This window comes from Silurus meridionalis, chromosome 3 (genome assembly GCF_014805685.1).
Source record: "Silurus meridionalis isolate SWU-2019-XX chromosome 3, ASM1480568v1, whole genome shotgun sequence".
In the NCBI taxonomy this organism is placed as follows: domain Eukaryota; kingdom Metazoa; phylum Chordata; class Actinopteri; order Siluriformes; family Siluridae; genus Silurus; species Silurus meridionalis.
Genome location: NC_060886.1, coordinates 28273567 through 28417745, shown reverse-complemented (window position 1 = coordinate 28417745; position 144179 = coordinate 28273567). Strand labels below are relative to the sequence as shown.

At 37.2% G+C, this 144179-nt stretch overlaps 12 protein-coding genes across 15 annotated transcripts in view; 10 read left to right on the top strand and 2 right to left on the bottom strand.

The window, feature by feature from the left end:
- pgap1 (post-GPI attachment to proteins inositol deacylase 1) overlaps positions 1–2191 on the bottom strand; it is a 19551-nt gene extending 17360 nt beyond the window's left edge. The window contains exon 1 of the mRNA XM_046845229.1: positions 1880–2191. Coding sequence (XP_046701185.1) covers positions 1880–2011 — 132 coding nt within the window. The 5' untranslated portion in view covers positions 2012–2191. The remainder of the gene's footprint in view (positions 1–1879) is intronic.
- A 416-nt stretch (positions 2192–2607) lies between these two features.
- maip1 (matrix AAA peptidase interacting protein 1) lies at positions 2608–6499 on the bottom strand. The gene is made up of 5 exons (XM_046841762.1): positions 6044–6499; positions 4832–4903; positions 3974–4100; positions 3624–3777; positions 2608–3074 (listed from the first exon to the last, which is right to left on the bottom strand). The coding sequence occupies exons 1-5, from the start codon at positions 6353–6355 to the stop codon at positions 2996–2998; spliced, it is 744 nt and encodes a 247-aa protein (XP_046697718.1). The 5' UTR covers positions 6356–6499; the 3' UTR covers positions 2608–2995.
- Positions 6500–6561: 62 nt separating this feature from the next.
- Positions 6562–12257, top strand: tyw5 (tRNA-yW synthesizing protein 5). The gene is made up of 8 exons (XM_046841751.1): positions 6562–6833; positions 7702–7856; positions 8719–8791; positions 8995–9039; positions 10380–10517; positions 11006–11093; positions 11166–11282; positions 11750–12257. Exons 1-8 carry the CDS (start codon positions 6678–6680, stop codon positions 12019–12021), a joined length of 1044 nt encoding a protein of 347 aa, XP_046697707.1. The 5' UTR covers positions 6562–6677; the 3' UTR covers positions 12022–12257.
- Positions 12258–13594: 1337 nt separating this feature from the next.
- Positions 13595–20729, top strand: LOC124380616 (uncharacterized protein C21orf62 homolog). Its single transcript, XM_046841774.1, has 5 exons — positions 13595–13819; positions 14611–14754; positions 15248–15429; positions 16225–16418; positions 18603–20729. The coding sequence occupies exon 5, from the start codon at positions 18637–18639 to the stop codon at positions 19285–19287; it is 651 nt and encodes a 216-aa protein (XP_046697730.1). The 5' UTR covers positions 13595–13819; positions 14611–14754; positions 15248–15429; positions 16225–16418; positions 18603–18636; the 3' UTR covers positions 19288–20729.
- A 1136-nt stretch (positions 20730–21865) lies between these two features.
- LOC124380595 lies at positions 21866–42890 on the top strand. The gene is made up of 9 exons (XM_046841737.1): positions 21866–22338; positions 29723–29811; positions 32216–32336; positions 33733–33884; positions 35021–35166; positions 37002–37191; positions 39065–39189; positions 40962–41102; positions 41190–42890. The coding sequence occupies exons 2-9, from the start codon at positions 29760–29762 to the stop codon at positions 41859–41861; spliced, it is 1599 nt and encodes a 532-aa protein (XP_046697693.1). The 5' UTR covers positions 21866–22338; positions 29723–29759; the 3' UTR covers positions 41862–42890.
- A 1507-nt stretch (positions 42891–44397) lies between these two features.
- Positions 44398–58248, top strand: LOC124383329 (interferon alpha/beta receptor 2-like). Its single transcript, XM_046845876.1, has 7 exons — positions 44398–44613; positions 45300–45432; positions 46274–46446; positions 46555–46697; positions 49961–50117; positions 50955–51061; positions 54614–58248. The coding sequence occupies exons 1-7, from the start codon at positions 44568–44570 to the stop codon at positions 55307–55309; spliced, it is 1455 nt and encodes a 484-aa protein (XP_046701832.1). The 5' UTR covers positions 44398–44567; the 3' UTR covers positions 55310–58248.
- A 1278-nt stretch (positions 58249–59526) lies between these two features.
- LOC124380234 (interferon alpha/beta receptor 2-like) lies at positions 59527–66926 on the top strand. The gene is made up of 6 exons (XM_046841101.1): positions 59527–59666; positions 63120–63249; positions 63346–63521; positions 63621–63778; positions 65523–65679; positions 66593–66926. The coding sequence occupies exons 1-6, from the start codon at positions 59600–59602 to the stop codon at positions 66730–66732; spliced, it is 828 nt and encodes a 275-aa protein (XP_046697057.1). The 5' UTR covers positions 59527–59599; the 3' UTR covers positions 66733–66926.
- A 6288-nt stretch (positions 66927–73214) lies between these two features.
- Positions 73215–84136, top strand: LOC124383191 (interferon alpha/beta receptor 1a-like). Its single transcript, XM_046845629.1, has 7 exons — positions 73215–73593; positions 74883–75000; positions 75612–75778; positions 75961–76115; positions 77351–77492; positions 81533–81687; positions 82483–84136. Exons 1-7 carry the CDS (start codon positions 73515–73517, stop codon positions 82630–82632), a joined length of 966 nt encoding a protein of 321 aa, XP_046701585.1. The 5' UTR covers positions 73215–73514; the 3' UTR covers positions 82633–84136.
- A 1776-nt stretch (positions 84137–85912) lies between these two features.
- On the top strand, positions 85913–103773 carry LOC124382916 (interferon alpha/beta receptor 1a-like). The gene is made up of 7 exons (XM_046845257.1): positions 85913–86171; positions 91413–91542; positions 93732–93922; positions 94731–94891; positions 98628–98772; positions 101489–101646; positions 102047–103773. The coding sequence occupies exons 1-7, from the start codon at positions 86117–86119 to the stop codon at positions 102356–102358; spliced, it is 1152 nt and encodes a 383-aa protein (XP_046701213.1). The 5' UTR covers positions 85913–86116; the 3' UTR covers positions 102359–103773.
- A 9160-nt stretch (positions 103774–112933) lies between these two features.
- Positions 112934–119668, top strand: LOC124383350 (interferon alpha/beta receptor 1a-like). 3 transcript variants are annotated; one of them, XM_046845921.1, is made up of 7 exons: positions 112934–113127; positions 115690–115807; positions 116390–116571; positions 117197–117339; positions 117757–117901; positions 117996–118123; positions 118299–119668. In XM_046845921.1, exons 1-7 carry the CDS (start codon positions 112953–112955, stop codon positions 118509–118511), a joined length of 1104 nt encoding a protein of 367 aa, XP_046701877.1. In that variant the 5' UTR covers positions 112934–112952; the 3' UTR covers positions 118512–119668. The 3 variants fall into 3 exon arrangements, with proteins under 3 accessions (XP_046701877.1, XP_046701875.1, XP_046701878.1); XM_046845919.1 differs by having other exon boundaries at positions 115690–115816; XM_046845922.1 differs by having other exon boundaries at positions 112935–113127; positions 115690–115816; positions 116395–116571.
- Positions 119669–124658: 4990 nt separating this feature from the next.
- Positions 124659–133117, top strand: ifngr2 (interferon gamma receptor 2). Its single transcript, XM_046845761.1, has 7 exons — positions 124659–125082; positions 127449–127560; positions 127926–128086; positions 128591–128745; positions 129057–129198; positions 130729–130883; positions 132645–133117. The coding sequence occupies exons 1-7, from the start codon at positions 125019–125021 to the stop codon at positions 132774–132776; spliced, it is 921 nt and encodes a 306-aa protein (XP_046701717.1). The 5' UTR covers positions 124659–125018; the 3' UTR covers positions 132777–133117.
- Positions 133118–139885: 6768 nt separating this feature from the next.
- Positions 139886–144179, top strand: part of phf11 (PHD finger protein 11) — an 8103-nt gene continuing 3809 nt past the window's right edge. For both annotated transcript variants that reach the window (XM_046840876.1, XM_046840870.1), the window contains exons 1-5: positions 139886–140293; positions 140960–141064; positions 141909–142042; positions 142142–142182; positions 142445–142539. In XM_046840876.1, the coding sequence (XP_046696832.1) occupies positions 140168–140293; positions 140960–141064; positions 141909–142042; positions 142142–142182; positions 142445–142539 (501 nt within the window). In that variant the 5' untranslated portion in view covers positions 139886–140167. The remainder of the gene's footprint in view (positions 140294–140959; positions 141065–141908; positions 142043–142141; positions 142183–142444; positions 142540–144179) is intronic.

Genomic DNA, 144179 nt, shown 5'->3' with positions numbered 1-144179 from the left:
TCCATAAGCACACTCCAAAATCTAGTGGAACGTCCTCCCAGAAGAGTGAAGGGAATCATACGTGGAAATTGGGAATAAATGTGGAATGCAATGCTTAAAAATCACATGCCGTACTTATGAGCAGGTGACCCAATACTTTTGGCAATATGGTGAATCTTTGCGATAACCAGGATGATTTTGACATTTTTGTTTATGCCATTTGGCAGACACCAAATTTTTTTTACAAATGAGAAGCAATGGGGTTAAGGGCCTTGCTCGGGGGCCCAGATTTTGTCAATTTGTTTTCTGATTTGTTTATTTGTTTTCGGATCTGTTATTTTGTTTTTGTGTTTTGATGTTTTTCGTGTTTTGCTTTGATGTTTTCGAATCTGTTACATTGTTTTGGTAATGTTGTTTTCAGATTTTTTCATATTGTTTTCTAATTTGTTATTTTTTTGCACTTCTCGACCAGTGAACTTAACCACTAAACTACCACTTCTCCAGCAATTTTTACATCAAGGGATCTCTAATACATTATCAGTCGGCCCTAATGTATTTGTTCTGGTTTTAACATAAAGTTGCACATGTGGTCAGTCTTTGTAGACAAGTCTAATCATCTGAACCAAAATAGATTTAATCAAAAACTCGATAGTTCACCGTCTCGTGTTTATCCCTGACATGTGTTGAATCATGCCTATAGTATCGATCCTTTCTCTTTTTAGAATTATTTCTGGCTTTTTTTTCATAAAGGAATGAGCTCTAAGGCACATAATCTAAAATGAATAAATCAAGGTTTGACTTTGGTTGGCTATACGACGTAACATCTCGATGAACGGAAATCTTGAGTCACGCTCTAAGAGAGGACATCGTTATGCACCGCCAACCAAAAATATCATATTTAAAATTAATTATTAATAGTAAAGTGACTCCAAAGGGGCTGGAATATCTAATTAGATATAATTCAAGCACCGACCGTAGTGATGCTACTAAATAATATCTGAGTAACGTGATTTGACATTCTCCTAACATACACGGATACATACACGTTAACGCAAATTCCTTTCAACGGCACAAATTTTATAACAGCGCGATAGATGCGGCACACCATTTTTATTAAGAACATAAATAAATAAACAGAAAAGAGGCGAAATTTAAACCTTCAATGCAACACACATTTATTCATGACGTCCTTTCTTTACTCAGATATAAAAGAATAAATAACCTCCAACATAAAAATCACTTTTAATCATTTAACATTTGTTTTACCGATGCTCCAAGTCTCAAATCGAGCACCAAAATCCGCCATGATGCTCACATCCGGCAATTAAAACCGTCCGTGTGGAAACATGATATCTATGCTAATGTTGATTACAGTATTTTTAAAAAGTATTCATTTAAGGTACGTTCAGAACAGATAAAAATGTGCGATTAAGTTGCGATTTAATATTTTAATCAATTGACAGCCCTTATATTGTTATATTATATATCATATTATTATTTAATGCCAAGATATTCAATATCTAATTGTCAAATCTCAAGTCAGGCTTACATAATAATATAATAACAACAAAAATAAGAAGAAGAAGAAGAAGAAGAAGAAGAAGAAGAAAAGAAGAGATTATTGAAATTATTTAAATATATATATATATATATATATATATATATATATATATATATATATATATATCTCAGAAATGCAACAGGTAGGAGGATTATTACTCCATCAGAAAACCAGGTTTTTGGGATAAAATCCGGAAATGGCAGCGTCTCAAACCGGGTCCTGAAGTCAACCTCGAAACATGTCACCACGTGGTTACGGCACCACGGTCCAGTTCGACCCAACGTCCAACCCGGAAGTGCGCGCGCTTCGAGACCTGGCCAGTGATGAAGGGAAACTCACCCGGTACTCCGGATACTCGAACATGTAGGTCATGCTGCACCGGTTCTCCTCGAAGCCGAACAGCAGCTCCCGCAAGCCGGTCAGGAGCAGCCCGAGAGCCGCCGCGTAGAAGCCGTAGATCAGCGCCTTCATCCTGTCCGGCGGATCAGCGTGGGCACCTGGTCAACACTCCACCGGTGCTCATCTCCATGTTTTTACACCCCCCATTGCACAAAAAAAAAAAAAAAAAGAATTCACTCCCTTTTCGGACCAATAGGAGAAGCCGGAATGCGGAAATTACGTCACTACACGACATCCCATCCCACATCTGTTCAGCCAATTAAAAAAAACCCGGAAGTAATTGTTTGGCCGCTTTACTTGCTTTAGTGAGCTAAAGATTGAATCATTTTAGTGAATCGGTTCTTTGAATCTCTAAATGACTCTTTACTGGAGGTTGGATGTTAAACAGAGCTTGAAATCAAGTGGAGGTTCCACTACCAGGAAATGTGGCCTAAATACATTGAAAAACCTTATAGTCAGGGGTAATATTTTTATATATTTTATAGTGTAATAGTTTTTATTAGTTTTGTATGCAACAGTGGCGATCAAAAATATGTAAAATAGGCATAAGTGCAGGACACAGTAAAGGGACCAGGATATTTCATACTTGATGTCAAGAGCAGTCATAAACATGTCAACCAAACATTTGTGCATCATTTATATTTTTTTTTATAAAAACCAACACCGAGCAGGTGTGATTTCTTTATTGAAGAATTGCTTTTATTGAATTCCCACATCACATCAGTAGAAAAGGTACAAATTCAGATCGGAGACACGGCCCGCCGGCGTATTTCCGTGTCGAATCACCATCAGAGAAATCTTTCGCAGGTTCTAATCGAACAACCACACACACGATATCGAACACCACGTGACTCACGATACAAAGAATTGCAATAACTGGAATTAAACAGGGTCCAAACGATTTGCCGGTTTACCTCTAATTCTACAGGATCGTCTTTATCAAAGGAAACGGAGCGCGCGAGTGGTTTTCACGTGCCCGGTTTCTACAGCGAACGTGACTCGTTTACAGTTCGGAGATATTGAGAGTCGGATGTTGTTACAGAGAGTTTGTCGTGGTTAATCGAGCAGCTTTGAGTGCTCTATTCTAGTGATGGTCCAGTCTGGTGCCACTCCTTGTGTAAACTCCCTCTGAAATCTGCAAAAGAAGATCAAATCACCTGGTTAGAACATGTAGAAGAACGTTTAGAAGGTTATCGAACAAACATCCTCAAATCAGTATCACTATTGTACAGATTTTTCCAAATGTCAAAAGTATTGGTACCCCCGACTTTTCCACACGTATGTAGCTCTTGCCCAAACTGTTACCACCTGATTGTATTAAATGTCTTTAAAATGTCGGAAGATGAAATTTTCCTTCACTTGAACTACCAGACTCAAACCTGTTCCAGCAGGAAGATGCTCCTGTGCACAAAGCCAGCTCCATGAAGATATGCTTGACATGGGTTGGAGTTTAAGATCTCCTGCTGTAGAGCGCCAAACCTATTGAACATCATTACCTGCACCCCCAGATATTTTGCAACACGAGTTTTCTTTTGGAAAGGATTGAAAAAGGATTCACCCTACACAAGGGGGCCTCCTGCTGAAATCTGACCCAGAGTGAGTCTAGAATTGAACCAGTCCTACGAATAAATCGACATAGTGTGCTTTTTGGGACATGTTTTGCTCCGAATATTTGAGGACTCACTCGTAATTGGCCGTGAGCAGCCTCTTGCTCTCCGGTTTCTCCCCGTCTTTCCCAATGGCTACCTGGAAGATCCGCGCTCCATCTACGATGTCGTCGGGCAGCCGGGCACTGGTTAGATACCAGAAGCGCATCAGGATGCTGACAAACTTTCTCCCTGTCGACGAGACAAAATGTTTTCAGTTGTTCTTTTCGCTTCATGACTCAAAAACATTACTAATGAAATGGTGGATTCCATGCACATTTGGCAACCCGGTCCTAATTTAACCTTCATTTCGAATTCAAGGTCACCGTTTGGTCCGGTGCATCCTGGAAAAGGAGTCAGACAGGAAATAATTACAGCTCGTCCATACCGTCGTTCTCGTAGCAAAACCCCACGTCCGCCGGCATCGTGTACATGATGTCATCCGGATCAGCCGAAAGGGCTCCTTTGTAGCTCGTCGGGAGATCGGCGCACTTCTCCTGCAGTTTACTGATCAACTAGGAAAAAAGATCACCGCTCAAATGACACGGGAATTAACGGGAATATTTGGAAATAAAAGGAATAGACAAAATTGAAGGTTTGTCAATAACTTGAATGTAGTAGGGAAAAAAAATATTTCGAAGGATCTTAAGTAGAAAATATATTTCGAAAATTAAATAGCAAATTTAAAACAATATCAATATAACAAAAATCTGTATTGCCCCAAATTGTACTGAACCGTGATTTAATAACCGAGGAACTTACCAAAATTGTACGTTTTTGTGCACCGTTACAGCACTAATATTAACGTAAATTACATAAATCTTACGTGAATTTGTGTTTTTAACTTGCTTGTGCTGTGTATAAGCTACTGAGCAACAGAACTATACCAAAAACAAATACACTGACTGTAGACATTAAGGTGAGATAATAATAATAATAATAAATGAAAAAAATATTGAAGCCACAGTTGCTTTTTTTTCTATCGTCTACCTGCCAGGTTTCTGTTTATCGTACTCTTGTACAGCACGGGTCAAAAATTTGGACGCATCACTATTTTTTATGTTTTGGAAAGAAGTCTGCACCAGTAACCAGTAATATTGCAAAATATCTTTTTATCTGTATTCACTTGCATGCAGTTTATATACATTTCCCCAAATTTCTAATTTATTCCCATCACTTCCTCGTAAGTTTCCAACTTGCCATATTTCCAAAATTCTCCAGATGAAGTGTCCTCGGTCATACTTACATCTTTAGCGACAAGACCTTCCAGCTCTTCGAACTGGCACCGAGAGAGCAATCGAGATACGTGTGCAAATGCCTGAGTAGGAAAGAAAAGAAAGAAAAAAACTGTACCTGATACTGTATTTATGGGTCAGAAATATACATTTAAAGTCGTCTAGGATTCAATGCATGCTGATCCGGGAGGCCACGCCTCCTTCATCGTCAGAGACAGTACAAAGACCATAATTCTTCACCGTTGTTGATCGAACGAAAGCCACACCTCCTTGAGACAACACCTTCTTCGGTGTTACAGACTGCACATTGGCCATCGTTAAGTAATGCGGTAAATATGTGGTTCGGTTCTGATGCTTTTGTTGATCGGGGGAAAAAAATGGAAAGCGTCGAAGTGGCGAATTTCTTGTATCCGAGTCTAAACTGTAGAAACCTATTCTGTGGTTTAACCTTGAAATAATGTCAAAGTAACATATTAGCGTTATTTTTAAAGGTCTGTCGAGGTTTGCTGAGCTCTGTGGAGGTCCTCTAAAGTCTGTAGAAGTCCTCTAGGGACTGTAGGGGTCCTCTGAAGCAGTCTGTGAAGGTGTGCTAAGGTCTAAAGGTTACAACACATGATAATGAGGCCTGTTTCTTCCCAACAGACTGATTTCCCACTTCGGGTAGTTCATTACACATTAGATACACACTCAGACCCAGAGCAGGCCTTCTACAGCTCCACTGGATTAAGGGCAGCGCCATGTTTCTGGTCCCATCATCTAATAGAGGGTTCCCAAGTCCGACAATTCAGGATTCTGTAGTGCATTTCAATATTTTGAACGTTTTCCTGCTGAGGTCTCTAAAGGTTTGCCAACCTCTTCTGAAGTCAGCAGAGGTCGTGAGAGGTCCGACATGGTCGTGAGACGTCCGACGGGGTCGTGAGAGGTCTTCATTAGTCTGAAGAGGTTTTATGAAGTCTTCCAAAAGTCTGTAAAGGTCTGCAGAAGGTCTATTTTACTATAGAAGTTTATTAGGATTACATTATGTCCATTAAGCATGAAGATTCCCCTCACTGGCTTTTGAGATGTTTTCTCTTTCAGAACAGCCAGCATGGGTCTTTCTACTGACCAGCTGCTAGTTGATGTGGATCTCTATGTATGTAAATGCACTGATGCTGATGATGTTGATGTTGATGATGATGATGGTGGTGGTGGTGGTGGTGGACAAAAAATGAAGCCCTACTCACCTGTTTCGCTCCGTCGGTAAACTCATCGATGCTGAAGTCCTTGTCGAAGTAAGCCCGTATGATGAAGAAGGAGAATTTGGTCCGGAACCAGACGAACGGGTTTGGAATGCCGACCACCACAACCTTCCGCGTTTGTCTGTGTCCTTCTCTGTCCGAGCTGCAGTACCGGACTCCGGATGCAACACATGATAACGAGGCCTGTTTCTTCCCAACTGACTGATTTCCTACTTCGGCTAGTTTGTTACATCTTAAATACGCGCTTAGACCCAGAACAGGCCTTCTACAGCTCCATCGGAATAAGGGCAGCGCCATGTTTGTGGTCCCATCGTCTAACAGTCCGTCCGGCTTCCAAGTCCGAGAATTTAGGTTCCTATGGTGTATTTCAATATTTGAGAACGTTTAATGTTTGGCCTAAACAGACACTGTTATATTTGTATAATGTTTTTTACATATTTATTTATAAAGTGTCCAAAGTGCATTTGTATGAGTTTATAATCTATAGTATGTATAACGTATGTGTTTTCGGGGAACTTAATAAGTCATGCACGGAGAGTTCAAATAGCCTCGTATTCTCCATGTAGGTGCACTTCGAAGGGTGGAAAAGAAGCGGAAGTTGCAGCCTTTTTAGTGCTTTATGTGTCTATTTGGGATTGAGCCAAGCAAAAACGTGGGACAACAAGAGCTTGAGAAGGTGGAAGAAGGTTTCTGGATGGAAAGACAGGAAAGGGTCGAGGTGTCCGTGTTCACAGATGTGGATAAGGAGCTTTTCATGAAGGAGATCTACCCTCTGGTAAAAAGAAGAAAATGCACACGATTTATAATACACCCAGTAGCAGTTCTGTTAATGGAAGTGGACCATGTTGTCTTCCTGTTGGAGGTTGACATGTCCCTCATCCCTCCATCCATCCCTGGTTTATGGTGGGATTCACCCTGATGGAGATGCCAGATCACACATAACTACACTTACACGCACACAGGGAGTTTAGATCTTAGCCACTCCTCTTCCTTATTTGGAAGGAAACCAGAGAACCCAGAGGAAACCCCATGACCTGACAGTGAAGCCAAGTTTAGGTTCAAACCTGAAGACTATCTGCTACCTCCTGCACCATTTTGGATGGAAAGACAGGAAAGACTCGAGGTGTCCACATTCACAGATGTGGATAAGGAGATGTTTAATTAATAGAAATGGACCATGGTGTCTTGAGATGTCCCTCATTCCTCTGTCCCTGGATGATGTATTCACCCTGGATGAGATGCCAGTTCACACACTTCGATGCGTATTAATGATAGAAAGTTTGGATCATTGTAGTACTCGGTTCTTCGAATCTCGTTCATCAAAACGAACGAATCTTTTTTTTTTGAGTCATTTAGTTCATTTTGTTCCTTTAAACACCTTCATAGCATAAATGGGATTTTTTAGTCCGATGAAAGAACGACTCGGACCAGACGACTCATCAGATGAGCTACTCAATTCTGTTTCCTGTACATTAAAAAAAACCCTAAATAGATTTTGCGATGCTCTGCCCATGCACATGCGGTAGAAAATGAATCATTTGAGTCACATTAAAGACTCGTTCAAACCGAACGAATCGTTCATTTAGATCTTAGTCTTCTCCTGCAGTATAAACTCACCTGTGTGTTTTTTTTTCTTTTTGCAGAGGAAACCCGTAGTGCTCAAAGGAGTGTCTTTAGGACCATGCGTGGAGAAATGGACAGTGGATTACCTTGCAGGAAAAGGAGGTGAACGTGAGGTCAAGGTTCACGTTTCCTCCGTTCCTCAGATGGACTTTCTGCATAAGAACTTTATATACAGGTAAACACCTGAAGAAAGTGGCTGTCGAAAGTTCGGAAGGTTTTTACGAGAGACACTGAGACACTTAGATATGAAGATTGATCTGGAAAAAGTGTCCAGAAGTTTCACTTTCACTTAATTTCATTTCATGCATTATTTCTTTCATTTAAGGTGCATTTAGAACAGATAAAAATGGGTTCAATTGCGATTAATCACTCATGAGAATCGTGCGATTTAATCGCGATTGAACATTCGATTAACAGCCCTGAATATATATCTGGTTGTACCCAGAGCTCCAGAGTCCCTGGTCTCCTTTGGGTTCTCTGAGCTCAGCTAGGGGCCATCTAGCAGGCGTCCAATAACGTCGGCATTTTCGTGGCCATCGATTGGACGGTCCGAGAGAGAAAGCACATCTGTAGCAAATATGTTTGTGTAGATTGTCTGATGGAGGAGAAGAAATTGATCTGTACTTACAAGATTGACTTTTCGAGAAAAGCTGGACATCTTGAGGAAACAAACCGTTTCTCCTTTTTGCGTTTTCTTTCCTGTCAAATTTCACACAATTTGCTTCAATTTGAAATCCCCTCTACCAGGAAAACCATAATCCACTGAAATGAAAGCACAGAATTGCATGCGATCTTGTGATGAGGTTAATATCGATGCTCCTGCCAGAGATGTATGTGCAGTTGCGGCTCCAGTGAAAGGAGACTTGTTGAATTGTGTTCTACTCTATAATATTTCTATTACTGTGGCGTCATAACGCGTGCATGACGAGGTGGATCGATTTAGACATCACTGAAGGAATAGGTATGAAACGAACTGTTCACAATCTCAATGGTTAAATGGATGAATGTGTATAGATCTGTCGTTTTCTACGTCCCAGGACTTTACCGTTCGACAAGTTTGTCCAGAGAGCTGCAGCAGAGGGAGAACATGAAGAGTTCTTCATTTCTAAGGTACATTTCAGAAACATGACACAAACCAGGTGGGAGATTTGTAAATTCCTGTAGTTAATATCTTATTTTGAATGATGAAATGATTATCTTTGAGAGTTAGAACACTAAGTCGTGGACTTTGTGCCTCTTTTGATGTTTGGAATTGTACACGTGAGAATAATTCCTGGTTCCTAATTCTGACTTGTCATGACGTATTTCAATAGAATGAGAGTTATTACTTACGATCGCTCGGAGAAGACGCACGCAAGGTACAGTCCCGTTTTCTTATTATATATATAGACATTGTAACAGTACAATAAAATTCACGGTTTTGTACGTACCTCGGTTCGGTTCAATTTCGGTTCAGCAAGAGGGAAGAAATGTAAAACGTAAAATTGTTTGTCGTTTATTTTGATGTTTGGTTTATTATTATTAACATTTGTGAATATCAACAGTTAAAAATTGTTTAAAACTTTTTCAAATGCAATGCCTGCTTGGTTCAAATAAAAAGAAATATATATATAAAAAAAATAGATGAAATCAAATTAATGCAATACATTTTTTTTGTTATATTGATCCAATTCAATTAGCGATTACATCGGCACAAATTAAATCGATTAAATACATTGGAAAATTACATTTAATTTTCATGTGTTACACCCCTTTTTGTACAGTGTGTTTTTTTTTTAAATCTTTTTTTACATTTAATTTCTAAAGATATGTTCTACTTAATAATTCGACTTATTTCAACATACATTAACAAATGTCTTCATTTTAGAAACACAAAATATTTATTTATTCCTTTGATTAATTTATTCATAAATGTATTCATTCTTTCCATCTTTCATTCATTCAGTCGATCCGTCAATATGCGGAATTGTGAGGACCGCAAGATTTTTTTTAGTCTCTGCCTCGCACTTTGTCACTTCAATTTTTTATTATTTTTAAATTTGAAAACAACAGGGGTGGAAAAAAAAAAGGAGAAGAGTTAGCGCAGTGTCACTGTGTCTGCTCAGTCTGTACTGGAAATACGATTTGTAGTGCTTTTTTTCACGTGTGGAATCGATGCCACTTCCTACCATCGCTAATGAAAAGCAATATGGATTCATTTGCATTTGCTTCAAGTAAAGGAGAAAATCCTGACAATTCGAGGGAGTGAATGAATAAAGGATGGAAAGAATGAAGACATTTGTTAAAGTATGCTGAAGTAAGTAGAACAGTTAAGTAGATCATATCTTTATTAAAATTAAATATTAAATGTAAAACACAATTATTTACACACCTGTATTACCCAAATGAGGTCTAACTTCTTGTAATGTAATTTATTTAATTTAATAAAAAAATATTTTATTTAATTGTATCTAATCAATTAAATCTGTGCCTGTTTAATCGATTGTTCGATTGAATCAATATGATAAAAAAGTTATGTTAATCATAAAAAACTGCGTGAATAAAATAAAAAAAAAACACGACAAACAATTTTACATTTCCGCTAAACGTGAGGAAATCGAACCCGAACCACGACCTTAATACCGTGAATTTTACTGTTAAAAAAAAACACAATAAAATAAAAAAAATTACTTCTACACATGTTTCCATTTGCAACCAGGAGCCTGCTGACCTGAAGAAACAGTTCCCTGACCTGGCCCAAGACTTCCACATCCCTCCGTTCTTCGACCCCGAGCAGTTTTTCTCCAGCGTTTTCCGCATCAGCTCAACTGGCTTGCAGCTATGGACCCACTACGACGTGAGTAGAATCGAATAATCACGCTGTTCCTCATCGCCCTGTTAAACTAAATACTAGTCGGTTAAACAGGGATCCAGTTCTGAGCTTCGTTGTCCAGCTGCTACTGTGGAGCCACCATTAAAAACCTGTAGGCTTTGGATTGGCCTACCGTCCAATCATCACTTGTGATTGGCAGTTTTGTTTTTTTTAAATACAAACACAGATTTTTTGAATGTTGGAGGTTTCGCTTTTATAATTATTAGAGGAGAGGAAATGTATTTGTGCGTCACTTCTAGATTGCGTATTGAGAACACATTGCGGTTGTTTATCCAACTTTCCGATCAGCCAATCGCGTAGCAGGAAAACAATGCAATGCAAAAAAAAAAACCGCTTTGGACGTCAGATGTTTTTGGATACGGTTTAGGAATAAATGATGCACATTATCCCTGAGTCTATTGGGAAACTGAAAGGTCTTTAGACTGAGCTTGAATCTCTTGCCTTTTAATTAGGTAATGGACAATCTTCTGGCTCAGGTGACCGGGAGAAAACGAGTCGTTCTTTACAGCCCCCAGGACGCCCTACACCTGTACTTGTCAGGTGAGTAAATCTTGAACATTCCATCAGATTATCAATAAGACAACCCCGTACAACTGTGTTCTCTTCCACCAGGTGATAAGTCGGAGGTTTTGGATGTCGACTCTCCGGACTTGGAGCGCTATCCGGATTTTGTGAACGCGCGTCGACACGAGTGTGTTTTAGAACCAGGCGACTTGCTGTTCATCCCCGGTAAGATGGGTTTTAGCGAATTAGAAAACGGCTGCAAAATTGTTACGCCATTGGCCGCGGTATCGCTTTGATATGCACTATCACCGTCCAGAATCGCGTTTATTTCTCGCCGAGATCTTGGATTGTAAAAGTGGGGTAAAGGCCTAGACTCATTGCTGAACTTTTCCTCCTGGACCAACTGAAGCAACCACAGATCATTACACTGCCCCCACAGGCTCGTACAGGAATGACATTTCAGCTGCCTCTTTTCCTACTCTTAATTTGCTTATATCTCATTAACAGGGTAAATCTGGACTCATTATTAATGATTATTATATAATTACCATATGAATACATTCAAATGGAAGGCTTAATTTTTTTTCCTTCAAAGAAGTGCAATATTTTTAGTTTTGTATTATACACTCATGGCACACACATTTTTTTAAATAAATAAAATGGGGTTTTTTTTTTTTCGTTCCCAAAAAAAGCTCTTTGGTTTCACAACACGTTGGCTCTCCAGTTCGGCATCGGAGTCAACGTGTTCTGGCGCCACCTGCCCCTTGACAGCTACGACAAGAAGGACCCGTATGGGAACAAGGACCCTGTGGCAGCAACGCGGGCCTTGCAGACCCTGGAGCGGGCTCTGGGAGCTCTGGATGAGCTTCCGGCCGAATACCGGGACTTCTATGCCCGCCGCATGGTGTCGCGCATTCAAAGCCGGGCGTACTCCGGTGCAGGTGCACTCCCTCACCTGCAGTGATGTAGCAGATGAAAGACAGATTCCAACGATGGCCAGATGTTTCTGGGATGTTTTATTATAAGTCACAGTGAAATTTCCCTGTGGAAAAAAGAAACAGTTTATGGGAAATTGGCGGTATTATATTTACGAAATTATACATGGTAGAGGTGATTTTAATTCCATGTTTAGTTTTATTGCTTTTATTTTATATACTATTCACTAATTATATATGAAATGCAATAAAACTAAACAACTCATCAAGGAACAAACTCCATGCTTTTACTCCACATAGCTCAATTGCATGCTGTGTGTGTGTGTGCGTGTGTGTGCGCGTGTGTGTGTGTGTATGTGTGTGTTAAAGTTTTTCAAGCATTTTCGACTGATGTATGTGACATTTTTTTTACACAGTTTTTTTTGTTTTTTTATTATGAACATCAACAGTTAAAATTTTGTAAACAATAAAATAAAAAAGTTAAATAATATATTAAATATTATATACAAATAAAAACAGAATTAATGATAACTGGACTTCACATCATATTAATATAATAATACAAAATCATTTTAAATGTTATTTAATGAATGTATCCACACTGAACATCCACCATATAGAACACAAGCAGAGAAAAGATGATGATGATCAGGAATGTCTCTGTTCTCAGTCATGTTTACATCACTGACTCCCTCTGTCTCATCCACGTTAACCACAGACTTCTTACTGCCTTCTGCCCTGCTCGTTATCATCTTCGTAAACTAGTCTACGTCTGTGGTGTGTGACAACCAGGAAATGATACACCAGTGGATTGAAAAAAGCAGGAAATGGACCAGCCTTTGCTCCCCACGTGCATCAATGACCCTCCATGACCCTGTCGCCGGTTCACCGCTGTTCCTTTCTTCCACCACTAGATACTAAACACTGCAGACCAGGAACATACTACAAGAGCTGCAGTTTTGGAGACGCTTTAACCCAGACGTCTAGACGTCACAATTTGTCGCTCAAATTCTTACGCAATTTTTCCCGCTTTTAACATCAACTTTGAGGACAAAATGTTCACTTGCTGTCTAAAAATATATCCACACACTAACAGGTGCCATGATGAAGAGATCATCGGTGTTCTTCACGTCACCGCTCAGATGTATAGACATCCACCTGTCACAAAGATGCATTACCACTTACATTTTGCACCTCTGTTGAAGATGTCATTAAGGTTTAAAACTATTCTACCCGCATAGATTCATTTTCAGTTATCTATCTATCTATCTATCTATCTATCTATCTATCTATCTATCTATCTATCTATCTATCTATCTATCTATCTATCTATATCTATCTATCTATCTATCTATCTATCTATCTATCATCTATCTATCTATCTATCTATCTATCTATCTATCTATCTATCTATCTATCTATCTATCTATCTATCTATCTATCTATCTATCTATCTATCTATCTATCTATCTAAATGACACACACACGTAGAACAAATGTTAACTTCAAAGAGTTGTTCAAAGACGTGTGACGTAATGCTATTGTGACGTCACCGAGAGCGCCGTCGTACAAAAGCGCGGAGAAAAACGACGGCCTTGCAGTTTACCGTTCGACCTGCAGTGTACGGATAAATCACGTTTCATCATGTCGGCACGCGATTTTAAAATACGTTTATTTCTGGAGGATGTAATGCGCCCCCTGGTGTACACTGGCGTTACTGTGGGCTTTTTTATAGGCGCATCCGTCGCCACAGGCCTTTTTTGTTTTTTTACGATGCAGTATAACAACAGGAACCGGACACAAAGAGCCGTAAACAGGAATCTTGAGGTACTACCCAAACATCCTCTGTTGATGCTTTAGGAGACAATTATTAAATAGCAAAAATAACACGAGTGGTAAAACTGTCATTACTCGATCCGTAACCGGCAACACGATTTGTACTGCGCATGTGCGCAAATGCGTCCACTTACAATATTTGCGCACATGCGCAGTACAAAACGTATCCCACTTAACAGTTGTTTCAGCACACCTTAACAAGATGTCTGCGTTTAAGAAACACACAAGATAGTTATTTGTTTTTTTCATTTATTTATTTATTCATTCATTCATTTATTCACTCCCTCAATCAGTCAGGAATTTCTCCCTTTCAAAATCTCCAAATCCTTCTGTCTCCGTATGTAATTCCAGATGTTTAGATCAGGGCTCTGTCGGGGTGAAAACTATTACTTCCAGGACTTTTTGGACAACTGTCTTCAGCATAGAGGACAACAAAGTGTTGTTTTGTATGTTGAAGCCAGTTCACATAGATAGAATTGAAGTATGGATTAGTAGCCATCTTGGTTTAGTTTTCCTTTCCTTGGAATAAATCCCCAACCTTTTTGCTCTAGAACCCCCAACACCATCATAAAACAGGTCATGACCTGTTTGACTGTGAGTGTAAGGCATTCTGCTAACATCTTGTCTCCTGTTCATCACCTTGCACAAGTTCTTCTATTAGAGACAAAAATGTCAAATTTGGAGGTGATATTGTCCTTTAGACAGACGAGTACGCTGTAACTGGACCTGAAGGACTCAATGAATGAATGTGAATCTAAAAGAAAAATAACTTTGGTTTTCAGGATTCGAAGCAGTCTAAGGAAAGGAATCGGAGCCAGGAGAGGTTAATTGCTCAGATGCAAAGCGAGATATCTGTCCTGAAGCTCAAAGTGAGGAAGCTGGATCAGCTTTTAACGAAGTACATCGAGAACAAAAATACAACCCAGGTAGAAGAGAAACTTTGATTTTAAGAGCAATACGAGTCGCAAACCTCAAAAACTCTCATATGTACAATATGTGCTCTAATGCCGTGTTTCATTGGAATATACGGGGGAAAAAGTCACCTGCAGGACCCAAGAACCAAAGTTAAACTTTTTTAAGTCAACGTTTGGAAGGTTGTGAGTTCAAATCCCAGCACCACCAAGCTGTCACTGCTGGGCTTTCGAGCCAGGAGCTTAACCCTTATTTGAAAGTTTCTCAAAACCTTCCTTTAGGACCAAAACCTTCTTTTCAACGACGGCAAAAAGGACACGGGTTTTGCGGCGAGTTCAAATCAGGAGTTTCTTCCATCACTTATAACCAGCCCAGCCAGGTGTTCATTCATTGTAAACGCTTGTAAAAGCACATCTATGGCTGTTTTTATTCGAACAAAAAGAGATTTTCTCATGTTTTTAATGATGTCACTAATTGATGAACTTTTGCTTCATTGCTGTGTTTTAGGAACAACAAGAAGAACAACTGGAAGAAGAACAGCTCATGGAGCCGTTAACTCCCCGAAATGAGCGGACTGGTGCCATTCAGAGGTTGTCTCGCATGGATCAGTTGCAACTGAGTGATCTTTAGGGCACCTGGGAGATCGGTTCTAAGCCCCTATAGCTCCAGGGTGGCTCGATACTGGGACGGTGAACTATTACTGCAATATTTCATTTCAGTGATGTTTCAACAAATGTTTCTTGGCATCTGTGGCACAGGAGAATATCCAGTTGTTAATCACACTGCCCCTGGTGGTTAGGAGTAGAAAAGGCCTACGTATAACGTGCAGATGTTCAACATGAATAGTGATTGGAATAAACATTCTGACAAAAAAAATACAAATTATGTGGAAATCCATACAGATGCAAATAATCATTGTTGACTTTTTCCGTTACATTCATTTTTACTTGCTTTAAAAAAGTCGGTATCAAAAGGTTTTGGAACTAGCGCGCCACAGATCCAGTCCTACCTCAGACGCCATAAAACTTGGCAGTAGAACTCTATATCCCTGGTGGATCATGGGAGTCATCAGATAACTTCTATATATAATGGTGAATTGTGTGTGAACTTAATGTGAAGTGTGTAGACAGAAAGTAAAGTGTATGTGGACAAAATGTGAAGTGTGTGGATTCAAAGTAAAGTGTAGAAGTACAGGTGTTCCTATAAAACTGCATTCAGTATATTTATATCTGATGGTTCATTTGTGTGTAATCGATTCTAATTAAAGATACATCTGAAGCAGCTACCGATGTGATTCACCCCATTAAGATCCATCCAATGCACACTTTCTGAAACAGACTGACTTTTATGCAGATGCGAGAATCTTCTCATCCCTAGTGCATACAGACCCACTTTAGAACCACAAGATGGCAGTATATATGCTGAAAAAGCTTTGTTCGCGTTTTAATGCTGGAAGACAGCAATAAGTGTGGTGGTGTGTCCAGGCCACAGTGAGTCAACATTCATTACCAGCGAGATCGTGTGAGGGGCCTCAGGAAGGGGATTCCAAGGGAGGAGAGATGGAAAAGAGGGGAAGGAGAAAGGAAGGAAAGGAGAGTGAATAAGAGCTGAGGCGTGAAGCAGCCAAGACCAGAATGTCCTCAAAACTCAACTGCTGTTGGAGGAAATAGGATTGATGGTGGGTTTCTTGTTATATTGTTATATTATGTAATCACTCTAGTGTTTCTTTAGAGGCCTTTGATTTGTGTTACTTTATTCTCTCGCTATTATATGTGCTCTGACCATTCAATTCTCCAATGTATTGAACAAATGGTTAGGAGTGTGCAGTGGTATACAGAGGGGTGGGACTGTGGACATTAGGGTGGATGCTTGTGTGTGTTTAAGATGTCAGCTGACTGTCTGCCATCATTTTCCGGTTTGAGAGAACGGATGCCTTTCAATTATATAAGGCTTTTGACAGAAATCAAAACTGAACGTTTTCGGTTCATAGACCGTTTTTCTGTTAAAAACGTCTATACCACTACATCATTTGCAGACAAACATCAACTAAAATATTAATAGCCTCAAACCAAAAGACCTCAGTAAAATTATTGTCAGGAATTATGTTTTATTGAAATCCTTTATGTGTCAAAAAGAATGCCTTTTTTTTTATTAGTGATTTCAAAGATTTATTGTGGTCCAGATTCACGTTTGGTTCTCTCTGTGTCTTGCAGTGAGAGGTCGTAAATAATCGAGGCCGTATTCCTAAGGTGGGTTTTCTCCAGGGTGAACGTTAGCCTTGACGACGGTTACATAATCCCCGAGCAGAAGGCAGTAAAGGATTCTTTGTGATCATGTCACATGTTGATTCATTCAGACTGACTAACCCATTTGTCCTTGTAGGCCAGTGGCAGCAATGGAAAGTCTGACTTGCTTCCTTGAAACCTTTAAAAAGGGAAGCAGATAGGGACGATGGATGCGTAGAGATGTTTCTCAGAGTCAGTGTTTCTTCTGTATGAAACAGATTGTGTCTTTAAAAGCAGACTGAGGAAAGTGTGTTCCAGTTTAAGAACTGATTGGCCAGCTATGTTAGTTATATTAGTTAGTTAATTAACCATATGCAGGGAAAAGGTTGTCTTTGAGGACTGTCATTGCTGGAACTGGAATAAGGCTTGTATAGAAAAAAAGTCTTTCAAAATAGACCATTTACTCGCATACAAATAAGTGGGAAAATATGATAGATCAGTAAAGACAAACATCTTGGGTATATAATAAAAAATAGACAATTCAATTCCAAAGAATTTGGGAAATATTTACAAAGTAAAACAGAATGCAAAGATTTTTTGAAGAAAAAAAAATGTGGTCATTTGATGGCTCTGGTTGGGACTGGGTGATCTTTACCACTGTGCAGCATCCCTTCTTTTTTTGAACAACAGTCAATATACGTCTGGGTCCAGCTGCTGGAGTTTTGAGAGAGGAATGTCATCCTATTTGTGCCAGAATCAGCATCGAAGCTGCTCACCAGTTCTGGGTTTCCTTGGTCATATTTTCCACATGATGATGTGCCACATGTTTTCAATTGGGGAGAAGTATGAAACCATTCTGTTTGCGGTTTAGCATTGTCCTGCTGAAATATGCAAGTTCAAGTTTATTTCTATGGCGCTTTTCACAATGGACATTGACATTTTACCCAACATTTTTCAATTTTTTTCAATTAAATATTTATTTGTACAGCGCTTTTAATAACGGACTTCACCCAAGAGCAGATTTACAGACATAAATCGTTTATATTTTCTAGATCAGCATCAGAAATTAGTTACTATAAGTTTATCACTAATTAGTGAGCCAAAGGGTGCATTGGAGATGGCATGAGGAAAAACTTTGTGAAGAACCAGACTCATCCTTATCTAGGAAACAACGAACGTCCATTCTTTATAGTTCTGTCATTGTTAAGGTTATCAACCGCTCATTGATGGTTGCTTGAATGCAAAATCTTTTCATGGCAACTGTAGTCCTAAGCCATTGCAACAGATTATATAATTATTTTAATGTGCTGTTTATATTAATTCCATCCCAGATCTTCTTGGATTTAAAGTTCTCCAGTAAACATCTCATGAATCTTTAGGTTGTCCATGTGGAACCTTCCTGACCTGCAGCCAGTAATCAAAGAGAACTCCATCTAGATTAGGTCATTAGGATGAATCAGACCGGTCCAGATAGAAGAAAAATAGAGGCCAATAGTTTTTCAGTAGTTGAACATGGACTTAAAGACTGTGCTGTACATTATAGTACATCATAAATGAAATGTAAAAGATTTGTAGAATTGTAGTAATCACACTATTTTATCATTATCATTATCACATTATCACACTTTCTTTTCCAGCAAATGTAAAGTGGATCAAGATGTAGGCCTTGGCATGGATGTGAAGATGCTGCGGTTACGGCATATCTCGTGCCTCCTTCTCCTGCTACACTTTGCGGAATCTCTGCATCCCATCCAAGCCAACATCACCCTCGTCTTCGACAGCTCGGACCATGCTGATCGATTGTGCGGGTGCAGCTGTGCGACGGAGGTGCGCAGTTGCGATGAAGCTCTCGCCAACCTAATGTGCAGCTGCGGCACGGTGTGGCGTTCGGCTCTGTCGCCTGGCACCCTGGAGGCCGAGACGCTGACTGTGTGGGCGTGGCAGCCCTGGGTCCTAAAGGAGCTGCTAAATGGTAGCAGGGTTCCAGAACTGCAGCTGTCTCTGTGTAGCCCTACATCATTTCTTGGACCTTCTCAATATCTCACCATCGTGGGTCTCAGGAAGCTTCAGTTCTCCAACAATGGGGTGCCACAACACAAGACTGAAAGAGTCCTGGACTTTGGGCTGAATGTCCAAAATGGGAATGTCAGTGTTGCATTTTTAGACTTGTGGTCCCTGAACAATCACTTGAAGGCTTACAGTGTGATTGGGCCACCGCTACAGACGCTGATTCAGCATTTCCCTTTCCTTCAACATACCAATTTAAAGCTTACTGACCAAGACAAGATCCACAAGCCATCCATCTTAACTTTCATTTACTAAAGGGAGCCTCTAGGGTTGATCAAATTTTTTTGAGAAACATGGAGAACATGGCTTCATTCTACACTGAATTCATTCCCCACACGCTATGAGTATATACTGGGTGGTATCAAAAAGGTCTGTGCTCTCTGTGACTGTGCGTGCAGCCTTGTGCTGCCATCTGTTGGTGTGTTACAAAACTAGTCTTGAAACTTTTTGATACCACCTCATACAATACGTCTTAACTATGGTACATGTGCACATGATCCCGTTGTTGCATTGCAGGATTTCATGAGTGAACTGTATTTCAATTCATTTCTTTTCCCTTTTTCTTCGCTCTCACGCATGGCTACAAAACAGAGAAAAAATACAATATCCTGCACCGTTTTGTAAACAGGGTGCGGTTTTAGACTTGTTAAAGGAAATACTTCCTCCACTTTCAAATTTTTCTACCAAAACCACCATACAAAAAAAAAAAAAAAGAGCAGAAGGCACTTAGAATCACTTCCTTTTTCCTTTGAGGTTGCACGTTCGGATAAATACCATTTATCATTAGCGGCACCAATTAATCGCCAGAATGACTTTCTAACTGGTTTACATGTGAACCAGAGCTATAATTGTTTTTTTTTTAAACTGCAAGTGTACAAAGTAAAATTTCTATATGTTTTCTCTCCAACTACTAGCACTACTAGCACTTAATTAACAAAACATTGTATACAGGATCATTTTCCTTTTTTTTGTGTAAGAATCGATGATGGCATTGCAACCCTATCTGGTGACCAAGTGTATTATTATGGGATGTAAATAGAGAAAATTGATGTACAAATTTAGCACGTAATTTAACATTAAAGGTCACCTCAGGCCAACTACAGCCCTGTCCCGGGAATGTCTGGGAACGTCTAAGCATGCATAATTTGTGCTTTGTATTGCACGTCGCTATAGGTTACGATCAATAAAAAGTAAGCAGAGTCTCAAAATTTTACTATGCATTGAATTTTTAGGATTGAATTGTTTCATATTTAGCATCTGCTACAAGTTAGTAATAAAACTGCTTTGACGTGGAATATTATTTAAATACAAGACATTCAGAAGTCATTTATTCCATTTTAGACCTCAGTGATTTGTTATTTATTACAGATCCATTAAAAGTTACATTTAATTTATTATTACAAGTCAATACAAGTCAATTCTAGTTCTGTCGCATGATAAGCAGATATATTTATTTATTTACAGCCCCTGGCCCTTAATCTTGTTCTTATTTCTAGACTGTTTGGGTGCATTTGCAATAGGAGACATGTCATGTATTCTATACCCGTCCATGTTTTTGGCGGTATCAGAACGAGCACTGTTATAAGTATAGGAATTCAGCATTTCTTTCTAAACACTGTGGCATCAAGTTTTGCTTTCCATTGCCATGATTATGTCATTTTAAAATGACTAATATTACCAGTAAATCTTGGGCAAGATTCTGCTCTTTTTTTCCTTCAAATCACCATTAGTGACTACTGAAATGAGTAATCTGGGGATTTTTCCTGGCCAGAAATGCATTTTTTCCCTCACAGAAATGAAAGGTTTTGAGATGTCTGCACTAAACAAAATGCCAAAACAGTATTAGTTTCGCAGCCACTCAGGCATTCATAATTCAATTCAGTTTTAAACCCAAAGTGGTTTTACAGATATGCATAGGCAGAGGTGGAAAAAGTAATGAAATGTTCTATTTAAGTAAAAAAAAAGTACTGTTACATCAATGAAATTTTACATAAGTACAGGTAAATTTACCGTTTTTTAAATCTACTGAATTAAAAGTAAAAAGTAGCTCATATAAAATTCAATTATTAGTTTAAAATAAAGTGCAATAACAAAAAAAATAAATAATAATAAAAAAAACATTACAGTCCATTAAGAAGTCTAATGTGAGTGTAAATGCATTTTCTCGTAAAAACTGATTTATTTTTTATTATGGAGGAGTGCAGGTTTAGTGATACTTGGCTTGTGTTGTGAAAGCCGAGTGGTGATACCTGAGATGTTGTATGGTTTAGAGACAGTGGCATTGAGTAAAAGACAGGAGGTGGAGCTGGAGGGAGCAGAGCTGAAGATGTTGAGAGATGTTCGTTGGGAGTGACGACAATGGACAGGATTAGAAATGAGTTTATTGAGATTGAGATGGTTTGGACATATTTAAAGGAGGGACATGGGGTATATCAGTAGGAGAATGCTGAGGATGGAGACACCATGAAGGAGGAGAAGAGGAAGACCAAGGAGGAGGTTTATGGATGTGGTGAGGGAAGACATGCAGGTAGTTGGTGTGACCGAGGCAGATGTAGAGGACAGGGGGGTGTGGAGACGGATGATCCGCTGTGGCGACCCCTGATCCACGAAAGAAGAAGAAGTGTGTTAGGTCTACACAAGCTAAGAAAATATCTAGGGACTGGGATAGTGCGCCCCCTATGGGTTTCATGCTACCTTCAAGAGCTCCGTTGACGTTTTCATGAACCCCAGCCAAAAACTTCTTAAAATAAGTCCTTGAAATAATAATAATAATAATAATAATAATAATAATAATAATAATAATAATAATAATAATAAAGCTTGATTAAACGATTTAAAACTAAAAACTATTAAAAATCGCGTCTTTGTAAAAACCCATTCTTTATGGCAGAAAGTCTCCCAGATAAAAACATTGCAAAAACCTGAAAATATTTTTTTAAATCCTGCCTAAAAGGCAGCAAATCCAGAAATTGGGCTCCTTTTTCATTTCCTGTTTGTTTCTCTAAACTTGATTCTTCACGGGTACGATTCAGTTTGGAAAACTTGGTCGTGACCCAAATTTCAAGAGCTCTTGAAGGAAGCACGAGTCACCAAAAGGGTTGGGAGAGGGAAATTGATCACGTGTTGATCACGTGTCAGGGGGAAACGAAAGCGAGTTTGGGCAGAAAGGCAGGCGGTATGTTGTGATCACACCAGCAAGATCTTCTCCACTCACACACACACACACACACACACACACACACACACACACACACTCTCCATGGTTCTTCATGATGAACTTCAGGCCTCGAAACAAACGGACTAGCAGTAAGTGGGATTTGACATGACTGATCATACATTTATATATTTTAAATGTGTGTGTGTGTGTGTGTGTGTGTGTGTGTGTGTGTGTGTGTGTGTCAGTGGATCATTCAGCTCTTTCCATGTTTTCCTTATTTAAATCACCTTTACGTATTTAGTGTTCATGTATTTCCAGATTTTGTCTATTTGATTTTCTATTTTTGGCTGAAAAAATAAAAATAATCTTAGAATAAATTGACAAGGGATTAAAGTATATGATATAAACTCATACAGACTAAACTTATAGGCACTATGGTGTAAATACATCTTCTCTAACCTCTTTCTACCTGTAAAAGCTTTGGGACATTGTTAAAAGGTGCTCGACCAATAACAATAAATAGATTTAAATATTTAAATTAACAAGACACAATAAAGAAAGATTAAGCCTTTATCATTACAGTAGTTGTTTTCAAGGACAAATCCAAAGTGTCCAGCTGAGATAATATGAAGAAATGGTGCAAACAAATTTTCTGGATGTGAAAATGAAAGTAAATAGTTTGTGCGTTCCTTTTTGGTTAGCAGGAGAAAGTGGTGGATCGATATTGAAACGAAGCAGGCGGGTCCGAACCGTGAAAAGATTGACATCAATAGTAGGTTGACTGTGTAAGGATCACAACAGGTAGCGGGATGCTGAGACCATGCGGAGAAATGGCGTAAAGTCTTTCTTTGGATGTGAAAATTAAAGTAATCATCCCAAGTTCCTTTTCTTTGCGAAGCAGGAGAAAGTGGTTGACGAGTATTGAAACGAATCAGGCAGGTCCGAACGGTGAGAAGATCCAAGCTGGGATTATTTTGTCGGATGTGAAAATGCATCCTTGTTTGAGGAGCAGGAGAAAGTGGTTGAGTACTGAAACGAATCTGGCGGGTCAGATACGGACCGTGTGTCAGGTAGCAAAAAGCTAAAATGATGTAAAGAAATAGTGTGAAGTCGAGTTTATTTGAATGTGAAAACGAAAGAAGGCAAAATCTTGCGTTCTTGTTTGAGAAGCAGGAGAAACTGGTTGACAAGTATTAGACTGAGACTGTTATCGCAAACGCTTGATTGTAGTTGTTGCTGTTAAGGGTTGGGCCACCAGTTATTAGGTTTAGGGGCAAACACTTTTTCACACAGGGCCATGTAGTTTTGGATTTAGTTTTCCCTCAATAATAAAAACCTTCATTTAAAAACTGCATGTTGTGTTCACTCAGACATGCAAAAAAATAAGAAATCAGGAAGGGGGCAAACACTTTTTCACACCAGTGTGTGTGTGTGTGTGTGTGTGTGTGTGTGTGTGTGTGTGTGTGTGTGTGTATTTTTTTATTGTTGAATATTTGAATAATTCAGACCATGATAAGATGAAAATATATGTATTCTTAGGGTACATACTCAAATAAAAGAGTTTTCATTGTATTCAATAGCCTTTTATTAAAACGAAACGGGCTAAATAGTGATCCACAGATGTAGGGTATGAAATACGTGAGGCAAAACAAAAGACGAGACCAGACAAAACAATAGACACTGCATGGTACTTGGTGTCATATAATGCCGAGTTGAAAAGAGGGGGAGGGGGAATATAGAGTGTGGCGTAAATGCGTAGTATGGATTTTGATTTTGTGGTTTGTTTGTAGAAACGGTTTGAATAGGTTTTTCCTATCATTAGTGGGGTTTAGTTTTTTCCAGTTTTGTAGGTGATATTGTTTTTTTGGTGTTGGTTATTGCAAAAAAGTCCCCATATTGCATGGGTATAATCTGGTGGATTTTTTAAATATTGCATCAGATATAAACTAATCTTATTGCAAGGGCTGATTTGGTACATGGTATAGTCGTTGTAGTATTGGATTTGGATTTTATACATGTTGGATCGTATTTTTTATATGGAGACATTCCAAAGTTTTGATCCCAATGTAAAGAAAGTCCAGTGAAAAAATTGGTTTATTCTACAGAGTCTCAATGTGTACAATGGATCCGCCAGTATTTAAACTTAACAAGTCAGTAGGGGGATTGTCAAATCTCTGGGGGTATGGGGTAATGTAGGGGGGACACCACATAGTCAACAAGTGGGTAAGAAAACTTTCTTTTCTATCACCCACAGCACACAGAAACAACTTTCTAAGACCAAGACTGCGGTGTCAAGTGATAGACGAAAGTGGATAAACATTCGTAAAAACGGTTCTTCATAACGTTTTAAAACCACAATGTACGGAACATTACACGATATATCGAAAAATAATTTAGATCAATAAAAATAACAATAAATAGATGTAAGAATTTACTCGCATTTTTATTAAAAGCATTTCTCTATAGCAGGGGGTCCGGAATCGCAGATAATTTTTGTAAAATTAACGGGTAAAAACATCAAAGATAAAACGTTTAGTTAAAAATAATTTTTTATAAATATTACATTCAAGTAAGTCGATGTTCATGTAAATGTATGATAGTCGACCTAATGTATGAAACTGCGAATCTATTAGCAACTTAATAAATTGTGATTTTTATTAATTCCTTCAGAAGTTTCTTATGATGCATAAATCTTTTTGAAAGACGATGATACATGTAAAATCTAGAACAAAAATGTATTTGCTGTTTTTTTCACAGTGGACATTGTCTCAAAGCAGCTTCACAGAGTTTAAGAATTAAAGTGAATGATGTGTGTTCCTCCTGGAGCGACTGTGGCGAGGAAAAGCTCGTTTAGATGAATAAGGAAGAAACCTTGAGAGGAACCTGAAAAGGGGATCCCATTCTCATTTGGGTGAAATCAATAGTGTGATTTTAAATCTTAAAACAATACAAAACACCAGAGAGTGAGAACTAACATGAGCACTGGAGTGTGTGATTATGAGTAATGTCCTTTCTACAGTCTAATACAGTCAGATGACATTGTGGAACCAGGAGCTACTGAGCAACTCATAAAATAGCTCAACATCTGAGATCATCAAAGATCCAACATCAACTCCTCCTTTCGAAGAGGTCTAATGCCAAACTCTACATGAAGTAGGATTCAAACAACGACAGTTTAAATTGTCTTAATATAATATAATGGTAACATGATTGGTTTCTATTAATATCCGTGTCCCGGCCCCCATGTCTCTATCGCCTATTTGGTCCTTGACCTAAAAAACATTGACAACTGATGTACAGCATTATCATAAATCGACTGTATATTAACTTAATAGCACAAAAACGGTAGTTCTCTGTAAAATCAGACACCCCCATTTAAACGGAATGGAATAATCCTCATTTTATACGACCTCTGCGAAAAGATTCGACTGCGAGTTCGGTCGTCGTATCAGGTTCCTCCTATCGAAGCATCGACTATTCGGGTTTACCCTTAGACACTGAAACGTGTAAAAAGAGGACTGTAATGACCGATTTACAAAGACAAAGTAATAGTGAAGAATGTGTTATTAGATCTTATCATAGCCTGTGGTTCAGTGGTTATATGTGGTATCTGGTGCGAACTGATTTTGATCAGACTTTCTGAATCTGATTTTTAGACGGTTTTGTTTCTCGTAGTAAAAATGCTTACCGGCTGAATACCTGCATTAAAGTTTTTCTTCTCTTATTTGGAGTTTTGAGACATGGTACTTCTGAAAACGAATCAAGGAAACAAGACCTGGATCAAATTCCTGTTATGATTATGGTTAGTCACATGATTAGTACATATTTCTTTACTTTTGTAACTATGGTTTCCACTCAGATGGTTTAGTTATTAAACTATAGGATTCGATGCAACCGTCAAACTTCGACGTTCGATGTGTAAAATAATGACGCAACCAAAATTCGAAGCGAATGATTCAAACGTCGATTTTTTTCCCCCCATTGTATCAACGGTTAGGCGGAATTTCTTGACCGGAAAATTATCTATTTCGACGGTAAAACGGTGACATTTTCTCTTTGTAATGCTGGAATTTTATTGGACCACCATAAATAAATACTGCATGCTCAGAAAAACACACCATGTACATCAGCTCAATATATTAACACCTAATCTAGTAACAGGGCAGGAGACTATTTATAGGTATTAATGTGTCAACTTTGAGACGTACAGACACTCCCTATGTCAATAGACCATAAAATGCACACACGCATGACTCATTTCCAGCATCACAAATCACGTACGGGTGCACAGTTCGCATTTATGTAGATAGTAATGGAAGTCATTTATTTGGAATGCTTTTATCAACTATTGAGTTTCTTCTTCTTTCAGCTACTCCCATTAGGGGGCGCCACAGCGAATCATCCGTCTCCATACCCACCTGTCCTCTACATCTGCCTCTTTCACACCAACTACCTGCATGTCTTCCTCACCACATCCGTAAACCTCCTCCTTTGCCACCCTTTTTTCCTCCTTCATGGCGGCTTCATCCTCAGCATTCTCCTACTGATATACCCCATGTCCCTCCTCTGCACATGTCCAAACCATCTCAATCTCACCTCCCTCACTTTGTCTTCAAAACGTCCTACATGTGCTGTCCCTCTAATAAACTAATTTCTAATCCTGTCCATTGTCATCACTCCCAACGAACATCTCAACATCTTTAGCTCTGCTACCTCCAGCTCCACCTCCTGTCTTTTACTCAATGCCACTGTCTCTAAACCATACAACATCTCAGGTCTCACCACAGTCCTATAAACTTTCCCTTTCATTCTCACAGATACTCTTCTATCACAAATCACTCCTGCTATCACTCTTCTCCACCCACTCCACCCTGCCTGCATTCTTTTTTTTTTTTTTTTTCTTGTGTAGAAAACAACACCTTAAAAGCGAAATCAATTACAAGGAAATTGAACACAAAAGCACGAAAGAAAAACATTTCTATGCGATATGATCCCTGTTACGTTGCAGCGTGATCCGATTTCGGTTTCGTTCGATGCGATTAGATGCAATACGATGCACCAGTTATCAAATATGATTCTATGCAAGATCGCTTTTATTTCTTCACTTTAGACAGACAGCAAACCATCAGCTGACTTCTAATGAACAAACGTTCTTTTCCTGTTTGTTTGCAGGAAGTTACAGCTCTACCTCTGCCATGTTAATCTGTATTCTATGTGACTCTCAGGACACAACTCTGTCTCCGTAGTGTTGCGATACGTCATATCAAATATTGGTTAGAAATTATTGGTCGCGTTCGAAATAATAAAAGTATAGCACATCTATTAATAATTTTAAACCCCAAATATGTTGAAAAATTATGCATTGTGAAGCATCACATCGTTAACTTTTATGCCTTAGCACTGAATCTATGAATCTGACCACAGCTAATTTATATTAATTTATATATATATATATATATATATATATATATATATATATATATATATATATATATATATATATAATATAATATAAATAGCCTTCAACTTCTTTGTTTGTAAATGTGAAAATTGCAATTCATTCTGGATAAGAGCATTTTCCAGATGCTGTGAAATATAGCAAAAGATTTTGATACATTTTTATGTATGAAATAAATATCACTGCTTATCAGCAATTACTGCTGGTTCCCTTTCACATTTATTCCCGGTTCATAAAATGTATTTGACACTTCCTGTTGGTGCTCCACTGAACTGAATTTATCTCAGAGTTGCATATAGTTGCATTATCACTCTTCTCCACCCACTCCACCCTGCCTACCTATGCTAAAACAAGTTTGTCTAGCATATTGCACAAATTCATGATCGAATGCTCAGAAATTTGTGTAATATTCTAGACAAACTTGTTTTGCATTACAACTTGGACAATTTGAAAGAATTTGCTTTTAGCTATAGATACTGTCGCCGACAGCACGGCACACCTTCAGGGGTGAGTCCTTCTGAGTCCATGGCAACACAGCAGTCTTACACAACAGTAGGAAACCGGTTGGTTTATATTAGAGCTGCAAGTAATGATTATTTTTATAAATGATTAATCTGCTGATTAATTTTTCTTCTTCGATCGATCAGATTTAACCCGTTAGCCTTCGGGACAGATTTTGGGACACAGCTGAAATGTCCTACCTAACTTTAAATGGTAACAGTTCCTGATAAAAGTGGGCTACATACACATGCTACATACTTCAAAAAAGAAGACACTTTCTGCCTATTATACAAAGTTGATATTGCTCAAAAAGATGTTATAGATGATGAAGTACTGTAAAAAAAAAAAAAAAATCATGAATTACATTTTATTTTTCCATATATAAATACATGAAATCAGTCCGGGAGAAATTCAGAAAAGTACTGGGTTAAAAGCCACATGTCTCCTGAGTTTATATTTCAAATTTCATTAAGATTTTCATGACAAATAAGATTCCTACAAACATTTCTCTGAGACTATGTCTGATCCTTTTCTCCCTCCCCCTGTTTGAGAGCCACCTGCTACACAGTCTGCATAGAAATGAATGAATGACCATTAAAGGCTTTTGATATACAGTACAGACCAAAAGTTTGGACACACCTTCTCATTCAAAGAGTTTTCTTTATTTTCATGACTATGAAAATTGTAGATTCACACTGAAGGCATCAAAACTATGAATGAACACATGTGGAATTATATATGGAATTATATACATAACAAAAAAGTGTGAAACAACTGAAAAATGTCATATTGTAGGTTCTTCAAAGTAGCCACCTTTTGCTTTGATTACTGCTTTGCACACTCTTGGCATTCTCTTGATGAGCTTCAAGAGGTAGTCACCTGAAATGGTCTTCCAACAGTCTTGAAGGAGTTCCCCTAGAGATGCTTGGCACTTGTTGGCCCTTTTGCCTTCACTCTGCGGTCCAGCTCACCCCTAAACCATCTCGATTGGGTTCAGGTCCGGTGACTGTGGAGGCCAGGTCATCTGGCGCAGCACCCCATCACTCTCCTTCTTGGTCAAATAGCCCTTGATGCCTTCAATGTGACTCTACAATTTTCATAGTCATGAAAATAAAGAAAACTCTTTAAATGAGAAGGTGTGTCCAAACTTTTGGTCTGTACTGTACATGTTTGTCTATTGATATTGATTTGGCATTCATATTGATGGCCAGGTAGCCAGACAAGCTATTGTTTTACAGTCATGGCCATTTTGATGTGCGGCCATTCCAACCTCGACTAAGAGGATAAAATATACACTTTTTATATCAATGTTTTTGTTTATTAAAACTATATAAAACATTAATTAAGCGTATTTATGTATAAAAGTACATGTATAAATGCAATAGCCACATACTGAGTATTGATATTTTAACTATCTTCAATTTTGACATTTTAAAGCTAATAGTAGGGCCACTAAAAGAGTGAAGGTTATTATCCCAGCCAATGGGAACTACTTGGAATGGGTTGTTTCTTAATTAAGCATTACAGCAAACTCTAGTGTTCTCTAACTATACTATTTTTGTTTTGTTTTCCAGGAAGAATATGAATTTCTGCATCTGAGTCCTATTTAATATGAGGATACGGTCCTTGCTATATGTTTATCTCACGGTTCTTCATTCTCGAGGTACGTGTGATAAATTCTGACACAAATCTTTATGGCGTCAAGAACATTCTGCAAAATGTCAATGCTTTGGTCTGTAAATATTCTATATGCTTTGCCATAGATGTCATGTTTTTTTTTTTTCTTCATTACAAGGTTTTTGGTCATTCCTAGTATTAAAAAAATACTTGTTTTTATATATAGTTTCAGCACAACTATATATAAAACTGTATTGCACCACAAAACAAAAACCTAAGAAAGGAGGCGCTGGAGCACAGCAGAATTTGGGTAATGAACCAGAAATATACAAAAAACTTTTGACCTGAAGAATTACTGTTCAGGAAAGTTGCCTTGGTATTGATAAGAATGGAAAGTTAAATAGAGTTTGGTAAGAATAATCTGTATTTTTGTCTATGAGGTTAATATCAATGCCTGTGCTGGAGATGATGTATACGGGTGGTGCAGCTGTGGCTTCAGTGAAACGAGACTTGTTGAATTGTGTTTATTGGGTTTTTTGCTTTAGTAATGGCATTGTTCTCACTGTATGAGATTCCTGTCTGTTATGCAGCCTTTCGTTATACTGCGTCACTTTATAATATTGATGGTTTATATAGCCATGGTATCAAGTGGTGGGTTGATTCAATTAGGACACCACTGAAGGCCTGGGTGTGAAATGCACAGACCACCACTGTATAATACTAATTCCAGGATGAAAGTATGCAGCTATAAAAAAAAGCATATAAGCAGATCAAATCTAATCAGCCATAAACACTCATAACCAGGGTACAAATGCAGTTGTAATGGCAGTAGTCGAATACTGTATTGTAAACTATCTTCTCTTCCAATTGTGGAGACATTTTTGGAGCTTATTTTAATTTTTCAAATCTTATTAATATTCTTAAATAATAAAAAATGTTTTTTTTCCGCTTTTTTAGTGTGGTAAAGCCACTGTTTATCTCACTGTGGCAGAACATCGCATATACTGCTGATACACGATTTGCTTTCGGTTCACACCATCATTATCTCAGTGAACTCTGGCCTGTGGTTTCCTGAGAGCCTCCACTTCCTCCACATATATGGCAGGAATTTTCCAGCCATATATGTTTCTTCTTTCTTCAAAGTCGGAGGCAAATAAGATCTCTTGAATGCAATAGCATGGCATGTTCTCTTCACTTGAACAAAAAGACCCAATGGCATTGCCCCAGCTTCATGATGATATGATTTACATGGGTTGAAATGGAAGATCTTCTGCTATAGAAATCTGCTTATAACCTTAGTGAACACCCTTGGGATGAACTGGAACACGAACTGCACCCAAGCCTCCTCACCTTGCCTGTGGGTGAATGATGTCCTCTGTATTGCTTGGGAATCTTTGAGTGTTGCACCATTCAGGAGTGTAGTATTGTTGGATTTATTATTAGGCTCGGATTTTCTGATCCAGTGGGCCCAGTGGTGCAGCTTGGTGTGGCTGGGATTTGAACTCAAGACCTTTCGGATCGAAAGTCCGATTCTTTAACCATTGAGCTACCACCTTCTTCTATTAAAAGCTAGAATGCAATTTGGTGCCCACAACCATCAACAGCATGGGGTGAATTCCTTTCAAGACTCACTGCTTTAAAACTGGTCACGTTGTTACTTTCAGAAGGTTTCGAAAATTTTCAGGGTCTTGCTCTATCAAATATATCAGAACATTCCTGGATGTATTTGGGCACAGTCAAGAAGCATTTTATTGGTCTTTGCAACCATATATAGCTGACGCAGTACACAATTAAATATAACAACGTTTCTTCGATACACAAAACGCACAAAATAGTGCCGACCAGTACAACTTCTGTATATTGTCATAAGTAGGATGTGCAAAAAAAATAAAAATTGCTGTTAATGAAGAGGGTACTTATATACACTTCTGTATATTGTGGCTGTTTTCACAACTGGAAACTTTCCAGGGAAATTAATAGGAATAACCTGGGAGTTAAAAAAAATTCCAGGTAAGCTTATAACAGGGAACTCAAATGTCAATCACATGCACATAGCACACTTACTGCAGGGCTACTCAGGCCACGCCCCCTTACCGGCACCGTGCATTCCTTCATAACATAACACACATCATTTCCTGAATCCTGCACACAAAATAAAGTCAAGAAATGTGGCGAGTATTTACGTAATTGACATAAATGTTACGTAAATTGATGCATAAAACTTGTGTGTGCTGTGTGTGAGCTATTGTGCAACAAAAGTTAAAATTTCCACGAACAATTTCCAGAAATTTCCTGGCCCCTGTGCAACCGATTTCCACAGTAAAGCCTGAGAACTAATTGCAACCAAACACCTTTATGCATAATACATTTATTGTACCTTTATTGCATACCTTTTTGATGAAATACTAACTCCGGGAAAGTCATGCTTGTGCTTTTGTTGTCCTTTTCAGCCTTTGCTTCGGTCCCAGTGCCAGCCAATTATAAAGTCTCGTCCAAAAACTTCATCCACATCTTGGAGTGGAGTCCAGGAAACGGGACACAACCAGGAACAGTCTACAATGTGAAAATTAAGTGCGTTGATTCAGAAAATATGTTCAAAATGAGATTATACAAGCCAATAGATTAGATACAAAAATTGCATTGTTATACATAATGCAGGGTGAATTACAATATAAACCACTATAATGATAAAAAAAAAAAACCTTTTAAAAACCTATTCAACTTTTTTATGCTGTGGAAGGAATTTAGTTTGTATGGTAAGAGCCAAGGGTCATTGCAATGGAAATGGGTTAAATGGTTTGATAAGGCTGTAAAACGGTGTATAGTCATTTTATTGACAAGGCCTTCATGGACTGAACACCAATTATGAAAACATCAGTGCGTGGAATATCTTTCGTAAGAATGCTGTTTATACCCTCAGTACAGTTACAAGATGATTTGTATATTACAAGATGAGTCTTTGCATAGGGGTAGCATGGTGGTGGGTGCGCATAACTTATTAGTTAAGTCATTGGACTCTAGATCGGAAGATTACAAGTTCAAATCCCATCACCACCACCAAATTTCAATGGTTTGGCCCTTGAGCAAGGCCCTTAACCCTCGAGTGCTCAGTTGTAAGTCGCTCTGGATAATAACATTATGTATATTTTTGCATCCAAGTATTTTCTTATAAAATAATGTAGTTTCATCATAAACAATTATTTAGTTGAACACATTATGATAATAAAAATATATGTTTTGACTATTGTTGTATTAATCCTTATCTTAAAGTTGCTGAATTATACTTTTGTCTGGCAATTTATCAGTTCTTAAATATGCATTATTTCTAGAAATTGTGTTATTTATTGATTATTCCTAAGAATCCATTATTTTCTACACTTATTTCATTCTACACCTTAAAATAAAAGAAACCGCAAGACACAGGTCTTAAAAATCCTTTATGTCAGTTTCGTCATTTTCAGGTTTTAAACCGGTTTTGCCGTTTAAACGCACTGATCCCTGCTTGAATTTTCCATACAAACCCATACACAGTGTACACAACCTTGCCAACTTTTTCTTAGGAGTGTGCACATGTACACATGACCCGAAGCCAAGTGAGCAAACGTTTGATTCAATGTAAAAGTAAAAAAACAATTTCTGATGAAAATTACATAAGGAAAAAAAAAAATCTACTGTAATGAGCATAACAAACACATGAAATTACGACAAACTGAACATACACACTCAACCATATGTTCAAAAACCTTTTTACTCGTAGAAAAGAGCGTATGTTCATTCCGATCAACTCTTCCACAAACATGCCTCGCAAATATACTAAATCGAGTATAAAGTTGGTGCTAACAAAATTATTATTTTAGTTTGATATCCAATCCACTGCTGTGTCAGGGTATTAGATTATTGGCATCTGATAGAAATTTGGTCATGTTGTGTAAATTTGGAGTTCTTTTTCCTGTTTCCTTTGTGATAGTGACCATCAGGAACGTAACATCGCCGGTACATATGTCGACATCTCAAAATACATGAAGGACATACACCTCACTTACAAGATCCAACTCTGGGCGTCATTTGGCAGCGACTCATCGGCTCCGGTCAACATAAATTTTAAGCCGTCCCTTGAAAGTAAGTTGCACATTACTGTATATTATGACCTACACACATTTCAGCAACCATTTAAGTATATCTTCTCAAGAGAGCGGTCATTGCAAAATAACTGGCAACCAAATGAGTACACCTTAAGTGAACATGTCAAAACTGTGCCCAAAGTTACAACATTTTCTTGCTTTAATCCTCCTGGGCATGGAATTCACCAGAGCTGCACAGGTTGGTTCTGGGATCTTCTTCCACTTCTCCATAATGACATCACAGCTTCTTCACCTTCCACTTGAGGATGCCCCACAGGTGCTCAATAGGGTTCAGGTCTGGATACATACTTGGCCACTCCATCTTCAGATTCCTCAGCAAGGCACTTGTCATCTTAACGGTGTGTTTGGGGTTGTTATTATGTTGGAAAACTACGGTTCGGCCCAGTTTCTCAAGGAAGGGCATCATGTTCTGCTCCAGAATGTCACAGTACATGTTGGAATCCATGGTTCCCTCAATAAACTGCAGCTCCCCAGCAATAGCAGCACTCATTCAGCCCCTAATCATGATGCTACCACCACCACCATGCTTGACTGTAGGCAAGACACACATTTTTTGGTACTTCTTATCAGGGCGTCGCCACACATGCTGGACACCATCTAAACTAAACAACTTTATCTTAGACTCACCAGACCACAGGACATGGTCTCAATAATTCATGGTCTTGGACTTTCATTTTTTGCCCGGCTTTACGCACCATATGGACTTCGGAGCAACCGGTGTCCGTGTGTACGATCGGAAAACACTCCAGAAATATCTCCAAAAACATCACCAAACGGAACTTTTTCTGTTTCCACACGGACGGTTTAAATTGCCGGATGTTTGCTTCATGGTGGATTTTTTTCATTTGAGACTTGGTGCATCAGTAAAACAAATGTTTAGTGTTTATAAAAGATTTTTCGGTGGAGTTTACTTCTTTCTTTATATCCGAGGGAAGAAAGGACGTTTATTTTCATCTTTTTTACATGAATTCTTTTTATTTTATTATATTAGTTTAATATTTTTTATAAAATGAATACAATTTGTGCCATTAAAATGGGCGTTGTGTTATATATGTGTGTGTGTATATATATGTATATATGTATATATGTGTATGTATGTGTTTTCTCTTTTAGCCTTTATTGGTCCTCCTACGTTATCTCTATTGGGATGTGGCGACTGCCTGAACATCAACATCGACTTTCCAAATCGCGAAGCCAACTACTACTTTTACAATGCTATAGGTTTTCTGATCAGCTGGAGGAAAGCCAGAGATGAAAAGGTAAACCTCGGCAGACTGTTCGAGTTTTCAGTTGAAGTTTTCAGGCCTCTGACTTCAAAAAATAACCGTCTAAATATATAAATAATAAAGGCATGATTTAAGAAGCTACTGTACACACTAGAAACTAGAAGTCAAATGATCTACCAGTCAAAATGTCTCAAAATAAATCGCCATCATTGTAAATTCTGTCTTAAATCGAGACAAAGCATTTAATCTAAAAAAAAAAAAAAAAATCACTGTTGAAATCAAGATCACGCATACATGCGTAGACAATTTTTTGTGTCATGTCTTGTAACACATGCCAAAAACTAAGCAAAATCATTATTGCTGCTTCTCGAAATATTAAAATTTATTGCAACATAAAAACATTCATTTTATTCAATATAAGAAACTTAGAAAAAAGGCCAAAAAAATTATCATTTTACTGGATAATGTTTGGAAAGTGTGTGGTGATTTAACACTGCAGTCTTGTCAGTTGTTATTAGTTGTTGTAAAGTTGGCGCCAACATAAACTAAGCATTTGGAATAACTAATACTAACGAACAAGTCCTATGTGTGATGATTGAGTATTTTTCAACCTGGCAACCTTAAAACCAGTTATTACAGCTAAAATGACAATTGTGCTCAATTTGCAGGTAAAACTTTAAGCTTTAACTATTAAGCATGGGAAAGATTAAGATAAATAATCTTAGACAATCTGCTCTTGCATAGTATTTTATTCCTAAAATAAGATCAATGAAATTTTTCTGACTAGAAATAAGAAGTCTTGAGAAGATGGGGAGTTTTTGCAGTGCTTCGGTAGTTCATTAATGTTTGAGGGCATCCGATTATGCACAGTTGTAGCATCTCAATGGGCTTGGGATCTAGACATCTTGATTTTTTCACCTTTAGACATTCAGATGTTGGTTTTGCCGGCGTGTTCCGAAGCCATTTTCATGTTACATGACCTAGATTATGTTTTTTTTATTTATTTATTTTTTACATATTTCTCAAAGGCATAGATTTCATGTTTCAACTACGAAGTTTCAGAACAGGACCCAGACTCAAAAGGGTTCCCATCCTCACCTTCAACACTGAACATCTACTTATTACAGTTCCATCATTGCCGAGGTGTGCAGTGATAAGCGATTAGATGCAACCTGTGCTCCTGAGTCATTGTCGTAGACCTTTCACATTTATCTACAGTCCAAAATCCATTCTCATATCTCCTTCGTAATCTCATGAATCACCATGTGGAAACATTCCCAGCTGGACAGGGTGACCTCCGATCAAAGAGAACCCCATCCAGAGAGGTTTCCAGGAATGAACCAGGCAGATCCGAGGAGAGGAAAGGGACAGGAACACTGGTCGCTGGTACCCCATGGTACCCCAAAGGGAGAGAGAAAGAGAAAGGAAAGGAGGAGGAGTGTCAAGGAGAGAGAAATATGGATTATCAAGTATAATGAGGTGTTTTTGGTGATGCAGTTCAGGCTGTGTTTGATGGCCGAACTTCTCCACCATGGTCTTATCAGTCCAAAAACTGTTCAAGAACATTTGTTGTTTGTCCAGATTCAGTTTTGCAAAGCAAATTCTCATGTGCTGTCTTTTTTTTTTTCTTTTCTAAAAAGCTATACTTGCTCTGTCTTTTTTTCTATTTAATATCTCTTCAGAGAAGCCTGCAGACCATATATATAGTAGCTCTTTACCTCAGTCTGATCTTAGGCTGATTTTTTTCAGATGCCCCTTCCATATAACTGCAAAACTGTGTACCAGACACAAACTTAATTCAAAAGCTCAACTGATTCATTTACTCTTATATACGTGTAGCTGATGTAACTTTTTTTTTTTCATTTTAGGACGGTTGTCACAATCCGTTCACCACCAAACAGAACAGGAATTTCATGTCGTATTCGAACGTCCTGAAGCATCTTCAGCCGGGTGAGAAGTACTGTGTGGAAGTTCAGCCAAAGAGCAACATCCTAAATCAATTTCAGCTACTGAGCTCTTGCTCCTGTGAATTCACCAGTCGTGAAGAGTCCAGGGATGGTAAGCTTTTTTTTTTACTTTTTTTACTTTTATTGTTTGACCTTTTTTTGTTTTATATTTTTAAGTACGATTTCAAGAATAAAGTAAACATATTTCGAGAATAAAGACAAAATTACAGTACGAGAATAATTAAGAAATGGTAAGAATAAAGTGGTAGCAGTACGAGAATAAAGTTTGACTTAATTCTTTAAATTTTTCAACTTTATTCTTGTAAGTTTCTCAAAATACTGCAACTTTATTCTCGTATTGCTACAATGTTATTCTGTAATTTCGTCTTTATTCTCTATTATTCCATAAATTTGATTTATTTGACTTTAATTCTTGGAATTTTTACTTTATTCTTAACATATTTCATCCTTATTATCGTCATTCTTACTTTATTTTTGAAATATTTAGGCTTTATTCTTCTACTGCTACAACTTTACTTTCGTTATTTTGACTTTGGCACTAAACGTGGTAAACTAAACTAGTCGTATAATCTGAGTCAGCGCTTATGTCAATTCTTTTTATTAATAAAACGATGAGATGCGAGAATAGAAATTTATGTAAGAAATGTAAGAAATTTATTATTGAAATATTTCGACTCTATTCTCCTAAATTTACCGCTTTTTTTATTTCCACTTTATTTTTGTTGTTTACATGTTTATAACGGAACTTTGAACTGTAATATTATGTACAAGCTTATGTAATTTGTCATTCAGACCTGTAGTAAAAAAAGCACATGACTTTATATAGTTAACCGTCTTTCTATCATCTTTTATTTTAACTAGTTACTACTCGAATTTAGCTAACACCCGAGTTCCTAGACTCCGAACTAAACCTTTGATTTTATTTGGGCAAACAATATTGAAATAGAATAATAACAATAATAATGTAATAGTTTTTCCTGGTAGTTTTTCAGTTTTACTGAACCAGGCAAACTTTGCAAATAAAACTTAGTTGAGCAGATTAGAGAGTAACGTTTCCTACTGATTTATTGACTTTAAATTCATTATATTCACGAGGAATTATAGCAACTTCAATTTTGATAGTTTGGTTCAATCCAATATTTACTTTCATCCCACAACCCACAGTCAAATTAATTCTTGACCCTTTATCTCTAGGGCTGCTTTAGACATTACAACATGTACTTTGCCCTGATCTGAGGGGGCGGTGCAGATTACAGATAATAGCCACATAGACTACTCTTCTGTGCCATTTTGTTGTTTTCAGTTCTAAATAATCCCACGTCTAGCCACATTCTCCACTCGATATCCCCTGTGTAGGTTTCAGAGGCTTTGTTTTTTGTTTTTTTTTTGCGATTTAGCTCACATTGCTTTAGCAGGAAACTCAAGACCGAAGTTCTCAGAAGCAGTCTGTGTGAAAGGAGACGAACCACAATAACATATGCGAAAAATGAAAATCGTGTTTCCTGCATGAAAGAGTTTAACGACGTTCAAAGGAACCGAAGACACTTTCGAAATCGTGAAACTTCTCCAGAATTATCACATAAAAATCTGTTATCTTCACATCGCGGGCCCGATTTCGATGAACCCGAAAGTAATGTTCTGATTTGGTGCTTTTCTTGGTCCAAAAACTTTTCAAGTTTAAATGTACATATATTTACATAAATATACATACAGTATACAGAAAAAAAGTATTGAGACAATTAACTTTTCCAGCTATAGGTGAAGACAAACATAGCAGCGTATAAATTGTACAATACGAGTATTTCATGATAGTACGGTATAAGTACCGATTTTTTCTAAAACACATTTTCTACCTTTTGTTTTTTTCTTTTCATGATTTGTATTTTTCTTTTGTTTCTTAAATATGCTTAACTGCCTTCCATGTCTCATGATGTCATGTTCTTCTTCTCCCTACGATTCTCCAGTGGCCTTTCTGGCATTCTTGATTTTCGGCTCCCTCCTGGTGGGATTGTGTATTCTGATTCCCTTATTCAGCCTCGTCTACACTGGCTTTCTGTGCAAACTCAACACCAGACTTCCCGAAGCACTGGTAAGACATTTACCCAGTCTAACTAGAGACGGTTGATTGGAGTATATTGTGTAATGTATTAAATATTGCAGAATCGATAATATTTACGTGTACGATCGTCGATATGGTAACGGTGGGCGGTTGTATGCGTCATCAATATATATTTAACAGTTTCATAGCTATTCTCTCACTTATGCTGCTTCCTATAGAGTCTGTTTAGGTTCAAGTTTCCATCCAATCAGATTTCACGTGTCTTCATGAGGTCTTCAGAATCCAGGCCCCTCTAGCGTAAAGTACATGTTGCTTGTAGATGTTGCTTTAATGTATTCGAAATTTTGAAGAAAATAAATGTGATCTTGTACATCGTTGTGGTAAACAAGGGCCCAGGTGATTATTGCTCGAGTTCGTTCCCCAGACACTGAACCACCTGCTGTATCTCTTCACAGTGTTTTCTTTGTGGTCTCTAGCTGCAAATTGCAGTGTGTGTGTGTGCATGTGTGTGCGCGTGTGCACGCTTGTGTGCGTGCGTGTGTGTGTGTGTGTGTGTGTGTGTGTACAAGACTGAGCATACAGGCGATTTCGTGCCACATGTTTTCCCCTCACATCTGTCATTACTGTACAGAAGGCCATTCATTTTTCTCGATAAACGCACAAACGTTTTTTGTCGACAACGTGGGCAAATGTTTAGTGCGTGTTTACGGGTTACTTGTTGGAAACTGAGCTCCAGGAATGAAACACACGGCGAGAAAAACTAACCCTGTACTGTTATGCACTCAGGAGATGGACAGTGATTGAGGTGATTATTCTGTTCATGGATGGATGGATGGATGGATGGATGGATGGACGGACGGACGGACGGACGGACGGACGGACAAACGGACAGACAGACTGACAGACAAATATAGATAAGAGATAGATAGATAGATAGATAGACAGACAGACAGACAGACAGACAGACAGACAAATATAGATAAGAGATAGATAGATAGACAGACAGACAGACAGACAGACAGACAGACAGACAGACGAATGGATAGATAGTTAGATAAGAAAGATAGATAGACGTACATAAGAGATAGACAGATGGATGAATGGATAGATCGTTAGATAAGACAGAGATAGATAGATAGATAGATAGATAGATAGATAGATAGATAGATAGATAGATAGATAGATAGATAGATAGATAGATAGATAGATAGGCAGACAGACAGACAGACAGACAGACAGACGGATAGTTGGACGGATATTTCGTTGCTGTGCATCTGTCTGCCTGTCTGTCTGTCCCTCTGTTCATCTGTTTATATATTGTCTGTTTGTCTATCCAACTATTTGTCTCTTTCTTTCTTTCTTGTTTAAAGCTCGAGTTTAAAGCTCGAGTTGTTGGGTTTTTTGTTGTTTTTTTTGGGGGGTGGGTGTGGGGTGGAGGTTGATTCATTCATGTCCAAGCAAACACAAAACATATTCAGCACTGTCAACTGTAGAGTGCGTACAGTCTTTTTTTCCACTTTCAGTCTAATAAATGAATAATAAATGAGTAGGGGGAGGCCGATGTGGGAAAGCGAGCGAAAGCGTCTGCTTCTTCAGACCGTTGGTCACCTTTTAAAGGTCAGACCACAGAGTGAAACGCGTGAAGTGATTTTCAAGGAAAGCCATTTACATTCTCACGCAAGGTGAAAAGTCTGTGTAGGTGGTACAAGCGCAGTTTTTAATGTCGAAGGTTCACTGTAACCACACTTTGACTTTTTTGCATGTTTAAAAACGATTTTTCCTTCCACTTTTTTTCCATCCAGAATGTTTTCAGTCCTGTCTACATCCTTTTCCCAGAGCAGATGTGTATATCGCTGGTTGAACTTGGGGACGGCGCCCGAACTCACAAGGCACACAAAGATCATCACGGCAAGCCAAAGGAGAAAAGAAATGGTCTCTCTGAGGTCTGACAGTTTGTTGCCTCTACTCATATACTGATCGCGTTTGATTGTAAAAAGAAATTCTCATTCTTTATATCTTGGTCTCAGCAGAACAATGACGATGGTGATGATGATGATGAGGACGAAGAGATTCAAAATCCCTACATGGACCGAGGGGCTCAGGCCGAGTCAGAAAGCACCTTGAGTGACAGATCAGCGTCCGTTAGTGAAATCGCCGAGAATGCAGAACAGTATAGATTTGAGGGTGCCCTCGCGGACGCCAAAGAGCTATACTCACCCTTTCAGCTTCACAGTGGCGGGGTCAAAGGGTCCAACCAAGCAGCTTTGTTTGATACGAAAGCAGTCGATCATCAGAATGCTGAAGAAAAACCAGGACGACAAATGAAGGAAAAAGAAGACAATGCAGAAAATGACGATTCCGGGAATGTTAACCTGTGGTCTGTGGTCCTAAAGTCCATGCAGCCGGAGGAAGACGAGGCCGATGAAGCCGGCCAGCCTCTGTTACCTTTATTTCTTAAGGAATTTCAAGAAGACTCCTATGCAGCAGCCACAGGAAGTTCTTTTGAACTTCACACACTTTTAATCCACACAGAATTCCAGGCCAGTGAAGACGACAATAATGACATTCCAGTCGCACACGAAGGGGACCACGTGAAAAAAGGATACATGGCGTCGTACACTGGGAATATCGACGCGGGACGTTGTTTATCCGATGATGACGATGAGGATGACGAGGATACCTCAGGCTACATGACCAGATGATGTGGCATTCTGCATTATTAGCCAGCATATTGGGTGCTTTTTTCACAATATGTCTATCTCATATAAGAGGTGGTATCAAAACGTTTTTAAAATTACTTTATTTATCTACACTTACACACCATTAAAATAGTCCCCTTGCACAGCGATACAGAGCAGGGTCAAGCACTGGGAAAGCGTGAAGTCTGCAAGAGCTAAATCTGTTAAATTGGGTGGGTGCGGAAGTGAGATCGGATTATACTGCAAGCAACTCGTGTGGTCAGAACGTCAGAGATGGCGACAGCTACGGATGTACACAGGGCGATGTTTTATGAAGGTCGGTGCTCCCTGTGCCTGTGCATGCAGCCTTGTGCTGCCACCTGCTGGCGTGTTAGAAAACTAGACTCGAGACGTTTCGATACCACTTCCTCAACAGACCCAACTGAGGCACACACCTCGGATTAAACAAAGACAGAGTCGTGCGTTTTTGCACTTTATTGTATTTATTTTTAGATGCTATTTGCTTCTTTCTTTAGATCGTGATCATGAATCGATTAATTGCAAACAAACCGATGAAGAAATACAATAGAAATAGAAATGGTTATCGAATAGACAGCACATAAAACAATGCAACAAACTGCTATAATTGACCGTTTTACAATGTTTTTTCTTTCTCTCTCACAAAACTGAATTTGCATGAACAAATCGGCACGTTTGAATTTCGAACGTTAGACAATATATAATGCGACTGACCAATCAGACTGCACGGTTTAAGGTTCATGCTGTAAATAAAACGAATGTCAATTTATCCGTTTAATTGTGTTCAGAAAATTATGATGGTCTTTATTTAATTTGCAAATAATGTGGCAGCTGCTGTATGTAGTTTACACACAGCTATATTGAAGTAAACGCTATATAAAAAGTTTGCGTTGCTTTTTATGTTGTTTTTTGTGTATTTTTTTATTGAATCGAAGATCAGGCATGTTGAATATGAACATTTTTGGATGTTTCAGATGTGCGCTAAAGAATAAATTAAAAACCATAAACCATTCATCAGTTGATGAGCAGACTCTGTTTGTCTTATAATAAAGGGTTCCATTTATATAATATTGGGAAATTGAAAGTTGTAAGTGAAGGTTGCATGTTTTTCTTTAAAAGGCAAAGCAAAAGTCAGACAACATTCAAGATGGAAATCAAAATCTCCTCGAGAACTTTTGGAAAAATTTTAGTCAGTCATGAAACAGTTTAGTCCATCAGAAAGACTTTTTTTTGTCCTCTCCTGACATGATTTAGTCCATCATGAGACATTTTAGTCAATTAGAAAGAGAGATTTAGTCCATCAGAGAGACACTTTAGTCTATTTTAAGACAGTTTACTCCATTAGAGAGAGGTTTTAGTCCATTGTGAGACAGTTTGGTCTATCAGAGAGATGTTTTAATCCATCATGAAACAGTTTAATCTATTATAAAGACACTTTAGTCCATCAGATGTCTTAATCCATACAACATTTTAGTCCATCAGAGAGATGTTTTAATTCATTGTGAGGCAGTTTAGTCCAGCTGGGAGACATTTTAGTCTATTAGAAAGACACTTTAATCCATCAAAGAGATGATGCAGTCCATTAGAGAGACAGTTAAGTCCATTGTAAGACAGTTTACTCCATTAGAGAGATGTCTTAGTCTCATTGTGAGACAGTTTAGTCTATTATAAAGACACTTTAGTCCATCAGATGTCTTAATCCATCTGACATTTTAGTCTATCAGAGAGATGTTTTAGTCCATTGTGAGGCAGTTTAGTCCAGCAGACATTTTAGTCCACTGAAACATTTTAGTCTGTTAGAAAGACACTTTAATCCATCAAAGATATGTTTTACTCTATCCTGAGACAGTTTAGTCCATTGTGAGAGTTTATTTTTCGAAAAAGGGCATATTGTCCAGGCTGCTAAATAATTATTGCAATATTTCTCGTATTCATCACATCGTCTTAACATTCACTTGTGCTGCAGAAATTAAAGAAATGAAAAAATTAAAGTTCTAGCACTCTGAGACATTTCAGTCCATCAGAAATATGTTTTAGTCTATTGTGAGGCAGTTTAATTCACCAGAGAGACATTTTGGTCCATCAGAAAGACATTCAAGTTTATAAGATTAGTAAATCAGAAAGAAGTTTTAGTCCATCAGAGACACGTTTTAGTTCTAGCCCTTTGACAGCACTGCCATCTGGTGGCCAACATGGCCAACTGCCTCACGAAAACCGAAACTAAACCACCACCAGCAAAATTGTGCATCAGGAATACAAAAAAATATACAAACATATAAATAAACAAATAGTGTCACCTCCGCACAGATATCGGTTTGGAATTTTATAACACTCATAATATTTCTTAGCCGCATTCGGATCAGTTCCTGCCTCCAGCGTTACTATTGGCTGGTATTTGTCCGCCTTCTCACTACGATTGGTTGGAGGTGATATTTATATTCAGGGGTCCAATCAGGACCCGGTCTGACGGGTTAGTATAGTGGGGAAAGGGGCGGAGTTTGTTAGAAGAGGATGCGGTGAATATCCGGTTATCTTCGGTGCTAAAGCTAATGAAGATGGCAGGTTGGTCGTGTGATCATCATAGAGGTGTCCGAGAAGCGGTATGAGATGGGAAAACCGTGTGCGGGGTGAAGGAGGCGCCGCTGTCTTGGATCTCGGATCTTGGATCTCGGATCTTAGATCTCAGCTGCTATGGATCATGTTTACACGCTGCTCATGCTGATTGTTTCATGCTCAGGTCTGTAACTCACTTTCATTCATCACTTTAACCCTAGACTTCACCCAACATCCGATCTAAGACCCTACACGCCACACAATATCCGATCTCTGACCCTACACTTTACCCAACATCCGATCTCAGACCCTACACTTCACTCCAACATCCGATCTCAGACCCTACACTTCACTCCAACATCCGATCTCAGACCCTACACTTCACTCCAACATCCGATCTCTGACCCTACACTTCACTCCAACATCCGATCTCAGACCCTACACTTCACCCAACATCTGATCTCTGACCTTACACTCATTCCAACATCTGATCTCTCACTCCACACTCCATCCCAGATCTGATCTCTCACTCTACACTCCATCCCAGATCTGATCTCTCACCCTACACTCCACCCAACATCTGATCTCTGACCATACACTCCACCCAACATCTGATCTCTGACCATACACTCATTCCAACATCTGATCTCTTACTCTACACTCCATCCAAGATCTGAGCTCTCACCCTACACTCCACCCAACAACTGATCTCTGACCTTACACTCCACCAAACATATAATGTCTGACCCTACACTCAACCCAACATCTGATCTCTGATCCTACACTCAATCCAATATATGATTTCTGACCCTACACTCAACTGTACAGAGCAATAATATGACATACTACAATCCACCTTTCTGCTTGCAGTTTTGTGTGGCCATGTCCCTGCCCCGGTCAACCTCAAAATCGAGTCCCGCCACTTAATTCACCTGCTCACGTGGCAGGCTGGACCAGGGTCTCCTTCAGAACTGCAGTACAGAGTCATCTTCCGCAACTATAAGTATGTAGTTCACTGCACACTGTATTGTTCAGTCCATCAGAGACGCAGTAGTCTGTCGTCAGAGGATTTAGTCTATAAGAGACACTGTAGTCTATGAGACATTTTGGTCCATTAGCGAGACACTAATAATAAAACAGTTCATTCATCAGAGAGATGCTGTTGTCCATCAAAAAGACATTGTAGTCCATCAAAGACAGATTTTAATCCATCAGTGAGACATTTTAGTCTAATACAGAGATGCTATAGTCCATCTTAAGACTGGTTTATTCATTAGAGAGATCCTGTAGTCCATCAAAGAAACATTTTAGTCTATCAGAACTACATTTTAGTCCATCGTGAGACAGTTGAGTCCATCAGAGAGACATTTTGGTCCATCATGTAGACAGTGTAGTCCATCATAAGTATAGGTCAGATTCCCTGAAAACCGAATGTCAGCATCAGAACAACATTTTATTTCTTCAGAGATGCATCTATTCCAGAATGAGACAGTTTAGTCTATAATGAGACAGTTTAGTCTAATAGAGAAATATTGTGCATGATGATACAGAGAGATGTTGTTGTCCATCAGAGAGACACTGTTATCTATCATAAGACAGTTTTCCATCAAAGAGATGTTTAAGTCCATTAGAGAGACATTTTGGTCCATCACAGAGAGGCTGTATTCCATTATAAGACAGGTTTATTCATCAAAGAGATCCTGTAGTCCAACAGAGAAACACTAGTCCATCACAGAGACATTGTAATCTATTGTCAGACACTCCAGTCTATTAAAGAGGTATTTTAGTCCATTATGAAGACATTTTAGTCTGTCTAATCTGGTTGTGTTTGTGTGATTGTGCAGACATGACTGGAAGACGGTGGACGATTGTGCAGCCGTGCGTTTCCCATTGCTTTGTAACCTAACTGATGTGCTCTCCGATCTGGAAATAGACTACTACATCAACGTTACAGCCGTCTCAGGAAACAAGACGTCCACACCTTCTTCCCACCCTCCTTTTATACCACTCTCTGATAGTAAGTGTCACAATTTTACAAACTTTTTTGTATATCCAATGTAAATATTCGAGGTACTAATGAAGAAAAAAATAAACCAATGTGTATTTTATTTCATTGCCTCCATAGCGGAACTTGAGCCTCCACCACTGCAAGTGTTACCATGTAACTCCTTGCTGTGTGTGCATCTTCACTCTCCATCTGAGAGATTTGAAACGGTGTATAAGAAATTTAACTACCAGCTTAATGTGACCAGTAAACAAGGACATGAGGTGGGCAGTGCTGTTTCTAACATTTGCATGACTCTTATTATTCAGGAGGTGGTGTTCGTTCAGATGTTATCTTACAACACAAGCAAATAAGAATTGAGTTAAAAATTTTAATGTGGATACATTAAAAAAATGTCAATTTTCCTCAGAAATATATAAAATCAGCTCAGTAGCTAGTATAACTAAGAAGATGTCCATCCCCATTAGAACGCTTGAACATTACCACAGAAATCCTGTCAGGTTTGCCAATTACACACAGCTAGCTAGGAATAAACTTACAGGGACTTATTTAGTCCATAATAAGTCAGTTTGGTCTATTGAAAAATTGCTTTAGTCCATCAGAGAGACAATCCATCAGAGAGAGGTTTTACCTTATCATGAGACAGTTTTGTTCATTGTAAGAAAATTCATGTCCATTAGAAATACATTTCAGTCCATTGTGAGACCGTTTAGTCTACGATATTCCTCAGCCATGATTCGCATTGGTGCAATTAATTCTGAATAACCTACAAATCATCTTAGAAATCTTGTCAGATTCGTCCATGTTTAACAACTAGCTGGTATTACTAGAAAGATGTCAATTTTCCTCAGAAATCTTTAGCATTACCTCAGAAATCCTGTCAGGTTCGCCTACGTTAAGCACCTAGCCAGTATTACCAAAACGTTGTCCATTCCTCGTAGAAAACTTTAACATTATCTCATAAAATCCTGTCAGGTTCGCTCATGTTAAGCACCTCGCTAGTATTACTAAGATGATGTCCATCCCCTTTAGAACGCTTGAACTTTACCACAGAAATCCTGTCGGGTTTGCTAATTACACACAACTAGCTAGGAATAAACTTACAGGGACTTATTTAGTCCATCATAAGACAGTTTAGTCTATTATAAAGGTGCCTCAGTCCATCAGAGACATTTTAATCAATTAGAGAGATGTTTTAGCCTATCGTGAGACAGTTTAGTTTATTGTGAGACAGTTTAGTTTATTTGAAATACATTTTAGTCTGTTGTGAGACAGTTTAGTCTACATTATTCCTCAGCCATGATTTGCTTTGGTGCAATTATTTCTGAAGAACCTACAAATCAGCTTAGAAATCTTGTCAGATTCGTCCATGTTTAACCACTAGCTGGTATTACTAGAAAGATGCCAATTTCCCTCAGAAATCCTGTCAGGTTCGCCCACGTTAAGCACCTAGCAAGTATTACCAAAACGGTGTCCATTCCTCGTAGAAAACTTTAACATTATCTCATTAAATCCTGTCAGGTTCGCTCATGTTAAGCACCTCGCTAGTAAAACTAAGAAGATGTCCATCCTCTTTAGAACGCTTGAACTTTACCACAGAAATCCTGTCAGGTTTGCTAATTACACACAGCTAGCTAGGCATAAACTTACAGGGACTTATTTAGTCCATCATAACACAGTTTAGTCTATTATGAAGGTGCTTTAGTCTATCAGAGACATTTTAATCCATTAGAGAGATGTTTTAGCCTATCGTGAGACAGTTTAGTTTATTGTGAGACAGTTTAGTTTATTTGAAATACATTTTAGTCTGTTGTGAGACAGTTTAGTCTACATTATTCCTCAGCCATGATTTGCTTTGGTGCAATTATTTCTGAAGAACCTACAAATCAGCTTAGAAATCTTGTCAGATTCGTCCATGTTTAACCACTAGCTGGTATTACTAGAAAGATGCCAATTTCCCTCAGAAATCCTGTCAGGTTCGCCCACGTTAAGCACCTAGCAAGTATTACCAAAACGGTGTCCATTCCTCGTAGAAAACTTTAACATTATCTCATTAAATCCTGTCAGGTTCGCTCATGTTAAGCACCTCGCTAGTAAAACTAAGAAGATGTCCATCCTCTTTAGAACGCTTGAACTTTACCACAGAAATCCTGTCAGGTTTGCTAATTACACACAGCTAGCTAGGCATAAACTTACAGGGACTTATTTAGTCCATCATAACACAGTTTAGTCTATTATGAAGGTGCTTTAGTCTATCAGAGACATTTTAATCCATTAGAGAGATGTTTTAGCCTATCATGAGACAGTTTAGTTTATTTGAAATACATTTTAGTCTGTTGTGAGACAGTTTAGTCTACATTATTCCTTAGCCATGATTCGCGTTGATGCAATTATTTTTAATTGGAACAATCAAATCATCTTAGAATCCCTGCCAGCTTTGCCCCTGTTTAGCATATAGCTAGTAGTACTATAAAGATGTAAATTTCTCTTAAAAAGATTTAAAATTACATCAGAAATCCCATTAGGTTTGCTTATGCTAAGCACCTAGCTAGTATTACCAAAATGTTCTCATAGAGATCTTTAACATCACCGCAGAAATCCTTTTAGCTTATCCAATCACACACAGCTTACCATGAAAAAGATTTACAAGGAAATAATTTATGATGCTAAAATGTGGTTAATTGTTCATTATTGGTTTAATAAATTACAATATTTAATTGTATAAATCTGCTTTAGGACACCGTCTATTGTTGAGTTCAATTACCGTATTTTTTCGGACTATAAGCCGCTTTTTCCTACGTTTTGAACCCCGCGGCTTAAACAACGAAGCGAATTTTTCCTGGGTTTTTCCCGGTTTCACAAACTTCAAGCCAAAAAACTGAACCCATAACATTAGACCAATGAAATTTCCGAATGGAAACGAAAAAACGCACTTCACCTGTGTTCTGAGCTGCACGGCTTCGGAAGAAAAAACTTCCATCGGGTGATTTTTAAACGTACGACGATGCCAAAAGATAAACTCCCGAGAGAAATAGTTGTGAAAGGAAGGAGGAAGACAGTGAACAATGAATTTCTTGGTCGGCTACACTGTTTAGATACAAGCCGTTGTAACGCGTTGAGTCTGGGTGAAGGGGAGCTCGCTTCTGGCAGGCAATTCCCAAAATACCGCTATGCTCCTAAAGGAAGCGCAACATATTTCACCCGTTACACCGCGTGTAACGTGTCTTTCGTTAAAACCCGTGTAAAGTACATTTGTGTAGACAGGTGCAGCTTATTTATGTTAAAAATAAAAATATTTGTAAAATTCAGTGGGTGCGGCTTATACATGGGTGCGCTTTATAGTCCGGACATTACGGTAAGTTAAATTGAATTGAATCGTTCATAACATAACGTGTTGAATGAGGCATTATACAACCTGTGTGAAAACTGAATTTGTGTGTGTGTGTGTGTGTGTGTGTGTGTGTGTGTGTGTGTGTGTGTGTGTGTGTGTGTGTGTGTGTGTGTGTGTGTGTGTGTGTGTGTGCAGTTCACGATGAAAACCAGGGGGTTGAACACTGTAGACCTACAAGGGGTACCAGGGGAGGTGTACTGTGTGTCAGTGAGCATCACAGGTTACAGAAGTACTGCTTCTAAACCAGTGTGTGTGTCTGCACCTGTGCAAGTTGACAAAGATAACAGTAAAGGTTTGTGCATTCCCTTAAGTTTTAATCTTTTAATTATATAGGGAATATAAACAGGACTGCCTTGTTGACAGCTGGACTGAATTTCCAAAAATATAAAACTTATAACAATACATTGATATTAAAAAACTGTACACTGCGATGTTTATTCCATCACAGAGATGCTGTAGTCCATCATGAGACAGTTAAGTCGATCACAGAGATGCTGTAGTCCACCAGAGAGACAATTTAGTGCATATTTAAGACATTTTAATCCATCAGAGAGATCTTGTAGTCGATCGAGTCTATCAGAGAGACATTTTAGTCTATCAGAGAGAATTTTTAAGCCATCAGAAAGATATTGCAGTCCACCCTAAAACAGTTTAGTCCATCAGAGATATGCTTTTGTCCATCAGAGAGACTCTGTAGTCCAACAGAGAGACACTGTAGCTCATTATGAGATAGTTTAGTCCATCAGAGATATACTGCAGTCCATCCTGAGACAGTTTTGTCTATTAGAGAGAAATTTTAGTCCATCAGAGAGATGCTTCAGTCCATCAGAGCCGTCTTTGTCCAGCAGAGAGACACTTCGGTCCATCAGAGATATGTTTTAGTCCATCTAAGACATTTCAGGCCATCAGGAAGAAGTTTCAGTCCATCAGATACTTCGGTCCATATATATAGTGTATATATGGTATACGGTTCTGTTATATTTACATTAATTTCAGCCCCTTTTTTTTTTTACTTTCTATTGTCCTCAATACAATAAAAAAAAGAGGAAATTACACACGTCAATATAATTCTTACTATTTGCAAATCTTGTGCACATTTTTTCAGTTCCTGTTTCTGTTTTTGATATAGGGATCTGGGTGTTTCTATGTCTGCTGGTGCTGGTGATTGCAGTGATTGTTGGACTTCGGGCTTCAACAAGGATCATGTTCTTCAGAATCCCTCCTCCGTTCGTTCTGGTGAGACTCCAAATCCGTTCAATTCCACGTTCGTTTGTAGTTGGAACGTGGGGCGTTAATGAACAAGTGTACGATTAAAATGTTTAAATAAAGTGGAAGGTGGTTAATGCATTGGACTTTGAAGCTGAATGTCATGAGTTCAAAAACCCAAAGCCTCAACAAGCTGCCACTCTGCTCAGTTGCTCTGGATAAGAGCCCATAATAACTTTCATGAACTACGGAAGATTCTGATCAATTGGTCAAGTTCAGGCGAACGAGCCTCTTGTGCAATTTCGGAAACTGACGTCCTCAAATGTACAGGAATCCAGAAACGAATGCTTGATTGCGTGTGAAAGAGAGAAAGAGAGAGAGAGAGGCGTAGGAGGTGAAGTGTACATTACAAGGAAGTTGTTTTAGAACTGCAGTGCGGGATTTTACACCACATTTTAACAAGAAGCCACACGTTTTGCACCCGAGCAAGCGGAAAGAATTTGTGATTGCAGAACCACACTAAAGAATAGAGTGCCTTTTTAAAAAAATGTTTTATTAAAATTAATAAAATGAATCTATTTATAGAACAAGATTTGTCTAATCTATTAGCGTACACTTATATTGAGTGTTTATATAGAGCACATCTGTATTAGAATTCGGCATTTAGAACGTTTTTAGTTCTTATTAGGGGTTTAACGGTACACGTATTTGTACAGAACCGCTACGATACAGGGCTTTCGCTTCTGCGCACATGTGTACCAAATGCAATCCTTTTTAATGTGCGGAACATAAAATCCGAGTTCCCTCACGAACGTATTAAGTGGCATACCGCAAGTTCATTTAGTCTCCGCCTCGCACTTTATGCGCAGTTTCACCACGTTTTTTTATTCTTATTGTTATTATTAAACATGAAAAGATACACGGCAAAAAAAATCGTACTGTGGCTACTCACTCCGCACTGGAAATACGTCTAGCAATATGGATTCTTTAGCATTTGAAAGGAGAAAATCCTAAACAATTCTGAACAGTTAAGTAGAACATATCTTTAGTAAATTTATCTATTTTATTAAATCTGCTGTGGCGACCCCTAGTGGGAGCAGCCGAAAGAAGAAAAATAAAATTGTATTTAATTAATTTTATTTGCTCCATTTTAATCTATAACTCAATTTAATCAATATATCAAAAGTGATTTATTCTATTTTTATACATCTTATTTTTAATAAAATATTATTTTATATATTATTTAACCAAGCAGGCATTTTATTTAAATAAAAAAAAAAAAATGTTCCTAAATGTAAATAATAATAAACTGCTTTAATAAAAATGTATGTTTTGCATACAAACCAAGGTACATACTGAACTGTGAATTTTATTGTATCGTTAGACCCCTAGTACTTATACATTTAAAGTAATGCTTTTTTTAATAACGGGATGGTTTTTTGTTGTTGTTTTCTTTGCATCGGAAACTATGTAATCCTCTTCAGATTTCGAGCTCGTTGCTTGCCAAGACTAAACATCTTGCTGTTGCAATTGTGGCTGCAAAACCACAGCGTTTTTTTTTTTTTTTTCTTTTTCTTCAGAATTACTCACTGTGTGTGTGCAGCAGGACTGCCTGGTTGTTTATATGTCAGAGGTCTAACGATGCAGGATACGCTCGTGTCTCTATGTCTTCGTTCGTCATTTTGTTGTGTTTTTGCATGAAGAAAAAGGAGCATTTATGCATTCTGTGTTTGAGGGCCACAAAAACGCGTGTACAAGTTGGATCGCACAAAATGCATATCAATGGATGTGTGACAAAAACTTATTCCTGCATGAAGATATGCTTTAAATGGGTTGGAGTGAAAGATCTTGAGTGGCCTACTATAGAGCTCTCAATTCTAGATGGGATGAATTGAAATGGCTGCACCCCAGAACACTCCAAAAATCAAGTGGAACGTTTTAGAAGAGCAGAAGAACAGCAAATGAGGACTAAATGTGGAATGGGATGTTCATAAAAACAAAACAAATACCAATCTTATGGTCAGGTGTCCAATCACTTTTGTCCATATATTGTACGAGCAGTTGTTTTGAACCCTTTGATATTATTATTAATCCTTCCTTCGAATGTCAGGTTCATATAAAATGAGATTTTTTTTTTTATATTCAAGAAATTAACAAAATTAGAAAAATTGTATCTTTTGAGCATGGGTTTGACCTTGTGTATATTAAACATTAGGTTGATACATTTATTAGGAACGTTGCTGCTCAAAAGGATCGAATTAGTTTCGAAACAGAAATAAAGCAAAGATTTTGGCCCAGAAGGATTCAATATGATGACAATGAAGTAATAAAGCACTGATCGAAATAACTTTTTTTTAGTTTTTTGCCAAGCTAAATCTCCTAAATGCACTATATATTATTACTATTCTTCTTCTCATTATTATTATTATTAGTAGTAGTAGTAGTGGAGTAATATTATCATGCCTCTTTTTTTTTTTTTTTCTTTTGGTTCTGGACCCCAAAAAATATATATTTTTTAATATATTTTAAAAGAAATGTTTTTACATCACAATTTTTTCTTAGTAACAATTATAAAGATCAACAGTTTAAATTTTTTTTATTTAACAATTTTAATTAAATAGTTTACATTTGTTAAACCCCATTTGGGTAATACAGATGTGCATATGTGTATGTTTTTTATTTAATTTCTTTTTTTTTAACGATACACTATATTTCCAAAAGTTTTGGGACACCTGATCTTTCCTGCTATATGTGATTTTTTCCTAAACTGTCAACACAAAACTGGAGGCTCTCAATTGTACAGGACGTCTTTAGATGGCTCTATAATAAAATTTTGCATTCACTTGGAAACCCAAACCTGTTCCAGCATGGTGATTCCCCTGTGCACAAAGTGAGCTCCTTGAAGATCTGGTTTACATGCTTCGGAGAGGAAGATCTTGCTGCTATAGAGCTCTGATCTCATCCCTGCTGAACACCTTTGGGATGAATGTGAACACTGACTGCACCCCAGATCTCCTCACCTACATCAGTACTTGCCTTTCGTAACACCCAAAATCTACTGGAACATCTTCCCAGCACAATGGAGGGAATTAAAGGAGCAAATTGGGACTAAATGTGGGATGCAATGCTCAAAAATCACATACCGTACTTATGACCAGGTGACCCAATACTTTTGGAAATATAGTGTATGTTCTCCATAGCGCTTAGATAGGTGTTTGAATCTTGTGTCTTCCATTACGAGATATATGAATTCTAGTGTGATGGTTCATCCAGGAAAGGTCATCATTCCTTCATGCATGTGCTTATGACTTCATGTTTTCTTCTAGTTTTTTTTATAGGACAACACAATAAACCGTGACTTATATTCAGTATTATTGTAGTAATTGTCACCTTAAAGATCTGGGAGAATCTTCCAGCTCCTTCATGCTGCTCACTGAAGTCATTGTCACTTTTCCAAAGCTCTATATTTCCCACTTCTTTTCAAATGGCACAATCTAGATAAACAAAATGCTGAATTATATCAAAGATCTAACACAAAGATCATTAAACTGTACTCAATTGTGCTTCTGCTTCTCTTTCCAGAGCTCCTTTAATGCCCCGTATGAGGTGCGGATTTTTTCCTGGCCCTCTGTGGAGTCTCTACACCACGTTTCACTGGACTCCAAGACCTGTGAAGATGTTCCGCTTAATGAAGAGGTGGACCAAGAGAGAGAGGATAAAGAGGTAGTATATGAGGGACACAGGCATTGTGGAGAAATCATTAAAAAAACAAATAGTTATTTTCCAAGTTCCCCGGAGTTCCATACTCCTGATCCAGCTATCGAAACTTTGGAAGAGCTCTTCAAAACACCAGACCTAATCACGCTTCACTGCGAGGAAACAGCTCTGCAAAACCCAAGTGGCATCCTCACAGCACATGTCTCACCCCCACCAGTCCACGATATGGATAAGAATGATTCCGCTTTGCTCGGGCATAAAAAAGAAGACGAACTCAGACAGGAGGAGGAGGTGGAGGACATGGACGACATGGATCATGTTAATTTCTTCTCCTTGACCCTGCGAGGCCATAATTCAGAGCAACAAAATGAGAGCGAGAAAGAAGAGGACATCGAGACTGGGAACGACGAGAAACCTTTATGTATGCTAGGGCCACCAGAACCTGCCATGAATTTTCAGCCAACGTATTCTGAGCCCACAGACAAACACATTTCATATTCTGAGGATGAGGAAGATGAGGATGAAGAGGAAGCTTTCTCTGGATACATGATGCGGAGCTAGAAGCCGTGTTTTCCTAAACAAAAAAATCTTTCAGAACGCATTTTTCCTACGTTACCTTGCGTCCAACAGCATTTTAATGGTTGTCCAAGACCAGGAAGTGTCTTTGGGGCATTTTTCTAAATAGTACTGCTGTGTACCAGTGATCCAGTCATTCAAGATTTCTCAAATTATTATTATTTTTTTTTTTTTAACTAAAATTGCCAAAAAAATGTATTCCCTGGCTGCCATTTTTTGGAATTCTGGATTTTTTATCAGAGTATGAATTGATGCTGGATGCAAACAGAAATGTTTAACTATGACTTTCGATAGTATGTATATCTGCTTCATTGGAGGAGGAGGTAGAGTTTATTCATACCTTTTTTTTTTTTTTTTTTTTTTTTTTATTCCATGCCTTATCCTGCTTGCGGTCATGGTGGATTCAGAGGCTTTTCTGGAAACTGTGGGTGTGAGGCATTAATATACAATTAACACCTAGAGTTTCTGTAATTCCACATATTTGCATTTGCTTCATATTTTTCATAAGTAATTCACCAATCGAATGATTATTCCTTCTCACAACGATGACACGTTCCATTTACAAATAGAGTTTGACTTTCAAACAATGGAAAAAAGGTCCTTTCTTACCATTAATTTCATAAACTCGACAGGCAGGATTTAACAGCCCCGGTTGAACTGTGAATCTCACGTTATATAAATCACTTATATAGAAAGGTATTCAGACTCTTATACACTTACATTTCTCAAATTCATCCCTGTGCATTAGGAAGAGCTTGAGCTCAATCAGATTTTGTTTTGTGAACAGCCATCTTTTCAGATTTCTCTGCAGGTGTTTCCTCGTAGCATATTGGTGCCACCACCATGCTTTACTGTAGAGATGGTATTAAACCGAGTGAATGAGACTGATTTTTATTTGTATTTTTTTTTTTTATTTCATACCCATGACAAGTGCGACATGGTCAGCCGCATGGGGCGTCCAAAAAAAGATTTTTATTTTTACCGCACCCACCGCCCGGAGTTCCCTCACTCGTACACTCAGAAAGGAGAGGACAGGGGTTTGGCTGACGTCATCACAGCCTTCAGGGTTTCCAGTGGGAAAACTGATAAGACCTGGATGTTACGTCATCAGTTTGGAAAAATTATGGATGACAAAAAAGGTCCAAACCTTCAGGAGCCCAATTCAGGAAAAAAAAGAGAAAAGGAGTTAGGGGGAAACGTGCAAAAGATAATCGTGTGTATGCAGCTCTATCACTTATCTTGTTATGAGGGTGGTAAAGGCTAATGCAATTTATAGTATGTAGTTTATCAAAATGTGTGTAGCAACAAAACATGCCGGACGATGGTATCTAATTAGCACGTTCCTGACCGGGGATCGAACCCGGGCCGCAGCGGTGAGAGCGCCGCATCCTAACCACTAGACCACCAGGATAAGGTAAAAATGATAATACGAACATTATTGCCATAATTAATCATAGTACTTTGAATACTTAAGTACACTTGAAGGCAAATACTTTGGTACTTTTACTCAAGTGGAAGTTTAAAGGGACACTTTTACTGGAGTCATATTTTACCTCGCCGGTTTTTGCCTTCCAATTTTAAACCGTAAATTTCGTTCAGCTTTAATTTCATGTATACACAATATCATGTGTGCAAATAACTAACCTGACTGGAACTAACTGTATTTTTCCTTTGCGCGTGCTGTAAAGCATTATCGACTCTGATCACGCAGAAGCTTTCAGGTGCTTCCATTTTAAAGGTGTATCCATTATGGATGTTTTGCTATTATCTTCTTTAAGTTTTAAGATTGTATTTATTGTTTCTACTGGGGTCAGAGTGCAGCATCAGCCATGATACAGCACCCCAGGAGCACAGAGGGTCAAGAGCCTTGCTCAGGGGCCCAACAGCCGTAGCTCGGTGAAACCAGGGCTTAAACTTTCCAGTAACCCTGAGCCTTAACCACTGAGTTATTACTATTTTATCAGAAGGTGCTTGATCATAGTCATGTTTTTGATTTCACACAGCTTGTCACGTCTTTTATCACCTCATTTTTTTATTACGTTTAAGGTAACATTCCACGCACAAATTCTTTCTTTTCACATTATGCTAGTAGGCTGCCTTCAAAACTTTCAACAGTGTGTTACAGTCCACCTGGAAACATGCTGGCTTATGTTGTGAAGCTTCAGGATAATACACAGCAACGAATTATTAGTGTTTGCATAGTCAAATATCATAATTACAGTACTTAATTCTTTTCATATATATCATGTATTCATTTTAAGCTCTGATATGCAAAAGGCAGTATTTTCAGGTATTCCTTCCGGACAGTGTTTTCGATCAAATCTGCATAGACAGAATGACAGAATTCCAAGTTCCCGCTTCCTATTTCCGAGTTAAGTCGAATGCAGCGTAAACGTTTTCAAAGACGCTTTAGTCTCTGGGATGGCGCAATGTATTGACATGTTCACTTCATAAATCAAATATTTCAGAATATCACTGATTATCAATGTTGCATGAACTGACGACAGTATTTAACTTTTTTTACTTTATTACTGAATTTTTTTTGTTTTCTAGTTATACAGTATGTGCCAGATGTCTTCTGTACGTCCGTTTCATTATGCCGTCTTCGTGCTCTTGCGGCGTTATTTTCATTCGCTGATTGTGAACCTTGTTAAGTTTCGACTGTATTCTTGACTGGAACTCAGTGATAAGCAGAAAGGTTGTTGGTTTCATTTCAGGCTATGGTGTATTACACTTCCTAGAAAACATACCATATTACCAACTGAATATAACAGCGTTAACGCTGTTGATGATGTCTGTTTGCCAATATGCTCGTGTGTATATTTACATTATTTTTAAATCTATGTTTGTATTAGTATTTCAAGATGTATGTGTATATATTTTTCTTTATGGTACAATATTTTTGGAATAAACTATAAAACAAATGTCCATTGGGAACAGTTGTTTTTAGTCTGGATTGTGCAGGTCCTGTTGAAAACCTCACCTTTAGACCTTTTATGTTAAATTAACAGGTTCACTAGAAAGGATTGTTTATTAGAACATTTTTAACAGTAAGAATTATTTGAGAACCAGAAATCAGGAGTATGTACTGTCTTCATACTGCAAATTCCATCCTTGGACCACTTTTAATAGATACATCCCACAAGAGCTGCAGTTTTGGAGCTCTGACCCAGTCGTCTAGACGTCACAATTTGCCAAAATTGCTCAAATTCTCTACACTTGCCCATTTTTTCTGCTTCTAACACATCAACTTTGAGAAAATGATCACTTGCTTCCAAATAAATCCCACCCACTAACAGGTGTCATGATTAAAACATTATGACCACTGATAATCTCTTAATGTCATAATGTTATATATACTTATACTATGTGAGGTGGATGGATTAGTTTAGATTAGATTTAGATTAGAAGTGCTTACTAACACAGATTTAGACAGATTTGTAATCAATATTTGAAATAGGCCTTTTGTTTACATAGAAAGTGTTAAATCTTTGACTTCACCTCATGAAAAATGGTGGCAAAAACAAAAGTGTTGCGTTTATAATTGTGTTGTGTATATATATTGCTACTGAAAATACAAGTGTTACATTTACATAGATTATAAAGACAAATGTATTGTGACACCTGACTTTTTCCCAAACTTCTAGCAAAAACTTAAAGAATTGTTTTGCACACAATTGTACAGGACATCTTTAGACAATGCCTCTGTGCACAAAACGAGCTCCATGAAAACATGGTTTACATGGGTGGGCTGGAAGATGTTGAGTGGTCTTCTATAGAGCTCTGAAAACAACCCTATAGAAAATTGGAACGAATTGGAACACTGACTGCACCCCAGGCCTCCTTACCTCCCCTACATCTGTACCTGACTTTACTAACACCCTTTTAATGTTGCTGCCTGATAGTACAATCGTTCACATTGATTTTTTTCCCACTCATTATGGGGTGCTGTGTAGATTAATAGTAGATTAACTATATATATATATATATATATATATATATATATATATATATATATATATATATATATATATATATATATATATATATATATACTTGAAAAGTGAAATGGTATCAGTACTTGTGTGTGTGTGTTTGTGTTGTATTGTGTTCTTCATGCACAGGGAGGGACTTGTGAGGAAATAGAAACTTAGTTCTCCCCAACAAAACAAACCCATCCTCTGATGTTTAACACACATGAGTTCACGCATATCACTCATGCAGAAACACACACAAGTTAAATAGTAACAAACACCCACTCTGCGGTGAGCCAGGATGAATCTCTCAGGACAGCAGAGGAGTCTGAGAGTGTGGACAGATTTTTTCTTTTTGATACAGGCAGGTATGGGAATGCTTTATGTTTATTTATTGAGAAAATTGACAAATTTAGCTTTTTTTTGTATCTTGGCATCTAGGCAAACACCACTGAGCTTTTAACAGTGCAACATTTTTTTTTTTAATTCTAATATATTTATTGTACTAACATTTTTTCTGTGCTTAGAGGATAAAATCAAGTCTCTTACATTCCTGTATCATACTATAGTGATTATTTTCCACAACCTGACTATTTACTGAGAATGTAACCCTAAAGACATAACACCTCTTTATACGTCTTATCATTCCAGTACAGCTTACATACACTATAAACTGCATACGATTTATCGTTCAATTCCTAAATGAGTATTCATATGAACACACACAACATAAAAATCCAATGGAAACCCATTTGCGATAAAAAAAAAAAAAAAAAGCCTATTGATCTACAATTTGAACCAAAAAATCTACCGATTCTTTTTTGATCAGACCAGTAACAGTGTCAAATCTGCAAAAGACTGAAGGCAGGGCCTCCCAAGCTATGTAAAGAACCTGTTAGTCCTATGAAGAATTTCTGTTTTTTTAACATGTAAGTAAGGTTGAGAATGTGGACATAACTAAAGTGAAACCTTACTCCTGGAAAAGCAGTTTTCTCAGTCAAAAGTGTCAAAAGCATGACAGTGCAACTTGCTGAAGCAGTGCATATACATATATATATATATATATATATATATATATATATATATATATATATATATATATATATATATTACACATCCTGTTCACTAAAATCAAATCCTACAATCTCCAGTGCTGTCTTGTTTAACTGTGAAGCCCAAATAAATTTTGCACAATTTTCACAAAACTCTTTGCTTAATCAACACAGTTTATGTGAAAAGACTCTGATTGAAAACTATTAAAATGATCATAAGCCCAAAACCTTAAAAAAAGAAATTGCATAAAAAAGACCAAGGATGTTGTGGTAAGTTTGATTCAGGAGTTTCTTCCATAATTTATTCCTCTCAAAATGTTCTGCTTGTTGTTGAACCGACGCTGAACTGTATATTGGTGATAAGTAGATGCCACCAAGCGTCAATCAATGCAAGTTGAAATCAGAACGTGCGCTCGACCCTGACTGGTGTGTATTCAACCAATTTTTTTCCACTCATAAATAAAAAGGTACGTCTGATTTAGCAAAATGTAGTCGAGTAAAAAGTACGAGATTTGACTTCAAATTGTAGTGAAATTAAAGTATAAATCTTCCCAAATGCAAATACTTCAATGAAGTACAGATACATAAAAACGCTACTTAAGCACAGTAACGAATTACATTGTTTGTTACAGTCCACCACTACTCTTTTTTTATTATGACCATATTGAGGATATATATTTTATTTAGTTATAAAAATTGTACCACAAGTAAAAAAAATTTGTATAAAGTATAAAACAAGTAATGTAACTAATGTAATCATATGACTTTTTCTAAGAGATCATTTTATAAATCTAACAAAAATGAAATTAACAGAAATTTGAACATAGAAATTCCATTCATTTTGGAGGAGGTGGTAGTTTAGTGGTTAAAGTATTGGACTTTGGTTTTAAAGTTCTTAAGTTCATAAATCTCAGCCACACTAAGCTAGCGCTTTTGAACAAGGCCCTTAACCCTAATCAGTTGTATATAGACAAAAAGAGACTTTTTAAGAATACTTTAGTGATCCCACAGGGAAGTTGTTAAGTCTTTGCAAATCCCAGCAATATAAGAAGTTGGGGTCAGAGCACAGGGTCAGCCATGTTCCAGCACCCCTGTAACACAGCGGGTTAAGGGCCTTGCTCAAAGGCTCAAGAGTGGCAGCTTGGCAATTCTGTGGCTTGAACCACCGACCTTCTGATAAGTAACCAAGAGAATTAACTTTCGATCATATTATTTGCATGGATATTTGCACTTTAATGCTATATGTAGTAAATTTTTAAGTTGAAATTGCTTATTTTAATTTCACTCACACACACACGTTGTTTAGCAAACACGTTTATCCAGAGAAACTTTCAGAAGAGATGTATAGTGCTAGTACTGTACTAGTTCATAGTCCATCTTCTTACTAGTTCACTTGGTCAAAGATTAAAAGTAGCTACTATCAAGCTAAAGAAACTTGTTGTTTATGTTATGGGGATAAAATAAGGAAAATAATGGTATTAAGAAAGTGAGTCAACATTAATCAATGAACTGAAACAAATAAAGCTTCTAGAACAAGTTCGAACAAAAATCGGTTTGGATAAACTAAAGATATATATTTAAAATTAGAAATCCAGAGATCCTTAGTTAGGGTTAGAGACCATTCTGTGCAGCTGAAAATGGTTCTACATGAACAACCTAAAGATCTATGAAGTTACTAAGCAATTTTAGAACTACAGTGTTGGACAGATGGATTTGGACTGGAATTAATATGAACAGTGTGTTACAATGGCTCAGGACTACATTTTTGCATTGTTGCACACCTTATGAAATCCATTTTAAGTCCGGTTTCTCTCAGGGTTTCTTCCTCATACCATCTCAGGGAGTTTGTCCTTGCCACTGTCGCCACTGGCTCACTCATTAGGGATAAACTTATACACGATAAAGTGGTTGGATTTTTTTACCTATTTATCTCTTTAAAGCTGCTTAGGCTCAAAATCCATTGTTAAAAGAGGTATACAAATAAAACTGAATAGGCAATACTAGGCGGTCGCATAGGGTACAACCAGTTGGGGGACTCCAGTGAGCGCCCCCTGCCCCACTGCAATCCCTCACCCATTTTAATTAGTTACCTGTTTTTCTGCTGAAGTTTAATATACAGTACATGTTTACATACTTAATTTCGGTCAATTTTGCCTTTTTTATGAAAGGTTGCAAATGATTTGTATGGTGTTGGAGTGGAGCATTGTGTTGGGAGGGCAAGAGGGCACCTAGAGTACCAAAAAGGCTAGAAACAGCCCTGAGAATATATTAGTAAGTATTTTGATTTGCAGAGGAATTTCTGTATTAGCTCTTACTATTGTAAGCACCTTGCATGGAGAGCGTCGAAATTAAACTTTTTCGATTGTAAATTTAGCACAAAGGAACAAATTACGAAATCTTCTAGATTTGTCGAGATTTGTGCTCATCCGGTCACAAGGGTGTTAGTAAAGTCCGGTACTGATCTAGGTAAGTGTTCATATTCATCCCGAAGGTGTCCGATAGGATTGGAGCTCTATAGCAGGAGATCTTCCACTCCAATCCATTAAGTACATATCTTCATTGAGCTGGCTTTGTGCACAGGGGCATTGTCATGCTTGAACGGGTTTGGGTCTTCCTAGCTCATACAATTGTGTGCCTTCAACTTTGTGGTAACGGTTTGGAAAAGAACCACATATCCCTGAAAAAGTCAGGTGACCCAATACTATTGTCCATAAAGTGTATGTGTACTACATTTACTATCATTTATCTTCCTTTTCATATTCTTACCAGTTCAGTGTTCATTCCCATCTCCCCAAAATGTGAGCATTGTCTCTTTTAACCTGAAGCACAAGCTCACGTGGATACCAGGTCCCGGCACAGAAGCCTTCACAAAATTCAGAGTGCAGAGCTTAAATCAGAGGTAAGTTTTAATCTCCTGTTACACCAGATTTACTTTTGAATTTGATATATAATATATATACACAAACTCTGACAACTCTTTATATTCACACTCAAGGAGGAAACTCTGGGTTTCGGTGAAGAGCTGCTCTGACTTGCAACTTGGCGAGACGTGTGATTTGACCGAATCTTTCACAGAGAGGCTCGGGTTTTACCAAGCCCGAGTGCAAGCGTTCAGTCAGGACAAGGAATCCAACTGGACCACTTCGAAATTCTTTACTCCTCTGTTGGACAGTAAGAAAACCTGTTGTTCTAAAACAAATCGACTGCTTGATGTATTCTGATAAACCCTCCATCTTTTAATTCGTTCTTTTGCTTCCTCTACCTTGACAGCAACTTTGGGTCCTCCACTTGTCTCAGTAACTGGCTGTGGAAACTGTCTCATCCTGAGACTCAGTCCACCGGCCAGCATGGAGCAAAACCATAACCCATTGCCATACATTTATCAACACTACTCCATAAATGTGTCCAGGACTAGAGACAAAGCGCAGGTGAACCTATCATGTTGTCCCAGATTCATGGTTACTAATTCATAAGAATTGACATACAACTAATAATAAAATGAAAATGGAGGTGCATCACTTCCTGTTGGCAGTTTCCCGGTTTGGAAAGGTTCACTAAATTTTACGTGGGAAGTGGTAGCTTATTGGTGAAGGCATTGGACTTCAGCACTAAGCTACCGAAGGTTGTAAGTTAAAATCCCAGAAGATCATCTCAGAATACATGAGATTGATAAACTACTGCAGTAGAAGACCTCATAAATACAATAGCGTTTTAAAAAATGTTATGAAATTTGTTAGTGAAAATATAGTTTCAAATGTTATTCCTAACATTCCTGAACATTCGGTTCCCAGTGCGGATTCCCATGAATTTTACGAATTTTACGATTTTTACTGTAAGTTAAGTTTCTAATGAGAACCCGCAAATTTTCTGAACCGCAAGTCCCGAACCACGAATTATCGGGGGTTGACTTTATTGCATTCATTTGATTAAATCATTGTTTTTAGTGGAAACGAAAAGCTCAATATATTCCAGTCCAAGTGAAGGTAAAGTCTTAGCAGTAATAGCTTTGACTTTACTCCATGAGCTCGATTTGAACATTACAACATTTCGTTCATCTTTAAAAATTAAAGCCGTTTGTTGAACTTTGTTCATTCACTTTATATGATTTCGCCGATCCAAGCCGATTTTATTTTCTCTTTGTTTTGTTTTTTTTACCACTACTTATGTCATGCTGTGAAATTGACACGCTTGCTTTCTCATGTCTGATTTTTTTCCGCTCTAACCAGCACAAATGTGAAAAAAAAGAAAGTGAACATCCTTTGCTTGTAAACAGCCTCCTCTATCTCCTAAATCAGACGTGGGGATTTCTACGTCTTCGCAATAAGCGTCAGTTTGTGGTTACTATAGACTCTGTAGAGACACACACTGTGCGAGTCCTGTAAAGGTCTTCATGGAAAACACAGTCTTTTTTTAAAAAGCGTGGCTTTCGTGCAGATGCAAAAATGAGGGTGTTTTATCTGCACAATGGATTTTTTTTAAGGTAACATAGCTGTAAGACATAAGCAAGAGAAAGCATGGGTTCTTGGAAATTTCGTTGAATTTGATTTTGTATATACAACTTATACAACTCTTCCAATGTGCAGCGTTTCGTATTGTAATTGTGTGTCATTTATTCAGGTTATATACACTATATTGCCAAAAGTATTGGGTCACCTGCTTATGTGATTTTTGAGCATTGCATTCCACATTTAGTCCCAATTTACTCTTATAATTTCCTTCACTTTTCTGGGAAGATGTTCCACTAGATTTTAGAGTGTGCTTATGGATATTTGTGTTCATCAGCCACAAGGATGTTAGGAAAGGCAGGTACTGCTGTAGGTGAGGAGACCTGGGGTGCAGTCAGCGTTCACATTCATCAAAGGTGTTCAGTAGGGATGAGATCAGAGCTTTATAGCAGCAAGATCTTCCTCTCCAAAGCAACCAGATCTTCAAGGAGCTCACTTTGTGCACAGGGTAATCACCATGCTGGAACAGTTTAGGGTTTCCAAGTTCAAGCGAATGCAAAATGTAATCATAGTGAATCTAAAAACAATTGAGTGCCCCCAGCTTTGTGGTAACAGTTTGGAAAAGAACCACAGGAAAGGGCAGGTGACCCAATACTTTTGGCAATATTATATATCTTATGTATTTTGAAATGGAAAATGGAAGAATTGTTTCGTTTGGTTTCCTCAGTTTGCTATGAAGGCATCCAATGGAGAGACTTTGATCAACTACCTAGAACCGGGAGCGGAGTACTGCATCACGGCCTTCATGGTAACAAGCTTTAATAACCCTGTGGTTCCTTCCGATCCTCAGTGCTCCCTCACGAGCCCACAGCCGCTCAACACAGGTACAATACGGTGTTCCTTATGTCTTTTTGGATAACTTTTTACAGTTTTTCTCAGTTGCTTTGAAGCGTTTCTCGAAATTCTCAAAAACGACTTGTTCAACCTCGATATCATGCAGTGCACTCTGTAAAAGCGTTCGAACAAATTGCAAATGTCTACATTTGTTTCTTTTATTTGTGTACTTTATATTGTCGTCTGACAATTCGATGATATGCTATATTGCCAAAAGTTTGCAGACACCTGGTCATAAGTATTTTTTAAACATCGCATTCCACATTTAGTCCCAATTTGCTCTTATAATTTCGTCCACTCTTCTGAGAAGATGTTTTTTTGGAGTGTGAGAGCTTGTGCAGATTCAGCCACAAGGGTGTTAGTAAAGTCAGAAACTGATGTAGGTGAGGTGAAGAGGCCTGGGGTGCAGTCAGCGTTAACATCCATCCCAAGGGGTGTATAATAGGGTTGAGGTCAGAGCTCTATAGTAGGAAATGTTCCACATGTAGAGCATATCTACATGGAGTTTGCTTTGTGCACAGGGGCTTTGTCATGGTGGAGAATTTTGTGCAATAATAGTTTTAAAAAAAAAAAACACATTTGGCTAAAAAAGACGAGGTGTCTTAATACTTTTGTTTATATAGTGTATGTTCATGGACACATATACTTACTTTTGAGACATGAATTAAAGCGAAATTTACATGCTTTCCCAAGAAATTAATAATGAATTAAATATTAAGGATGAATCGAGAAACACTATGAAGCGACTGATTAAAAAAAACTGTAACAGGTTTTCTCTTGATACGGTTTAACAGTAATACACAGTCATTTTGACAGCATGGAGAAAACCCCATGCCTGACATCTGACCTATACGATATCATTTGTGAGGATAACCTGTTCTTTGTATTCCTTGTATCCAACAGTGGCCATATTTTTGAGCGCGCTGTGTTTGGCCTTTACCTTGGCATTGCTCATTTGTGCAGCTCTGACCTACACCCGCCCTCTTCACACACCACTCTTAAGAGCTTTCATGGGTTTCTTGCCTTTTCTGGAAAGGAGGTGAGGAACCGAAGCGCTGCTCCGTCATCGATCGGAACCCGAACGAACACTTGTTTATCCTTAGTGCGGAAAATCCCGTGGAAACCCAAATGCCACTGAAGAACATTTCTGTATATCTGTTTACTTTATCGTTGCTTTGCTTTACGAGAATGTTAAAAAAATGGAAGATAATATAAAATAAAAATGGATGACAAACACTACTTTCATAAGTTCTTTTCAAAAAACATATGAAAATGCACAAATGTGTCAAATCAAAGAGCATGGCTCCTATACCCTTATTTAACAAATGACATCATTGTACGCTTTGGATAAGGCCGTCTCGCGTAAATAGAAAGGGAAAGCGGTAGGAGTGTAAGAAAATGTCGATACACGTATCACGATATTTTGTTTGCTCGAAAATTGCAAGATTCATGCCTATCCCTAACGCTAATCTTCTTACTTCCTGTCACCTAAACAGTGACAGGAAGTGCTAGCATAAAAGCACGCTACTAATGTTAGCCTTGATATCAGCATGTTTCCTTGGGGCACTGGGTAGAACTGCTGCTGGAAGTAGTAGCGCCAGAAGTAGTTGACTGATTTGCGCTGACAGAAATATATTTAGTTTATGTGCGGCTTGTTTTTCAGGAGGGTAAATGGCGTTAAAATTCTCAGAAACAACATGTGCTGTTCATGGTTGCAATTCTAACCAAATGCTTAATTTGTTAAAGAACAGTGGTAAACCTAAAGTTTATAGAAGAATTAATAGTCTTTCCTCCTCTTTATTTTCTTGCCTTAATAGGATCGTAGCTTTCAGATTTAAAACGCTAGTTTATCATGCTAATACTATCATCATCATCAATCCCACTTCATATGAGGTGTCTTTAATGAGTATGCGCATATGTTGAAATAAATTATTTTAAAGTCCATGTTAGGTACAATGATACTAATTGTGTTCATGCCTTGCAATACACTTGATGGCACTGAGGTGTTTCATGGTATGGGTATGTTCAAGGGGTTATGGATAGAGGTGCCATTTTAGACATTTTAGTGTTTTGGTTAAATACATTTTTATTTTTTGCTACGGTTTGCATATGGTGGTCCTTAATGACCTCTTTCCTAAAATTCTAGCTTATTCCTAAAATGAAAAATATCCCAATATATCACCTTGCTTACAGTATTGCAAAATACAGTATCGTAAAATACAGTATCGCAAAATCGTGATGAGTATCATATCGACAGGTTCTTGCCGATACACAGCCCTAGAAAGCACAATACAGCCCACATCCACTTCGCAAGTTTGCCATCTGCTTGTAGTTTACAAGCGAACAAATTCGAACACCGGCTAGCCGTTGTTGTTGTTGACTAATTAACACGTCCCGTTCACGTGAACACACGACTGCTCTATGTAGTTACGAAATTACTTAAAAATCGGCAGGAAAAAACATATTCTGCGATTGTTAAAAAAGAATTATATTACAATTTTTTATGTATAAAATGAGATAAAAATGGAATCTACCAGTTTCCAGGATTTCACCTTCCCATAACAAGTTGGAATGATCTACATTTCGAAAATATGACTACTATTTAAAATAATTTTACTAAAAAACATTACTATTTTTAGTCATGTTTCACTGAATTTGGTACTTTAACTCAGGTGAAGAGGTTGAGGTAAAGATTCCTGTCATCAACAAATGTAAAGAAATGACATGTTCAAATATGCTCTACAAATACTGTTTCTCCATCACTGATCTTTTAAAGGCTCAGGCATGATAATGATCTCAGATGTTGAGGTAATTTATGAGTTGCTTAGGAGCTGCTGGTTCCACAATTCAAACTGACTTTATGAGACTGTAGAAAAGGCATTAGTCATAATTACTCATGATATTTCTCGCTCTCCGGTGCTTGTTGTGTTTGAATGATTTGTAATCACACTTTTGATGATGATGATGTTTTCTCCTTTTGAGTTTGGTTCTTCTCAAGGTTTCTTTCTCATATCATCTAAGGGAGTTTTTCTTCCTCACAGTCGCCCCAGGCTGCTCATCAAGAATACTTACACATCAATTTGAATAAAAGTGGTTTGTTTTATAATGACATTCCTAATGTACAGCGTTTAAAGGAGCAGGAGTAGGAGAAGAAGCAGGAAGATCTGCCAAATACTGCTCACTCCATGCACGTGATAACGATATCTCGTGTCCTTCACATGTTTTGGCTCGACACGAGCTCGTTCTCGGGAAAAAGGAAAAAAGATAACACATAGTAGATTTTTCTTATTTTAACTTTCTTTTTCTACAATAAATTATTATACATAACAAAAACCTGCGCAAACTGTAAAAGGATCGATAAATACGACTTTATAAATGCTGTGTTTTTTTTAATGAACACTAAAAAATACAATAAACGGGGACATACTAAAACGCTTCACGTGAAAACCGCTTAACGTTGCAATAAGGCAGACCAAACTCCGTAAACACATTAATAATAAAGCACACTATGTACAGACAAGCACATGAGTCCAGAATACAAATGTAACGTGTTTAATTATGCGTTTAATCATTTTTCTCCCATAGAAACTGCTTGTCTTGTAGCATTAAGCGGTTTTTAGCTTTTTTTAAAAATCGCTCATTAAATACAGCTTAAAACAATAAAGAAATTCAAGCATGATATCGAAAATAAATTCTGTGAAACCTTTTTAAATAAGTGGCAAAAATTTCAAGATTAAAAAACTTTTGAACAGTATTTACAAGCAATTGAAGCAAAACTGTGGTTGAAAGCACTGTAGAAACCCAACAATTAGCAATAACATAAAAAAAATGCATGTTATATTGTGTTATTTCTATTTGTGCCACTGAATTGACCCAAATGGACTCTTCAAGAACTCTGGAAGTTGTGGGATCTGGAACGGAGGGTAAGTTATTTTAAGATGGTGGAACATCCGTGAATTCATTGTCCAGCACATCCCACAAATGCTCATGAACTACCTTTGAACAAAGTCCTCCCTGCTGTGTGGAAGCAGGAAACGAGAGAGAGAGAGAGAGAGAGAGAGAGAGAGAGAGAGAGAGAGAGAGAGAGAGAGAGAGAGAGAGAGAGAGAGAGAGAGAGAGACAGAGAGAGAGAGAGAGAGAAAGAGAGAGAGAGAGAGAGAGAGAGAGAGAGAGAGAGAGAAAGAGAGAGAGAGAGAGGTGTAACTTGGTCTCAAACAATGTTAAATATTGAAATAACGACATAAAAACCAGAACCCAAGATTTTCCAGCAGGACAAGAGAGCAGGAAAGATGTTCCTTCATATTCAAAATAGTTTGATATTTATATCCCCCAAGTTCTTTTTGAACTATGTTACAGTTTTTTCTAAGTTGCTTTGGTGCATTTCTCGAATCATCCTTAATATTTGTGCATTTTTCAAAATAATTAGTTCAAACAGCACAACACACTGGATTTCATTTCCGAAAATCCGAAAATCCACAATGATCATTGCTACTGTATCAAGTCCTTTTGTCATTGTTAGCAAACAAGATCGCCAAAACGTTGTGTAGTCTTGTGGTCAGTATGGCGGCGCACGGTTTCAATATTTCCTGATGCAAACTGAGGTTTGGATCATGATAATTAAAAATGCAAACAAGATCGTCTGAATTTCTTCTATGAATTTCAACAGCACACACGTGTGTATTTCCTGTATATTGACTGCACGAGACTGGACAGGATTCACACTGTACTAGCGTTCATTCGTTTCCAGATTGTTTTTGGAAAACTGTGTGTCGTTAATTGAAGGTTCACCGGATTCAGCTTTGACCTTTTTTTTATAAAGAACCAGTTGGTTCGAGATTCATCTGCACAATTTATCAATTCAAGGCACATTTACGAAATAAAAAGTTGAATATAAATTAAAGTAAGACACTATGCCACCTGTTTTTACCATTTTACATTCAATGAACTGATGGCGAGATGTTTTGGGGGTTAAGGTTATTTAGATGAGAAGCAGTGCAGTAAAACCCTGTTGGACGAGCGTAATTCGTTCATGAAAACAGAATTAAGTAATGCGGCTCTTGTTTGTTCTTTTGTCATGTGACCCCCATGTGCGCTATGCAATGCATTACACAGGAAACAAAATTGAGAAGTTTATACCATGAGTCCTTTGGTTTGAGTTGTTCGTTCTTTTGTCACGTGACCCCCATGTGCGCTATGCAATGCATCACACAGGAAACAGAATTGCCATGAGTCCTTTAGTTTGAGTTGTTCTTTTTTTTGTCACGTGACCCCCATGTGCGCTATGCAATGCATTACACAGGAAACAGAATTGAGTAGTTTATACCATGAGTCCTTTGGTTTGAGTTGTTTGGTTTGTTTGTCACGTGACCCCCATGTGCACTATGCAATGCATTACACAGAAAACAGAATTGTGTAGTTTATACCATGAGTTCTTTGGTTTGAGTTGTTTGTTCTTTTGTCACGTGACCCCCATAGACGCTAAACAGTGCAATCAGGTTTTTACATTCGAGTCTTGACATTATTGTTACAATAATGATGGGTGAGTCACGTGAACAAACAATACAAAATATTACTACTCATTCTGTTGATTATAATAGCTGCATTGTCATATTTTCATTATTGGGACTATATTCAGAGTTGGTGTATGTAGACGTGTTGATATTCTGCTCATTGAAAAAAATGTAACGTCATATCGCATTTCCGATAAAAGAAACGAAATGAACCGAATGACACCAAAACGAGGAATCGTTTAGTGATTCAAAGAACCAAGTGATTCGATCTTCGCATCTCGTGCGTTAGTTTCGTTTTCCGTTTCTCTTAGGCTCCGCCCACAAGCGCTGAACGTTCACAGGAACTTTATAAATACGGAAGAAGAAGAAACCTTCTCCAGGACGTGGTGTTCATCTTTAACCGTCTTTAATCATGATTTCAACACTAATTCTCGCTATAGTATTCTGTTTGGGCTCTGTTTTCACAGGTGAGTCTTATATTTGTTTGTTGCTATTATTATTATTTTGATGATTATTATTATTATCTTAGATAATAAACTCGTTCCTCGCGTTCACTCAGCTCTGAAACTCCAGACCCTTATTTTATTTAGACGAAAAAACAATTAATTGGACCATGATATTTTAGTGTCTCTGTGGACTCCAATAATTTGATAATAATCGATAAAATCGTTTTCTGATGGAGAGAAACGCATCTGTTTACCGTAAATTCAACCCGACTTCCGTATTGCGTTTCTATTTAAACTGGGACTCTCCAAAAAAAACCACAATGATTGTGTATCTACTTCTCTTTTATTTGTTTTTTTTTTTTAGAAAGAAAGCTTTTCCCAAAGAAAACTATTTCATCTACAAGGAAGGAACTAAAGATCAGGTTTATTTTTTTTAAATGCTGGCTGAAATAACAAAATAACACGTCGTTCCAGGAAACTAATCAAAGAACAATAAAGCAGTGATGGTTTCCAATAAGGTTTGTTTTTTTCTCACTTGCTTCAGAGCGTTTGATCAGATCCGAAATTCGTAAAACGAATTCTTGACGTCATGTAGTCACTCGTGCATGTCGTACAACCATTTCATTGATGACGTAGAATACAGTAGTTATACTGCTTCTCACCTGAATGGTCTTAACCCCCAAAACATCTCGACATCAGTTCATTGGATAAGTCAGTCGTCATAATGCGTGAAGCTTCAATCTCTTTTTTTTTTTCGTAAACGTGTCCTGAATTGATCAGTTCTTCAGTTGAATGTTGAATGTGACCAATGAAGTCGAGAGTACGGCTTCGAGATCAACAATTGGTGAATCTCGTGAAACCTCGATTGGCGAAAGAAAACACCGAATTACAATTTTTATAAACGAGTACACGAACGAACGCTAGAACGCTGCAGTAAAAATGTCAATCCTGTCCGGTTTCATACAAACAATATACAGTAAATACGCTCATTTGCACTGTTGAAATTTGTAGATGCGATAAAGAAGAAATACATAGGAAACATTTTGACAATTTTGTTTACTAAGAATGACAAAACGACTTGATGTCTAGTGTCTAGAGGTGAACAAAGGATTTTGAGAAAGGTACAGGCTTGTGCACTATACTATACTACGTACCACTGTGTATAGTAGAAATGACAATAAAAACCACTTGACTTGACTTTACTGGTACATGTGTTATATCACAAATAGGTCTGTGGCACAGCTATAAGTCATCCCCCGCCCACCTCTGGCTGATGTAACAGAACAGTGTCTACGGAGTTTTCAGCCAGCTCATCGATATTGATATGAGTCTAAATTCGAGCCTTTGTTGCGTTGATGTGCAAAGCCCCAGTTGCTCCAAGTAGGCAGGGTGTATCAGGTGTAAGGTGCTGCTACAGTATAACCCCTTCCACACTTCTGGGAATTTTTTTTTTGCATGATCTTACATGATGCAAACACCCACATGGGACCATTACAGGCACCCTGACATGCAAATCCCCAGTGTATCAGGTCAGTGTTAAGCAGTGTGTTTTGTTTTTTTTTTTTTGATTGGAGCGAATTCTAGATGATGATGATGTGAACGGAAAACTTGCGTTGGGGTAGCGCGAGGGAGACGGGCACTGACTCAACGTAGCCCACAGTGATCACAAACAGAAAAGTCAAAGCTCTCCTTAGATGAACTGCGTTAGGCCGTTTCAAGAGATGTATGAGTTCCATAAAAATCATGGCATGAAAGTCACATGTACGTTATATCGCAGTGGAATGCTTTCTTCGAATATCCCAGCAATGTTAGGAAGTTCGGGTCGGAGCACAAGAGGGCAGAGTGTTAGGGGGCCTCACTCAAGGGCCCATGAGTGGCAGCTTGGTGATACTGTGGCTTCAACCTCTGACCTTACGAACAGCAACCCAACACCTTAACCACTTCACATGTGAGCATTTTTTTTGGGTTTGACTTATAACTCATCCTAAAGGTGGTTGGCTGGGATTAGGGTTACAAAGGGGTGGAAAATTTTCAGGAAAATGTTTAAATTTGGGGAATAAAAACCAGGAATTTCTTGGATTTTATAAAAGTTAATTAGATTTTTTTTTTCTTTTCAACTACATTGAAGTTCACTGTTAGTCTAACCTACAATTTTGTAACTTCCCAGATTATTCCCATTAATTCCCATGGAAAGTTTCCAGTCTTGAAAATTCCTGGAAATTTGCAACCCTTTTTGGAACTGTTGATTGAAAATGTCTTTGGAAGCTTTATCTGTACATTGGAAATAAATGGCGCAAAGTTCGGAAACCAGCCTTGGATTCTGCTTTCGTCAAAAGTTATCGTTGGCCCTAGGCATCTGTCCAACCCAGATTTTTCCATCAAACAGCCAGATACTGAAGCTGCTCCAGAATTTTGTGGCATTCTGCTTTACTTCTTTATACCAGCTTTGAATTGCACATAATTCCAGCTTACTTGTATAAAAAAACACTTCCAGAATATGATGCATTGACTTCAAGGTGTAGATTCCCACTGCCATCTGTTGAGATTGGTGTGGTTTTTAGACCTTTTATAAATGTCTGTATACTTTTTGTCTATATAATGCATGTTTAATCTTGTAAACTGTCAAATAAGGTCCAGTCATATCCTTCACCGGTCCTTCAAAATGAGCAGACGAACAATGTTAGTGATGCTGTCTGGCCATGTCTGAAATTTTAACCTCTGACTTTTACGAAGCCCCAGACGCCGTCACTTTATATCCGCCAAAAAAACCCACAAAGCCGCAAAGTTCACCTTTCGAAGATCTCACTTAACCTGTGTCGTAAACTTTGAACAGACGATCCCTTACATAAAACTTTAACTTATTAACAATCCAACATTTGTATCTGTTCAATAATAACAATTTGTTACTTTATATTACTTTATTTATTATTCCTTTCCAATTTGCTGTGAAATATAACACGTGTCCCTATTAGTCCCATTAATCAGTAAACTTTAGAAATGATAATAAGTGCATTAGGAAAAAAAATCATATTTACAGAACTTTCCTATAGATAAGTATTATATTTATTTTTGTATTCAATTATACAGATTTTTGGTATTTTGTCAATTTATGTCAAACTTTTCTTGGCTTTGCATAAACCTTGCTTTAGATAGGATTTTACCACATTGCCATCTAAGAAATACAAAATAAGATATATACCTGCTGTGTGTGTGTGTGTGTTTTTTCTCCACCTTCAGATGAAGTCCCTACCCCTCGGAATTTGCGAATAAAAACAGAGAACATTGGTCTCATTTTGGAATGGGATCCACCGGAGACGACCTCTGGGAAGGACTTGAAATATACAGCCGAGTACAAGTGAGCCGAAATGACGCTTGACATGTGAACGAGCTTTAGAAGGAAAACCTTACAACCATAATAATTAATCACACTTTCGTGATTTACAGTATAGAAAGCCTAGAAATGTGATCTTGTGCATTAACGTTACTGGGAAATGAATATTAATTAAAAATAAATAAATAAAAATTATTATATAGACCTTAAAATAGAGGTCAAGAAAAAAATCTTATAGTTTTGATCAGCAGGTTAATTTTGAAATATTGAATAGATTTAATTATTATATACATGCACCGGCCTTGTTTGTTGCTGACTCACTTCTAGTTTTGTTTTTCGCGACGTGTTTCAGTTTGACAGATGTAAAACGCGGATTTTTATTTGAATCAACCTTTTAGTCAGCTTGAAAAACTCTATAGTCTAAATTTGTCTTAGACAGCGGGTTTCTACCCACAGAACTGATGCTCGCTTCAGTAGCTAAAAAGCTACTGAAGTACAGCAACCAATTACATTTACTTCATTACTGTTCACAACTGCCAGTGACTGTATATTATTTAACTATATAACGAATGCTAATAAAAACCCTCTCGATGATGTTCCAAGTCGTAACGCGGTGTGAACCTCTTTCTTATTAGATCATGGGATTCGTTCAAAAGAGTTTGTGTGAACATTTCGTCGCCGAGCTACGATTTAACCGATGACGTCTCCCCTTACGGGAACTACATACTCCGTGTGAGAACAGAACTCGATGGGAAAAGCTCTGCTTGGACAGAAATTAATTGTGAACCTTTGGAAACAATTAGTGAGTAGACTTTTCTTGATGTTGGAAATAAAATTGTGTTGTTGGGGGGGTTTTTTTGCAAAAAATCGGATGTTTGAGAGCTGATTTAAGGCAGAGAAGAATTTGAGGTCTGATTCTGGTTTGTTCTCAATTTCTCGATCAAAAAACTTCACCGTCACGAACGATCATGTCATTTTCCGCAGCTGTTATTGGACCGCCAAGCGTGAAGCTGCAGAGCCGGAAAGGGAAAATGGAGGTCGACATCACCGACCCCGTTCTGAGAAAAGGCAGCCTTAAGGATCATTATACGAAAATTATCTATCACATTCATTACTGGGCAAAAGGAGAGATGGAACAGGTAACGATCTGCCTTTTCTTTTCTTTTCTGTTTTTTTTTTTCACTTCTATATCTTAATAATGATCTCTTGGTTTCTACACTTTTCTAGTGTCCAATTTTTGCAAGTTGAGGTGCTCAAACATTTTTCTACAGTATGATGGGGCCAAAGATCTGACTTGATTAAGAGCCAAAAGAAACCGCTGCATTTATACCAAACTGTATTATATTAAAATAAATGTTATCACAAGTCCCCTTATTTATAGTTTTATAATATTTATAAATAAATAAATAACATGACTGTAATATGCTTAACTAATGCACTTTCATCCAAAGGTTTCGAGACTATCTCTGTTTATAAGAAAGTACGTTATTTATTTCCCGATTACACCCTATCACTTTAAAAATAGTCCCTTGTAAAGCAATACAACGTTCCCAACGTTCCTGCCACTTCAGAATTGTGTCCTGAAAGTCTTCTTTTCAAAGCGCATCAAGTGTTAAAACGGCGATTCGATCTTTATTTTCGGGTTTGCACCATTAGTCTCGAAACTTTTTGATACCACCACGTATTAATTATAGTTAAAATCCAGCTTCAAAGTACCATCCACACTACCTTTATGGGAATGAGAGTAGGGGGGTGACAGCATCCAAACATCCCAGTTCAGTCTAAAAAAGACACCAATTCACGAATTCATATAGTGTGTGTACATACCGTAATTTCCGGACTATAAAGCGCACCCATATATAAGCCGCACCCACTGAATTTGGCAAAGATTTTTATTTTAAACATAAATACGCCGCACCTGTCTGTAAGCCGCAGGTGTCTACAATGAAACTAATGAACTTTACACAGGCTTTAACGAAAGACAGTGTCTGTTACACGGGTGAAATATGTTGTGGCTCATTTAGGAGCATAGCGGTATTTTGGGAATAGCCTGTCGCCGCATTTTTCCGCTATTACTGCATGTGTGCAAGACCGAGGAATATGTCCTTATTATTTTCTGATGCTCATTTCTAAGTTTCTTTGACTAACCCGTAACGCTGTTGCCAAGAAAAATAAAAAAGCACGAGTTTTGGGAACCTCTGTCTTCGTTGTTTAAGCCGCGGGGTTCAAAACGTGGAAAAAAAGTAGCGGCTTATAGTCCGAAAAATACGGTACATATGTGTAGCTTGGCCCACTGGCACTAGTTAGGGCATCTTGGCTTTACACAAATAAGTCGAATTATACAATGATTCCTAATGTTGGTGAATCTTCGCAGGAGAAGATGGTGGACCAGAGCCGAGTGATGCTCACAAACCTTTTACTGGAAACGCTCTATTGCATGAGAGTGGAGATCAATCTGGATTATAAAAAAAAAAGCCTCCCGAGTAACATAACCTGTGAAATGAACACTGCCAGTGGTAAGTGTCTTGCTTAGAAACATTCTTCTTTGGCATAATATTCACAACACACACTCTCATACACTTAGAACATTAGATGAGGATTTTCCACACCAGTAGTCGAGCTCAATGCTGGCATTCTCTGACACACTAAAATTCTCAGAACTTGAGTTTATAAAGCATTTTCTGCAACGTCGCATTGGTCTCAAACAAGTTCTTGGGCAAAAAGTACTCTTTCACAGCATTTGGTAGTCATCTCAGATATACAGCAAATGAGGTTGAAGGTCCTTGCTTAAAGGCCCAGCAGTAGCCACTTGGTGGCATGCATTATATAGACAAAAAGTATACAGACATTTATAAAAGGTCTAAAAACCACACCAATCTCAACAGATGGCAGTGGGAATCTACACCTTGAAGTCAATGCATCATATTCTGGAAGTGTTTTTTTATACAAGTAAACTGGAATTATGTGCAATTCAAAGCTGGTATAAAGAAGTAAAGCATATTTACAGAACTTTCCTATAGATAAGTATTATATTTATTTTTGTATTCAATTATACAGATTTTTGGTATTTTGTCAAATTTATGTCAAACTTTTCTTGGCTTTGCATAAACCTTGCTTTAGATAGGATTTTACCACATTGCCATCTAAGAAATACAAAATAAGATATATACCTGCTGTGTGTGTGTGTGTGTTTTTTCTCCACCTTCAGATGAAGTCCCTACCCCTCGGAATTTGCGAATAAAAACAGAGAACATTGGTCTCATTTTGGAATGGGATCCACCGGAGACGACCTCTGGGAAGGACTTGAAATATACAGCCGAGTACAAGTGAGCCGAAATGACGCTTGACATGTGAACGAGCTTTAGAAGGAAAACCTTACAACCATAATAATTAATCACACTTTCGTGATTTACAGTATAGAAAGCCTAGAAATGTGATCTTGTGCATTAACGTTACTGGGAAATGAATATTAATTAAAAATAAATAAATAAAAATTATTATATAGACCTTAAAATAGAGGTCAAGAAAAAAATCTTATAGTTTTGATCAGCAGGTTCATTTTGAAATATTGAATAGATTTAATTATTATATACATGCACCGCCTTGTTTGTTGCTGACTCACTTCTAGTTTTGTTTTTCGCGACGTGTTTCAGTTTGACAGATGTAAAACGCGGATTTTTATTTGAATCAACCTTTTAGTCAGCTTGAAAAACTCTATAGTCTAAATTTGTCTTAGACAGCGGGTTTCTACCCACAGAACTGATGCTCGCTTCAGTAGCTAAAAAGCTACTGAAGTACAGCAACCAATTACATTTACTTCATTACTGTTCACAACTGCCAGTGACTGTATATTATTTAACTATATAACGAATGCTAATAAAAACCCTCTCGATGATGTTCCAAGTCGTAACGCGGTGTGATCCTCTTTCTTATTAGATCATGGGATTCGTTCAAAAGAGTTTGTGTGAACATTTCGTCGCCGAGCTACGATTTAACCGATGACGTCTCCCCTTACGGGAACTACATACTCCGTGTGAGAACAGAACTCGATGGGAAAAGCTCTGCTTGGACAGAAATTAATTGTGAACCTTTGGAAACAATTAGTGAGTAGACTTTTCTTGATGTTGGAAATAAAATTGTGTTGTTGGGGGGGTTTTTTTGCAAAAAATCGGATGTTTGAGAGCTGATTTAAGGCAGAGAAGAATTTGAGGTCTGATTCTGGTTTGTTCTCAATTTCTCGATCAAAAAACTTCACCGTCACGAACGATCATGTCATTTTCCGCAGCTGTTATTGGACCGCCAAGCGTGAAGCTGCAGAGCGGAAAGGAAAATGGAGGTCGACATCACCGACCCGTTCTGAGAAAAGGCAGCCTTAAGGATCATTATACGAAAATTATCTATCACATTCATTACTGGGCAAAAGGAGAGATGGAACAGGTAACGATCTGCCTTTTCTTTTCTTTTCTGTTTTTTTTTTTCACTTCTATATCTTAATAATGATCTCTTGGTTTCTACACTTTTCTAGTGTCCAATTTTTGCAAGTTGAGGTGCTCAAACATTTTTCTACAGTATGATGGGGCCAAAGATCTGACTTGATTAAGAGCCAAAAGAAACCGCTGCATTTATACCAAACTGTATTATATTAAAATAAATGTTATCACAAGTCCCCTTATTTATAGTTTTATAATATTTATAAATAAATAAATAACATGACTGTAATATGCTTAACTAATGCACTTTCATCCAAAGGTTTCGAGACTATCTCTGTTTATAAGAAAGTACGTTATTTATTTCCCGATTACACCCTATCACTTTAAAAATAGTCCCCTTGTAAAGCAATACAACGTTCCCAACGTTCCTGCCACTTCAGAATTGTGTCCTGAAAGTCTTCTTTTCAAAGCGCATCAAGTGTTAAAACGGCGATTCGATCTTTATTTTCGGGTTTGCACCATTAGTCTCGAAACTTTTTGATACCACCACGTATTAATTATAGTTAAAATCCAGCTTCAAAGTACCATCCACACTACCTTTATGGGAATGAGAGTAGGGGGGTGACAGCATCCAAACATCCCAGTTCAGTCTAAAAAAGACACCAATTCACGAATTCATATAGTGTGTGTACATACCGTAATTTCCGGACTATAAAGCGCACCCATATATAAGCCGCACCCACTGAATTTGGCAAAGATTTTTATTTTAAACATAAATACGCCGCACCTGTCTGTAAGCCACAGGTGTCTACAATGAAACTAATGAACTTTACACAGGCTTTAACGAAAGACAGTGTCTGTTACACGGGTGAAATATGTTGTGGCTCATTTAGGAGCATAGCGGTATTTTGGGAATAGCCTGTCGCCGCATTTTTCCGCTATTACTGCATGTGTGCAAGACCGAGGAATATGTCCTTATTATTTTCTGATGCTCATTTCTAAGTTTCTTTGACTAACCCGTAACGCTGTTGCCAAGAAAAATAAAAAAGCACGAGTTTTGGGAACCTCTGTCTTCGTTGTTTAAGCCGCGGGGTTCAAAACGTGGAAAAAAAGTAGCGGCTTATAGTCCGAAAAATACGGTACATATGTGTAGCTTGGCCCACTGGCACTAGTTAGGGCATCTTGGCTTTACACAAATAAGTCAAATTATACAATGATTCCTAATGTTGGTGAATCTTCGCAGGAGAAGATGGTGGACCAGAGCCGAGTGATGCTCACAAACCTTTTACTGGAAACGCTCTATTGCATGAGAGTGGAGATCAATCTGGATTATAAAAAAAAAAGCCTCCCGAGTAACATAACCTGTGAAATGAACACTGCCAGTGGTAAGTGTCTTGCTTAGAAACATTCTTCTTTGGCATAATATTCACAACACACACTCTCATACACTTAGAACATTAGATGAGGATTTTCCACACCAGTAGTCGAGCTCAATGCTGGCATTCTCTGACACACTAAAATTCTCAGAACTTGAGTTTATAAAGCATTTTCTGCAACGTCGCATTGGTCTCAAACAAGTTCTTGGGCAAAAAGTACTCTTTCACAGCATTTGGTAGTCATCTCAGATATACAGCAAATGAGGTTGAAGGTCCTTGCTTAAAGGCCCAGCAGTAGCCACTTGGTGGTGCTGGTATTTGAACCCATGAGCAGAAGTCCACCTTTTTATCCACTGACCCACCACTTCCCTACTCCAAACCTTAAGCTCCGACTCGCCACCTATATCTACATGTACAATTATTTATTCTACACTGATGAAATTATTTCCATCATTATGATCCCTCATCATATGATCCATTATGATCCATCATCAACTCTGATGATTGAATCTAAAGTGTAAAACGGTTGGTTTGGTCATTTTCCGTTGAGAGCCAGAAGAGGTTTGGAGGAATTTCATCAGGAACGTACACAATTGGCGAAAACCACATTATTATTATAATTAATATTGTTGACCTTCTCATTATTTCTAGATTGTTCTCCCATATTTTTTTGCTCTCAACGTGAGGATAAAACGTGAGGATAAAATAAAAGTCTATTCATTGTTGTGTTATTGTGATCATCCTCTGTAGACGAGGTGGAGATGTGGCTGATCTTGGTGGTGCTGCTTGTCAGTTTTCTGGTCACTCTGATTTCTGTCCTCCTGATTACCATGGCTGTGTGGGGTGGCTACAGAGGAATCAGATATCTGCGCCCAAAAGGCAAACTACCAGAGCACTTTAAACAGGTAAGTGTGTGTGTCTCTGTGGAGGAAGGTCAGTAAAATTACATAGAATATGTAATCTCTCCCGTTAGGGGTCGCCACAGCGGATCATCCGCATGTTTGATTTGGCACATGTTTTTACGCTGGATGTCCTTCCTAACACAACCCTCCCCATTTATCCGGGCTTGGGACCGGCACTAAGGCTTGTGCAACCCTAATGGCTGGGGTCGGTTCCCTGACCGGGGATCGAACCCGGAACGCAGCGTTGAGAGTGCCGCATTATAACCTCTAGACCACCAGGGAACTTTCAGAATAAACCTACACTAATACGTATTAATTCGAAAACCGCGTCTACATCTAAAAACGCTCCATACTATCGTTAGCAATCATTTTCCAAAAGTCGTTCATCGACCTGCCTCATATCCGTCCGCCGTTTATTTACTTTCAGTTTGTTTGTTTTTTTAAACCTCACGCTACAAAATGCGTCGCCGTTTTTCAAAAGCCTCCGTTTCCACAGTCCACACTGTAAAAGTGGCGTTTTAAGATGCATCCACTTTTGTCAATTGAAAACGTCACCAATACAGACAGAATGATATGCGTTTTCAAACGAAAACAAATAAGTGTGGACATCGCCTGAGAAATTCAAAGAGAAAGAACTATCACAAAGATATATTGTCACTCCAGTACAGTTCCAGACGCTCGTTCCTTCCGAGACGTCTACATCCTGTGGTCAGGCACCTTTATCATGCTGCCAGGTTTATTTTTTTCTTCTCCTCACAACCCAAAAATTTCATTTGAAACTAATTTTTTTTTGTTCAGTACCTGTTGGAGCGTCCCACATCATCCATCCTGGCCATGCAGAACAACACTCCGCTCAAGGAGCCTTACCATGAGTTCAGCATCATCACTTTTCAAGATGTTCCTCCTAAATCCATGCAGAAGGAAAGCTCAAAGCCATCACAGTCTTAACACAGGCAGACATGAAGGACATTTGCTTCTAACAAGAGGTAAAACAGAGCTTGCAGTCATGGACTTTTTTTCTATGGTATAAAAGCGCTCCGGCAAAAAAACGAGGTGCAGTGAATCAGCTTGTTCTACAACAACTTTTCAGAATTTGTCTACTTTTATACATTTGCAAGGACTTCTTTGTTTTGTCATCGGAAACCTTTCATTTCAATTGATCATATAAAGGATCGAAAAAGCTTCATGATTCAGTATTTTGTAAGACCAATTTTTATCATCACGTTTCTGTGAAAGTTTTTTGTAAAAGTGAGTGAAATATTCATTGAAGTACATTTTTTATATATATTGCACTTTATATATTAGGAGAATTGTCTTTTTTATTTCATTAAAATTACTTTTGAAGTAAAGCTGTTACTAATCGCCTTACTATTACTATTGCTAATACACTATTGCGGATGGGTTGTAATCAAAATATAGACCCTTGTGTTTGTTGTGTGTGTTAACCTGCATTTCTCCAACAGAATTATGAGTACTTTTGTAAGTTTGACACGTTCGTTATTGTTATCTTGTACGTGTGACACGGGGCGAAATGAACAGCTACGAGCTCCACGTTTAGCCCTTTTTCAACAAAGTATGAATATGTTTATCTATGGGTTCTTATTATTGATCGATGCGTATTGGAAAGAATTGGGGACCAGGGCGTATTACATATTACACAGGTATTCCCCGGGTTTCCGATGACCCCATAGTAACTAAAAAATATCTTATGTGGCCTTAAAGAATGGTGAAGGGGTATTATACTGTCATTTGCTAGTAATTGAACAAATTACAGTACATAATTTAGCAAAACAGAGCAATTTACACTATAGTATAATACTGTACTGTATAAGCTATACAGTATATATATATATATATATATATGGCAGAGAGCACATGATCAAACACAGGTATTGCCAGCTACGCAAAATGTAAACAATTTTTACACACATTTATTTACAACGTCCTTTTCCTCAGATATTAAAGCAAATATTTACAAATAAACTCGCCAAGTCTCAAATCAGTTGACTCATGACGATCGTGCGATTAATAACGAGTAAATGTTTTAATTATTTGGCAACCCTATTATTCCTGGTATGCAAAACAAACTTACTTTTCTTCTTCCATAATTAATTGCTTGCTGTAAACCCTTCCTCAGATTAATATTTATTTTTATGACATGCTTGATGTCATCTCTGACCAACAAAACCTGGAGAACAACTTAATTTCGATTAACAGCAACTCTCAGTCCTGTTCCTGACGATCCTCAGTGCACATTTTATACTTTTTTTTCTGACACAAACCTTAATTAAAGTGACCGCGAGCTGACAATTTTTTTTTTTCATTGTGTGTAAAGCTTGTATTCATTTGTGTATAATTATCTGACTTGTTACTAATCCTTGTTTGACCTGATCAGTGTGTATTTTGTGTTTTTTCTGCTTTGTGGTATAATAAATCTGGGTGTGTTCACTAAGTTGGTTCCTTATTCACTTCACACAACACTTTACTGTCAATCTTTTTGGTGTAAGTTTACACCACTTTCACTGGGTTGCCAGTATTTCTAGGTTGCCGGGATTACTACTCTAATCACTATTTACAGTATAGTACTGTTACTACATGTAATTATACAGTATAAAACCGTTATCTACACCAACATATTGTATGTTTACAAGGTAAAAGTGGGATTACTGCTTTTTCATACAATTGTTGTCATTAAATAATTTAAAAATAGCATCATTTTGATATTTAGTAGGTACTTGAAAACAACATACTCAGAGTTTTAACATTATTATTATTTTTTAAATACTAAACACAAAGGCATGAAATTAGCAGTTAACATTCAACAATACAATTATCTGACTTACCTTTAACATTCTCACAAATATGGACAACAGTGTTTGAAAAAAAAATTGGATTTTACACTGAAATTTATGGCATTTTAGTGTCTAAGTGAATAATTTCTATTATAATTTCTATTTATATCATTATAATCTTAAACTTACTAAAGTTCGTATTTTAAAGTAATGAGAAAAACCTTATCAAAACAAATTTTTACAGTGTAGCCGAGCTAACGACAATTAGTGATGGGAGATCGGATTATCTTAGCGATTCGGTTCTATGAATCTCGTTCATCAAAATGAACGAATCTTTTTGGAATCATTTAATATATTTCATATCTTTAATCATCTTTATAGCATCTATGGGAGTCACATGATAGAAGAACAAACGACTCTGGCTCGACGAGTAGAGAAGTAAACTAATCAATTCTTTTTCCTTTACATAACTTTTGGAGATTTTGCGATTTTTTGCTTATGCGTGTGAACGAATCACTCTGAGACTACTCGTTCTTCTGAGTCAAATTAAAGACTCGTTCAAAATGAGCATATCGTTCATGAACAACTCGTCGCTAATAACGTTATTTGTTTTAAACAAGTGCCCGAAGTACAATTACTGTATACAAAGCAAAACTGGTGACTGTTTTCTTTTTTTTCTTTTTTTATGTTTCTAGGTTTTGTATAAATAGAAATAGTGAGGTGGTAGCCTAAGGTTGTGGTCCCAGTTTGGTGTTTGGTGTGAAAGAAACTGACTGGCCTGCCCAGAGTCCTGACCTCAACCTGATAGAACATCTTTGGGATGAATTTCACCGGAGACTGCAATCCAGGCCTTCTCATCCAACATCAGTGTCTGACCTCACAAATGTGCTTCTGGAAGAACAGTCAAAAAATTCCCATTAACACACTCCTAAACTTTGTGGAAAGCCTTCCCAGAAGAGTTGAAGCTGTTCTAGCTGCAAAGGGTGGGCCAACATTATATTAAACCCTATGGATTAAGAATCTGATGTTACTGAAGTTCATTTGCATGAACTTGAGTAACCCTAACCCTAGATCTTCCAATTACTAGTTCCCACTCCTCATGATTCTCATGCCACTCCTGTTCCACCCCAGAAATAGTTTCTAGACCCGCCCCTGGCGGCCATGTTGGTTTTGACAACACGTGCTAAACACGTGGAGGTTTTTTATTAAACTGGTGGCGGTATTTGTTTTATCCAGCGGTTGAGAAATCCTGCATTGTATTCAGCCCTTGAGAGGAACACACCAGGTGGCGCTCTCCTTACACAATCCATACACAGGAAGCAAGAACACACCTGAAACGCGACTTCAATGCAATTCCCGCCCCCTCTGCACTGCGATTGGCTAGTGCTCCGGATTGACACTATGTCCGCCATGTTGGCCACGTGACCCACTAGCCAATCAGGATGCAGAAAGAGGGAGCGAGAGCGTCGGTGTTTGGAATGCGGATGAAGAACATGAAGCAGAATAGACGCTGATCGAAGTGAGCGATTTTAATCAGATCGATCCCAAGTTGCAAATATCGCAGATGTGCCAGATGTTTGACTACGTTTAGATAATCCTCAGGTAACCAGGTTGTTCCAGGTCTTCAGAGTTAGTCGAACATGAAGCTTTTTGGAGTGTTTATTTCAGCTCTGATGGTCTTCTGGACTTCATCTGGTAAGTTCTTGCACTTTGATCAGCATCATAATTATCAATGTCCCAATTATATGATCATATCTGCGGAGTTTGCTTCGAACATACACACACACACACACACACACACACACACACACACACACACAATAACACGCGCGCGCACCCACGCACGCACGCACGCAGATCTAGGGCTTCACTTAAATCCTAAATATTTTGTTCCAGCATTAGATCCTTACATGCATGACACCTTCACATTACACACACACACACACACACACACACACACACACACACACACACACACACATATGGAAGGGGACATGTTCAACCAGCACCTATGGATATGAAGTTTTTCAAAGTTTTTTTTCCAAAATGTTTCTCATATATGGCAAATATAAGTTGCTATGGTTCCTCTGTTTCATGACGTCATAATATTTATAAATCAATGGTAAACATAACTCTGTAATCTGTTTAACTAATGCAGGTAAGTTCTGGTTCAGTGAATCTTAAAGTACTAGGAAATCCCTAAGGAATCAATCTGTCTGCATGAGGAAGACGTGATCTAATCTACATCAGTAAACAGTTTAGAACCTAAACCATGATTGACCTATAATGGAAATTTGGTGTCACCCAGATGAGCATAGGTTCCATTATGAATCGGGTTCCTTAAAAGGTTTTTTTCAAACCATCTCCTTGCCACGATAATCTCTGTCTTGAGCATTAGGGATTAATATAAGGACTATGTATGGCATTAATTGGACATAACATACTGACAAACCAGATACTCCATTTGAGTAAAATAAATAAATAAATAAATGCATGATTTTATGTTGCATAATATAGCATCGAGGTGCTCGAACGTTTTGTTCCGAAAGGCCAAATATTTTACTTCTTTTAGGGCAAGAAATAAGTGTTAGTGTTACCATTACATCATTATATTTGATTGCCGGGTTGCCAAAGTTACTCTTGTTTGTAATGTTGTCATATTTAAATAGAATATAAAACTCTGGTTCAGCTATACGACAATACTCTAAACAATACTGTAGATACAATACTATAGAGTTGTAACTAGCTGGAACTATTGGCAAAAATCCATTCAGATAGTTTTTCCGGGTTGCGCTATACAGTACGATAGCAGCCTCTAGAGGCGAATCACTGACACGACGTGCTGTTTATAGGAAGTGTCCTGTTTTTAACAAATACATTTTGTATGCAACTCTTTTTTTTTATATACATTTTGAGTGTTACTATTTATATATTTGCATTTTAATGTAATATGACAATTAAATGCATTTTATGGTTTTAGTTTTCACAGATATTATTGTATGCAATTTCAGCAATAGAAAATAGAATAGAATAGAAAATGGGGGGGGAGAGAAAATAAAAAATTCAATAGAAAAGATCCGTTTTGGAAAAAATTATGACCAGCTTCAGATCCAGCATTGTAAAAGTCTATAGTACAATAAATGTGATTGTTCTTAAACCAGAGCTTTAAATTCTTAAAATATTATAACATTGCAACTTGGCAAATTCTAATATAATGTTGTAATGGTATAAAGTAACTTTTAATTCCTGCCCACGTTCATCAATGAAGTTTTGAAGATTTTTGGCCTTTTGTTCGATTCAACTCGATTTGTTTATACAGAGTAAATAAATTTTTTTTTAATATAAATTTTCATTCGTACTGGAAATTATTCTTTATGTCAATCCCTAAATGTACGAGCAAGAGGTTACTGTGGTGAGGAGATGACCTGAAACGAAACCTTGTGAGGAACCAGATTCCTAAGGGAACCTATGATCATGTCCATTATAGTTCCATCATTATTAAAGATATCAGTTGTATACATATATACAGAGTTCTTTACTTGATTCCTGAGGGAAATAGTTATGTCCCAGCATCAGGCAGTTCTAGACCATCATAATGGGAAAGGTCTCAGTTTAAATGAACCATGAGCGTACATTAAGGTTCTTGAAATCACCCAACCCTAATCAAACACACCTACATGAGCTAACCATAGTCTTTAAGGTTCACCAGAAAATTACAGGCAGGTGAGTTTGGAAGTTGGGGAGATACATTTAGAAGAACCCTGTCATAGAAAATGCTTCCTTGCTTTAAAAAAAAAAAAAAAAAATCAAATATAGTTGAGACCACAGTGTTAAATTGCTCCATAAGATCAGGTCTTAAGATACCAGAGATTACTGTAGATGGTTCAGCTTGGGAATCTTTGAGATGGATTCTGGAGGTTTCTTTCGTTTAACATTACCCTCTTCAAACAACAAACCAAATTTATTACTATATAACTTGCTGAACTTGCAGTCAGCAGTTTTATCAAACGTAAATATTGCACAAGAATCCTACGCACTGAGGTCTGCAATTAAGGAAATTATGCAAATCACCAGTAAAAGCCTTTTGACATTTTTTTACACAAGGTTCTTTCACAAACAAGCCTTTGTTGTCCAAAAAAAAAGCTATTTTCCTGTGGTGTCTTTACAAAGATGCAGCTCTACCTCTGCCATGTAAATTTATATTCTATGTATATATATCTATATCTATATATAATCTATATATCTATATATAAGACATAACTCAAGAAATGCTACTCTAATACAGAAAACAGGATAAATCTGGAAAACATGCGTTTAAATGAAAAAAAAAGTATTAGTGTGGACGTGTAAATGTTTTTGTTAATGACTTTAATACTGTTTTGTAGTTTTTTGGTAAATTGTACATGAACAATTCTTCTGTTTTTGTAGGATTGAAAGTATACATCAGAGATCGTATCATATTTAAATAGAATTTCAAGCTCTGGTTCAGCTATACGACAATAGTCTATACAATACTGTAGATTCATTACTATAGAGTTGTAACTAGCTGAAACCATTGGCAAAAATCCATTCAGATAGTTTTTCCGGGTTGCACTATACAGTATGATAGCAGCCTCTAGAGGCGATGATTGTTGGAATAGACGGCATGTCATAGTTGGAATTTGAAGTCGTTGTTTCGAATGTTAAAAGTGGTCGGACTATGTTACAATTGTGTAGGAACCCTGTGTGTAAAATGCGTCTAAGATCAGAATAACTTTTGAGGTCGAAGGTGTACATGAGCTTGATTGCTATTTCTAGACATCCAGTTAGACAATAGTATCACTAGACTTTTAATCAAATCATACACTTGATTTGCATTGAAAGCTAATCCTATTTCCATTCTGGTATAAAATGTCAGCTGAAAGTGTCCTGGGGTTTTTTTTGTTTAATTTTACACCGATGCCCTTTGTGTATTATGACACTTTATTACACTGTAATTAGCTAAAACACTAGAGGAAGCTTTTCTTGATTTGACTAATAATACAGTAGGTGGGTTGAAGGTGTTGAATTCTCCTAGAATTTCACCGTCTTCAGCATTAGCACTGTTTAGTCTTCAGCACCGTTTCGTCTCGGTAATAAAATGCGTATTCTCGTAGTTCACTGTGCACTCGGATGCACTGTGCGTCAGAATCGAGCAGCCTGCTGAACCCACCACAAACTGCGATTGTGTAACTCGAAATCACGAGGTGAACAAACATGTCTCGATGCCGGAAACTTCTCCCTCACAAGTTTTTTATTTGTTTTTTTTCAACATGAAGTTTCCGGGTATTACTCACAATGCTCAGAGGCTCGAAAGTAACACAATGCTTAGTTTCCGCTTGTTGACTGTTTGTTTATTTGCCAGGATTTGAGTTTTTTTTTCCCCTCAAAGCTACATTTCTACACAAACCACAGTCCTGATGTGTGTATTGGAATCAACTTTTTAGTATTTTATACAGTGTAGCTGCATTACCTGTTTTTTTTTTTTATGGTTAGAAAATAATAAAAATAATAATAATAATTTAAGAAAATAATTAAACATTTCGATACCTTTTGAACAGATCGGCCTCCAATTGACATGCATTTGTTTAAAGTGTTTTTATTAACATAGTTAAATGGAAGTTAAGTGGACATGAAATGAGAAAGTTATGCTGAAAGGAATTTACATGAATGCCAGGGTAGGATGTGAAAACGATTAGCATTTTTATAGCAGTGTGTGTGTGTTGGCATGCTATTTTGGCCACGATTTGGTCAACTGGGACAAATGTAGGAAATCGTACAAAGATTCCTAGAAGCCGAAAGTCTTTGATCGCTGGTTCGACGTGTTCAGCAGTCGCGACAATTCTTTTCCTTTTCTCCAACACTTTTCTGCTTTTCTTTTCCTACGATCACCGTCAAACCCGAGAACCAATAGGAGCGCCGAACCCCGTGCGACTTTAAATCACCTCAGGAAAAATGTCAAAATGAGTCATACAGCAAGAAGGGAAACAAATTGAGTAATGAAGAGCAACTGCAATTATTTTGTACTCAAGTCTGGAATCAACATCAATATGCAGCATCCACCCAAAAATTACATGTGCCTATTTGCACAATAAACCTTGTGTCTACTCGATACGTAGCTGTTGATCAATTTACCCACATTTCGATTTTCATTTGAAGTTTTATCGGAAACAATCTGACCATAGACGCATGCTCATGGATTTCATGTATGTGGTTTTTATTTTTTATTTTTTCTCCCCAAGATGTAGCACTTGAACGTTTTTTTCTCTAAATGATCACGTCTCTAATTACAAACTTTAAGGTGCATTATGTATTTTTTTTTTTCCAGTTTTTGCAATCTAGGGTACCTACAATTTATATAACGTGTAGAAAAATCGTGTCCATTAGAGACACACTTGGACAGTGAATGTGTAGAAGAACGTTTTTGTGGACAGTCCAACTTAAAAACGTTTGGCCTAAATAGAAGAACGTATGTAATATAGAGACCAGGAGAGAAAATGTTAGAAGTTTGCCTCACCCCACAATCAAACAAGCAGGTGCAAGGGTAAGTTTTGTGGTTGTTTTTGGAAAACCGGAAAAGCGAACGGAATCCTGAACCAACATGGTTGCCAGTCCATACTTTGCATACCATACCATGCAATTTCGTCTGGAACCCGACTTCACCATACAACAAGACAATGTACCGAGGAATATGTCTATCTTTGGTAACGTTATTTAGAGAGCGAACGGTCATCTGAAAAAATGTTATTTCAGCTGAATGTTTTCGGAGAAACGAACCGTCTGGATGGATTTTTTCAATGAAGATTTTTTTGTTTGTTCAAAGTCAATTTTACCAATAATCATACCGTTACATGAAAACTCCATAATTGCTATTCCTGTATTATTATTAACTGTAAATATTTCTGTTTGTGTCCACAGTGTGTGGTGCATTAAGAGCCCCCCATAATGTCACCATTCAGACACTCAACATGAACTACGTGCTGAAATGGGCCTGGGATCCGGAGCAGGCACCAAAAGGCAACGTTACCTTCACGACGCAGTATATGGCGTAAGACGATATCTGCACACTGCATCTGATGAATAGCACTTTTGTCTTTTGGATTGTCATATGCTGTTTGTTTGTACTTCCTGTAAACCTCAGACAGGGTTGGTTGCATTTTTTGCATCAGAGCTCTGAGCCCGAGGCCACGATATGATATTAACCTCGGATATAAAATGTTAACGTTATTATTTAGTTCCCTCAAAGGCTAAATTTTGTTCCAGCTTAATAGCATAGACATGTATAACAGCATTGCAGAATTTTAGTGTTACAATGTGGCAGTGTTACAGTATTCAGTGTTACAGTATTCAGTGTTAAGTATTTCAGTGTATCAGTGTTACAGCATTACAGTGTCTGTGTTACAGTAGTCCAGCATATCAATGTTACAGCATTACAATGTCAGTGTCACAGTATTCCAGTGTATCAGTGTTACAGCATTACTGTGTCAGTGTTACAGTATTCCAGCGTACCAGTGTTACAGCATTACGGTGTCTATGTTACAGTATTTCAGCGTTTAAGTGTTACAGAATTACGGTGTCAGTGTTACAGTATTCCAGCACATCGGTGTTACAGTATTATGGTTTCAGTGTTACAGTATTTCAGCACATCAGTGTTAGTGTTACAGCTTTACAGTGTCTTAGAGAGTAACAGCGGTATAGGTTTAGTGTTACAGCGTTAAAGTGTTAGTGTAACAGCATTACAGTGTTACATCATTGCAGCTTTGCAACTTTGCACTGTTTGAGTGTTGTAGCATCAGTGTTACAGCATTGCAACTTACAATAAGGAGGAACAAAATTTTGCCCTCCAGAAACTGAATTAAAGGTCAATATTATATGTGTTACAGTGTAACCACAACATAGCTCAGGCCGATATCTGCACGCTGCAGCTGATGAATAGCCCGTATGTCTTTCTGATTGTCATATGCTGTTTGCTTATACTGTTAAAAGTGTTTCCTTTGTTGCATTTTTGCATCCATGATCTGATACCGAGGCCGCGATTTGAAACCACAAGATTGTTATTTAGTTCCCCTTAAGGGCTACAACTCATGATAAGAAACACAACCAGATCGCGTAAGCCTGTTACTCTAAATAGCATAATAGTCATTTATTATAGCATTGCATCTTCACAGTGATGCAGCATTACAGTGTTGCAGCGTTGAAGCCTTGCAGTGTTGAAGAGTTACAGTGTTAGAATTTCTGCATTGCAGCTTCACAGTGTTACAGTGTTGTGTTGCAGTTTTTGTGCTACATTGTTGCAGCTTGAGGGGTTACAGTGTTAGTGTTTCAGCATTGCAGCTTCACAGTGTTACAGTGTTGCAGTGATGCAGTGGAGAAGCGTTACAGGATTAGTGTTACAGCATTAGTGTTACAGCATTACTGGGTTAAATATTAGTGTTACTGTGTTGGAGGGTTGTAGCTTTACAGTGTTATAGCAATAGAGTACAGTGTTAGTGCATTGCAGCTTTACAGTATTTAGTGTTAGAGTGGTTTAGTGTTACAGATTTCGTACAGCATCCGGGTTCAGTTTATTCTTTATTGGTATCCCTGTTATAACACATTTTTTTGCTAATTTCTTTTGGCTGATGTGTTTGGACGATTTTCTTTTTTTATTTCTCCCCTTCGTCTCATAAAATGTAACAATTAATAAGATGTGATGCAGAAACTCGCTTAAATTAAACATTTCTTGAATATCACAAGCCTCTAATCAGTGCACTTGTTAGCAGCTGGTTAAAGGCTCGCTAACAAAGTTCCTATAAGTTACTTATTCTTTCTGCAAATTTTTTCTCATTCTTTTTTTAAAAGTATCATCAAATGAAATACATATGTTAAATTTAGCTACAAATGATAAGAAGCCTGGGACACACCAAGCTTAGCGAATTAATGAACAAGAAAAACACAGAAAACAAGAAAAAAAAAAAGCAAAACAGCGGAAAATCTGCAATGTTAGTAATGAAATTAGATTTATTTATATTAATCATAAATATTTAAAAAACATTTGTTTATATATTCACAGTTCTATATCTTTCGGTATTTCTGATTGGATGCTGAATACACACTACTGCCACCTAATGGCAAAGGAGACAGATGCGCCTGGCTAATAGTCTTCTCCTTTGCTAAGCTAGCATAAAGCTCGTACTGTACCTAGCCATCATTTCCTGAATGAATGTTTCTGAATAAAATGTTTCCTTCTGATCGCAGGAAGTTTAAGAAGAAAAAGCCCAAGAGCAGGCAGGACTGGAGGTCAGTGTGCGACTCGTCCCCCGACTACTCCTGCGATTTTTCCTCGGCAGAGCTGCATTACCTGGGCATGTGGCTGCTGCGCGTGAGGTCTCAAATCGGCTCGGATGTCTCACCTTGGGTCATCCTGGATTTCTGTCCTGATAGAGACGGTAAGATTTTTATTCGAAATTCTGTCAGAGAGACAAATAGTAGGCTTCAGTAGAAAAAGCTTTTTTTTCTTCCCCCGCTTATTACCTCAGATGTTCTTCAAAAACAGGATTATAAATATACAGTACTGCAGCCTACATCCAGAAATCATCCCCATATCCAACCTACCTTCAGAGTTCCTTCAGAAACGGTGCGCAAGTGCACCTAGAAGTGTTGATGCTGCTTTGTAAGCAAAGGGTAGTCCCACTTAATATAGATTGGTGCGTCGGTAATAATGGTCTGTGGGGAAACGCAGTCCTCCGTGTGTAGTTAAATCGACGAAAACAAAGCAAATAATTTCCCTCGGTGCTTTTTTGTATTCGAGTTACTCAAGGAATCATTTCAGCCGTAGTCATAAGCTGACATGCATGCAAAATAATACAGTTAAAAAGTGACTGATTTAATTGTTATTATAATTTTGTTGCTCAGTAAAACTCGTATCGGTCGACCTCTAATATAGCTGTAACATTTTCCTATAAATTGTTTGGATCTTTTTATTTAAACACCTTCGAATCGTGGAATTTTCAGGATTTCTATCTTTCAGAAACGTCTTTTTCAGGCAGCTGTAGCTGAGCAGGCGATGTTTGTGTTTCGGGTGTTTTCATACTTATTGTGGGATTTCAAAATTTGCTCACATCTCAGCTTTTGTCGTCATGCCTCGTTTTGTGGTCACATTGTTTAGGTTTGTTGTCACGCTCGAGGTTTTGTTGTCATGTCACGGGGTTTCGTTCTCTCTCACGCTTTCCTCACCTTTTTGTCAAACCTCTGCAGCTGTGATCGGGCCTCCGTCCTCTGTGAACATCACCCCTGTTGATGGATTGCTGCAGGTTGACATTTTGGACCCTCGGTCCTACACAAATGGCTCCATGAGAGAACTGCTGCCCAATATGTACTACTTTATACAGTACTGGAAAAGGGGCTCCTTAATGCAGGTGTGTATATGTACACACACACACACACACATGTATATATAAAACAATTTAAAATAAAATGCCTGCATGGTTTAATAATAATATCAAATAAAAAGAAATTGTTAACAAATTGAATATCTAAAAAATAATATAGAATAAATTGAATGAATGCAATATTGCACATTTTTATTTTATTTTGATTAAATTAAGTATTTGATTAGATCAGCACAAATTAAATGGATTAAATAAATAGAAAAATCTAATTTAATTGTTCACATTTGTAAGACCCTGGCTGGGTAATACAGATGTGTATATAACTCTACCTTAACTGTTCTACTTATTCCAGCATACTTTCCATCTTTCAATTATTCACTGCCTCGATATGCGGAAATGTCAGGATTTTCTCCTTTAAATTTTTTTTTTAATATATATATTCCTGGCATTTTTATGTTTTTAAGTTTAATAATAAAAAATATGTGAATAAAATAAAGTGTGACAAATGCGAGGCAGAGACAAACTTCCGGTCTGCCACGTAATACGTTCATGTATTGCTACGCATTTAAAAAATAAAATCTAAAACCCTGTACGTCCGTTAGGGGCCACCACTCTGATCATCCATACTACTCGGTTCTCTACATCTGCCTCTTTTAAACCAGCTACCTGCATGTCTTCACTCACCTCATCCATAAACCTTCTCCTTGGCCTTCCTCTTTTCTCCTTCCTGGTGGCTCCATCCTCAGCATTCTCCTACCGATATACTCCATGTCCCTTCTCTGCACATGTCTAAACCATATCAATTTTGCCACCCTTACCTTGTCTCCAAACGTCTCTCATGCGCTGTCTGTCTAATAAACTAGTTTCTAATCCTGTCCATCCTCGTCACTCCCAACATCTTCAGCTCTGCTACCTCCAGCTCCACCTCCTGTCTTTTACTCAATGCCACTGTCTCTAAACCATACAACATCTCAGGTCTCACCACAGTCCTATAAACTTTCCCTTTCACTCTTACAGATACTCTTCTATCACAAATCACTCCTGCTAACACTCTTCTTCACCCACTCCACCCTGCCTGCACTCTTCTCTTCACTTCTCTAACACACTCTCCATTACTTTGCACTGTTGACCCCAAGTACCTAAACTCCTCCAACTTCTCCACCTCTTCTCCCTGCAACCGCACCCCTCCACTGCCCTCCCTCTCATTCACACACATGTACTCTGTCTCACTCCTACTGACTTTCATTCCCCTTCTCTCCAGCACATACCTCCACCTCTCCAGGCTCTTCTCAACCTGCTCCCTACACTCACCACAAATCATAATATCCGCATAACATCCGCAAACATCATAGTCCACGGAGACTCCTGTCTGACCCCGTCCTTCAACCTGTTTATCACCAATGCAAACAGGAAAGGGCTCAGAGCCGATCCTTGATGTAGTTCCACATGAAAGAGAGAGCAAGGACATGTATGAGGACAGTGTGATGTCAGACTGCTGTCACACTGTCCTCATACATGTCCTTGCTCTCTCTTTCATCTACTATCAAAAGTCATGCGTGAACAGGACACTAAAAGGAGATGGCGCTCACGATCCAAATGTATTTTTTTTTCCTCTCTCTGTGTCTTTTCATGCTTTCACTTCTCAAATCGAATAAAAATAAAATCCACCCTGCCCCACATTCTGACCACAAACTACAAAACACACACATCTGCACAACCTTGATGTTTTTCTGTCTTCTTTTTTTTTTGTCTTTCCATGATGCATGTTTTATCTTTACAAAGTGCTTAGATAAAAAAAAAAAATCCTACAGAAAACAATAAATAAAGCGTAAAAAAATTATAATAAAAGTGGACAGCAGTTCTGTACAAAACAGAAACGTCTGGTTAATGAGAGAGGCTGCATCAGCACTCTGTACTGGGTAGTAAGCAGAAAGGCATGGCTTAATGCATAACCAACCATCGAGACAATATATGATTTCACTTTTGTCAGCTGAGAACAGGAATCAGACACCATAATAGGCACCAGAACTTGGCAACTGAAAGTCAAATCTTTGGATTCTACTAAGGTACACAGAGAATGTCTCAGACTTCACAGCCACAAGTTTTAAATCTATTTTCGAATTTGGAAATTTCAGGATGCAGTAGAACGGTATTTGCAGCATGGAAGCGATCGCCGGAAATTTTTTAGGATGACTCAATGATGTCAACATGAGCCAAAATCTCAAAGGAATTTTCCTAACAATTCACGGAAGCCGTGCTATGCTGATTAAATTAGTTTTGAAAGAGAAAGAACGTCCTCCTAATGTTCCAAATATAGTGTACATGATATGTAGTGTTGCTAATATGATCATAACAGACAATTGACCTCATTTTTTTTTTTACCAGTTCAGCAGGCTGAGCTGGATTGTGCTTTCGATTTTGAACAACCTCATTCTACTGAGTCCATCAGTTGTATAATGCTTGTTCCCTTTTAAAATTCTTTACACCTGTTTTTTTCCGAATTATAGATTCTTTTCTCGCAAATTTCGACTTTATTTCTCGCAAATTCCGACTTTATTTCTCGCAAATTCCGACTTTATTCGCAAATTCCTACTTAATTTCTCGCATATTCCTACTTAATTTCTCGCATATTCCTACTTAATTTCTTGCAAATTCCGACTTTATTTCTTGAGATTCTGACTTTTTTCTTGCAATTCCAAATTTATTTTCCTTGCAATTCTGACTTTTTTTTTTCTTCCAATTTCAATTTTTTTCTTCCAATTCCGACTTTATTTCTTTCAGTTCTTACATATTTTTGCACAATTCTGACTTTCTCTTGCCATTCTATTTTTCCCAATCAAACTAAATTCAGTATTAAAGAGGCGAAATTAAAACCTTTAACGCAACACGACGCAAAATTTCGTTTGGTGTCCTGATGATTTATGTAATTTAAAACACAATAATCACTTTAAAACATTTACAAGAATAATTTGTCTTAATGCTCTATGTTGAGTTTGGTTTGACTAATAATAAACATACGTTTGCATAAGGCATCCGTATTTGTCCATGCCCATGTTGATTAGAGTATTAAAAAAGTTAAGGTACATTTAGAACAAATACAAATATGCAATTTAGTTTTGATTAATCACAAGTTAACTCGTGATGATCGTGTGATTAATCACGATCAAATATTTAAATCGAATGACAGCCCCAAATAATAAATAAGGGATTGTTATTCAAAGTCGACTGATTGACGTGAATTTTACCAATACCAATATCTAGGTTGGATTGTGCTTGCTAATACCCTAATAATCATCTTAGAAAATGTAAAAAAAATTATAAAAACGCAAACATAACACTCGATTTAAAATAGTAAATAGTTCTAAATGAAATAAATATGAATATATGAATTATATCAATAAATATTAACGAAAAATTGAAGACGTGCATTCAAACTAAAACAAAACGTAACACTCCAAATAAATGATGAAGTGATTCGCCTCTAGAAGCCGCTCTCGTACTATTTAACGCAACCCGGAAAAACTATCGCTATGAATTTTTGCCGATATTTCAGGATTAATTTGCAAAACCGATGAATCATTCGACCCCTAATTGTCATGGTAATGACCAGGATTACGTTTTTTTTTAGTTTTGTTTTTTAGATTGACAGAAACCCCTTTCAAACAGATTCTGAATCGGATTCTCTGTAAGAAGGGCAGCGCTGGCCATGTTTTCATCTACATTTTTTTTTCTCCCTCTCTCATTCTTTCTCATTTCACAACAGCCTAATAATGTAACAAGTGCCAATAATGTGGTGATTCTGCCTGAGCTGGAGAACTGGACCTGGTATTGTGTAAGAGTGAAGTCTGTGGATGACTATTACAAGAAGATCAGTGATTTCAGCCCCACCTACTGCACTCAGACAGATGGTAAGTTTACAACAAGCGAAGAAAACAGAAATGGTTTAAAAAATAAAAACATTTCAAGGGAAAAAAATAAAAAATTCACCAAATATTAAAATTTTTTCATTATATATATATTATATATATTTTTTATATATATTTGGGTTATTCTGCTCTTAAAGAATACAGACTCGGGTTCTAAATCTGACGACATTAAAAAGAGCTTAAAAAATTGTGGCGTTTAAACATTTTAGAAAGCTCTTATAAAAGGTTTGTTTGTTGTATGGACAGGTTTGCTTTTCCATTGCACTTTCGCAAACAAACAAAAAAGGCAAATACAACTTATCTGAGTGGCGTGCAGGCCTGCCCGCAAAAGCTCAAAGTTCATTCATCGGTCAGAGATATGGCAAAATAAAAAGAGGAAGTACGTGTAGACGTCACAAAATGATCAGAACCAGCAAATGATGTGTACCTACTGTATGTGGCACTTGTTGTTAGGGTTGAAAGATTTCAGTAATTTTTAAGACCGGAAACTTTTCGTGGAATAAACTGGGAATTTACAACATTGCAGATAAAAAAATAAATCTTGCAGGATAATCTAAACAACCAGATTTAATGCAATTTGAGTTGAATTTTGACACATTTCTGGACCTTGACCTATCACATGCACACAGCACATTTACCCGAGGCCTACTGAGGCCACGCCCCTACAACACACAATAATAATAATAATAATCCTGCACACAACATAAAAAAAATTCCATCTTGGCGATTATTTACATAAATTACAAACAAAATACAACATTATACTAACAATTAAAGTAAAAAAATTTATCTGTATCAGTCTGTATGCATGTCAGTTTATGACCAAACAAAAAGTTTGTTTGTATATGAAACAGTTTATATAAATTCATTAAAATTTCTATATAATTCCCATAAATTCCTGAAAAAAATTTCCCAAATTCTTCGTTTTTAGGACATTTTCCGGAAATTTTCCACCATTTTGCAAACCTACTTCAATACCCCAAATACACAACACCTTAAAAATGTGATACTTAGACCTAAACCTAAACAATAATAGAAATAATAATATAATTATAATCATACACATGAGAAAGGACCTTTACAGCTGATTTTCCAATGAAGGGTCAAATCTCAAACTCGATTGAGGGCTGAAAATAAATTATATTATCATTAACGTCCTCATGGTTCCACTCATTTATGGTCATAATATTTTGGACTCTGAACTCTGGGGGAAAAAAAATCAGCTTTGCTTCTCACGCCCAAACTAATATTTTACACAATAGAGTGCCAGAGTATTGCCTAATTAATATAAAGCTTAAAGTAACTTTTTATTAATCTCTAATAAAAGAATAATAATCAACTTTAACACAAGTAACCTGCTTATAATAAGCATTGTGATATTTTTCCCCCTGGTCCTTGGTACGATAGTAGGGTCCTGTGTATTAAGTGACTTATCAGCATTCGAGTTTTCGCATCGACTTGCCGATTCTGAATCATCTCGCGAGTTTCTGTGGGACCCAAGATGCAGTGAAGCCTCCCACACACACACACACACACAGTCATATAGCTGGAACCTGGGAGTGTCAGAGTTGTGATTTGCATGGATGCTCCTCCTGCTTCATGCCGACGTGCTACCTCTTGCGCAACAAGACGTGTCGTCTATTTATGGACGTGATTCGTTTTTTTCCACCCATGAAACTTGCATACTAGTACATTTTTATTTTTTTAAAGATAATCCCGTAGTGTCTGCCTGTATTAAAAATAACACCAAACAAATAAGGAGAGGAAACCTGACTAATACGGGATTAATGACTTTGTTTGCGATGTCTTGGAAAGCATTGGAAAGTGAATGGAGAAGTCTCTGTGTTAGTAGTTTTCTTGCTTATTAGGGGGTAATTTACATTTTCTTTACATCGGATTTGCAAAAAATAAATGTCCAGGTGTGTCCCTTTACGACAAAACAACAAGACAAGACTTTTAACCATGGACTTTTGAACCTTTATTGATATTGGTTCATTTTTTAGTGAGGTCCAGTGTCAGCAAGGTCCTGCACCAGTAAGGTTAATTGCCAGCAAGGTTCATTTTCATTGAGGTCCATTGCCAACAAGGTTCTAAACCAATAAGATCTAGAGCCAGTGAGATTGCCAGCAGGGTCCTGCACCAGTAAGCTCCATTGCCAGTAAGGTCCAGAGCCAGTAAGGTTCATTGCCTGCAAGGTCTAGCACCGGCAAGATCCATTGCCCATAAAGCCCATTGCCAGTAGGGTTCACTGGCACCAAGGCCCAGCGCCAGTAAGGTCCAGTGTCAGTAGGGTCCATTGCCAAGGGAGATCCATTGCTTGTTTTATCCAGCACCAGTAAGATCCATTGCCAGTATGGTTCATTGCCGGCAAGATCACTGACAAAGCCAGTGAGATCCATTGCCAGCAAGATCCATTGCCAGCAGGGTCCTTTGCCAGTAAGATCCAGAGCCAGTAAGGTTCATTGCCTGCAAGGTCTAGCACCGGCAAGATCCATTGCCCATAAAGCCCATTGCCAGTAGGGCTTACTGGCACCAAGGCCCAACACCAGTAAGGTCCATGGCCAATATGGTTCATTGCCGGCAAGATCACTGACAAAGGTCCATTGGGCGGTAAGGTCCATGTAATGGTGCTGTTGGACACATGATGCATTTTGTGTTTTCTTGTCATTTCTTTAAACAATTGATATTTGTGTTAAAGGTCAGACCCCATACTGGCAGATTTTCCTGATCTTCCTGTTCTCACTGGTGCTGAGTTTCGGCGCGATTCTGTTGCTCTTCAGATACGTCTCTGAAGTGGTAAAGGTCATCAGGAGCACCTTTTACTCCACGGTCCCACGGCCTGCACTCATCCAAGGGGTACAGAACCTTTTTTTTTTTTTTTTTTTTTTAAATGGCCAGTAATGTACCAAGGGCGGCACGACGGCAAAGAAAAGAGAGAGAAAACGTGTCCTTGTACACGAACGCAACACGTAAAGTCTAAACATATCATGCAAGGAGGTTTCATTTTTGTTTAAAAAGGTCATTTTAAAGCCAAATCCAAATTTTGGTTGATGATAAACTCGAGGAATAAACATCTATTTTTATGCCGAAATGGTTACTATATTAGAAAATAAAAATATACAAAAAATATATATTATTTTATATATTTTTTTTTGCATTTTTAGTTTTTGTATATAAATTTTGTATTTTTTTATTTTTTTTAACTATAAAAAAAATTCTGCCGTTTTAATGTATTTTGTCATTTTCCCATCCGCAGTTCCTGAGTGACATGCCCCGCTTATTATACGCCGATCCAGAGACGGAGATCTGCTTTGACAGGGTGGATCTTCTAACCCCTGAGCCTGAGGCCATCAAGGTCGACGAGATCATCCTGGAGGTTCACCTGCCACCCGAGACCTCGCAGCAAAGTGACAGGACGCACAGCCGACACAGCAGCGGCGACTCGGGGGTTTATTCCAACGAAGGATCGAGACAGAACGATCTCGGAGATGGGAAGATGGACAAACTGGTAAAGAAGATAGCTCGAGTCAACGAGCTGGACGAAGGCGTGCAAGACATGCGCGTGTAATCGGGTCGACAAGGGGAACGGTTTTGAACCTTTAGTGCCTCGTCTCGGTTTTCGTCCTTTCCGCCTGCTTCATGCGGAGACTTCGAAAGACTCGTGACAGGGTTCCTATGCATTTTGAGAAAAGTATGGAATCTTATTTAAGGAATTTCCATGGAGAAAAAAAAAAAAGAACACAGCGTTTTGAAAAATACTCCATACTATTGCCCTATTCGCTTTTTCTAAAATATAAAATTAAGAATTTGTAAAAAATATTTTTTTACCTAAAAAAAAAAATTAATAAAATTGTAACAGCGCACGTTATACAGTAGTTAAAATTATAGGGTTTTGGGTTTTTAACTTTGGAATTTTTATAAAAATTTTTCCTATCCATTCTTTTCCATTTGAGTCTGGAAAAGTACAGAATTTAGAAAAATGTGTAGGAGCCCTGTTGTTAGGAGGGAAGGAGGGAATGAGCCGATCTTTCTGCAAGACTAGATATGTCGGAAAATAAATGAAGTCGTCGTTAAAGACGCTTATGCCGCCTTAGGCGTGACTTTCCACACCCTTAGGACTGATGTTCAAAAGATTAGCACTTTATCGCTTTTTCTCACGTCTGCTTTCTCATCATTTACTCATGTTACTCTTTCACCCCATTACTGCTGATGGGAATTGCTGAAAATGGAACTGCTGAAGGACATGGCATTAAAAGAGCCGAGCGCTGCATAAAAACGGATCGAGCTGCTGGAGCCATGATGTCAGAGACTGTGTTGAAAATCCTTTCACTTTCAGCGACACATTGTGATTTTTATGTTTCTCGTATTTTGTAGCTTTGTTTAGTCATTGTATTGAACTCGTATCACTCATTTTAATACGATTCTTATAGAATCTGATCTTATTAACATCATATTACAATATTCGGATATTCTTTACTTCTGTTTGAAAGGTGAACTAAATTTACCAGAAGGCACCTCAGTGTGTGTGTGTGTGTGTGTGTGTGTGTGTGTGTGTGTGTGTGTGTGTGTGTGTGTGTGTGTGTGTGTGTGTGTGTGGGTAGATAGATGGATGGATGGATGGATGGATGGATGGTCTGAGTTACGATGATTCGACTTACCATCTCCATAGTCCTTACAATCACCAGACTCCTGGATAGGCTCGGTTATGTCTATCCAGGGGGGGGGTTTGTTAAAACTTAAAGGCCATGATGAAATTGTCACTTTGTGGCTTGGACATGGTCCACAAGCTATGAAAAGGCACTAGCTCTGTGGTTAAGATGTTGGACTTCCGATTGGACGTCCCGAGATCCTTAGCAATGCCGTTAACCCTCAACTGCTCAGCTGTATAAATGAGATAGTGTGAGTCTCTTTGGTTAATGGCGTCTGTTTAAATGAACAAATGGAAATGTGAATTTAGCTGCAATAAATCTTGTGTTACCTCTGTCCTTGTCATCTTTATACATTTACTACCATCAAGATTTCTCACCAAGAGCTGGTGTACTGATGATGGAAGAGTACGACCGCTGCATCGAGTGTCAAAACTTGATCAACTGAAGCAACCCCAGATCATAACAATGCCCACACAGGCTTTTACTTTATGAACTAGGTATAAAGAATCTCTCTCTCTCTCGCTTGCTCACATATATTTATTTTCATGACTATGAAAATTGTAGAGTCACACTGAAGGCATCAAGGGCTATTTGACCAAGAAGGAGAGTGATGGGGTGCTGCGCCAGATGACCTGGCCTCCACAGTCACCGGACCTGAACCCAATCGAGATGGTTTAGGGGTGAGCTGGACCGCAGAGTGAAGGCAAAAGGGCCAACAAGTGCCAAGCATCTCTCGGGGAACTCCTTCAAGACTGTTGGAAGACCATTTTAGGTGACTACCTCTTGAAGCTCATCAAGAGAATGCCAAGAGTGTGCAAAGCAGTAATCAAAGCAAAAGGTGGCTACTTTAAAGAACCTAGAATATGACATTTTTCAGTTTCACACTTTTTTGTTATGTATATAATTCCATATATAATTCCACATGTGTTCATTCATAGTTTTGATGCCTTCAGTGTGAATCTACAATTTTCATAGTCATGAAAATAAAGAAAACTCTTTGAATGAGAAGGTGTGTCCAAACTTTTGGTCTGTACTGGATATGTGTGTGTGTATATATACTGTATATATATATATATATATATATATATATATATATATATATATATATATATATATATATATATTGTAATTTGTAGGCCATGGAAAAAAACGTGTGGCTTGGACATTGCAGTTTACATGTTTTGAGAGGAAGATCTTGCTGAGCTCTGATCTCATCCCTACTTAACACTTTTGGGATGAATGTGAACGCTGACTGCACCCCAGGTCTCCTCACCTACATCAGTACCTGCCTTTCATAACACCCTTGTGGCTGATGAACACACTCCAAAATCTAGTGGAACATCTTCCTAGAAGAGTGGAGGAAACTATAAGAACAAACTGGGACTAAGTGTGGAATGCAATGAAAATCACATACTGTACTTATAACCAGGTGACCCAATACTTTTGGAAATATAGTGTAGATGTAAAAAAAAACCTAATATAAAGGTGATTTTGCCTTGACATTGTTTTTGCTCATTCATTTAATTCACTCAGTTAATCAGCTCCTTCTACTGTACCATTCTGTAGAATCATAAACATCAGTGCATTTGAATTGCCATATTCAAACACTCATAAAACATTTTTCTTTTTAGGTTTGCGCATTCATTCATTAAGTCTTATTTACAGTCTCCACGTCTATTAGTGTACAATTATTAAGAAAAGTAATGGCAAAATCACTCCAAACATCAGTTCATTTTCAGATGAATAATTGCCAGATTTTATAATCTGACATATATAATGATTTTTATAATGATTTTATAATCCTCAGTGCGACAATATGGTGGCGATTATACACTGTACATTATACACTGTATATACACATGTACAGATTATACACTGTACATTATACACTGTATATACACATGTACAGATTATACACTGTACATTATACACTGTATATACACTGTACATTATACACTGTATATACACATGTACAGATTATACACTGTACATTATACACTGTATATACATGTACAGATTATACACTGTACATTATACACTGTATATACACTGTACATTATACACTGTATATACACATGTACAGATTATACACTGTACATTATACACTGTATATACACTGTACATTATACACTGTATATACATGTACAGATTATACACTGTACATTATACACTGTATATACACATGTACAGATTATACACTGTACATTATACACTGTATATACACTGTACATTATACACTGTATATACACATGTACAGATTATACACTGTACATTATACACTGTATATACACATGTACAGATTATACACTGTACATTATACATGTACAGATTATACACTGTACATTATACACTGTATATACACTGTACATTATACACTGTATATACACATGTACAGATTATACACTGTACATTATACACTGTATATACACATGTACAGATTATACACTGTACATTATACACTGTATATACACTGTACATTATACACTGTATATACACATGTACAGATTATACACTGTACATTATACACTGTATATACACTGTACATTATACACTGTATATACACATGTACAGATTATACACTGTACATTATACACTGTATACACTGTACATTATACACTGTATATACACTGTACATTATACACTGTACATTATACACTGTATATACACATGTACAGATTATACACTGTACATTATACACTGTATATACACATGTACAGATTATACACTGTACATTATACACTGTATACACTGTACATTATACACTGTATATACACATGTACAGATTATACACTGTACATTATACACTGTATATACACTGTACATTATACACTGTATATACACTGTACATTATACACTGTATATACACTGTACATTATACACTGTATATACGCGTACAGATTATACACTGTACATTATACACTGTATATACACTGTACATTATACACTGTACATTATACACTGTATATACACATGTACAGATTATACACTGTACATTATACACTGTATATACACTGTACATTATACACTGTACATTATACACTGTACAGATTATACACTGTACAGATTATACACTGTACATTATACACTGTATATACACCGTACATTATACACTGTATATACACATGTACAGATTATACACTGTACATTATACACTGTATATACACCGTACATTATACACTGTATACACATGTACAGATTATACACTGTACATTATACACTGTATATACACAGATTATACACTGTACATTATACACTGTATATACACATGTACAGATTATACACTGTACATTATACACTGTATATACACTGTACATTATACACTGTATATACACATGTACAGATTATACACTGTACATTATACACTGTATATACACATGTACAGATTATACACTGTACATTATACATGTACAGATTATACACTGTACATTATACACTGTATATACACCGTACATTATACACTGTATATACACATGTACAGATTATACACTGTACATTATACACTGTATATACACATGTACAGATTATACACTGTACATTATACACTGTATATACACATGTACAGATTATACACTGTACATTATACACTGTATATACACTGTACATTATACACTGTATATACATGTACAGATTATACACTGTACATTATACACTGTATACACATGTACAGATTATACACTGTACATTATACACTGTATATACACATGTACAGATTATACACTGTACATTATACACTGTATATACACCGTACATTATACACTGTATATACACATGTACAGATTATACACTGTACATTATACACTGTACATTATACACTGTACATTATACACTGTATATACACGTACAGATTATACACTGTACATTATACACTGTACATTATACACTGTATATACACTGTACATTATACACTGTATATACACATGTACAGATTATACACTGTACATTATACACTGTACATGTGCAGATAAAGCGTTATTTCTTTTTCTTATGAAATGGTGTTTAGTTATAATAATGTTGGAGAACTGGAGCCTCATCCAACAGAAAGAAAGAAAGAAAGAAAGAAAGAAAGAAAGAAAGAAAGAAAGAAAGAAAGAAAGAAAGGTTGACTGATAAAGAAAGAAAGAAAGAAAGAAAGAAAGAAAGAAAGAAAGAAAGAAAGAAAGAAAGAAAGAAAGAAAGGTTGACTGATAAAGAAAGAAAGAAAGAAAGAAAGAAAGAAAGAAAGAAAGAAAGAAAGAAAGGTTGACTGATAAAGAAAGAAAGAAAGAAAGAAAGAAAGAAAGAAAGAAAGAAAGAAAGAAAGAAAGAAAGGTTGACTGATAAAGAAAGAAAGAAAGAAAGAAAGAAAGAAAGAAAGAAAGAAAGGTTGACTGATAAAGAAAGAAAGAAAGAAAGAAAGAAAGAAAGAAAGGTTGACTGAAAGAAAGAAAGAAAGAAAGAAGAAAGAAAGGTTGACTGATAAAGAAAGAAAGAAAGAAAGAAAGAAAGAAAGAAAGAAAGAAAGAAAGAAAGGTTGACTGATAAAGAAAGAAAGAAAGAAAGAAAGAAAGAAAGAAAGAAAGAAAGAAAGAAAGAAAGGTTGACTGATAAAGAAAGAAAGAAAGAAAGAAAGAAAGAAAGAAAGAAAGAAAGAAAGAAAGGTTGACTGATAAAGAAAGAAAGAAAGAAAGAAAGAAAGAAAGAAAGAAAGAAAGAAAGAAAGAAAGAAAGAAAGGTTGACTGATAAAGAAAGAAAGAAAGAAAGGTTGACTGATAAAGAAAGAAAGAAAGAAGAAAGAAAGAAAGAAAGAAAGAAAGAAAGAAAGAAAGAAAGGTTGACTGATAAAGAAAGAAAGAAAGAAAGAAAGAAAGGTTGACTGATAAAGAAAGAAAGAAGAAAGAAAGAAAGAAAGGTTGACTGATAAAGAAAGAAAGAAAGAAAGAAAGAAAGAAAGAAAGGTTGACTGATAAAGAAAGAAAGAACGAAAGAAAGAAAGAAAGGTTGACTGATAAAGAAAGAAAGAAAGAAAGAAAGAAAGAAAGGTTGACTGATAAAGAAAGAAAGAAGAAAGAAAGAAAGAAAGGTTGACTGATAAAGAAAGAAAGAAAGAAAGAAAGAAAGAAAGAAAGAAAGAAAGAAAGAAAGAAAGAAAGGTTGACTGATAAAGAAAGAAAGAAAGAAAGAAAGAAAGAAAGGTTGACTGATAAAGAAAGAAAGAAGAAAGAAAGAAAGGTTGACTGATAAAGAAAGAAAGAATGAAAGAAAGAAAGAAAGAAAGAAAGAAAGAAAGAAAGAAAGAAAGAAAGGTTGACTGATAAAGAAAGAAAGAAAGAAAGAAAGAAAGAAAGAAAGAAAGAAAGAAAGAAAGAAAGAAAGGTTGACTGATAAAGAAAGAAAAGAAAGAAAGAAAGAAAGGTTGACTGATAAAGAAAGAAAGAAAAAAGAAAGAAAGAAAGAAAGGTTGACTGATAAAGAAAGAAAGAAAGAAAGAAAGAAAGAAAGAAAGAAAGAAAGAAAGAAAGAAAGAAAGAAAGGTTGACTGATAAAGAAAGAAAGAAAAAAGAAAGAAAGAAAGGTTGACTGATAAAGAAAGAAAGAAAGAAAGAAAGAAAGAAAGAAAGAAAGAAAGAAAGAAAGAAAGAAAGAAAGAAAGGTTGACTGAGAAAGAAAGAAAGAAAGAAAGAAAGAAAGAAAGAAAGAAAGAAAGAAAGAAAGAAAGAAAGGTTGACTGAGAAAGAAAGAAAGAAAGAAAGAAAGAAAGAAAGGTTGACTGATAAAGAAAGAAAGAAAGAAAGAAAGAAAGGTTGACTGATAAAGAAAGAAAGAAAGAAAGAAAGAAAGAAAGAAAGAAAGAAAGAAAGAAAGAAAGGTTGACTGATAAAGAAAGAAAGAAAGAAAGAAAGAAAGAAAGAAAGAAAGAAAGAAAGAAAGAAAGAAAGGTTGACTGATAAAGAAAGAAAGAAAGAAAGAAAGAAAGGTTGACTGATAAAGAAAGAAGAAAGAAAGAAAGGTTGACACTGTATATACACATGTACAGATTATACACTGTACATTATACACTGTACATTATACACTGTATATACACTGTACATTATACACTGTATATACACATGTACAGATTATACACTGTACATTATACACTGTATATACACATGTACAGATTATACACTGTATATACACTGTACATTATACACTGTATATACACATGTACAGATTATACACTGTATATACACATGTACAGATTATACACTGTATATACACTGTACATTATACACTGTATATACACATGTACAGATTATACACTGTATATACACATGTACAGATTATACACTGTATATACACATGTACAGATTATACACTGTATATACACATGTACAGATTATACACTGTATATACACATGTACAGATTATACACTGTATATACACATGTACAGATTATACACTGTATATACACATGTACAGATTATACACTGTATATACACATGTACAGATTATACACTGTATATACACATGTACAGATTATACACTGTATATACACATGTACAGATTATACACTGTATATACACATGTACAGATTATACACTGTATATACACATGTACAGATTATACACTGTATATACACATGTACAGATTATACACTGTATATACACATGTACAGATTATACACTGTATATACACATGTACAGATTATACACTGTATATACACATGTACAGATTATACACTGTATATACACATGTACAGATTATACACTGTATATACACATGTACAGATTATACACTGTATATACACATGTACAGATTATACACTGTATATACACATGTACAGATTATACACTGTATATACACATGTACAGATTATACACTGTATATACACATGTACAGATTATACACTGTATATACACATGTACAGATTATACACTGTATATACACATGTACAGATTATACACTGTATATACACATGTACAGATTATACACTGTATATACACATGTACAGATTATACACTGTATATACACATGTACAGATTATACACTGTATATACACATGTACAGATTATACACTGTATATACACATGTACAGATTATACACTGTATATACACATGTACAGATTATACACTGTATATACACATGTACAGATTATACACTGTATATACACATGTACAGATTATACACTGTATATACACATGTACAGATTATACACTGTATATACACATGTACAGATTATACACTGTATATACACATGTACAGATTATACACTGTATATACACATGTACAGATTATACACTGTATATACACATGTACAGATTATACACTGTATATACACATGTACAGATTATACACTGTATATACACATGTACAGATTATACACTGTATATACACATGTACAGATTATACACTGTATATACACATGTACAGATTATACACTGTATATACACATGTACAGATTATACACTGTATATACACATGTACAGATTATACACTGTATATACACATGTACAGATTATACACTGTATATACACATGTACAGATTATACACTGTATATACACATGTACAGATTATACACTGTATATACACATGTACAGATTATACACTGTATATACACATGTACAGATTATACACTGTATATACACATGTACAGATTATACACTGTATATACACATGTACAGATTATACACTGTATATACACATGTACAGATTATACACTGTATATACACATGTACAGATTATACACTGTATATACACATGTACAGATTATACACTGTATATACACATGTACAGATTATACACTGTATATACACATGTACAGATTATACACTGTATATACACATGTACAGATTATACACTGTATATACACATGTACAGATTATACACTGTATATACACATGTACAGATTATACACTGTATATACACATGTACAGATTATACACTGTATATACACATGTACAGATTATACACTGTATATACACATGTACAGATTATACACTGTATATACACATGTACAGATTATACACTGTATATACACATGTACAGATTATACACTGTATATACACATGTACAGATTATACACTGTATATACACATGTACAGATTATACACTGTATATACACATGTACAGATTATACACTGTACATTATACACTGTATATACACATGTACAGATTATACACTGTACATTATACACTGTACATTATACACTGTATATACACATGTACAGATTATACACTGTATATACACATGTACAGATTATACACTGTATATACACATGTACAGATTATACACTGTATATACACATGTACAGATTATACACTGTATATACACTGTACATTATACACTGTATATACACTGTACATTATACACTGTACATTATACACTGTATATACACTGTACATTATACACTGTACATTATACACTGTATATACACATGTACAGATTATACACTGTACATTATACACTGTACATTATACACTGTATATACACATGTACAGATTATACACTGTATATACACATGTACAGATTATACACTGTATATACACATGTACAGATTATACACTGTACATTATACACTGTATATACACTGTACATTATACACTGTATATACACATGTACAGATTATACACTGTACATTATACACTGTATATACACATGTACAGATTATACACTGTATATACACTGTACATTATACACTGTATATACACATGTACAGATTATACACTGTATATACACATGTACAGATTATACACTGTATATACACATGTACAGATTATACACTGTATATACACTGTAAAGAAAGAAAGAAAGAAAGAAAGAAAGAAAGAAAGAAAGAAAGAAAGGTTGACTGATAAAGAAAGAAAGAAAAAAGAAAGAAAGAAAGGTTGACTGATAATGAAAGAAAGAAAAAAGAAAGAAAGAAAGGTTGACTGATAAAGAAAGAAAGAAAAAAGAAAGAAAGGTTGACTGATAAAGAAAGAAAGAAAAAAGAAAGAAAGAAAGGTTGACTGATAAAGAAAGAAAAAAAAGAAAGAAAGGTTGACTGATAAAGAAAGAAAAAAAAGAAAGAAAGGTTGACTGATAAAGAAAGAAAAAAATAAAGAAAGAAAGGTTGACTGTTAAAGAAAGAAAGAAAGAAAGAAAGAAAGAAAGAAAGAAAGAAAGAAAGAAAGAAAGAAAAGAAAGAAAGAAAGAAAGAAAGAAAGAAAGAAAGAAAGAAAGAAAGAAAGAAAGAAAGAAAGAAAGAAAGAGAAAGAAAGAAAGAAAGAAAGAAAGAAAGAAAGAAAGAAAGAAAGAAAGAAAGAAAGAAAAGAAAGAAAGAAAGAAAGGTTGACTGAGAAAGAAAGAAAGAAAGACTTTCACTTTCACTATGATGAAGAATCATCATCTAGATTTCTTATTATTCTTATTCTTTTGAAGGACTTTGCTGTGTGTGTGTGTGTTTGTGTGTGTGTGTGTGTGTGTGTGTGTGTGTGTGTGTGTGTGTGTGTGTGTGTGTGTGTATACTTGCTTGAACACACACACACACACACACACACACACACAGAGGTATGCACGTGTTGTGGCTGGGGATTTTGAAAGCAGCTCAGGCGGAAGTGTCTGCTGTCAGAATGGGTTTCAGATCAGCTGCATTTTCTCACTCAAGACTCTTCTTCTCTCCAGCTTGTGAAATGTTCCTGTGTAGGAACCTCGAACTCGATCTTCTCCTTCTTCTCCTGGTGGTTGGTAAGCAAATGAATAGAAAATGTATAAGATATGAGAGAGAAAGCTGAGCTGGATAGAGACAGGATGTCTTCATTTCTGTTAAGATGAAAAAAAAAAGTTGTCTTGACTGTGTTGTGTTGTTTTGTGTTGTTTTGTGTTGTGAGTCATTCTAGTGTGTAGGAAGGTTTGTTGCTATTTTGGTGTTTCCATTCCACTGCTTTTTGTTTCTTAAATATGTGTTATGGAGCCTTATGTATATTTCCAGTATGATTCTACAGACTGGACTATAGATTTAATTGCAGAACATTTGTACTTTCTTTTTCTCTTTCTTTCTTTTTTTCTTTTTGAGTTTTCTCTTTTTGGAATGGACAATATGCTTAAACAGACGTTTTGTCACTACAGACATGAGAAAGAAAAAACTCGTGTCTTTTTAAAAAGTAGAGCAACTCCGATATTTCGGTGAATGAATTTTACAAGAAGTCAAAAGAGAAAGTATTAAGGGACCGTCTAAAAATTACAAAACGTAAAAAAACCCTTAAAGAAACATTTCCTTCATACTGTTTATTTTTATTTATTTATTTTTTTTGCTTTTTTTGCCTAATAAATTTATAATAATAATAGTATATTAATATTATTATTATATATTTTTTTAAGAATAATATTATATTAATATTATTAATATAATATTAATATTAAAAAAGACTAATATTATTTTAATATTATTAATATTATATTAATAATAATAATAAATAAATAAATAAATAAATAAATAAATAAATATTTATACATTTATATTCAATAAAATAAAAAATAATAAATAAAATAATAATATAAATAAAAAATAATACAATATAAATTATAAAATATAAATAAAATAAAATACTTAATTTTTATTTAATCTTTTTGAAAAAGATTAATATTATATTAATAATAATAATATAATATTGATATTAATATAATATTCATCTTTAAAAAAATATATTATATTAATAATATTATTATAATATTAATATATTTTTTAAAGATATTTAAAAAATATAACATTAATATATATAAAGTCGTGCTCAAAATTATTTATACCCTTGATATTTTTTTTATAGTGTTTTTGAGTTGTCTTCTGTAATGAGTTTTTATAATACTTTCATATATTTAATGTGACAAACAACTGAGAGAATAACAACATGATATTTCAAGAAATATGACATTTTCAGGGTATTGACAAAAATCACCATGTTGGGAATTATTCATACCCTTTATACCGCTTTCTTTGCAAAGTCAAATGGGTTCAAGTCAGGGCTCTAGTTTCAAATCTCATTTGATTTGACATTTTGGTATTCTATATTTCTGTGTGGGAAATTATTTCACATTGTTCCTTAAATATCATAACACCCCAAACCTTTTGTTTGTGCCTGTGTTTGACTAAATACAATGGGTTTTTATTCTAGTCATCCAGGTCACACACTTTGTAGATGGTCCCTAATTTATTATTTTTTTATAATATTATTGAAAATTGTAAAAAAGAATTTGTCATTTGTGAGGTTGACATAGAGATATAAATATCCAAGAGTTAGCATATTTCTTAAATTTACATGCTGGTTTTTTGATAAGACAAACATCCATCTATCCATCCATCCATCCATCCATGGTTGTTGCTGGGATCCTCTTCCACTCTTCCATAATGACATTACGAAGCTGCTGAATGCACACATGGCGCTTCTCCACCTTCTGCATGAGGATGCCCAACAGTTGCTCAATAGGGTTCTGGAGACATACTTGAGAATCCTTGTTTCCCTCAATGAAGCTCATCAGTTCCAGCAGCACTCATGCAGCCGCAGACCAGGATGCTACCACCACAATGCTTGACTGTAGGCAAGACACCATTTTCTCGGTACACTTCACCAGGGCGTTGCCACACATGCTGCTCAACATCTGAGCCAAGTTTATCTTAGTCTTACCAGACCACAGGACATGGTTTCATTAATTCATGCTCTTGGACAGCTTGCAGTGTGCAGCGTATAATCTGAGCATTGATAAATGGCTGTTCCGTTTCTGCAACCTCTGGCACACAGTTTGAGGACTCAACTTAATTGATGGACCCTTGTGTGGCCTGTTCCAAGGGGAACCCATCTTGGAAAACCTTTGTATGACCTGTAACTCAGTTTAAGGGTGTTCCTGATCTTCTTATAGTCTTGGACATCTTTGTGGAGAGAAACAATTCGAATTCTCAAATCCTCAAAGAGTTCTTTACCACGAGTTGCCGTGTTGAACATGCAGTGGTCAGTATGAGAGAATTGTACTCAAAGCACCAAATTTGAACTGCTATAATAGAAGATACACAAGAAGATGTATGGTCCGGCTGTTATCACTAAGGGTGTACTCACTTCTCTTGCCAGTTATTTATACAATAATGCAATAATGGTGTATGTTATGTTATTTTTAGAGGACAGTAAATCTGTATTGCTATACAAGCTGCACATTGACTACTCTAATATATATATATATATCTAAATTTCATTTCTATAGTATTGTCTAGCTTTGAAAATTATTATATTATATTTTTATATTTTCTTCCTGCCCCTCTAGTCTCAGCCTCTCTGCCACCCCCATGTGATGTTCAAATGATTGCAGTGAACCTGGACTACATACTGCGCTGGGACTGGAATTACACACATCTCAAAATCCCGGTCACCTTCACCGTTGAGTATGTCTTGTAAGTTGGCCTGGTCAGGGTTATGGACAGGGACAGCGTTTCCCGTATGCCAGTGCACTGTCACACGCAACGTCACGTGGCTTACTGCATCTGATTTGTGCTCGCTGCTCAATGGCACTTTCGTATAGACTCTTTGTCTCATGTTTGTCTCTTATGGTTGTCATCAGTGTTGCTCGGGTCCATGTTCACGGTACAGTTTTAGTGTTCATGAACAGCAAATCCACAGCATCCACTTCCTGATTCCTCTATTACATGATATTGCATATCTATCTGTCTGTCTGTCTGTCTGTCTGTCTGTCTGTCTGTCTGTCTGTCTGTCTGTCTGTCCGTCTGTCTGTCTGTCCGTACATCAATCCATTCTTCCATCTCTTCACCTGCCAGTCTGTCTGTCTATCTATCTGTCTGTCTGTCTATCCGTCTGTCCGTCTGTCCGTCTGTCCGTCCGTCCACCTGCCAGTCTGTTTATCTATCGAGCTATCGATCTATCGATCTATCTATCTATCTATCTATCTATCTATCTATCTATCTATCTATCTAGCTATCTAGCTAACTTGTGTACTGTGTTCTCTTTAGCTCAGATGCTGAAGAAGATGAGAGATTATATAAGCAGGCGTGTGAAGGTACCACAGAGAGGTGGTGTGATTTCACACACTGCAGGCTGCCTTTCTCAGCATCGTTTTTGGTTCGAGTAAGAGCCGAGGCCGGGCTGCAGCACTCCAACTGGACGGTTTTAAATTTCACACCTGATATCGATGGTGAGTGAGAGAGTCTTGTACCAGAGGACCACAACCCCTATGGGGTCTGCAACAACTATGGGGTACTGCAGGGGGTCTGCTAATTAATGTTAAATAACAAATATTTATTTAAATCATAGTCCACCTGATAGTAAAAGTGAAACTGCAAATCTTTTAAAATAAAAAAGGTCCTTGACCTGAAAAACGTTAAAGACCCCTATTTGTTGTCAGTTTTCAATTCGAAAGAGTTTTTATGCACTTCTAAAGCTCTATAAATGCAGAATAACAACCGAAGAAAAAGAAATACTAGATAGATCGAGGCTAGCAAAAGATATATGTAGCACTAATGGATATTTAGCTGCCTGGAATTTCCCCCTCGTTTTCCCCTGATCTGCTCTCTGGATACGGAGCGCTGGGAAAGCACCAGAAATGTGCAGTGCACACATCATGCTGTTTTGGAGCCTTGATCAGGTTCAAATGAACCATTGTCCCTTTTTAAACTGTGCTCTGCATTGTCTGTTCTCAGATTACTGACGTATATGGTTTAAATTATCTGTTGAATAGATGCTTCCTGTTTATAAATCGAGCGTGAAAACGTTTTCAGGAGGGTGAAAACGTGACATGACGTGATGTTCGAATCTTGCAGGCAAGCTAGCGCCACCTGGCCCGGTGAAAGCGACGGCGGACAAGGACATGTTGATGCTTATGATACCCCAATCGGTCATGAGCGATGTCATGAAGGACCTGCAATACAGGGTGCAGTACTGGGAGAAGTTTAACCCCAATCAGGTAAAACACATTGCATTTCGTAAGTCGGGGGCTACCTGTACAAGTAGATCCTTTACCGATTCGAATGCGATTTGATCAAAGCAACAAGAAATGTTCTTTTGATGAGCAGAAATGACTAAAGTATTATATATTTTGATCAGCATGCCATCAATAATTGATAATGCAGGAAACATCGGACGATTGTACGGAATCAATGTACCTGATGGAGGTTGAACAAGTCGTTTTGACAATTTCGATTCTGATCTAAGAAACGCTCCAAAGCGACCAATTGTGATGGTTATTTCCCCAGGCTGGAACCCTGTAGATGTCCTCAAACATGATGCAGTCCTGTATATCAAACTAGCATCCCTTCATAAATCCCAGTGCTTAGTTCAGAGGCCATTTAATTTTATTCTCCTTTTTTCTGCTGTTTAATAGAAAGGCACAGAGGTTTACGGCAGTCCACACGCCCCACTGAGGGCACTGAAATCCGGGACCGAATACTGCGTCCAAGTCAGCATCTTCAGCTTGGAATATAACAAGAGCAGCAACTACACATCTCCACTTTGCATCTACACGAAAGGTAAAAGCACACTGTTCTCTTCCTTTGCTAAAAACATAGCTGATGTTTTTTTCTTGCATGGACATTACAAAGTATCTTTGTCACGTTTACGTAGATCGCTCTTTGGCGTGGGTGGCGATTCCCGCCGTGCTGTGCGGCGTTGTTCTTTCGGTAGTGTTATTATACATAGGTCACAAATTCAGACGCAAATCTGAAGAATACCCAACTCCTGAGATCTTCCTAGTAAGGATCGCTTTCTTATATAGTTTCCGCTGTACATAAGTTGACTAACAAAATAAAAGAGTCATCCCTTATATCAAAATATATTTGATTTGAATCACTTTTTCTGCAACTATATACACTGAAATTGAGATGAATTGAGATGCGTTGTTTTTCTCATGTTATTTTCTCTTGTTAGGAATTTTCGTCTGCTCCTTTGCTCCTTGAAGCCCAGGAAGAGTGTTTCACTATAGCACAAGTGATCATGCCAGCTATACAGCCGGCGCACACACCACCGGAGGAAGAACAAGAGGAGGAAAATGTACCAGATCTCCAGGCTCCAGATTTCATGTGCCATTGCAAGAATAATTCTGTGCAGGACTCTGGCTTCAGCTCTGGACTAGAGAGCTGATCAGTTGTAAGGAAAACTAGTGGAAAATGTGGATTTGAAGAGTTAAAAAAAAAAGAACGGAAGCCCTCTGACAGGTTGATGCACAAGGCCTCATACCTGGCAGTTTTTGCTACACCAGAGATCAGAAATAAAATTCTCAGAACGCCTTGTTCAACCTCGACATCACGTGGAGAAAAAACTGTAATGGAGGTCTGGGAAGAGTGCAGCAGATTCTCTGATGATTCTCAAGGGAGACCTTGTGTGTTCAGAGAATATGACAACCAGTGCTGTGATATACCACGAACTCTTAAAGTAGTTATTATAATAGCACGTTATTATAATTGCATATTATGAGATGGTATCAAAAAGTTTCGGGACTGGCTGTGTTTACAAGAAAGTACTTTATTTATCTACATTTCAACAATATCACCTCAACAGTCTCCTTGCACAGCAGCATGGCGCTCCCAGTGTTGATCTGGAAGGTCCTGAAGTCCTATTCGCGCCAGATCACCGCGATGGTTTTAAAAACGGCAACCTTCTGTCACCCGAAAACAGGAAGTGGAAACTACAGAATCTTCAATTCTTAACAACTTTGGACAACAACACTGGGAAATTATCTTTTTTTATGTTAAGCTGTTCGTAGCCTGAGATTCCTGTTCTTGGCTTGCAGAAGTGTCCTGAGGAATCCTGACGTCGTAGTCCTTTCACCTCAAAAATTTATCCGTGTTGGATTTCCGGTACGGCTCGAGTAACCACAGGAGATAAAGGGTTGCCAAAATACTTGAAATACCATCCCCTTAAACCCTTAAACCACTAACAATGCTGTGATGCTACAGAGACCACATTTTATCTTTGATGTGATTGGTTATTAACTGGATCTCCCATAATTATGTAATAATGATGTCATTGTGCATTGTAAGACCTACGTCTATGGGAATCACATGACAAAAGAACAAACGACTCGGACCAGAGGACTCGTTAGCTGAACCGCTCCATTCTGTTTCTTGTACTGTACGTAACCTACAGAGATTTTGCGATGCATCGCTCACACGCATCATATAATAATAATAGTATTATTGCAGTGTTGCTTACAGGTTACAATTTTGCACTGAGTAATATATTTAGAAACGATGACTGAATGCACTGTTTCAAAAATAAAACCAGTCTTTTGAAAAGGTTACTGTAATCCCAGTGGTGGGCCGTGAATTTCACACCCAGGCCTTCGTGTTCGATCTCAATCAGTCCACCTCTTAATAGCATCATTATGACATCACAGCTATAGAAACCGTCAATATTATAAAGAGACGTAGTATAAAAGTGTGCTGCATCACAGACAGGAATCTCATACTGTGAGATTAAATGGCATCACTAAAGCAAGAAACCCAATGAACACAATTCAACAAGTCTCCTTTCACTGGAGCCACAACTGCACCACCCACATAAATCATCTCTAGCATAAAATACCCTAGGTTTTCGGTGCATTTTTGTAGTCCTCCAACCAGGAAATTCTAGGGATTAGGGTTAAAAGTGTATCTGCAACCAAATCAATTTTCCCTCCTCGTCAGCCGTTAATTAAATTCACACAAATACATTTGAGCTAGTGGAGTTTGCTACTGATGCGGTTTGCAGGCTTTATTCGAAGGATGTGAAAATGCGACGTTACCGTATGCCTGCTAGCTGGTGTCAACTTGAATTTTGATTGGTTGACGCAGCAGTTTTACTATCATGATTCTGAAGGCCTCATGTCAAACTTCTTCGACCCTGGAGACACTTAATGGCTAAAATTTGTTTGGATAGAAACTGTAACATGAACATACACTACAATATTTACACCTTTCAGGCATAATATGACCACCTGCCTGATATTGGAGGGTTGGTCTCCTTTTTGCTGCTAAAACACTCCTGGCACATTGAGTATTAACAGCATTCATTTGTTCAGCAGTTTGAGCTACAGGACCTCGTCTGTTGGCTCGGGTCCCCACATGCATCAATGAGCCTCAGCTGCCCATCACCCTGTCACCGGTTCACCACTGTTCCTTCATTGGACCACTTTTGGTAGATACTGACCACTGCAGTCTGGGAATATCACAATTTGACAAACTGACTTAAATCCTTAGTGCTTATTATTATCAAAATTTAACGCGTTAACACAAATTTATTTTAAAAGCACTCATTAACGTTTTATTAAAGTGCGATTCATGAAGAATTTGACCATTCTGGTTGACCTTTTTTTGGGGGAAAAAAAATAAAAAAAGACAGCTTTTAAGAATGACACGTTGTTTGCATATAGTGTGCTGCCACCTGCTGAAAGCATGGCGCATTGCAAGTATTATTACTATAATTATTTTATACACACACAAACACAATAAAGTTTAATATTCACATTTTTATTAAATATTGAACGTATGCTTTCTACATATAGACTGGACCTATGGAATAGTTGCATTATAGGTTAACTATATATTTATAGTTATATATTTAACCTTTAAAAGCAACATCCGTAAAAGTGCTCCCTTCAAACATTTGTACTCAAGTAAAAAGTACAAAAGTATTTGCTTTCGAATGTACTTAAGTATTTAAGTACTTAAGTCTACTGCTTAATCAACTTGTGGGGCAAAAAAAGGATTTGATACACTGCTTACACTGCTTTCCCACTTACAAAGAACAGAGAGATCTGTAACCTCAACTGTGAGAGACTAAAATCTAAAAAGAAAATCTAAAAAATCTAATTGATTTTTAAATAATTAATTCCCATTTTATTGCATTAAATATGTCACCTACCAACCAGCAAGAATTCTGTCTCTCACAGATCTGTTAGTTTGTCTTAAAGACGCCTCCAATCCTCCACTCACTACCTGTATTAATTGCACTTGCTTGAACTCGTTATCTGTATAAAAGACACCTGTACACACACTCAATCAATCAGACTTCAACCTCCCCACAATGGGCAAGACCAAAAGCTGTCTAAGGACACTAGGGACACAATTGTAGACCTACACAAAGCTGGAATGGGCTACAGAAGGCAACAACTGTTGGCGCAATTATTTGAAAATAGAATAAATTCAAGATGACTGTCAATCTTCCTCGGACTGGGGCTCCATGCAAGATCAAACCTCATGGAGTATCAATGATCCAGAGAAAGGTGAGGGATCAGCCTAGAACTCCATGAGATGACCTGGTCAATGACCTGAAGAGAGTTGGGACCACAGTCTCAACGGTTACCGTTTTTATCCACTCATAAATATAAAGGAATGACTGTTTTTGCAAAATGTAGTTAAAGTCGAATTACATTTACTTCCTCACTGTCCACCACTGAAGAGTGGTGAGGGCTGAACGATATAATGAAGACTCCGCAAACATTTGGGAATAGGATCTATGGACTGATGAGGAAAAAAAATGCAAGAGCTAATGTATGATGGTCAAAACTCAAACCAAACTTTTTACCCTAAGAACACAATGAAGCACGATGGTGGTGGCACCATCCTGAGCTTGAGCCATGGCCATTCGGATGTTGCTCTACTGTAAGTCTTCATAGAGACGGTTTGATGTTATTTTTTGTTGTTATAAATGTTATAAATTAATTAATAAAAAGATAAATCAAAATCAAGAGTGCACTTTGGTGCCTTATGCAGTCCTTTGGTCCAGATTTCTCTGTTGCCATTAATTCCTTTGATTATTGACACATTCTGCACAAAAAATAAGAGAAAATTAGCACAAAAAACCCCCACAATACTAAAAAAAGAAGGTATAGAAGCGAATAATGCAGACACTGCTGATAAATCAGGACGTTCAAACACTTCCCAGTCACGCGATGTGTGAGAAAGACAAAAAAAAGGAAGTGCTAGATTTTGAAGACATGCTTTAATAACATACTGCTACATCACGTTTACGTCGTTTTGCGATCGGAGATCAACAGATGATCAGTAGACATTAGTTCAGAATTTCCGCTCTCGTTACCTGATCCAAATGTGCTCAACACAATCAACTAAAAATGGACAATGAACTTCTACAGTAAAAGCTTTCAAAGAAACACTGACTTCAAAAAAAAAAAAAAAAAAAAAAAAAAAGAAGTGAAAGTTTGCGCCAAATTGAAACAGGAATCCATGACAGCATGATGGACATTTTTGGAACTTCTATACATTTCCAGGTCTGGAACAAACCTGCACAAGCATCCTCGAGAACATTTTCCAGTCTGCAAAATTGTAAAACTGGAATATTGTCATGCATATTATAATACGCTTACTAATACATATTAAATGAATGAATTATTCATTGAATTACATATATAATTTAAATGTACCAGAATCAGTGGGAGCTTAATTTTATCATTGCGTTGAAGGAAACCAGTGACTGTGTTGTTTTTTGTTCATTTTGCTCGCTTGGGGGTTTGAATTTCTAGATTTATTCTAGATTTAATCATCAGTCCTGTTCGCTCCACTCTTCAGGGAAGGCTTTCCACTAAATTTTGTGCCGATTTTTGTGATTCGCTTTAAGAGCATTAGTCAAACCGGGAGAAGATCTGGTGTTTGGACTGTCCTGCAGCTCGAGTTCTACTACACCAACCATGTTTTCAAGGTGTCCAGGAGCACCATCATGTCTGGAATGGTGCTCCAACCTCTTCAGTCCAGTGAAGGAAATTTGTAATGAAGTACAAATACAAATAGTAGATTTTTTTACTTTTGACTTCACAATTTATTTTTCGTACAACTTTTTTCCTGGCTCTCACACACGACGGACGTAGACTGGTGAACAAGATAGAAGGAAACAAGAAGTCTGGGGTTAATGTAGATGAGACAGAGGGAGTCAGCGATGTAAACATGACTGATAACAGAGACATTACTGGTCACCTGACCATCATCATCTTTTCTCTGTGTTCTATATGAATTTTCAGTGTGGATACATTCATTAGGTAACAACATTTGATATTTGTTTTGCACTAATGCATCGATTAGGGCTGTCAAAATGAAGGCGTTAATAACGTGTTAATATAAAAGAGGCGAAATTAAAACCTGCAGCCCAACATACGTTTATTCACAACGTCCTTTCTTTATGCTTTATTTTGCATAAAGCATCCATGTTTGCCCATATGCCCATGTTGATAAATGTATAATTATAATTAATTTAAGGTACATTTAGAAAAGATCAAAAACATGAGGTAACTCATGACAGTGAGTTAATGTTATGACGTGAGGTCCAGTTACCAGAGTGACACTAAAACGGGTAGTAGGAACTTTTTTCTTTTTACTTTAGTACATGTCAGAATGAAAGGTGTGTTAGAGAAGTGAAGAGAAGAGTGCAGGCAGGGTGGAGTGGGTGGAGAAGAGTGATAGCAGGAGTGATTTGTGATAGAAGAGTATCTGTGAGAGTGAAAGGGAATGTTTATAGGACTGTGGGATGAGACAGTGGCATTGAGTAAAAGACAGAAGGTGGAGTGGAAGTAGCAGAGCTGAAGATGTTGAGATGTTCTTTGGGAGTGATGACGATGGACAGGATTAGAAACGAGTTTATGAGAGGGACAGCGCATGTAGGACGTTTTGGAGACGAGTTGAGGGAGATTGAGATGGTTTGGACATGTGCAGAGGAGGGACATGGGGTATATCAGTAGGAGAATGCTGAGGATGGAGCCACCAGGAAGGAGGAATAGAGGAAGACCAAGGAGGAGGTTTATGGATGTGGTGAGGGAAGACATGGTGGTAGTTGGGTTGAAAGAGGCAGATGTAGAGGACAGAGGGGGTATGGAGACCCCTAATGAGAAAAGCCGAAAGAAGAAGAAGACTTAAGTACATGTCAGAGCCCAAACTTCTTTACTTTAACTTGAGTAAAATAGTATAGTCAGTGCTTGAACTTCTACCAGAGTCTTTTAAAACATGACATCTACTTAAGTGAAGGGTGTGTTTACTTTTGCCACCTCTGCAGACCAGGAGGTTGGACTGACAGTAAGGTGTTCGAATACTTTTGGCCACATATAATAATACATTGAAAAGTGTATTTTATGTTAGAGAGATTGTATACAAGTGAATGTCTTGAAAAAAGGAAATATGGCTGTGATGGTTATATATTTAATAAGCACCATTTATTTTCTTTATTGAGGGGGCGTGGTTATGGGGTAGGGGGCATTTCCAAAATGGCGTCACGACCCTTCTAGTTTGTGTATGACCCGGAAATACACGTCATCCATTTACCATCACGGTTAACACATTTGTCCACAAAAACCACGAGACTCCGTACAGGCTTGTGTTTAACTTTCACACATTTTCGTGTGCATTTCCTGCCCTAACAAACACCCCCCCGAAAATGCACTGCACTTCTGCATTTTAGTTTCTTGTCGGACGGAAAAACCTTGAGGGCACCCGTATTTCCAACGCCCTCGCTCTCTGTGTCGGAGTGCACTTCGCAGGGTGCGACAACACTGCGTAGGCACCCTACGTAGCCCCCTATGTGTCCAAGAGGAAGCCATTTGGGATTCAAGTCACGACTGCGGAAGTGAGCGGCCTGTTGGAGAAAGATGGAGTACATTTGGTGGATCTGATGGCCGTTATGGAGTGGGGATTCGCGGTGCTTCTTTGTGGGATGGTGTTCGCGAGGCACTGTGGTGAGATTTATAACATTTTATTAGAAGAATAGGAAATTAGAGACTGGGTTAATGCGATGACGTCGATCAGGACTGGGTGTTAGATTGAAGGGCCAGCTGGGGTTTGGATCTGGGGCTGTTTGTGGGTCTGGATTTGGATCTGGGGTTGCTGATGGATCTGGATCTGGGTTTGGGGTTGGATCATAAGATGAATTAATCACTCCTAGAGAGACACACCCACACACGACGATAATGGCATTTGGTGGAAGCCCTTATCCAAAGTGTCATATTTACACAACTTAGCAGTTAAGGGCCTTGACCCACCCACAGAGAGAGAGAGAGAGAGAGACTTTGTCTTTTTGACAGATAGAGAACGAGACGAAGAAAGAGATTGAGAGACAGATAAACAGTATGAGAGACAGGCAGATGAACACAGAGAGAGAGAGAGAGAGAGAGAGAGACTTTGTCTTTTAGACAGACAGACAGACAGCTAGAGAATGAGATGAAGAAAGAGAGAGTGACAGATAAACAGTGTGAGAGACAGACAGATGAACAGAGCGAGAGAGACTTTGTCTTTTAGACAAACAGATAGAGAACGAGACGAAGAAAGAGCGAGAGACAGATAAACAGTGTGAGAGACAGACAGATGAACACACACGGAGAGAGAGAAAGAGAGACTTTGTCTTTTAGACAGACAGATAACGACACAAAGAAAGAGAGTGAGAGACAGATAAACAGTATGACAGACAGACAGATTAACACAGAGAGGGAGAGAGAGAGGAAGAGAGAGACTTTGTCTTTTAGACAGATAGAGAACGAGACGAAGAAAGAGAGTGAGAGACAGATAAACAGTATGAGAGACAGACAGATGAACACACACGGAGAGAGAGAGAGAGAGAGAGACTTTGTCTTTTAGACAGACAGACAGAGAGAATGAGATGAAGAAAGAGAGAGTGACAGATAAACAGTGTGAGAGACAGACAGATGAACAGAGAGAGAGAGAAAGACTTTGTCTTTTAGACAGACAGATAGATAACGAGACGAAGAGAGAGAGAATGACAAACAAAAGAGAAAAAATGAATGAACGGTTCTGTAATCTCAACAGTCCTGGGTCTTCATTGTCCTATTTTTTGTTTCAAGATGCGCCAAATATTTTCAGTTGGTAAAGGCCAAGCTGGGGTTCGTTGATGAAACATATTATTACTATAAAAATCATTAGATTTAGGATTATTAGTTTCAGCAATGAAAAAATGTAAGCGCTGACAGTAAAAACTGAGAAAAAGTCAGAGAAAAGTGTGACTTGTGTGATCGTGGATCTCATGGCATCACACCCAAGCTTCAAATTGCCTGCATTGTACATGTCCAAATTGTGAGAAATATTGTGTATAATCTTCCTTTGGGTGAAACTCACCAATCATTTCTTAACAGTATTATAATTAGAGGTTGAGCGACAGTGGATTTTACCGATGGCGAGGTTGGGTCATAGTTGCCGAGAACTGATTAACCAACCGATTTTTAAAATGGATGCTGGATTAAAAATGACAAACACTCCATGTAAACAAAAACAAAAAAAAGTACTGAATCATGAAAATGTGCTAAATATTTTAAATAGGAATATATGAATAAATATTGAATTAAATGAAAGATGTGCATTCAAACTGAATCAAAAAGCAATAGAAATAAAAACTGCTATATCCAAAATCAATGTGAAAAAAAGACACTTTGAATAAAAAGCATGTGGTGTCAGTAAATCGCCTCTAGAGGCTGCTCTCGTACTGTATAAAGCAACCCGGAAAAACTATCAGTGTGGATTTTGTGATTTGGGGTTGGATGTGATATGGGGTAGGAGCTGCAGTTGGATTTGGATCTACCACAGTTTAGCATCCCTTCTTTTTTTTTTTTTAACAACATTCTTTAAACATCTGGGAGCTGAGGAAACAAGTTGATGATGTTTTGGGAGAGGAATGTAGTCCTATTCTTGCTTAATGTAGGATTTTAACTGCTCAACAGTTCTGGGTAGTCGTTGTCCTGTTTTTTGTTTCAAGACGCGCCAATTTCATGTAGATAAAACGTTATTATTACTATACAAAATTATTTTATTTATGATTTTGTTTCAGCAACGCAAAAAGCGCTGGCAGTAAAAACCGAGGAAAAGTCAGACTTGTCCTGAACGTTGATCTGATTCTTTCACTGGGAAACGTTTTTTCACCAGCAATCAACTACTGGTGCCGATTAATCGTCAAAACCGATGAATCTGTCAACCCGTATTTATACCAGTGATGATGATAATGGGAAAGAATCACATGATGACTCCGAATTGATTTATTTTATTTTGTATCTTTTTATGTAAACTATCAATTCTACATAAGGCTGTATTTTGTTTTCAGAGTGTTCGAGCGAGTTGGCACAGCCAAAAAAGGTCAAAGTTGAATTGTCAGTGTTGAGCTGGAGCCAACCGGAAGACCCCACGGACGTCATTTATGTCGTTCAGTTCAACACGTAAGTAAAATACTTGAAATTCTGCCTGGTGGTCAGTTGCTCAGTCTTGCATGATGACAGGAAATCAAGTCAGGATTAAATTATAGATCATAGTAGTGGAGCCAGTAGCTTTGAGGTGGTAGCATAGTGGTTAAGGCATTGGCTCTGAAGGTTGTGAGTTCAAATCCCAGCCACACCAAGCTGCCTATTTTTGCGCCCCTAAGCAAGGCCCTTAACCTTATAGCTGCTCAGTTGTATGAATGAGATAAATGTAAGTTGATCTGGATAAGGGAGCCTACCAACCTCTCTAAATGTAATAGTAGTAGATGTTTGAACTCTATTTGTTTTGGATTTGATCGGAAGAACATCTTTCCCCACAATTTCAGGACGTTGAACGACTGGCACATTGTCAGTCGAGGCCCTTCGGAGCGGTTCAACTTCTCAGTGACCGCTGAGGATTACTATGGGAAGGTGTTCCGGGTGCGAGCCGAGAAAGGGAACCAGACGTCCGTCTGGGCGTTGTCGAAAAGAGTCCAGTGTTCACACCGTAAGCCGTCTTTATTTTCCCATCTCGAACTGCGATTCGTTTCTGAATACAAGTGTTCCCCAGGTCAGTTGTTCCTGATGGAGCCCTTCTCCTCTTCATATGGACCTGATGGACATTTTTCCATCTCCATCTTTTCCGTCTCCGCCACTACCCGATCTGTCCTGGAAACACAATTTGTACTGTGCATGTGCGAAAACGCTGCCACTTCCTGTCATCACCAACATTTTTATTATATATATATATATATATATATATATATATATATATATATATATATATATATATATATATGCATATATACGTGTATATATATTACAAAATTATATATATTATAAAATTGTAAACTGTTGATGATCACAAATGTGAATGATAAACTGCCATCTGTTTCACAACCCTCAGATGACACGATTAGATATTTAAAAAAAACAAAACAAAAAAAAAAACAAATGAACAAATCAAAAAAGGCCGGAAAGCTCATTGTTTAATCTGATCTCCATCCCACAGTTCACACGTGCGCTCCTGTGGTCGAGCTGAAGGTGGAGCCGGACAAGGTGCACCTGCGGTTGATTCACAGAGACCAGAGCCTAAAGGATGAGAAAGGTGGACACCTCATGTTCAGACTGTGCTACTGGAAAAGAAACCACACCGATGAAAGCAAAGTACGTGCAAACCGTACCCTGGACATGTTCACTGCTTGGGAATGTGTAATAGGGGATTGGTTTTATTGCACGTGGAGCAATCATTATAGATATGGAATGATAAATGATTATTAATTGTCACATGTGTGATATATAATTGAAAATTCGACTTAGCACAATATATTAGTAAACGATATCGATAGTGCTTTGTATTTCTATAATTTTTATATATATATATATATATATATATATATATATATATATATATATATATATATATATATATATATATATATATATACATACATACATACATATATAAACGCTTCCAGGAGGAATTTCCAAAGTCCAACCACTTCGTCCTTGAGGACCTCGACGCGGGGCAGGAATACTGCTTCCAGGTCAATTATTTACATTTACACAAGCCGTTTGGAATGCCCAGCTCTGAAATCTGCAGGGTGATTCCCGAATCATGTGAGTCATCCCAGGATTTATATAACATTTGTGTAATGTGGTGAAACTTGATATTAAAAGTAGAGGTTGTACCGATAATTGAATGCTGGAACGAGTTTTTCCGGGTTGCGTCTGCACTGGATTGGCTGAGAAGGTCCACTGGCATTATACAGTATGAGAGCGGCCTCTAGAGGCGAGTCACTGATGCCACTTTTTGTTTGTTTTGAGTAGAGGTTAACTGATAGCTAGGTTGGATCTTGAAACTTGCTGATCACCAATCAATTAACTGATTGTGTAATGGATACTGGAAAAACAAAAAACAAACATCCACACTCCTTGCAAAATAGTACTGAACTTTATTACAAAACAAAAGTACTGTATCATGTGCTAAATAAAATAAATATGAATATATTAATTAATAAATATAATTCTATAATTAATAAATAAATTTTTTATAATAATAAAAATGTGTTCCTTGTGCACTGTGCGCACGCCATGCAGCACGCAGTCTCTTATTTAAAATCAAACAGCACGTGGTGTCAGTGATTCACCTCTAGAGGCCGCTCTCGTAATGAAACCTGGAAAAACTATCTGTATGGATTTTTGCCAATAGTTCCATCGAACAACTATCGCTGATGATTAATTGGCAAAACCTATTAATCCGTTGACCTCTAGTTGATGTTAGTTAATAGTGCATTAATTAAAGTTATCAGACAAAATGTGAATTAACTTAATTATAAAGTTATTAGTTCAAATGAACAAACAATAAACAGTACCTTGAAGCATTTATTAACTTCAGTTATTTTTACAAATGGAATATTACTAGTTCTTTCCCTTATGCTGTTTGAGATCAAAACCTGAATTCAAGACGATCGATCGAAATTGTGAAGTGGTACAGAAAATTGCGTTTATTCAACTTTTTTTTTTTTTTTTTATTCAAACTTTTTTTACAACACAAACATCTCCAATCAGTGCACGTATTATGTTTTGGTAGCCTGAACAACAGCTGGTTGAAGGCTCACGAACAATTCAGTTTTTCAAAAAGTTTCTCTTTTTCTACAAGGTTTTCACAAAGTCTTTACAAAAAAAAAAGATATAATAAAAAAAAAAGTAAAACAAATCAAAATTTTAGCCCTTAAGTCTTAATGTTTTAAATCAGTTTACACGGGTCATCATTTCCCGATGTCTATTTAACGCTAATATTCAAGTCAAACCGGGACTTTTGAGTTTATAAAAATAAAGGAATACATTTCAAGGAGTGGAATCTACATTTATTTTTTCTACATACTCCCCTGCTACATTTATACACCCATTCCAGCGTGTAGTACCGCCACGCTAGCATAAATTTTTTACTTGTAACATTCAAAGTCCCGTTTTGATTTGAACGCCCCTTTACAATCCGAGAAGTCTTAAAAACGTTTCTTAAACCTAAACCAATTTACACTATCGACCTGAGCTTGCGATGCCAACCCCCTCCGTCGTCCTCTGCACCTACAGACTGGATCCTGTTCCCAGAGGAAATTCTAACACTCTTATTTGCTCTCTTTGTAGCCAAACAGCGAACCCTGCGCATCGTCCTGTTAGGCATTCTATTTTTGGTGGGACTCTTTGTCCTGGGAAGTGGTCTGTATTATACTTACATGCATCACAAAAGGATTAAGGAATGTCTCCAGCCTCCTCTGGACATCCCTGACCACTTTGAAGAGGTACACCTAGCATGTGATTTTTATTATAAATTTTTTTTTTTTCATATTAAACCTTAAGTGCTCTGTTACTACGGAATTCATAAGAGGCCATAATTATTTTACAAATTCTGTATTTTTTTTCTCTCGTTTTCTCATGATCGCAATTTTTTCACCCTAAACATAATTTTCGAATTTTCATGACTTTAATTTTATCGAGTTTTCTTGCGATTTTGACAAGTTATTTTCTTGTGTTTACGACAATTTTCTTGCAATCTCAACATTTGTTTTCTCGTTATGACAATTTGAATTTTTTTATTTCTATCTTCTTGTGATATTCATAACAAACATTGTTTCCTGGTGATCTCGACTTAATTTTTCTGTGTATTGGGCATGTTAGCATTCGCTTTTACTGATTTGAACTGAAATAGCTTAGTGCCTGTCAGTGACTGACAACTTACACATTGACATGACAAGTCGAGATAATGAGAAAACAACTTTTGTGTCGAGAAAATTGTCGTGGTAAAAAAAAAAACTTTTGTTCACAAAGATCACAAGGAAATTAAGGCATAATAACGAAAAAAGAACTTTAATATTGAGATCGCTAGAAAATTGCATTGATAAGAAACTAAGTTGGTTGCGATAACGAGAAAATATAAAAAAAAAAAATTAAGAACCAACTTAAGATGCTTTGAGACAATGTCTATTGTGAAAAGTGCTATAGAAATAAACTTGACTTGAATTATTTTTATGTCGTGATAACGAGAAAACTTTTGTTATGGCGAGTAAATTAAGTCGTAATAACGATGAAAAGCGACTTTTGTTATGTTGATATAATTGTCATGATTGTGAGAAAAAACTTTAATGTCCTGTCGAACTTACGAGAAAATTATTGCTGGATAAAACGTCAAGGTCATGAGAGAAATGTCATGATCACGATAAAACAACTTTTGTTATGGTGAGAATATTATGTTGATCACAAGAAAATTAATTCTTGATAACGAGAAAACAACTTTTGTTATGTTAAGATCGCTAGAAAATTGTTGCAACAACGAGAAACCAACTTATGGCGAAAAAATTACCTCAGGAAAATAACTTTTCTTTCATGATCACACGAAAATTAATTCTTGATAAAGAGAAAACAACTTTTGTTATGTTAAGATCGCTAGAAAATTGTCGTGACAACGAGTAACCAACTTATGGCGAAAAAATTACCTCAGGAAAATAACTTTTATCTCATGATCACGAGAAAATTAAGTCACGACAACGAGAAACCAACTAATGGCAAAAAATTACCTCAGGAAAATAACTTTTCTTTCATGATCACACGAAAATTAATTATTGATAACGAGAAAACAACTTTTGTTATGTTAAGATCGCTAGAAAATTGCGATAACGAGAAAACAACTTTGATGCCAAGATCACGAGAAAATTAAGGAATGATAACAAATTTGTCATGTCGAGTTCAAAAAAATTGTCGTAATAGCAAGAAACCAACTTATTTTTTATGTCAAGATCATGAGAAAATTGTCATGGTAACGAGAAAACAACTTTTGTTATTTCAAGATCATGAGAAAATTAACTCCAACAATGGACATCGTCTCAAAGCAGCTTTCCACAGAAAAGTCGTGATGCATAGAAAACTTTTGTTATGCGATAAAAATGAAGTCGTGATCACGAGAAAACGCGAAAGAAAAAAATGGCCTCTTTGGACTTCCGTACTGTTACAGACGCTGAGTCTAAACAAATTTAAAAAGCCTTATTTTTATTTGTTTTTCCCGCAAGTTTTTTTTCAGCGAATTCTCTCAGCCTGACGAAAGCCCAAGGTCCGAGTCGTACGAGGTTGTACATTTCGTCGAGGAGCTTTCAGAAAACCAGGACACGGAACAGGACGTGCAAAATTCACGCCCCGCTTAAAGTGTACTCAGCGTCGTCTTTTTTTTTTTTTTTTTGAGGAACCTGGTGAGGAACCGAAACAACACTGTCTTTTTGTACTTTATATTTTCCTACAGAGAGGATGCACTTTTGGCTTATCTTTAGTGAGTCGCTTTAAACCACGTGAACAGTGTCTCATTTTATGAATTCTACATGACTGTTCCAGAAATCAGTACCTCAGGACTATGGGTCAAGTTCTGTTCAGAGAAAAATGGTTATTGGAATGCAATAATCCTGTCAGAGATTTAGTTGAATGTTATTTGCGGGTGATTTGTAACTTTTAATTCTTTTTAAACTGTATGTTTTGTGTGTGTGTGTGTGTGGGGGGGCATTGGCGATGGTGCACATTGACACTTTAATACGTTTGCCTTCGACCTATTTTTACGGAATTACCCTTCTGTGAATCTTAACGAAAATATGGTATGAACTAGAGGTCGGCCGATTCGGGGGTTTTCTCTTGCTGATGCCGATACCGATATTTATGCAAATTACAGATAAAAAAAAAGACATTCATGACTTGGATTTAATTGTTGGTTTAGTTTTGTTGCACAATAGCTTACAGCAGTTTTAAACATAAATCTATGTAATTTTACGGAATTTACGCGAAATATTTTTTTGACGTTATTTTGTGTGCGGGATCGCTAAAAACGACGTCGTTATGTGCCAAAATGGTCAAATTGTTAAAAAAATTGTGGTGTTTTTTTTTTTTTTTTGAGCGTTGTATGCCTTTTGGTTTTCCGGTTTTTTGCACCGTTCGCTTGCATCAGCCGTTTTTCATCTGATTTTGCACTTTGGAGGCGGAGCTCGTTGGAGAGAAAGAGAAGTCCGATCGTGTTTTCGCAACTTTGCAGACATGATTGAAAAATAAGCGTCACAAATCCGTAAATAGTTATAGCGCCCCAGTCCCTGTTCGGATGGTGAATTTTTGACTGGTACACCTAATAATCTGCCTTAATTGTAGCACAATCCCGATATCTATTAAATAAAAACATGCAAAAAAAATCGGCCCGAATAATCGTCCGACCAATTATCTTTTTCTTACAGATCTTTTAATCGCACGCCATATCCTACACCATAATTCGATTTTTTATGTAAATATTTGTGCTTTTTTTTTTTCTCCATTCATCAAATTAGACTCTAATCCACTATTTATGGATATTAATGCGTTTTTTTCTTTTCGTTCACGTGAAGCAACAAAATCGCAAAAAAACCTTGAATCGTTTACGCTAAACACAGCTCGCTTCATTTCAAATCGAATCTCTGCACTTTTATTTTACGAGTAATAGCGTCATCGTGTTTTGTATTTTTATGCCAGGGAGAAATATAGAAGTCGGTGAAAAAAAAAGCATGCTACAGGGTTTTGCAAGATGGCGCCGTTGAGGTCGGCTGCCGTCGCCAAAGCATTTCACTGCATGTCGTACTCTGTATGTAACAAATTAATTTAGAGTTGAACAGAAGTTCACTAGGCAAGAGACTAAAAGTACCATCTAGACCATTTCATGATCAACTTTTTTTTTATTTTAAATATTAAAAATGAAAGAAATTGCCTAAAGTGTTATTATATAGTGTTGAATATTTCCACAAGGGCTCCCGCATCGGTCATGTAGTCTTTACGGTGCTTTTTATTGCTTTTTGCGGGCGGCACTACGTGTGAACATGCGAACATGCAAACACTTTGACTAGACAAATTAAATAAAGCCCAGTTTATAAGTTGAAGCATTATAAGGTGAATCTAAAGCATGTAGGCATTGAATTATTTTGACTTTTTTTTGCCTAAAATAAAAATGTTTGATATGTGAATACATTTGTGTTTTTTGGGAGGAAAACTTCCTTCTCCTCTTTGGGAGAACTTTAACCATCCGATGTGTGTAATCAGTTCTGAGCAAAAATTCGTCCAAGGTGAACTAAGGTTTTTTTCTTTTATTCAATTGCTGTGATTTATTTTGATTGTTTGGTGAATTACATGTACGTATTCGTGCTTTTGTTCTTCTATACTGAAATGGCAATAAATATATTTATACTTTGGAGTGTAAATTGTTGGCAACCTGGTTAAGGATGTATTGATTTGTTCATGGTTGATGTTTGTACCCTGTACATAATAAAAATGTGAACATGTGAATTCCGTGTGACTCCTGTGGTTATGTAATTCGATGGCATTTTAGTGCCATGTAAAAAAAATCTACAATTCTAAGATTACGTGATCAAAGTCATAGCGATAAAAGTTGAAAAAAAATGTAAATAGTGTTTTGAAAATGAACTCAAAATTACAAGAATGAAGTCGAAATATTTGAAGAATGAAGTCGGAATTAGGAGAATAGTCAGTATGAGAATAAAATCGGAAGTTTTTGAGAATGAAGTAAACATTTCGAGAATAAAGTCGAAATATTTGAAGAATACAGTCGTAGCGATTATGATAATAGTCACAGCAGTAATTAAATATTTAGATTTTATTCTTGTAACTTTATTCTCGTACTGCTACAATTTACAACTCTCGTAATTTTAACTTCGATCGAAATTTTAATTGAAGTATTCGATTTTTGTATTGTTTTTAACGTGGCACTAAAAAGCCGTCGTAATATAACGCATATTCATTTCGAAAAACATTTCTTTGTATAGTGCTTTTACAATGAACAAAGCAAAATTCAGTAGAATGTGAATCTATATAAAATTCTGTAAATATATAAAAATATATTTAAAAATCCATATATGTTTATCTCTGATGAGTCCAGTGGCGAGGAAAATCCCCTACGATGGTATAAGGAAGAAACCGTGAGAAGAACCAGTCTCGAAAGGGGATTCGTTCTCATCTGACAGCCGAAGGTCCGGTGTTTACAGTTCCATCGTTACTGTTAGATTCTAACATGCCGTTATGTGGATTCGATCTCAGAGTTGTAAAAAGATCCTTTTGCCTACTTCTATGAATCTGAATAGTGTTATTATAAACCACATGAACAAGCCCGGGTTTCCCCCCTCCACCAATCGACACTTCATCAAATGATACTGTGGTGGTTTTCTAAAACTTGTGATCCAACTGTGACTGCTCTCTGTGGCTGGACGACTGCCGGGGTGGTTTCCTTCAGAGCTCGTGTTTGACATTTTCAATTGGAAAGTCGTCACCTTTCAATCGTCAAACCCACATGAGTAGCTTGTAAACAGCCATATCTCTTACCTGAACAAACAAATAAAGACAGGAGTAATTGAGGAGGACAGAGGTCGACCGATTCGGTGATACAGAAGATTCGACTGGTTCGCAGCTCTAAAAGTAATATCTGATCAAGTGGAAGAAAAGACCTTCGGTATCGCTTCTTCAGACAATTAGGATGTAACAGCATGTACACTGAAGGAGCTGCATGTCAGAGATGGTGACAGTTGTTCTCCAGCAGTGATGCCCTCCACCCTCATTTCTCCTACCTCCTGCACTGGGTCCAGGGGGCATCCCCAGTACCCTTCCTGATCAACTTGTCCAATCTCTTTCTGCCTGCAGTAGAGATGCTGCTACACCAGCAGACCACTCCATAAAAGATGGCTGAGGCTATCACAGTCTTCAGCAATGCTCCATTCACTCCACCAGTCTCCTCAGCAGAAAACGCTGCTCTGTCCTTTCTTACAAAATACTTCTATGATCTGTCCATGTACAAATTATGATCAACAGAATGAGCATCTCACCTCTCAAATCTTCTGGTTTGTGTCGTTAATTCTTTTGTCACATGACTCCTATAATTATGACAATATCAATAGTCGAACAAAAATATTGCATCGTGTAACATCCATATGAGTCATGTGACGAAATGACCTTTCCACACGAAGTCCATCTTTTTTTGTAAGTGTATCTGCGACCAAATCAATTTCTTCTCCTCTGTCAGCCATTGTGGAATGAACAAAACGGCTATTAAATCCATACGAATATGTTTTACCTCGTGCAGTTTGCTACAGATGCCGGTTGCGAGCTTTGACTAGCATGCTCTAATCAAAGGACTTTTAAACGCCAACGTTATTCTTCACCTGCTAGATGGCGCCGGTGTCACAAACTCGAAATCTGATTGGGTAAAGCTACAGCTTTAGGCTGCATGTACTTTGTGCAGCAGTCGGACTCAGTGTTGATTCCGAAGACCTCACAGGAGATTTCTTTGACCCCGGCAAAACGTGATGACTGAAATATGATCGGACAGAAACTCTGACGTTAACTTACACTCCAGGAAGCAGCACAACCAAGAGAAAAGCTATGAAATAAAAAGAAGAGGCTGATGGGAATAATTTAAGACATATTCATAGACAAAAAATATCACTAAACATTTGTTTCACTGATGCGCAAAGTCTCAAATTAAGCGCCAAAATCCGCCACAAATCACACATCCGGCAATTAAAACCGTCCGTGTGGAAACATAGCAAAAGTTCCGGTTAGTGTCCTGATGATTTACACCATTTAAAACGCCTCAATTACTTTAAAATATTGACAAGAATATTTTATCTTCATGCGCTTTGTTGAATTTGGTTTCACTAATAATAATAAACATACATTTGCATAAAGCATCCATATTCGTCCATGTTGATTCGTGTATTAAAAACTTAAACAGTATTAATTTAAGGTACATTTAAAACAGATAAAAATGTGTGATTAATTTGCGATTAATCACGAATTTACTCATGAGAATCATGTGATTGATCATGATTCAATATTTTAATCGATTGACAGCCCTAATTAAAACGTCAGTGATTCTGAGTGAGCAGGCCAGCAGAAAATGCATTTTTGGCCCTGATGGCTTACCACAATATATAAAACAGTATACACAATCAGGAAGCAAACATTTTCTTGTGATTTCTTGCCATTTACATTACCAAATTGTCCATTTCCTGTTGACATTACTCACTGATTTTCACTTCTTCTTTATTGGTGCTTTGAGTTCAGTGCAAGCCTACAGTATCTCTGTGACTTTTTCCAAGTTTCCCCATTTTGCAACTTCGGTGTCCTTTTGTTTGTTTCTTTTTGATGCTCTTTATTTAACTTACAGTATTGTGCATTTGCATTCACCTCTCCAGCGCCTTTGGATTTTTCACATAACATACTGTATGATTCAAATTTTACATCGACATCTGCATTAAAAAATACTAAAGAAAGATATAAGAGGTATGAATAACACGTAAATAACACCTGCCACAGCATCGCTAGAGGCTCATATGGTAGGCTACTGTTTTATAAGCTATAATTAATTACAAGATGTATTTTTATTGTATATGTACATACCAAATAATACATTTAATTAATGTGCATTCAACATATTGTCAACATAAAGTATTTGGGTTCTGATTTGATTTTGCCCATTTCAAATGTAAATGTAGATATTAAAATAAAAACCAAATAGTTCATTATTGCTAAGTCAGGTGATTACACATACAGGCTCCTGTATTATACAGTTCATTTCACAGTTCACACTTTAATGCTAATAACTATGATCTTGATCCTCATCTTTTATACTTTTGGATTTTTTCAATATGGATATTCTCCATGAAAAACAGATGGAGTGACTCAAGGAACAGATACAAAATCTCCTTATCACCATGAACTATAACACACCATGTTTTGAATTTTACAAAACTGTACTTCATGACAAACAAATCCTTGCTGCTGCAAGAAGTAAAAAGAAGTACTTATGGAAAAATGAGTGGGATCTGTGAAACAAAGAAAAAGTTGTGTTGTCTTGCACTGTCTTTTGTTGTATTTGAACTGTCTTGTGTTGTCTTTAAACTGTCTTGTGTTGTCTTTGCTCTGTCTTGTGTTGTTTTTGAACTGTCTTGTGTTGTCTTTGAACTGTCTTTTGTTGTTTTTGAACTGTCTTGTGTTGTTTTTGAACTGTCTTGTGTTGTCTTTGAACTGTCTTGTGTTGTCTTTGAACTGTCTTGTGTTGTCTTTAAACTGTTTGCACCAAGTTGCACACATGCACTGTATGTGGCGAGGACACTTACCAGTCCTTAACCCTGTGTTTTCTGTTCCTGTGATTGTTGTTGTATATAGCATCAGGGTTCTGGAGGAACGTTGTTTCATTTCACTGTGTACTGCGTCAGCAATATACGTTTGAAATTACAATAAAAGCTTCTTGACTTGAACTAATGAGTTACAGGGTTACAGTTGTTAAAAAATTCATGTACTTTAAAATAAAAATGAAAGCTTGCATTTAAAAGAACTGAATCTGCCACCCAATCAAAAGTTAGAAATCATCCTGGAATTTTCTGTATATTTACCTTTTGCTAAAATAATAAAAAATTTAACTTTGATTCAACAGAAATGCATCAAATGCAATTGCACTGCTTGACCACCAGAGGTCCCACTCTGCAAAGCCAATATCTACAGGGCATGCTGATCACGTGATCACATTGTCATCTGCACTGTAAAAGGATTAACCTGCTATAGAGCTTTTATAGCGACATATCCATGCTATAAACATTCAAAACAAGCTGTGCAGTGGATCACACATGGAAGTCAGGTGACGGAAAAAACATTGTGATTGACAATTGAGATCATTATTACTTCGATCTCTTGGGTCAGAGACACTATTTATTCAGAAAATAAAGAAGAAGAAGAAAAACAAGAAGATGGAGAAGAAGTAAACAAATTATTGTTGTCATTATTATAATTATGATTACAATAAAAAAAATAATAGGAAGAAGCACAAGACTTCGAATATATTATTAATCATAAGAATTACAAGAACAGAAAATAGCAAAAAAAAAATATATCATTCATATGATTACTATTATAAATAAAACATCATAATAAGGAGAAAAATATATATTATTAATCATAAGAATTATAAGAACAAAAAATATTATTATTATTATTATTATTGGTATTATTATCATTATTATGATTACTATTATAAATACATCATAAGAAGAAGAAAAATAATTATTAAAATTATTAATTTTAATAATTTAATATTTATTATTAATGATATTATTATATTAGTATTATATGAATGAAATGTGTGTGTGTGTGTGTGTGTGTGTGTGTGTAAATAGAGTATGTTGTTAGAGTAGTGGGAGGAGCTTCTAAAACCTCAGTTCAGTGATTGGATATCGGGATTCCAGATGCAGATCTGGCAACCCAATGACATGAGTCATATTTGACTTGATGGTGCTGTTGGGAAACATTTCGTTTAAAAAGCGACGCGTTTTTGTTTAAATCAGTAGGTATGATTCGATTTATTTAGTGTTATAACCCTATAATCCGGACTTTTCGACTTTAAGCAGGTTTGCGTGAGTGATTCGGTGTGTTTTTGTGAAATTGGTCGAGAGGCGCGCGCGCTCTGCTTTGCCTGAGAAACGAAACCGAAAGTGATCTGATCGAGAAGGTGTGAAATCAGTACATTTCTAGTGCAATGCATCCAGAAGACCAGTCATCTTCCTCTGATCTGTGCTGTGTTCTCTGCAAGAGAGCCGATGAGACCAAGATCACAGGCCCCCTGTCGTGTAAACAGAGCACTGCAGCCCACCAGAACTGTTTGGTAAGTCCAATTAGTTTTCATAACTTTCACACACCTGCATATCCTTTAATGTGCATTTCACATCCATACCTTCAGTGATGTTCCTCCTGAATCAATCCACATCCTGTTTTTCTCACTTGCTCAAAATCCTTCAATCTTCTTCTTCTTTCGGGTTTCTCCTATTAGTGGATCATCCGTCTCCGTACCCCTCTGTCCTCTACATCCGCCTCTTTCAACCCAACTACCTGCATGTCCTCCCTCACCACATCCATAAACCTCCTCCTGCTTGGTCTTCCTCTTTTCCTCCTTCCTGGTGGCTCCATCCTCAGCATTCTCCCACTGATATACCCCATGTCCCTCCTCTGCACATGTCCAAACCATCTCAATCTCCCTCACCTTGTCTCCAAAAACGTCCTACATGCGCTGTCCGTCTAAGAAACTCATTTCTAATCCTGTCCATGCTCATCACTTGAACGAAAACCTCAACATCTTCAGCTCTGCTACCTCCAGCTCCACCTGCTGTCTTTTACTCAATGCCACTGTCTCTAAACACAATATAACAACCATTTTTTAACCATTTTACTAAAGCAAGCTCCAAACCTCTACACTACAACCACAACTGAAAATATTTGGAGCGTTATTTAATCAAATATTAGTTTTTTTACATCTGTATGGTTTTTTTTTCAGCTTTATGCATCTGGACTCTTCTGTAAAAACTCTCCCCCCTTTGACGACCTGTTCGGCTTTGACCTAGAGGATGTGGAGAATGAGTGTAAAAGAGGAAAAAGACTCGTATGTCTCTCACTCTCGCTCTCTCTCTCTCTCATAAACACAGATATTCACAAACACATTTTAACACACACACACACACACACACACACACACAGGATATAATTGATTATTAGTTGAAAAACTGGTATTGGATCAAAACTTCAGATAGGTACATATATATATATATATATATATATATATATATATATATATATATATATATACAGTGCAGACCAAAAGTTTGGACACACCTTCTCATTCAAAGAGTTTTCTTTAATTTCATGACTATGAAAATTGTAGATTCACACTGAAGGCATCAAAACTATGAATGAACACATGTGGAATTATATGTGGAATTATATACATAACAAAAAAGTGTGAAACAACTGAAAAATGTCATATTCTAGGTTCTTCAAAGTAGCCACCTTTTGCTTTGATTACTGCTTTGCACACTTTTGGCATTCTCTTGATGAGCTTCAAGAGGTAGTCACCTGAAATGGTCTTCCAACAGTCTTGAAGGAGTTCCCCGAGAGATGCTTGGCACTTGTTGGCCCTTTTGCCTTCACTCTGCGGTCCAGCTCACCCCTAAATCATCTCGATTGGGTTCAGATCCGGTGACTGTGGAGGCCAGGTCATCTGGCGCAGCACCCCATCACTCTCCTTCTTGGTCAAATAGCCCTTGATGCCTTCAGTGTGACTCTACAATTTTCATAGTCATGAAAATAAAGAAAACTCTTTGAATGAGAAGGTGTGTCCAAACTTTTGGTCTGTACTGTATATATATATAATAGATATTCTGAAATTGTCAGAATTTTATCCAAAGCAAAGTTTTGGAATTGAAGTGTCAGGTTTCTTTTTATCGTAGAAATGCTCCAAATGTGGGAAGCATGGAGCTACAGCTGGATGTGAGGTTAAATCCTGTAAGCGCTCCTATCATTACCCGTGTGCTAAGAAGGCTCGTGCAGTAACCATGGAGGACCAAAGTAAAGGCACCTTCACGTAAGAAACCAGCAGTCTGACAACAGTATTATATATCATATTATTTTACAAATAAAGCCGTCAACTGTAATTTACAGGGAATCTTCTTTATTCTTTTAGGTTGTATTGTGAAAAGCATAATCCAAACGCCAGCATTGTTGGTAGGTGTCTTGTCTATTTAAAGATTCCCTTCGGTGCATGTAATATTAATTAATAAGTTCTTAATAACTCGTTATTGGACGATGCATTGTGTTACTGGTTAAACATGTGACCCATTGCTGTCAATGTGATGGGTTTATAACACACATTCTTCTCGAAGGATGTAGCAGACTAGGTCTTTGATGGTTTGCTCATCGAATCCATAATTAATGCATGAGGTCACGGACTATTTCTTAATATCATGTCATCATGTCTGTTTGTTAGGTCCAGAACAAATAGATGCTAAAGCATTATCTTCTAGTTCTGGCAGTAAAAGCTCAGAGACCAGCGACCAGGACAACAATCATAGAGGATCTGAGGTACACAATACACACGTTCTTTTTTATCTCACCAGTATCACACTTCTCACACCCCACACTCAGTCTGTTAAATGAAAACTGTACCCCCACTTATCACAATAGCTCAAATTTCTTTGTTGAAGAATGTCAACAAAATTATGAGTACGTTCCTCAGCAAATCATAGACGAGGGTAGATCTTTCGTTCGATCTTTCAGTTAATGTTTCTGTAATTGATAATCTTTCCTTAATTAAATAGAAAGCCCTTTTTTTTTATAATTTTCGACAAATTATATACAGTTATACAGTAGACGTCTTATGATGCATGTTATTATCCAGATGCTGATGCCATTTGAAAGTTTTTCAGTTGATCTTTTCTGAGAGTTGCTTCAAAATCGGCAAAAAAATCTGATCTCTGATCTGTAATCTAATCTGTGTACACTTTGCCCTGGCTTTTTGTACATTGACTCATTTTACTTTTCACTTTTGAGTATGTTTTTTGCTCTTGATTGGCTGCTTTGTTGTTTCAAGAGCGAATTTCCACCTGCACTTAAACCCTATGTGATATTTTGTTACAGCAATCGAATGTAAAATCCAAACAAAACCCAAAGATCAACAGTCAAATTTCAGGATTTTGTGTTTTTTTTTTAAAGCTTTGGTTGCTCTCAGTGGCTCCACGCATGGCTTCCTACACATTCAGTCTATGAATAAAATCAGTCACATTACAGTATAACTACTTTATTATATTTCTTGGTTTTTACCATTTCATAAATTGGCAAACAAATGTAATCCATGCCTGTTTCTGGAGTTTGATTTCTCCTTTCCTTCTAGAACCTTTCTGCATTTTCATGAGTAACTAACTAGCCGTCTAAATCGCTTCAAAAGGTTTTACTTGTGGTTTTTCATCCAAAGGCACATGCCAACAGCAAAAAATCCCTATATACAGTATAATGGTACCATGCAAGTAATTGTAAAAAGGAATAAAGTGCTATTGCAATCAGCACCCAATTATAATCCATTATCTGTGACCGTATCTTCAGGGGTGGTCAGTCTGCATGTTTCTGGCCATGAGTGTCATGTCAACACCAGCCTAGATTAGATGGAACCCTCAAAGCATAATTATAATTCATTGATTCCCAATACCATTTGAAGATCTCTAGATCAGGGCTCAACCAGTTTGACTATTTAAACAATTTGACTAAAAAAAAAAGTGGTATGCTGTGTAAAATATCAATAAAAAACAGAATACAATTATTTGCAGCTCTTATAAGCCCATTTTATTCGCAGTAGAACCTTGAAAATATATAAATATTTAATATATGATAGAAAGAAATACGTTACTAAAAAGAAACAGCTGATGGAACCAATTAAGTAAATTGGCATCAGGTTAGTAACATAAATGGGGATCTTAAAGAGGCTCTCAGAATTAAAGATGGACAGAGCTTCATTAATCTGTAAAAAAAAAAACTGCATCTACAAACTTTGGAACAATTTCAGAATAATGTTTCTCACTAGAAAATTTTTAGCATTAAAAGATTCAGAGACTTAAACCCAGGCATGATTCTGTAATGGAAATTAGTGCATGGGCTCAGAAACACTTTCAGGAATCGTTGCCTGTGAACACAGTTTTTCACAAATCAGTGTCTATATGACATATGTAAAC

What these genes read in the sequence shown, in the direction of transcription:
- maip1 (XM_046841762.1), bottom strand. Translation starts at nt 6,355, where the DNA reads ATGGCGCTGCCCTTATTCCGATGGAGCTGTAGAAGGCCTGTTCTGGGT. An exon ending in GTTTTGCTACGAGAACGACG is followed by an intron (nt 3,778 to 3,973) that starts GTATGGACGAGC and finishes TCTCGTCGACAG; the next exon opens with GGAGAAAGTTTGTCAGCATC. An exon ending in CTGCTCACGGCCAATTACGA is followed by an intron (nt 3,075 to 3,623) that starts GTGAGTCCTCAA and finishes CTTCTTTTGCAG; the next exon opens with ATTTCAGAGGGAGTTTACAC.
- tyw5 (XM_046841751.1), top strand. Translation starts at nt 6,678, where the DNA reads ATGTGTCTATTTGGGATTGAGCCAAGCAAAAACGTGGGACAACAAGAG. An exon ending in TCGGAGAAGACGCACGCAAG is followed by an intron (nt 9,040 to 10,379) that starts GTACAGTCCCGT and finishes ATTTGCAACCAG; the next exon opens with GAGCCTGCTGACCTGAAGAA. An exon ending in CCTACACCTGTACTTGTCAG is followed by an intron (nt 11,094 to 11,165) that starts GTGAGTAAATCT and finishes CTCTTCCACCAG; the next exon opens with GTGATAAGTCGGAGGTTTTG.
- LOC124380616 (XM_046841774.1), top strand. Translation starts at nt 18,637, where the DNA reads ATGGATGTGAAGATGCTGCGGTTACGGCATATCTCGTGCCTCCTTCTC.
- LOC124380595 (XM_046841737.1), top strand. Translation starts at nt 29,760, where the DNA reads ATGAGGATACGGTCCTTGCTATATGTTTATCTCACGGTTCTTCATTCT. An exon ending in GGAAAGCCAGAGATGAAAAG is followed by an intron (nt 35,167 to 37,001) that starts GTAAACCTCGGC and finishes TTTTCATTTTAG; the next exon opens with GACGGTTGTCACAATCCGTT. An exon ending in AAAGAAATGGTCTCTCTGAG is followed by an intron (nt 41,103 to 41,189) that starts GTCTGACAGTTT and finishes TGGTCTCAGCAG; the next exon opens with AACAATGACGATGGTGATGA.
- LOC124383329 (XM_046845876.1), top strand. Translation starts at nt 44,568, where the DNA reads ATGGATCATGTTTACACGCTGCTCATGCTGATTGTTTCATGCTCAG. An exon ending in GCTGATTGTTTCATGCTCAG is followed by an intron (nt 44,614 to 45,299) that starts GTCTGTAACTCA and finishes TTCTGCTTGCAG; the next exon opens with TTTTGTGTGGCCATGTCCCT. An exon ending in GTCATCTTCCGCAACTATAA is followed by an intron (nt 45,433 to 46,273) that starts GTATGTAGTTCA and finishes GTGATTGTGCAG; the next exon opens with ACATGACTGGAAGACGGTGG.
- LOC124380234 (XM_046841101.1), top strand. Translation starts at nt 59,600, where the DNA reads ATGAATCTCTCAGGACAGCAGAGGAGTCTGAGAGTGTGGACAGATTTT. An exon ending in TTTCTTTTTGATACAGGCAG is followed by an intron (nt 59,667 to 63,119) that starts GTATGGGAATGC and finishes TATTCTTACCAG; the next exon opens with TTCAGTGTTCATTCCCATCT. An exon ending in CCCACAGCCGCTCAACACAG is followed by an intron (nt 65,680 to 66,592) that starts GTACAATACGGT and finishes TGTATCCAACAG; the next exon opens with TGGCCATATTTTTGAGCGCG.
- LOC124383191 (XM_046845629.1), top strand. Translation starts at nt 73,515, where the DNA reads ATGAGTGGCAGCTTGGTGATACTGTGGCTTCAACCTCTGACCTTACGA. An exon ending in CAAAAGGAGAGATGGAACAG is followed by an intron (nt 76,116 to 77,350) that starts GTAACGATCTGC and finishes GAATCTTCGCAG; the next exon opens with GAGAAGATGGTGGACCAGAG. An exon ending in TACCAGAGCACTTTAAACAG is followed by an intron (nt 81,688 to 82,482) that starts GTAAGTGTGTGT and finishes TTTTTTGTTCAG; the next exon opens with TACCTGTTGGAGCGTCCCAC.
- LOC124382916 (XM_046845257.1), top strand. Translation starts at nt 86,117, where the DNA reads ATGAAGCTTTTTGGAGTGTTTATTTCAGCTCTGATGGTCTTCTGGACT. An exon ending in TTTCTGTCCTGATAGAGACG is followed by an intron (nt 93,923 to 94,730) that starts GTAAGATTTTTA and finishes AAACCTCTGCAG; the next exon opens with CTGTGATCGGGCCTCCGTCC. An exon ending in GGCCTGCACTCATCCAAGGG is followed by an intron (nt 101,647 to 102,046) that starts GTACAGAACCTT and finishes TCCCATCCGCAG; the next exon opens with TTCCTGAGTGACATGCCCCG.
- LOC124383350 (XM_046845919.1), top strand. Translation starts at nt 112,953, where the DNA reads ATGCACGTGTTGTGGCTGGGGATTTTGAAAGCAGCTCAGGCGGAAGTG. An exon ending in CCTTCTTCTCCTGGTGGTTG is followed by an intron (nt 113,128 to 115,689) that starts GTAAGCAAATGA and finishes CTGCCCCTCTAG; the next exon opens with TCTCAGCCTCTCTGCCACCC. An exon ending in ACTTTGCATCTACACGAAAG is followed by an intron (nt 117,902 to 117,995) that starts GTAAAAGCACAC and finishes ACGTTTACGTAG; the next exon opens with ATCGCTCTTTGGCGTGGGTG.
- ifngr2 (XM_046845761.1), top strand. Translation starts at nt 125,019, where the DNA reads ATGGCCGTTATGGAGTGGGGATTCGCGGTGCTTCTTTGTGGGATGGTG. An exon ending in CAGGGTGATTCCCGAATCAT is followed by an intron (nt 129,199 to 130,728) that starts GTGAGTCATCCC and finishes CTCTCTTTGTAG; the next exon opens with CCAAACAGCGAACCCTGCGC. An exon ending in TCCCTGACCACTTTGAAGAG is followed by an intron (nt 130,884 to 132,644) that starts GTACACCTAGCA and finishes TTTTCCCGCAAG; the next exon opens with TTTTTTTTCAGCGAATTCTC.